The sequence below is a fragment of the Paroedura picta genome, chromosome 7, assembly GCF_049243985.1.
Source record: "Paroedura picta isolate Pp20150507F chromosome 7, Ppicta_v3.0, whole genome shotgun sequence".
NCBI classification, from domain to species: Eukaryota; Metazoa; Chordata; class Lepidosauria; order Squamata; family Gekkonidae; genus Paroedura; species Paroedura picta.
The window spans coordinates 71,329,148-71,449,096 of NC_135375.1; the positions used below are offsets into that span (position 1 = coordinate 71,329,148).

Consider the following 119,949-nt stretch of genomic DNA (forward strand, 5'->3'; position numbering starts at 1 on the left):
CCTAACAAACTTTCCACTCCATAGTCTTTTCTATGTCAGTAAACCTTATTAGCTAACTTTCCAGAAAGCAGAACTCATGTCAGAGAAAAATTTCTGAATCAGAACTGGGAATGTTCCTAATTTACGAACTGAGGTTAAAAAGTATTTTCCTGATACTTTTCTCATATTGAAAGATCCTAGCCTGAGTATATTTCCCATTCCAGACTTACATTTTGCTAAAGGCTAGAAGCATTGAAAATAAATATTGCTGGATATAATTGTTTCTAATATAAATTTATTATACAAAAATTGCCATAATACTATTGGCAAAAGATGTATATATACAAAAGCCATTTGGAGTAAAATTTAGTATTTCCCACCATAGAACAATGGTACATTTTAAAAAATAAGCAAGCAAAAGGAAAACAAATTGCTCTCTCAGATGAATTTTTTTTCTTTAAAAAATGGCATTGCATATTTGTTTTCACGGGAATATGAAAGTATCTCTTCCTCCAGAACACAGTTCAATTGAGATGGCACCTTACCAGCAATTGTAGACCTGTACATTTCATATCTAGTGCCCAACAATTATAGACATCAGATCTTTAAATAGGATGTTTAACAAATGTTCATTGGAGTTTACAATTGTTCACAAAGACAAATGTTAAATTTTCCTATTTAACATATTTGGTGAAATTTTTACCATTTTACCAGCAAATCCAACAGATATAGCAGAACATTTAGGGATACAAGAAAAGGATTTGAATATGTCAAAGTTGTGAAAGACCACAAGTGGAAGCCTGCAGGAGTAATGTTTCTTTCCCTCAACTATTGCCAAGAACTAGAATAAAGTCCTTCAGATCTAGGCCAAAAATATAGCATACTGTAATCAAAAGGTAAAAATAAAGTTGCATATACATATACAATAAGCACATATAATGTTGACCTCTGCAAGAATATATATTGTAAATAGAAGAGCCAGAAGATTTCATGAACAAACAGATGATGGAAGACTGCATTACTCAGTTGAACCTACTGAGTTCTGACCTACATGTTATCAAACCAGAAAGAACTTTTAAAATCTTGGTGAGTCACTGAGAATTCAAGATTCCTATTTTCCCATAAGGCCCTTGAGTCTGAAGAAGTTATCAGTTCTTCTTCCAATTCTTCTAAGTAAACAAACTTCCTGAGTTCTCCAGTTTTCTCCAACTGATTTTGTTCTGGGTTCCAAAAAGCATTCAGATTTTTATTAATCAATCATGGCTGAAATCGCCGTCGTCTCCTGTAGAAAGCCTTTAAGTTCCATTTATTTGATTCTAGCATAGAAGATCCATTGTAGACCAACAACACAGTCATTTTCTCTGTGTAAGTGAGGTTCTGCAAGAGCTGTCAACAAACCAAGGAAGAAAGCTCCATTAAATAATACCATGTCTCCCAAAAATAAGAAATACCCATAAAATAAGCCATAGCACGATATCTAAGCATTTGCGCAATACACGTCATACCCCCAAAATAAGACTCACCCATAAAATAAGCTGTAGCAGGATTTCTAAGCATTTGTACAATAAACGCCATACCGCCCAAAATAAGTGCATCCTCAGGGGGGAAGAAGTAAAGCTGTGGCTGCTGTTTTACTCAGCACGGTGGGGCTCTCCCCCAGCACCAACCAGCAACGGTCTGTGGTAGGGTTGCAGCCGCTTCGGCGCTCATGGATGCCTGAGGCAACCGGCGCGCCAACTGGCACCTGCAGACAGGTACAGAGCTTTGCGCCTGCGTGCGGGCTCCGGCTGCTCCCCACCAGTGTCAGCACCCCTCCCCTCTGGCCGCCCCAGTCTCTCACCCCCCACTAACACCAGTAAAGCTGCTGCTCCCCAGCACTGATCAGCAACAGTCTGTGGGTCTCTTCTCACCCCACAGAAACACCTTTGTTGATGGCATCGACTTTTCTAAATACCAATAAGACATCCCCTGAAAATAAGTGATAGTGTGTCTTCTTGAGGAGAAATAAATATATTTTCGGGCAAACTCGGTACCCCTTCTACCAAGCACCTGAATTCTTTATTAATGTACCTCAGCACTTCCCACAGACTACTACACAGCAGCTACATTCCAAAAGACATTTCTTCTGCCATTAGCAGGTTTGCAGGAATCATGAGGACATAGGCAAAGGCAGAAGGATTTTTTTAAAAACAGGCAGAGATGTGATAAACAAAGGATTCCAAATAAACAGCAAATGCAGAAAGATGTAGGAGATTTTAGAAAAGGAGTTGAAGGTAAGAAAAGTTGTTGCAAAAAGGACATGGGAGATGTTTCAGCGATTAGGAAGAACTGGACGCTGGAGCCCCCTGGGCAGCATGGGTCAGTTTCTGGGGTCAAAGTTGTCCTGACCCGGTGGTGGTAGTGCCGGGCTGGGGCTTGTCCCGAGGAAAGAAGACCCAGAGAGGTCCAGAGGTGACTTTGTTGGGACTTGTATTGTAAAGAGCTGAAGGAGCTGGCGGCGAGATCAGAGGCAATGTGGTAGACTGTCAGGAGAAGGGGAGGAATGGCTTTGTGATCCCTGTCCTTTGTTTGTGGCCCCATTTCATCTTTTTGCTGCCCAACTAGACCAGTATCAGCCTGCAGGATAGAACAAGCTGCTTCCAGAAGTCAGCGTGGCCAGCTGAGAATCAGGAAGAGGTGTGGAAGGACTCTGTCTGACAGCGCCCTCTGGTGGGAGCAGTTACTTCACAGAGGAATGTGGAAGATCTAGTAATGATTATTACCTGGAAGTTCCTGTGGCTGTTGGAGGAGAAGTGATCAGCGTTGCTTTTTATTATTAAGACCTGGACAGAGTGGCTGGCGATTAGCCTATTATTGTGTGTATGTGTGTGTGTGTGGGGGGGGGACGAGAACCCCTGTAAGGTGGGATCCAGGAGACCCTTCCCTCTGTAAAGGGAGTATTTTATTAGGTCTAGTTGTTAGGTTGTGAGGGAGGTTGGGTAGGGAGGGTAGTTTGGGGAGGGTTCATTCTGACAACTAGAGCTAGCAATTAGTTAGTTTTGGGGATAAGGGGGGAGGGACGCAGCCGTATTGTATTAGAGAGTTGTGGATGGATAGTGATCGGTGGAGTGTAGGATTGTGCGCTTCGGCCACAAAAGCAGCCATTCACGCCTGAAGCAGACAGTGCCACGGTCTGGAGGTGGAGGGGCAGCGCCGGTCTACGTGCGACAACTGGTGCGCCAGAGTCAACACCACCCCTCCCCTCCCCACTGCTGGCTGCTTCAGGCCGAAGCGCATAACCCTAATGTCAGTATAGGCTGGGACTCAGTTGAGAGCTTGGCCTTCTGGCTGGTGTACCATTTGTCCAAAGCCCTGCTGAACCTGCTGGAGGCGGTGGCTGCCTGGACATTGCAGTATCCCGGACTTTTAGTTCTGGCGGACTTCAATGTCCATGCAGATGCGCCGGCCCCAGGACTTGGTTCGGACCTGGTGTTGTCCATGGTGACACTGGGGCTCTCGCAATTTGTTGCTGAACCCACCCATCAGGCCACACACTCGATCTGATCTTTGATGCTGGGACAGAGGTGTATCTGGAAGCAGCATCAGCCGTGCCATGGTCAGACCACTACGCTCTATGGGCCCAGCTCAAGATACCACCTCTTCCCTGTTTGGGCAATGGGCGCATTTTAGCCTGCCTGTGGATCCAATTGGTTTCCGGAATGCTCTGAGGGACCCGATGCCTCCTGGTGACTTGTTGATGGTGCTGGTGGAGGACTGCAGTCCCGCCTGTCAGCTGCCATAGAGAAGATCACCCCTAGAAGTCCTCTCTGCCTTCAACTCAAACAGCCCCCTTGGTATACCGGGGAGCTCCGGGAGAGGAAAAGGGAAGTGAGATGACTAGAGCAAGCATGGCTTCTGCTGTCAAAGCGCCATTCGCGCCAAAAGCAGCCAGCACCGCGGCACAGGGGGGACGGGCTGCGCCAGCATGCTGGCACTGTGTCGTGCGCCGCCACCAGTGCTACCTCCCCTGCACCACTGGCTGCTTTGGGCGTGAACGGCTGTTTTGGCAGCTGAAGCACACAACCCTAGTTTCTATTGGCTGAGGCTTATGATCTACCTATGTACAGGCCGCAAATTGCGAGGGGAGGAGGATGAAGCCCTTCCTGGTGATAAGATTCCAGCACTTCTGGGCCAAGGGAGGTATAGCGGTGGGCAAAGGTTCAATAATAAGGGGTGACATATGTAGGTCTGAGAGGGCCTCGGCACAATATAAATATTTAAATATATAAAAATAAACAAAAGATGAAAATACCTATACCTTGAATTGTGTCTCTGTGGTATGAGGCAGCTGATATAACTCATTTAAAATGACTTTTTAGTATCCCACCAAGTGGATTTAGATCAACATTCTTTCAACATCCAAGTATAAGAAGTGTAGAAGACACACAATTTTTAGCTACTCACCTTTGGTGTAATAAAAAAGTACTGAGAAGTACTCTCTTTGCAGGCAGTTTCTACCACGACATCGAAGACTCTCCTTTCATTAACTGGGTCCATTCCCTTTAAAAGAAATATCTGTATTAACATCTCTTCTCCAACTACTGAATAGGGACTGAACATTAGACTTGTGGGCAAGCATATATACCTGATTTATCTCATCTACTACTCTGAATGGGCATTTGTTGAGCTCCTGCAAGGCCATCAAATACAACATAGTTGAAACACTTCTCTCCCCACCACTCTGGTGGTGTGGAGTTAGTTCATGAAGCTGAGTGCTGCTGCGGAACTTGACTCTAATCCGAATCCCATATTTATCATATTCTTCCTGTTAAGAGTGAAAGAGTGGTATTAGAGATCCACAACATCATATTGTCATTAACAGTAAATACATTTTCAAAAACAACCTTATATCGCTCTTGCATTGTGTCAATGTTAAAGTGACCCATGTTCAAACTCTCTCTCAGCTACGATGCTCCCACCCTCACTGCCTGCCTAAACTTTCTTTGTTGCAAAAATAAAAGAGAGCGGCTCCACATGCACCCCTTGAAAGACTGACAAGAGACTAACCTAATCAATCAAGAAACAGCAATAACCAAAATCTGTGCATTTTAATGTCAGTATTTAATCTGAACAATTAAAAAAGTATCCTCCATTAAATGGACACCATCTTCAAAGAAGCGTTCTCTCTCCCTCTTCTACATTTATGTCTGCCATTTTCCTATCCATGAGTTGCCCATTTTGAAAACAGATTGTGGAGAGGGAGGAACACAATACAGAGGCATGGCTGTTTTACACTCTGTCATCTGCTAGCATCATGGATGCTCCTCTCAACTTGGAGGAGTTGACACTGGCAAAAAAGAACAATTAGTCTTCCTCACTACTAATGCAAAATAACACTGGTTTCCAATCAGGCTGCAGCTTTGCACATGACCTCTCTGAAATCAGCAGGGCTTGGTCCCTGAGCAGGTTGATGGAGAAAGCCTTTACTTCAGAAAGAGTGGTTTGTGCATATGCAGATTTATACAAATTAAATTATTAATCTTATGCATTTAAATTAAACAATTAATCGACTAAAACTTATTCAGCTGGACGGCAATCCTAATTTTGTGAAACTTCAAATCTGTGAAACTGCAATTTTCTTCATGAAATAGCAACCTGTTAACACAGACAGCTGAACAATGGCTTTAGAATTAAGTCAATGAACTAACTGTTGTGTTTTAGAAGCACACTTGCCCGGGGGAGTGAGTGTGTGTGTGATCTGGTGCGTAGAAATTGCTTGCAGTCCTTAGATCTGACAGCAGGGCCTACAGGCATCTCAGCTGTCAGACCAAAAAGCTTGGAAGCCATTTCAGCAATCCCAAACATCCCCTCTTCCAAAGTGTGTGTGTGTGTGTGTGTGTTTGTGGGGGGATCTAGCACACTGAAATCACTTGCAACCATTTTGGCTTGACATATGAAAGGCATGTGCACCCCATTGTCAGCCGCAAATGGCTGCAAGCTATTTCAGCCCCCCACTTCTAAGTGGACAGAAGTGAAAGTCTGGCCTGAACTGGATCGGTTCGTTGGGGGGAGGGCAGTTGGATTCAGGGGTTTCATTTGGAAACATCCTGAACCAAACCAGAATTTTCCGGTTCATTCCCATCCCTGCTTACAACATTCAAGTCAAGTCATATCACCCAATATCACCCATATCACCCAGGCCCCCGGGACGTTCGCCTGGCTTCGACCAGGGCCAGGGCCTTTTCGGTCCTGGCCCCAACCTGGTGGAATGAGCTCCTGGAGGAGCTAATGGCCCTGTGGGAACTACCATCTTTCCGCAGGGCCTGTAGGATAGAGCTCTTCCGCCAGGTAGAAGCCAGGGCAGAGCCCAGGTTCCATCCAAGATCCCTAATCCATCGGTAAATTAAAACCAATACAATAAATATTAAGTTTTAAAATATATTAAACCTAACTATGCACCTCATTCCTCCTCTCTGTGTCTGGAAATAAAATTACAGATTGGCCTGGCATGACAGAGGAATAATGGGGGGGGGGTCTGGTAGGGGTGGTGGTCCTTGGCCTCAACCAAACACCTGGAGGAAGAGTTAGAAAGCTCCGTAATTGCTTGCACTTTGAACAGTGACTCATTCCACCAGGCTGGAGCCAGGGCTGAAAAGGCCCTGGCCCTGGTCAAGGCCAAGTGCACCTCTCTGGGGCTAGGGACAGTCAGCAAGTTGGTATTTGCTGAACAAAGAGCTCTCCGGGGGAAATATTCAGAGAGGTGGTCCCTCAAGCACCCAGGCCCCAGACGGAGTAAAACCTTAAAGGTTAGAACCAACACGTTAAACCTGATCCAGAATTCAATCAGCAACCAGTGCAGCTGGTCATATATGCACTCTCCATAGGACTTATGCAGGTGCATTCTGGATCAACTGTAGCTTCTAGGTCAAGGATAAGGGAAGACTCCTGTAGAGTAATCCAACCTGGAGGTGACTGTCGCGTGGATCATTGTGGCTAGGTGTTCCGGGGCCAAATAGGGTGCTAGTAGCTTCACCTGGTGTAGGTGGAAGAAAGCTTGGAATGCTACTTTAGTGACCTGTGCCTCCATAGTGCCTCCTGCATCTGGGTCAGAAAAATGAAAAGCATGCCTACTGGATGGGGGATACACTTCTAGGTAACACTGTGTGTGAACGAGACCTTGGGGTACTTGTGGATTGTAAACTAAACATGAGCAGGAAGTGTGATGCAGCGGTAAAAAAGGCAAATGCCATTTTGGGCTGTATCAACAGGGGCATCACATCAAAATCACAAGATGTCATAGTCCCATTGTATACGGCACTGGTCAGACCACACCTGGAGTACTGTGTGCAGTTCTGGAGGCCTCACTTCAAGAAGGACGTAGATAAAATTGAAAGGGTACAGAGGAGAGCAACGAAGATGATCTGGGGCCAAGGGACCAAGCCCTATGAAGATAGGTTGAGGGACTTGGGAATGTTCAGCCTGGAGAAAAGGAGGTTGAGAGGGGACATGATAGCCCTCTTTAAGTATTTGAAAGGTTGTCACTTGGAGGAGGGCAGGATGCTGTTTTTGTTGGCTGCAGAGGAGAGGACACGCAGTAATGGGTTTAAACTTCAAGTACAACGATATAGGCTAGATATCAGGAAAAAAAATTTCAGTCAGAGTAATTCAGCAGTGGAATAGGCTGCCTAAGGAGGTGGTGAGCTCCCCCTCACTGTCAGTCTTCAAGCAAAGGTTGGATACACACTTTTCTTGGATGCTTTAGGATGCTTAGGGCTGATCCTGCGTTGAGCAGGGGGTTGAACTAGATGGCCTGTATGGCCCCTTCCAACTCTATGATTATATGATTCTATGATAGTAAGGGAGGCATCGAAGGTCACACCCAAGTTCCTGACCATCTGTGCAGTCTGAAGCTGCACTCCGTCAAGGGAGGTGTGCTTCCTCGTCTGGACCTTTCCTTCCCAGCCACAGGACCTGTTATATGCAGCTGGCACTACAAATTTTGGAAAGAGGACTACGTACAGTATTTTCTAGCTCTTTTCAGAGCACACAGCCTTTGATCATCAATGCAATATTCAGATCTGTTATTCAATTGACTCATTCCAAGGAACTGTCTTTAGGATTGTACCTTTAGTATCACTGTATTTATCCCAAATTGCCAGAATTCCTTTGTTTGCATGTGTGTGCACACACACAATGAAAGACTCCCCTGTGGCATTCCTCTCAATGGAAGCCGAGCCACACATCATCAGGGATAGAGCTTTGCCCCACTAGAGGGATATTACCAAATACAGCACCTTCAATTTAGCTATTCCTTAATCTGGGAGGATTGCATGCAGTGTGTCTGGAATGATCAGCAGGTTATGCCTCCTGAACTGCCTCCTGTTTATTTTGCCCCCAAGCAACTCACTGGGAGCTACTGAGAAGAGACCCAGGCCATACTTGTAAAGATCTACCCTTCCCATATGTCTCCTCTAGTTTCTGCTTACTTGATATGAGGCAAAACTGCAGCAGAGCCCTGGGAACTTCTTAAATATTCCAATGATTTAACTGGAACAATACAAACCATTTTTAAGCTGCAGTGAATAAAAACAGACTTACAGAACTAGGTTGCCAGAGTTCTATTTGGAACACTATTATTAATTCCATTCTAGGAGGAGTGCTACTTCCTTCCACTAGCTGCTTCTACAATGACAGTATTAAAAAGCACATTACCCCTCATTCTTTAATTCAGGTCTTCAAATTCATACTTCACAGGAAGATATTTCCTCGCCAAGTGTTAAAAAATACAGAACACGTAATACCTCATTTTCTGTGTGAAGATCCACTTCTCCTGCACACTGCATGGAACTAAAAAAGCTACTGAACTTGTCATTGATTTGGTCAATGAGCTGTTTTAGAGGGTTTAGCCACTTTTCTTTAACCTAATAATGAAGAGACTAAGGTTAACAGAAATAATCTGGCAGCAAAGAGATTTCATGTGCAGCAGAGAATTCCAACTTCAGTAATGAAGCAAAGAATTATCATATGGCTGTATTTGGATGTTGTGACACAGTTTACTAATTTAACATAATTAACTTTTGCTTTATATTCCCACTGTCATGATGAAAGTTCACAGTCTGAGGAAGAGTGCTTGCACTCGAAAGCTCACGCCTTGAATAAATCTCTGTTGGTCTTAAAGGTGCAACTGGACTCTGATTTTATTGTGCTATCTCAGACCAACACGGCTACTCACTTGAATCTAATGTAGCAATTGTTACACTAAAGCTCTAAATTAGATTGTTAATAGACAACATGGGCAGGGAAGTGAGGGTACACCTTGGTCATGTAGCAATTGTGACCCTGGGAAAGGAAGAGGACACACACCACTGAACCTCCAGAATGCGTAGAAGAGATAAAGGTGCAACCTCCAGTTGCCCTACCTCTAATATCTGCATAGCCCCTGAGTCCTAGAGGGCTGCCCTGCCAAAGACTATGCATGCCTGGGCCCATTATTTCTGTAAGACTTCACTCCCTGTGCTCACGGGCATTGCATAATATTTTTATTATAAACAGCCATTTATATTTTACCCGTATTTCTCTATGTTAGCTGTTACTTATTTCAAAATGGAAACGATAATGAAAAGAACAGCAAACACGGCCAATACACGATACCTGTGAAATGTTTTGCCTAAACTCATCCAACTCTTTCTTCTTTTCCTGTAGCTCCAGTGTCATCTGCTGTATTTCTTCAGCCCTTTTATTACAGTCATCAACAACCTGGCAGGAAAAGTCTCTTGTAAATAGCAGAATCTTTCAGATGGAAAGCAAAGAGGTTGCACATTCACATATTGAACTAAAAACACCATGCTAAACCAGTTTGGTGTAGTGTAGTGGAGAGAGCTAATATGGTGTAGTGGAGAGAGCCAGTTTGGTGTAGTGGTTAGGAGTGTGGACTTCTAATCTGGCATGCCGGGTTCGATTCTGCACTCCCCCACATGCAGCCAGCTGGGTGACTTTGGGCTCACCACAGTTCTGAGAAGCTGTTCTGACCGAGCAGTGATATCAGGGCTCTCTCAGCCTCACCCACCTCACAGGGTGTCTGTTGTGGGGAGAGGAAAGGGAAGGCGACTGTAAGCCGCTTTGAGCCTCCTTCGGGTAGAGAACAGCGGCACATAAGAACCAACTCCTGTTGTTCATATACAGAAAAAATGACACAGTGACAATACAAAATGTATTTCCAAGCCTAAGCATACAGGACCCAGGAATTTGCTGCACTTTACGCGGTTCATGATGCTCACAGAGTCCTTTGTTTATCCTTGAGCTGTCCTAATACCATGTAAAGTGCTGGGAAAGAAGGCCCAGTTTTAAGCATGAGCACTGTGCAAACGACAGAAACTAAACTCAACCTTCCATTACTGACCTCCCCAGAATCCATCACCAGAACTTACCAGCTCGCTGAGAGAGATGCCAAGAGGAAGAAATGAGCAGAAGGGGAACCAGGTGAGCCATAAGAGAGGCAACCTGCTTGGACTACTGAGGAGGCCTCATGTTAAATGAAATGAACCTGCTGCAGTCCTATGTCGTTTGAGCCACAGCTAGTCCCCCCCCCCTCCCCCATTTCTTTTGAAATACAAGCAGCACAGAACATAGAACACATTGGTCTTTGGGAAGAAACCTACTTAAAATTCTAATAGATTCAGACTGGCATTTACAACACATTGTTCCTGCTGCTTAGCTTATTATTATTATTATTATTATTACTAAGCAACCCAGTACAGTGTGGGAGTCAAATACTGAGGGGTACTTACTGAAGCGCTGAGGCCTGTGAAGCAGGAAGCTCTTGATTTCTCCTCATTCAGTAAAGCGTCAATTTCATCTAGTGTGTTTGGGAGAGCCTGGAATGCCTTTTTTCAAAAAGAAAGGAAGAACCACCTTTTAAAATTAAACTTGTATATGAAATAAGAGACTGTCAAATGCCAACCAGAGATTAAGACAAATGCCTAATCTGTGAATTGTGAATTCTTCAAGATCTATGGCAGCTCTGCTTATACCCAATTTCACCTTTCCTGATTTGACTGCTCTCCAAGATTAACAGCAGATTAATAGCAGCCGCCCTGTGTCCGAATCTCCAGTGCTGCACAAAGATACACACCTGCTAGCTATTGATGACCACATTTTTAATTCTAATATGAGCTTTTGGTCTTCTCTAGGAACAGCAGCACTACAAGGCTCATCCTGATCTTGCAGTGAACTTTGGAGAATTTCAATGTTACGGGGATAAGCCTCTATCCTGCCCTGCCTGTCTTGGAGCTACAAAACCACTGAGGAACTGTGAATGTGCCTGAAGATCACTCCAGCATCACAGTTAAAACCCAGTACCCTTCCTTTCTTGGGGCATGAGTAGGATTGATAGGGAACATGCATTTTAACTGGCTTGCAAGGTCAGCTAACATTTGCAGACATAGATCTTTTATGCACGGCGGCAGCTACCCCACTCTGCAGCTGTGCCATTGTGGTAGAGCAGGATGCCCCGCCGTTCCCCGTGTATGCACGGGGGCGGGGCATGCTGGGCTGCCCCGGCGTAGCAGGGCCAGGAGGGCTGGATCGCTCCCGGCCGAGGTAAGCGAAGTGGCCGGGGGCGGGAGGGGGTGAAGTGGGGGGGCCACGATCACTCCACATGCACTGGTGGGGGCAGGGGGTTACAGCTGCCAGCTCCGCGGCTCCATGGAGCCCATAGGGGCATGCGGTGTCCCTCAAGGGACATCGCAGGTCCGCGCTGGGCGGGCCAAAAGACCCGGCGCTGGCGATTATGTACAGCGCTGGCTCGCCTCAGCCCCTGCCAGCCCCCAGCGTACCCTGGAAGCTGCGGAAGTTCCCGTGTTTGCTTAACGCGGGCCTTCCGTAGCCCTGGGTTGGGACATGCCCGCACTGGGGGCGAGCATTATCGGGGATTTTCCCCGAAGCGCTGCCACCACCAGCGCAGGCATTATGGCCTGTGCATAATGGGCCATAGTGAACGTTTCTCCCTACCTTCATTAAGTTCTACAAATATTGTGAGGAAGTCCAGCATGTGAAGAATTAGCCACACCTTCACCTCACTGTCATACCCATGGAGAAAATTTCCACACAAACTTCCCACTTTCATTCACTGGAGGCAGATCCTTGGCTTGAGGAAGACCAAGGGCACCTTCCTCGTCTTGTATACAATGCTCATTCCAAGACATGCTAACAGAGACAGCCTAAGTAGACTAATGCCTATAAACTACTGGGCAAGGTCTATGACAGTTTTCCAGTCCATCATCTTACTACTCTTATTCTCTGTTAATACAGATAGCCACCCCCCCCCCAATCTTTAGGAGTTTTTTTTTGGGGGGGGGGTGGCTTGCAGGTTCAGAAATAAAACATTTAAAGGTTCTGACTAGATGAGTCAGCCTTTTTCCTCCCACAAGATAACTTCCGTATTCACTTGCGTCTCTGTTACAAAGACCCATTTGCCTATGAATCACATGCTGATTTAATCTTTCATTTTGTCTCCTGGATATCTCCTTTTTACAGTTTCAAGTGCTGCTTCTACATATGTGTATTTAAGAGTTCATTCCCCCCCCTTCCAAGCTCGTTTTTTTTTTTTAAGTCATAATTCTTCTGAGTAAATAAAGGCGCTGAGTTTGGAATATCAGTACTGTGCAAAGCTACAACGGACTCTTGCTGCAGACTAGCAGAACCACTTTCCCCTGAACACAATCCTAAAGAGAACATTGCATGTTTGAACAAAACGCTGAGTGAATTTCCAGAGTGTTACACACATCTGTGCACATTCCTTAAATGGTGGCATCAAAAGCTGTAAGAGTTTAAACAAACTATCCAGAGTGTCATTCACTTTCTTAGGGGTACCAGACACCTCTGCTGAGACTAAATTTTTCTGGAGCCAGTAAAGTAACAGCAGAAGCATTTTAAATGATGGAAGTACACTATTTCTGACCTCTGCAAACCAGAGTCTCTATTGTATTACAGTGATGCAGAGAACACAGAGTTTCCCCCCTCCTTTGTCAGGAGATTCTTCAAAGGCCATAAACGAGGGGTGGCCAAACTGTGGCTCTACAAATGTCCACAGACTACAATTCCCATGAGCCCCTGTTTGGCCACCCCTGCCATAAGCCAATGAGTTTTTGTTTCAACTGCACTACAAGTACTGGCTCCTATATGGACTAGCAATAAATGAGGGAAGAACTAGGAAGAAGCCAACCCTATCTCTCCAGAATGATTCACAGCAAGTTCTGAACCAGAAAGGTTTTCTTCTCAAACTGGAGGTAAAGACAAAGGAGATGACCTCCTCCTCTTATGCTCCTTACGGTGATTATTTCTCATAGCTTGGTACAGTATGTACCTTGCATGAAGAAAGCTGCAGGCTTCATTCACAGTATCACCAAAAGGAATGGACATGAGCCAGGAAATGCAGTTCATGAATGTTTATGGTTCACAGTGTACACAGTTTGCGAACCACAAATTGTCATGCACTTTTGAGAGCTGAACAAACCAATTTGGTTTGTGATGCAGTAGAACAGTCCCCTCACATACTAGAGACACCAAACTTGCAGGGGATCTCTGGCTGACTCTCCTACACTTACCCCCCAATCAGATCCTTGCAAGAAAGAAGAACATAGCAGTCCCAGTCAATCATCTTTGGAAACAAGCTGCAAAGAACTACCACTCTCATTTGCTCCTTCAGTTGTGGTGGCAGGACCTTTTCCCCTCTGCAAATAAGATGCCTAGGGTACCTATGGCCCATAGAAGTGGAACCCTTGGTCTAGCTCACTTGAAACTTGGATGGTCTTGAGCAAACAAACAGCACTCACATTTCTGCAATTTTAGTGTCATTTGGCTGGAAAACAGTCACTGGATAATCCTCTTCAGAATCTACTTGTCTTTGCTGTGCTAAACAGCAGCAACTCTCCCCAACGCCAAGCTTCTTATCCTGAGTCAGGGACTGTACAATCTTAAGCACTTATCCCCTTGAACACCCAGAATTCAATAGACTAAGAAGGATGGAACTCTTCTTAGGACTGCACTGTAAGTCTTCCAAAAGGTAGCATAAGGATAGGAGGCTGTGCCTGAACACCAGAAGCCTACTTTCCCCTATTACAAGTAAAGTTTACCTGGACTTCAAAGTTCTGCTATTTGGCTAAGACTAGCTCCCAAGAAATTATGGAGAGGCAGCACAAAAGGGAAAAAAAGATGGACTTGAAAGAAGAGATTAAGTAGAACATATTTCAGCTATAATTATTTTTCTCATGGGTAATTATGCATATTTCTGTGCACAAGCTATACTATCTGTAAAAAAATCTCATATGACTGGTAATATACAAGTCACAAGAAACCTAAAAAATCCAGTACTCAAGAGGATCATAACTGATAAATAAGCCATTTTCTTTTTATAACATGCCGGGAAGATTTCTTTTATAGAACACGTAACATAACTGTTTGATAATACGGAAGAAAGGTTGTGCGTACCATGTTTCAGAGGTATGTTCATAATAGTGGACAAGGAATGGAATGCAGTGCATTAGGATTTAGCCTCATCCTAAATGTACAATAGACAGGCAGAGAAAGACTTAAAATTCCTCCACCCAACAGAGGTTCTGCCAGCAACAAAAGCAATAGTCAAGTGCATTTCTAAAGAACTGTAACAGAGCAGGACTTTGAGAATCCATTATCCTACCACAGTGATACTTACAAGGTAAAAGTCCTCAGGGATGGTTTTTTGATCTGGGCGAAGGCCACAAGCTTGTTTAGCTTTACGCAATAAACTCTTACAGTTTTCAAGGAAACTACGTCTCCTTTCTTCCAGCTCCATAACCTGTTGCTGTAACAGAGGAAATAAAATAAAAAGCAGCATTACTGTAACGAAAATTCTAGTGATTTCAAACACAGTACATTAAAATTTAGTCTACCTCGTATCTAAAAAAATGTATGACCTACCAGATCAAGCAGCCCACCTGCCACATTAGGTAGCCCTCTGAGGACTCAGTGAGCCTTCTGGTTTGGCTACAAAAACTGTAAAGGCTTCACCAAGCAGGCCACAACACAGGGGACATGACTCACATTTAGCATAGTGAGTCACAAAGTTATGTAATGTAACTCGGGTTGTAAGTGAAAGTCAACTTCTAAAAACCCACACACACATACAGCAAGAATCCATCACACAATGTTCAACCACAGCAACCCTTCAGATTAGGATTATTTTCCACCAGAGCTGATGGAACACAGAGGTTAAGAGAATGAGCTGTGATCCAGGAGTATCCAAGGGAAATCTCACCTCTGCCACAAACTCACCAACTAGCCTTAGGCAAAGTACTCATTCACTATATGGGGATAATACTGAAGGTGTTATATATTTATTTGGTATTGCCAATAATAAACTGGATTAGTGGAACCACAAAGAATGGTCAGCCAAACTAATCTCTCCAAAGACCCTCCAAAAAAGATACCCTCTCGAATTCTTCCTTTCCATATATCAAAGGAACATCAATTTAAGGCAGCTTGTTAATATCATAGAAGAACCCATGTTGCAGGTTCCCAGTTATATATCGCTTTACATATTAACATATTTTATAATTTAATAAAATAAAAATTAATAATAATAATAATAATAATAATAAAATATATTAAAATGTCATTTATTTGGCGCATTTTTATCCCACTCATCCTCCAATGAGTTCAGATGATATGCATAGGTCTCCTCTCCTGCCTTTTATTCTCACAAGCAATGGAGCAGACTAGATAAAAAAAAGACTTGTCAGAAGAAGAAGAAGAAGAAGGAGGAGGAGGAGGAGGAGGAGGAGTTGGTTCTTATATGCCGCTTTTCTCTACCCGAAGGAGGCTCAAGGTGGCTTACAGTCGCCTTCCCTTTCCTCTCCCCACAACAGACACCCTGTGAGGTAGGTGAGGCTGAGAGAGCTCTGATATCGCTGCTCGGTCAGAACAGTTTTATCAGTGCCGTGGCGAGCCTAAGGTCACCCAGCTGGCTGCATGTGGGGGAGCGCAGAATCAAACCCAGCATGCCAGATTAGAAGTCCACACTCCAAACCACTTCACCAAACTGGCTCTCAATCTAATGCTATCTAATCTAATGCCATCCAATAAGTTTCAAGCCACGAGGGAATTCTAGCTTGGACCTTCTTGCTCCTAGTGTAGCGTTATAATCACTACAATACAGCAAGACACAGTTATTTATTACTTAATGATAACTAAGCTACCAGTGAACCCACCCACCCCCATAAGGGCTTCTGACTGGTCTAAGATGTAACTATGATGGTAACAGTAAGTCCATCAGGAGGTAATGAAAGGTGTACAGTGTGATCTGCAATACAGGGAACACTTCTTATGCTCTTAGCCTCAGGTGTAACAGAACAATCTGGGAAAGCAAAACATGCTATATGTCATACTCAACCTTAAATCAACCTTTGAAAAGCCCTTTTCCCCAGTCCTGATCCAACACCGGTAGTGTGACCTTTTGTCTGTACACAATAGCCTCAGGAGTGGAAGAAAATCAACTTGCTTGAGTGTGAGAGAGCATTTACTGCATTATAAGATGATAGTCCTGAAAAAACTCACAGGAGCATCTGAACTACACACACACTCTCAAGCAGGCAAGGGCCCTGAGGCCTAACCTGTTGAACAAACCTCCCCTGCACTGTGCTGTTCCATCTGCTTCTGCCACCGCTTCTATATGGCAGAGGTGGGCTGGGGTGGCTGACTCAGCAGTGAAATGGGCTGGTGCTAGAACTGCTGCTTTGCCTCCCTAACTATTCACAGCAGAACCCAAGTTAAAGTAACCCCCTAGAAGCAGAGATTGCCTATCTGGCTGGGCGTTGAGAGCTCCAGTCTTGATACTAGACCCTTCCTCCCTAGCCTGTGTCTGTCACTCTGTGTGCACATATGCAAAAATCACCCGTTTAAAATTATGTGAAAAGGGGCTCTGTTGTCATTTTGGAAGCTCTGGCAGAAAGTGGGCTCTCTATTAAACTGCAGGCAATGACAGATGCTAGGCTTTGTTGACCAATGACACCAGGCCTGAAACAGTATTCTAGCTACAGAGCTAAAAGGAGTTGATAACAGTGGCATAAGAACCTTAAAAGCCAAAGGCCAGTTTTTTACAACCTCTCATCTGAAAAACAGGCACACAAACCATTGTAACACAACATGCCACTACTATGTAGAAGCAAACAAAACTATAACTTCTCAAGCAGGTAGATGTATTCTACATTCAACTGCTTATCTAAAGCTATTTATGAAAGTTATCTGTCATTTATCAATGGTAAATAGATCTGAGGGTTTTTATTTCTTCCACCCCTGACCCCTTTTCAGTACCAAGGATTCCTACTGAAAGAAAACAAAACTATTATAATTGCATTTTATAAAAAGGAAAGGAGATCCTGATAAAACAACCTGAACTGAATATCTGCACTGTATGTAACTTATATGTGTTTTCTCACATTCCAGTCTGTCTCAAAGGCACACCCAACTATGGTTGGGGAGAGAAAACAAATTCAACTCTGGTATTCTGCTCTTAGACTACAATACAGGTTATTATGGCAAGACAATATGAAATAAAACAAAAACATTTCATATATATTTGTACTAATTCATAGGAATTGTTACAGAAGCATAGGGATAAAAGGGAGTAGGAGAAAACCTCAAAGGGCTGGAAATTAATTACTGGTTAAAACTGTGTAGCTTCAAACAAGCAAGGCTGTTCTATTTATTGGTTAAGAAGGAATAAGTAAGAAAATAGGGGGAATACATTGAGGAAATGTTTATATGATGAAACATCCACCTGCTGGGCTTCCAAAGAGTGAGACTTTCCTTCCCCCTTGTTTTGCAATTTAGATTATTACTCCTGCTTTCTTGTGGATTACTTATAATAAATTCGCCAATGCCATGCTGACATCCAGACTGGGCTATGGAAGATGCTCTACATGGGGATGCCTTTGAAAATAAGTTTGCAACTTTTGACTGGTGGAATATGTGGCACCTTAAATGAGGACTCCCTCTAGTAAGCACACTGTCTACCATCTCTACTCCCAGTTTGTTTCTGGACCCAATTGAAAGTTCTTGTTTTAGATCTTCAAAGACCTCAATGGTTCTTGAAGGACATGCTCCAGTCTGGAGATCTAAACTTCAGACCTCCCTCTTAGGATCTAACTCTGCCCTTTCATGACAAGCTTTCTAATGGAGTAAAATACTTCTTTTAGTTCAGATGAACTTTTAACTGGAATCTTATCCCTGATTTCATATTATTGTTTTATTTTCAATGTTTTAAAATGTTCAAACTACCACACCATTGCACTCATTTCTCATGCTAGCAAAGTTATGCTCAAAATCCTACAAGCTAGGCTCCAGCAATATGTGGACCGAGAACTTCCAGAAGTACAGGCAGGATTTCGAAGAGGCAGAGGAACTAGAGATCAAATTGCCAACATACGCTGGATCATTTACAAAGCTAGGGAGTTCCAGAAGAACATCTACTTCTGCTTCATTGACTAAAGCCTTTGATTGTGTGGAGCACAACAAATTGTGGCAAGTTCTTAAAGGGATGGGAATACCAGAGCATCTTATCTGTCTCTTGAGAAACCTATATGCAGGTCAAGAAGCAACAGTGAGAACCGGGCATAGAATCACAGATTGGTTCAAAATTGATAAAGGTGTTCGGCAAGGGCTGTATACTGTCGCCTTGCCTATTTAACATGTATGTGGAGCACATCATGAGAAAGGCGGGGTTAGATGAGTCACAAATTGGGATCAAGATTGCAGAGAGAAATATCAACAACCTCAGATATGCAGATGATACCACTCTAATGGCAGATAGCGAAGAGGAACTAAAGAGCCTCTTGATGTGGGTGAAGGAGGAAAGTGCAAAAGCTGGCTTGAAACTCAACAACATGGCATCCGGCCCTCTTGAGTCCTGGCAAATAGATGGGGAAGAAATGGAGGTAGTGACAGATTTTATTTTCCTGGACTCCAAGATCACTGCAGATGGGGACTGCAGCAAAGAAATTAAAAGAAGCTAGCTCCTGGGGAGGAAAGCTATGGCAAATCTAGACAGCATCCTAAAAAGCAGAGACTTCACCCTGCCAACAAAAGTGCGTCTAGTCAAGGCTATGGTATTCCTAGTTACAATGTATGGCTGTGAAAGTTGGACCATAAAGAAGGCCAAGCGTCAAAGAACTGAGGCTTTTGAACTCTGGTGCTGGAGAAGACTCTTGCGAGTCCCCTGGTCTGCAAGGCAAACAAACCGGTCAGTCCTAGAGGAGATCAGCCCTGCCTGCTCCTCAGGAGACCAGATCCTGAAGATGAAATACTTTGGTCACCTCATGAGAAGGAAGGACTCCCTGGAGAAGAGCCTAATGCTGGGAGCGATTGAGGGCAAAAGAAGAAGGGGATGACAGAGAATGAGGTGGCTGGGTGGAGCCACTGAAGCAGTCGGTGCAAGCTTAAATGGACTCCAGGGAATGGTAGAGGACAGGAAGGCCTGGAGGATCATTGTCCATGGAGTTGCGATGGGTCAGACAACTTCGCACCTAACAACAACAACAACACATATTATGAATGTTTAAATATGTGTTTTCATTTATTATGAACCACCACGACTAACAATATTTTTGATAGGAAGGTAAGTCTACACATTTTCAAAAAAATAGACTTTCTCTTAAGTATCAGAACTTTTCTATATTCTTCATTCTCTAACAGTCTTTCAATTGGCTTTAGGTGGCATGATAGGAGAAAGTCTGGCAAACTACTTCCTTGTGGAACTCAGCTGGAAAACAAGCACATTTATAATATTCCATAATTATTATGGCTGAACAGTTTCTACAGAAGGAAAACAAGATTGCCATGTTCTTAAACTGTGTTCTAAAATAAATATTGTACATTCTGAATAGTACTCAGTGCATTTTTCTCCCCAAATGTGCACCACTATATGAACCCAAAAAATTAAAATAAATCCAAGTAAGACAATTAACAAGTCTCTCTCAAAACAGTTGTCAAACATAAAGGTGACTGTGCCAATTATCTGATGAACAGATGGGTCTAACAATTCTTCCTACTGTTCCATATGGGTCATAAATACACATTTGCCTCTCACATACATGGGGGGGGGGGTAAACAAAATTGCTTAATGTGACCTAACATACCATGATGAATAAGATAAACCCAACCAGACTTGCAAATGTTCAGGTGATATGAGAAAATGCACATGCACCATAACAAAGAAATAAAGAAATATTTAAGGCCAAAGGCAATGTTTTACTTGACTTAATGAATCCCTGTGTCGACAAGCTCACAAAAGGCGCATATGCACTATTAGTCTCCAACAGAAAGATTTTGCCCGTCTGCCACAGCTTGTACAAATAATTTTTAAAGACTATCAACAGACTTTGGTAACACAGGAACAGTGATAATTCCAGAGAACACTGACAAAGCAATGGAATTTTGCTTGAGTTTTCAGCTGATCATATACATAAAATCTAATAAACACCGGACGGCTACTTTACAGAGAGGCTGAAATGAATAGTTCTCAAAGCATGAGGGTAGACAAGGAAAAAAAATTAGGGGAATTGTGATCATGTTCCTGGCCAGTGTTGTGATCATGTTCCTGGCCAGATATGAAGCACTGACCTATTACTGTCCAGCCAGATCACTGTGAGTTACGGCTCTCCATACACTTTTTCAGACAAGGGAGGAGGTACAGGTATGATATACTTCCCTTAGATTTTGTATATTTTCAAGTTCCTTCATATGATTTAAAAATGAAGCTCTACCTCAGCAGCCTGTAGTTGTGTGGTCGCAGCTTTATGTTCAGCCTCAAGTCGGTTCTTGCGGAAAGCAGCTGTGGTATTCTGTAGTACTAAATCTGTTCTGTGTCTGTTCAGGATCATACAATTCTATAGAACACAAACACAACAATCAGATACAATTTAGAAGAGACTGCATTTGCCATTTTTAAAACTAATACTATCACAGAAGTAAAAGATTTAATCCAGCAAACCCAAAGGGTGATCACAGACACAGATCTCTCCTACTCTTTCCCAGGCCTCCTTGCCAAAAAAAAAAAAAAAAACCCTCCCTCTCTCAAGTACAAGCAAGGATGCCTATATTTGCTCAACACAAAATGACTCTCTGAGTTGACTAGGGATAAGCATGACTTGAACCACAAAATTAAATTTGTCATGAATATTGCCCTGTTTGTAAACCAAATTTTGTAAACCAAAATTTTAAAGCAGTTTGTGGTGGTTTGGGAATAGGACAGAAAGCTTTCTGTTCCCCATAAAAGCTGCAAAAACAGCTGAGCAGTGGGGAGTACTCTGCTTCCCAACACTCAGCTAATTTTCAGCCTTTTTGCAAACTGCATTTAAAGGGATACAAACCAGTTTGGTTCACAAATAAGCCTCCCAGTTCAAGATTCAGCCATGAACCACAAACTGGCACAAACCATAATTTTCCTGTTCATGCCCATCCGTAGACTTCACTGCCAGAAATCTAGGGGGGGAAATCCAGCTTAATATTAAAGTAGATGCCCTAGCAATAGCAGAAATTTCCTGGGACCCTCTCTCATGGAAGCAGCCCTCCTACTGGGATACCACAAAGAACACCCAGATTAAAACGATTTTGTAAACCAATGCTCAACTTTTATCTTACTAGCCTTAGACAGTCCTCCGCTCTGATAACTGAATCACCCTGAGTTGTCCTGCTGTACTGTTTTCTGAAGAGCCTCTTGCGGCGCAGAGTGGTAAGGCAGCAGTCTGAAAGCTCTGCCCATGAGGCTGGGAGTTTAATCCCAGCAGCCGGCTCAAGGTTGACTCAGCCTTCCAAAATCGGTAAAATGAGTACCCAGCTTGCTGCTGGGGGGGGGTAAACGGTAATGACTGGGGAAGGCACTGGCAAACCACCCCGTATTGAGTCTGCCATGAAAACACTAGAGGGTGTCACCCCAAGGGTTAGACATGACCCGGTGCTTGCACAGGGGATACCTTTACCTTTATCTTTACTGTTTTCTGATATGGACTTCTGCTTCCACACCTAAATGCACACCTGGCTACACTCACCCAAAATTCTATCTCTCCAATAGGAAACAGGAACTTGCTCCCCTGAATCAATCCTGCTGCAGATCCTAATTCTGCACAGAATTGAGCAAATAACAGAATTCCTCATCAAGGTATCTACTTTAAAATTTATATATTGTGCATCTCAAGTCCCTCCAGCTTCATAGTTGGCTCTGCTCCTGGTTCTACCAGCTGGTTTATATCTTCTTAGGGCAGGCTTTCTCAATAAGGGTTTCATGAAACCCGGGAGCTTCTTGATGACCCTGGAAGGGTTTCTCAAATCAGTGGGAGTTAATCAATTTTTGAATACATTTAAAATATTTTTAAAATTTGTTAAAACATTTATCAGGTGATATGACCATATGTCGTTGCATGGGGTTTTGATATGTATGATGTAACCCGCCTCGAGCCTTTGGGGGGAGGCGGGCTAGAAATTAAATATAATAATAAAATAATTAAAATAAAATAAAAATAATATAGGTCATGTAGACCTCCCCCACCCAAATGGCCAATGATGGGCCTGAAGGGTGTGGGAAGAAGAAGGGCCCCAGTGGGCATATACATAGCTATGCTTCCCAACCCTATTCTCCATGACTGCACAATTTCAGAGGTTTCTCAAAGCCTGAAGAATGTTTCAAGACTTTCTCAATGGTAAAAAATGTTAAGAAAGGTTGTCTTGGTCCCCAATCCCCGGTCCGGGGCCCGGTACCGGTCTGTGGATCAGTCAGTACCGAGCCACGGCTCCTCCTCATCCTCCTCCCCGTTTGCTGCCTCGGGGGCTGCCCTGCCACTCTGCCACTGGCTCTCCTTTGGTGCTGTCCAGTGGCTGCTATGGCTGGGGCTCCCCCTAGGCATGGCACTGCGCAGCTGCTGCTGGCAGCATCTCCAAGCGGGCAGTGGGAAGTCAGGGGCGCCAGCAGGAAAGCAAGTGGAGCAGGGGCTTAGGCAGCAGTGGTGACATCCCTCAGCAAAAGACTACCCCCCTGGGCCTCAGTAAAATTGTCAAGCGTTGACCGGTCCCTAGTGATAAAAAGGTTGGGGACCACTGTCTTAGAGTAGTAAATATTTTCTATTTGATGTTCTTTGTCTCAATTCTCCTTCCTAAATTAAGTGTTGTATTAGGGACCTGGGTACACGATACCAAATTATCACCCTGATGATACAGTCTGACCCAACAAATGCAGGGGACACTGCATATTATGGGTCACCCAAGACATCTGAAATCCTAATGACAAAATTTGTGGGACTTGCTTGGACAAAATACCATGTAATCTGGGACTGCAATCAGGAGGGGGAAGTGGGCCATATTGCCCCGATCTTGCTTTTTTACCAGCATTACTTTGGTCGCTACAACATGTTGGGGACAATTTCCCCTGGCCCTCCCTCACCACTGCTGTGCCTGTGGCAGGAGGTGCTGTGGGAAGATGGAGATTGGAAATACTGGCATTGACAAGTACCCTCTGCTGGCATGTCATTTAATACAATCCAAACAATTCAGTTTGAGCAAACATTGTGTAACTTGAGACAGCTATTTTAGTGGCATGTATAATGTGAAATATATTTAAAGGGAGGGCTCTGTAGGGCCAGGGATACCAATAATCAGAGGGTATGACAGATATGGTAAGGAAAGGAGATGTTATGATAGAAGAGGTAGGTGATGCTATTGGCCAAACAGTGCAAATTTATTTGGACAATAAAAGAGCTGGAGGCCCCATGTCCAGCTTTGGAGGTTCTGTTTGAAGTCTTCAGACCGTTCTCATTAACCAAAGTGAATGGGTTGCTACCTTCAGTGAGGGTGACCATTCGTCCTCTTGATCACTGTCCATCTTGGTTACTCAAATTGATTGACAAGAAGATTGGAGGCCCCCTTCGGGTAATTATTAACCACTCCCTGTCTACTGGGGTATTCCCAAGGAAGCTGAAGGTGGCAGTTGTATGATCTTGAAGAAGCCATCGCTGGATCTTTGGGACCTGGACAGCTACTGCCCCATCTTGTATCTTGCATTTCTGTGGAAGATGGTTGAAAGAGCCATTGTGGACCAACTTATGTCTTACCTAGACTAGATGAAGCTTCATCTTTTGATCCATTCCAGTCTGACTTCCAACCTGGCCATGGGGTGGAGATGGTCCTAGTCACCTTGACAAATGATCTCCAGCACCAGGAGGATTGGGGCAGGTCAGCGCTGCTCATGATGTTAGATTTAATGGCAGTTTTCAACGTAGTACATCATAAGCTTTTGACTTACTGCCTCAATAAATCTGCTGTCAATATGGAAATCCAGGGGACAGCTTTACAGTGGTTGATCTTCTTTCTCCGGGGCTGCAGTGGGAAACAATCATTCTTGCCATTGTCAATTCCTTTGTGGAGTTCCTCAGGGTGCAATCTTCTCTTCCATATTATTCATCATCTTCATATACCCTCTAACCCAGCTGATCTGGAGATTTGGGCTTGCTTAACATCAATATACTGATGAAACCCAGCTTTATCTCCTAATGCAGTGGTCCCCAACCTTTTTGAGGCTGGGGCCGGCAGGGCAACTGCCCGCCCGTGCACGCTGTGCATGCGTGTCCACGCATTGTGCATGCACGGCCAGGTCGTGCATGCGCACATGCGCCATGTGATGGCCGAAACCGCGCATGCGCGGCACTTTCGCGCATGCGCGCGCACACAAAAGTGCTGCACATGCGCGGCCCTGATTCCCTCTCCCCCCCTTCCTGCAGTAAGAAGCTTCCCGGGCCGCAAGCTTGTGGCCTGGGAAGTTTTTTACTGCGGGGGGGGGGGGGGAGAGGGAGCCGTGGCCCGGCGCCATGGCCTTCGCGGCCTGCGGATTGGGGACCACTGTCCTAATGGATGGCCACTCATTTCTGGTGACATTTGCCAGTTGTTTGGAACCAATGACAGATCAGTGCAAGGATCATCAAATCCATTGATTTTGCAAAGTGAACCCATTTCAGTCCAAACAATCTTCTCTACTCTGTCTAGTGGAAAAAACACTTGTTTCTGGATTGTATCTATCACTGCCCACAAATGCATGATAACTTGCACAAGTGACAGCTGAGTCTTTTGGAGGATGATTAGGAAGCCATGACTGGAGAGACACTGGATAGTGTCCTGAATGTCCCTGAGTGCCTGATGGTGCCTTATAATGAGATATAGATGTATATAGATTCCTCCAAGGAGCAGGCTTGGAACAAGCAAGATGATCAGTTTAGCGAATACCCAGGAGAGTGGTGCCAATTCAAATTGAATGGTCCAGAACTGGAAGTGTTTTCAACCAAAGGTTGAAACTATGTCTGTCTTTCTGTCCTGGGATTTATGAGCATGTGAAGATATACGTCTGTCAAACTGATGGAGGCCACAAAGTCATCTAACTGCAGGGCTTCCATGGTAGTCTTCAAAGTCTCCATCCTGAATTTCTGCTACTTCACAAATCTGTTCAGGAATTTGAGGTCAATCTGTTCTTTTTGGAAACTATGGAAAAATCAGAATAGCTGCTTAAAAATCATTGCAATGATGGCATAGATCTGATTGTGGTAATCTCCAGCAGGTGTCTGACAGGATCCTATGTGCATTGTCTCTTGATGGGGCACTGAGGAAGTGGTGAGCAGAGGAATCTCTTGTGAGGTAGGGTGACTAATTTGAAGGAATAGCCACAGGTTATGGTTTCTTTAATTCATTCATCAGTGGTTGATAAAATTCAGGCCTAATGGAATTTTGAAGCTGTTCCCCTACTAGAGCTAGCCTGGCATCATTCTGTTCTTGCGGCTGTTTTCCTCCCTTACTGTAGGCTGTTGATTGGGTGAATTGTTACACTGCCCTGTGGCTCTGAAATTAGAATTGGATTTGGTCAATAACTGCTGCTCAGAGTTAGAGCTAAATCATGGAAGCATTCTGTAGGAACAAAAGGACAGTGAACCATAATTCTTCTGTCATCTCTTTTCCATTTTAGGATTACAGTATGGCCTTTTTGTCTTTGGTCTAAATTAAAGCTGTCCCCAAATAACTCACCAAGAAGGCTTTTTTTCTTCTCTAACTGACAAACTGTTCAAGCCAATCCTGGAAGCCTGGCAGGACAACAAAGGGCTCTCTCTTCTCCTGGCTTCCCACATGGTAGGAAGGTATGGTCTCCCTTCAACTCACCACTCCATTGTATAAGGCTGCATTGAACAGGCCTGATGAGCTGCTATAGGCCATCCTGATTTTATTCATTTTTTTAGATTTCATACAGCTTTGGGCGGTTCACATAAAACATCATGAGGTCATTACATGGAACATCATAACAAATATAACAATCATAACATATAACATATAACATATCAGCTAGGATATTGCAACAGAACATTATTCAACAAAGATAGCAACTTTAATAGAATGCTTAGGTAGGTCATATTTAGTCGTATAAGGGGGAGGAGTGTCAGGAGGGACCAGCAGATGTTGTTGGGTTGTAATTGGTTTGTAGAGGTCATAGTTCTGGTGCCAAAAATCAAGCCAGTGTCTTCATTGTGTGAGCCAGGCACTCTGCAATCAATGGCTCCCTCCAGTAGTTCTAGCATAGCAGGATAGCTAGACAAGCAGGTTTGCAGGGATTTCCGACTCCACTGCCTGGGGATCACCTCCCCCAACTCTCCCTCAGAGGAGGTCCCATGTTGGAAACCTCAGCTGCTGACATGACATCTGGAGCAGCCGGAAAAAGCAAACAGCCTCAGAGAAGATGAGGCCAGAAGAACAGCTTTTTGTTTATTTTTAAACAAAGAGAAAAGCCTACACATGGAAAGGAAAGAACAGAGTGCAACCAAAAGAGATCCTTACAGGAAAACCTTAGGACCTCTCTAAATCTACTGCTCTCTCAGGTGAAGGCAGAAAAAAGACTGAGGGGTAGGCTCCTCCTCCCCGCAGAGAAGGAAAATGCAATCAATTTCCTGCCTCCACGGATTGTGAGAAGAGGAACCCAAGCATATCGGAGTGTCTTCCTCCCCCTCAAGAGAGAGCAGGCTAGAATTCCAGCAAAATACTGTACCTCCAAAACAGTGGTTCTCAACCTTCCTAATGCCGCGAACCTTGAATACAGTTCCTCATGTTGTGGTGACCACCAACCATAAAATTATGCAATTGTTCTTTCACAAAAATTAAACCGAAACTGACCAATGGCATAAAGATCTATTGTTCATGATTGTATATAAATTGGGTTTTTTTTCCAGAGTTTCTCAATTCAGTTCTGCCTCTTGTCCCACCATGCCCATCTCGCTCTTTTCTGCTGCTCCAGACAGACAAACACTCTATCTCGATCTACCCAACAAGGCTGTTGTGTGGATGAGCAGTTGGCAACCGAGTGCAAGCACCTGCAGGAGGAGCAGCAACAGTGCCCCCAGGCAAAGCTGCTCACCCTGCCACGCCCCTGTGAAAGGGTCATTCGACCCCCAAAGGGGTCATGACCTCCAGGTTGAGAACCACTGCTATAAAAGGAGGCAAGTTACTGAGCATTAACATATGATACATCACGTCTGCCAGCCAATACTTAATGCTCTTTCTCTTATGAAAAGAATAAAAGTAGTAACTCATAACTCTTTTATTCTGATATATCACATAATAGTTCATAGAATCATAGAGTTGGAAGGGGCCATATAGGCCATCTAGTCCTACCCCCTGCTCAATGCAAGATCAGCCCAGAGCATCCTAAAGCATCCAAGTTCAAACTGCAGCAAGCTCTTTTGTATCAGGAGAGAATAGATACAAGTCATATTCAAAACATTTAGCCACCAAATATTTTTCATTGTTAAAATTAACTCAAATTATATGCAAAACTATTTATCTAGTAAAGAAATTGATGTTTACCTTTATGAGCTGCACAAATTCTGATACAAGTTTTACTTTCTGAGTATTAATTCTTTTTATTTTAATATTTGCTTGTTCAGATTCTTCTTCCAGGTTGATGGCATCCTGTTCCATTTGTCTTAAACTGTAAGAAAGATTTATGGGGAATATTCTATGGATCTTGTTGAAATTTTCAACAATAAAGAAGCTAGAAAAATGGATCCTGACTAGGATTGGGCGCTTTGGGAGGAGCAACCGGCACACTGACGCCCGCACCTCCCCCATCCCTGCGGCACAGTGCTGGCTGCGCCGGGAGAGACCGGCCACTTCAGGCACCAAAGCACCCAACCCTAATCCTGACAACTTGAAGGAAGCTCCTTTCAAAGTAAAATCAGAATATACTGTGTCAGCCGTTTGTAATAACTGAAAAGACTGCAGATACTGTCAGTTTTACCAAAAAACTCACTTTCAATAATGCCTCTCACACAGATCGGTCCTAGCACCTTTTGATTCCTTATTTCTATCTTGTTTAACAGTAACAAACAATATATGCATATTATACCCTAAGTAACTTGTGTAATGTTGTTCCACATTAGCTCACTTTCCCAATGAATTGTTCTTTTAGACTTAAAATTCTCAATACTAAAAATCAATTGTTCTTTTATGGCCTACAATCTTTTACACAAATGAGCACTTTCTATTAACATTACAACTTCAGTCAAAAATTCTTCAGCCCCACTAAGATGAATGGAAAGACTTACAGTACAATCCTAACCAGATTTGCATCATTCTAAATCAATGGGTTTAAGCGTGCTTAGGACTGCACTGTTAAGCATGTGGTCCAGTTCTTCCCATAGAACTCAACAGAAGTTAAAGGGGTTGAACTATGAATATATCTTGCTTGAAGTCTTGCTCTGTGTATTATGATGTTGGTATGGATTAATTCTATATGCTAATTTCTATAGTAATAGGTTTAAAGTCAAACACATGAACTTAAATCTCTGCTAGTACATTTCTTTACTTACCCCTCTACATTTTTTCAAGCTTGTAAAAGAAACAATTAATGAATTGTTCACATTCTTTGTATACAGGTTATTTACATGCTATGTATCATACCATGGACATGTAAAAATGCAATTGTTTGATTAGAGCAGATAAATCATCATTACCCAAGGACATCAAGATATAATCAGATCTCTTTTATCAAGGTCAAAATCTATCAGCAGAAGGATCTTCTCCCCTTAATTTGTTTTATAATGATATTGTATAAGCGTTCAGAGACCTGTTTCTCTGCTTAATTTTAGAAAAATGATACTGATATGTAAAATGTGTACCTCTCATATTTCATACTAATTTTTGATTCCAGCTGCTTTCTTTTGTTTTTCCGCTGCAAAAGCTCCTTCTTCTGTTGTCTGAGTTCATTTTCTCTGTGTTCCAGAGATTTCAGTCTCTCTGATAGCGTAGTCATTCGAGAATTCAGCAATTCCAACTTCCTTTCAATTTCCTAAATGCCATTTTTAAAATCCCAGTTTACATAATTTTCCATCATTTTAACTAAGATTTCATCTTCTTTAAATTGCTTATAATCCAGATATTAGAGACGGCTGTAACCAGTGCAATGGCCTGAATGCTTAAGATCTAGGCCACTTCATTTTCTGTCTAATGTGGGAGTGAGGCTGACCTCTATGAAAAGCACCAAAGCACCTGTTGGGACTAGAATTTTGGAACACTCCCAATTAAGACTTATATGGCACCCTTTGGAAAACATACTAAAACTTTTTTCAGTATGTCTTCAGAAATTATTTATTGCTTATATTTTGCTGCATTTCTGCTAGTTGCACTTCCTTTACTTTAGCTGCTATTTTAATTTGCTGGCTATTGCTCTAGCTTTTTGCTAACCCCGTTGTGACTTTTCACTGAAAAGCAATATATAAAGATGCAGTTAGTAAACTTTGAGATTTCTTACTTAAGGTTTCATTTTAGCTACAACCAATTTCAGAGATAAAGCTTATGCCAGTGAAGAAGAGCAGGTAATATTTTAATTGAGAAAAATTCGAATCTTTTGGGGCTTTTAGCTGTCTTAACTTTCCAGTAGCTCAGTTACTGGCCTAGAAGCTACTGTGTTCTACACCCCAACCAGGAAATGATACTTTATAGTAGGCATTGTGCTTAGTGTTTCTGAAGGTCCAGCAGTGTCATTTAGACTTATTTTTGCCATTTCATAACAATTATTATAATGTCTTTAATATCATTAAAATTCTCTTCATGTAAACGGGAATAGTTGAATATTTAGGGTTGGCACAGGAAACAATTTAAAAGCAGAAAGTAAAAAATAAAACCTTGTTTACAAGCATTAATAAAACTGCTCAAGATGGTACATTTGACTTTTTTGCTGGTATGCAATGCCCTATTATTGTAGAAGCATCCTATAATTTAATTTCAGAGAAGGGCCAAATTAAACAAAAGTTCAGGACAACCAGAAACAGATTTTCTCATGCCTTTTCTACCACATATAGGAAAGTCATAGGGATCAGATCCGGATTGAGATCACAATCAAGGATGCCAGGCCATAGAAGGAGACCTCCCAGCCATTCCTTTTGACACTTGCCAGTGCCTTGGGCATCAGTGGGAGAAACTAGGGAAGGGGGGAGAGGAAAGCTCTGGCATATGAGTGCCCTACCTAACCAGAAGTGACACAGGATGCTCCAACATTTTGCAAAAACTGTATGGTAAAACTGGAAATAATATAGGCATGATGCTGGCATGCCAGAACCTATCCCCCAATTGCTCCTAGAGGCTGCAAGCTACTGCCTGGCTGCCCTAACCACGATGCAAGAGCAAGTGAAAGTTAACTGCTTTCCAGACCTCAGTCTCCCACAACAACTTCTGTTCTTTAGCATTTCTGAAAATACAGGCACCATACCTGTTTCTATGTATTTCTCCCAATATGGCAAATATCTGTTCTGGGGTTAGGAAAATAACATGGTGGCAGGACAGCAAGACTTCCTCCAAATTCAGATTGGATCACTCTATGGCTGCTAGTTATACTTACCAAAAAAACAAACCCTGGAGAAGATTCATCCATGTATTTCCAGACTAAAGACTTTACTGGATTAATAGCTTTCACAATTTCAATTCACAGACTACCATTCTGTTTGAAAGGCCACCATAAACCAACTTACCTGGAGCTGAATTTCTAACTGCTGTTTTTTGTTTGTGTCCACGGTGACATTAAGAAACTGTGCTTCCCTTAATGACATATTACTAGAAACAGTTTGATTTGTGTAAGAAGAAACTTTTATTACATATTTTTCTTCTGCAGTGTAGATTTGCCTCAGTTTGGTTTCATTTATGACCTGGAAGAGGGGGGGGGGGGTAAGAACCCAAAGTAGAAAGCAGGAAAAATTAACAAATAAGCAGGATGCCATTGAAATTAAAGGCTGGAATTATCACATTAGATTTCCTAAGAGTCTTTTTCAACTGTTTTTCAACAGAGCAAATAATTAAATTAAGTAACAGCTCAGGACAAGAAAGTGGGAAAATTACTGCTTAAGCTAGGTAAAACAGAGGTGCTGTTAGCCAGAACTGGAAGCAGGTACTGTGCCATCCTTACATGAAATTTCACTTCCTCTGAAAACCCCAGTGTGACTGCTTTAAAAGCTCATAAATGCTGTATGAACGTGTGTGAAAGGTTAATGCCCCACAGAGCCAGAAAGCCTTTTAAGTGACAGGGAGATCAAAGGGATGTTCTTGGATAGAATCAGTTGAGAAGAAAGAGTTGGGAACGACTGCTGAAGAGAATTCGGTACTGATTGAGTACTGGGAATGTGGCAAGGAGTGGGAGAATCACTGAAGACCCCTTTTTGGGTCACAAAAAAAAGGATAGATCTTCTAGCTGTAATTCCATAACCAGCTGAAAAGGGAGATAGCTCTAGAACAGTGGTCCCCAACCCCCAGTTCGGGGACTGGTACTGGTCCATGGATCAGTTAGTACCGGGCCGCGGCTCCTCCTCGTCCTCCTCCCTGGCAGCTGCCTCAGGGGCTGCCCCGCCACTCTGCCACCGGCTCACCTTTGGTGTTCTCCGGCAGCTGCCATGGCTGGGGCTCCCCCTCTGTGTGGCACTGTGCAGCTGCTGCTGGCAGCGCTCCCCAACGAGCAGCAGGACGTCTGGGGCACCGGCGGGAAATCAAATGGAGAAGGGGCTCAGGCAGCGGCGATGTCCCTCAGCAAAAGACTACCCCCCCTCCGGGCCTCAGTAAAATTGTCAAGCGTTGACCGGTCCCCAGTAACAAAAAGGTTGGGGACCACTGAAGTTGAAAAATTCACAAAATTCAAGTGGGGATCAGCTCTGAAAGATTTAATATGATCTGGCTAGCTCATTAGAAACATTACAGCTTCTTTCAAACATTATAGTATTACTTTATGAAGTGGAGATTAAATTAGGAAAAGCATTATCATCTGTTACTAAAGGGGAAAGTTAAAACTGATTTTAATAATGATAAATAATGTTGTACTGATCTTAAAACAAAAATAATGGGTGCAACATCTGTATAACATCACAAATGTCACAGTCAGATTTGCTACTGAAAATGTTTAGGCCTGAAATGCTTTACAGTTCTGAGCCCTTAAATTTTCCATTCATAGAAAGCATTATACAGATTTGAAACATCTATTCAACCATTTAAAAAATGGCATAATGTAATGAAAATGTCCGAAATTCCATTGTCAATAGGACATATCTATAATATACAGAATTATCTTCAGAATGTCTTCAAATATACTGCAGCCATGTTTTGGTGCATATACAGGATCCCTCACCCTTTCAATCATATTTCTGGTCTTCTCTGTTCCCACGGGGACCTCATGAACATGATACTGATAGCACAGGTAACTCATCACAGGCTGGGGTGCATCAAATAACTCTCGCAGGTAAGAGAAAAACCCATAGCGTCTGTGGAAGAAAGAGAAGCAGTTTGATACATTTACCCTTTTTCTACCATGAAGATACCATAACCAACTGCACAATAAATAAGTAATTCAACAAACTATGGTGGAAGAAAAGTTATGTAAACATACACATTAGGAGATCTTAACCAGTAGATTAAAATATCACCATTATACTTACTATACAATACTAAAAGCCAAATTCTGCAAACTTTCCACATATTCAATAACACAAATGATGAATAACTACCTAATGAATTAATCAAATATAGCTTACTGCTCAAAAACTTTCACCAAAAGCAGCACAGCTGAGATACTGCCATGCATGCCAGAAAAGAAGCTTGCTCTTAGGCTCAGAAAAGAGCAACAGCAGAAGAGGAGGAGGAGGAAGGGCATTTGTGGGACTCTGGCAGGAAAGTTGAGGCAGAGATCTCAGTGCAAAACCTCTTCCCTCCATCATCCTTTGGTCTCACAACTTGCAGCAGATACTGATTCCACCTATGTTTACCAATGTATCCAAGCCAGGAAGGCTAGAAATCTATTCTAACATTGTCCAAAATCTGGAGGTTTAGGATATCATAATGTAAACTAGTGATGTAGGTTTTCTAGAACAATATGAATTGGAAATTTGTTTAGAACTTTTCCAATCTGGTTTTAGGCCTGGTTATGAGACTGAAACAGCCTTAGTTGCCTTGATGGACAACTTGCGCTAAGGGAATGAAACTTCATTGAGTCTTCAGAATCTCTCAGTGGCTTTCATACTATCCTTTCTGTGCCACTTTTTCAGGCTGAGATTGGGAGGCACCGTCTTGTAGTGGTTCTATTCCTACCTGGAGAGTAGGTTTCAGAATATGGTCCTGAGGGACTGATAATCAGCCCCCAGGCTTTAGGGTTCCCACAAGGTTCCATCTTGTTCGCTATGCTTTTTTAACATCTGCATGAAACCATTGATCATCTGCAGGTCATCCAGAAATTTGGGCTAGGTATTCACCACCATGCAGATGATGCTTCCAGCTAACCTAGGGAGGCTTTAGAAGCCCTAAGCTGGTACTTGGAGGCAGTTTTGGTGTGGATATAGGCTAATACACCAAGACTTAATCCCAACAAGATGAAAGTAAAACTGGTAAAGTCTGTCCTTGGTTTTAAAGAATCACCTATTCTAAATGGGGCCACATCTTGTTGAAGAAATAGGTCTTAAGTCTGGGGAAGAGGCTCTTGGATCCAGGATACTTCTGGATAAACAGTGAGTAGCTTGTGTCCAGGAGTGCCATTTGCCAGGTTTGACTGCTTAGCCCACTGAAGTCTTTCCTCCAGAGAAAAGATTGGGCCACTGTACTACATGCCCTATGTGGCTCTATATGGGGCTGCCCCTCAGAAAGCCTTCAGAAACTTCAGTGCAAAATGCTGTGGCCAAAATGCTGTGGCCAGGATGTTGTCTGGAATGGGTCATAGGGACCATATCCAGTCATGTCCAATCTATACTGACTTTCAATTTGCTTCTAGGCGCAATTCAAGAAGCTCGTATTGACCTTTAAGTCTTACATGTTTCAGGACCAACAAATTTCAAGGTTCCCTTACTTTGTTATGAACCTACCCAACCACTATACAATTCCTCCTTTGTGCAAATAAAGAGAAGCCCCACACAATGGAACCTTTCCACCCCAGCTGCATTGTGGGGATGCAGTAACCTGGGGCAAACAGTGTGTGCCACAGAAATAGGTCCCCCGTGGGGACACAGGAAGTGGCAGAGCAACACAACGCTGACAGCCCAGAGTAGCGCTGCTGGTACAGAATCAGTATCAATGTTGAACTGTTTCTAACAGTCAATTCCCAACTGTCATTTCTTAACTGATGCTCTTCACAGAACTCTTGTTTGAATAGTCGGTCACATATAGGTTCTCAAACTCTGTTAGACTGTTTTGACAGTCCGTCACACCTGCTTAGGCTGGTACAGTAATTTTAGCACACCCAAGAATGGTGCTATGGATGTGGCCCATTCATCCACTTTAGCAAAATGTAGTTCTTTTCTACTGGGGCAACTCAGCTTTACCATTGATCTACCTGGCATTACTTCCATTATTCATTGATTCCGTATTAGGCTGCTGATTATAATGTCCCTTCCTTAATGAGTAGAGACTTATAAATAAATATTTTAACTTTGGGTTTGATTTGACCTGCTAAGAAAATAAGGTAAAATCATAACTTTATTTTTTTTAATTTGGAATTTTTTCTGATTTCTGTCTTATTTTACAACATGCACGCCCTTTCACAAAGCTCCCGGGGATAATTACCTCAAACATATTAATTAATGCCAAGTTTGCCTCATATTGTAATTCTATCTTTAAAAATGGAACATTTTTTCATGGAAAAATAAAGCACTCAAAAATTCTATTTTGGAAAGTTTCACAATCACCTCTACTCATGTAGAATATGTTCATTGATACAATGCTCAGTTATACAAAATTTTCTTGAGAACAGGAAATGGACTTAGGTTCTAAGAGAACTTGTTTTAACACTTACTTGAGTTCTTCAATTGGTTTGATAGGTCTGTTTTCAGCACACGATTCACTAGGAGCATACACAGCATTCACTTTTAGCCTGAGATTATCACGTACCTAAATCAAAAAGGAAGTACTTTACCAACCTTAAAAAAATGGGTACAAGACATGTAACACGATTATTACAGGGCACAGCGGAATAGTTCTTCAGAGGTTCAGGAATCAGAAAGGCATCATTCCAGTCTAGGAGACAGACTGGTGGATTTGGAAAATCCTACTCTATTATTTCTACTGTGCTGTTTTATGTTTATCACTTTCCTTATGAAGTCCAATGGCTGCACTCAGACATTACTTTCAGTTGGCATTGTCTGAATTCACATGAACCTAACTTTTTCCTGGACACATGCACCTGCCTTACTCCCCCCTTCTCAGACAGATAATTACTGTTGAAAAGTAACTCTGCATACCTCTGAAATATGAATGCAGGTTATGCATTAATTGAAGCTCATGTTCCCTTCACCAACCAGAATTTAATCCAGACTTGTAATCCTGGTTGGGAGTCAGTTAAATCTAGTTAATTCAAGTGCCTGCATTCATATATCACAAGTAAACTGAGCTATTTTCTTAACTTTTACACAAGAAGGGGAAAATGAGGCTCATGTACAAGCCCAACAAGAAGCTGGATTTGTACCCATTCCAGCTTTAAAGAAATATCTGAATATATGTTTTGTGAATGCCTATCACTTTTCTAATTTAAATCAAATATGAGTATCTAATAGGGATCTTTTTCTTTTGTCCATACTGGGTTTATAAACACAGTTTGATCAAATGAATGCAGAATGTAGGACTGCCAGCTCTGAGCTCAAAAGTCCAAAAGTCCCAAAAGATCTGAGGGTTTGGAGAGTGGAGGGACCTCAGTGGAGTAAAAAGCCAGAGTCCACCTTCCAAAGCAGCCATTTTCTCCAGGGAAACTAATCTCTGTCACCTGGAGATTAATTGCAATTCTACATTTCCTAGCCCCACCTGGATGTTGCTGTGAGTTGTTTCTGCTTCAATAAGCTAATTTCTTAAACGCAAACAACAAAAACAGTATTTCTGGTGCCAGTTGATGGAAAGAAATGGGATATAATTTTGCAATGCAAGGAAAAAAAGAAAGCTGTTCTTCAACATTTTTCATGCTACTGCCAAAAAAATAAAGTGTTAGATCCTAGCTAGGGAAAGAACAGCCCACTGTTAAGCTAGACTCTCCACTCTGGGGATTCCTTCATCAAATCAGCTTTGAATTATGAATAGCTATGTCCTTGCCTCTCTTAAAAAGATATCCATATCTTCTTTGCTTTCAAAAACAAATGCCCTCATATCATTGGATGAAATGTGATTCTCTACATATTTAGCATGCTTCTGGTCTTTCATATTGATCTGTACAGGAATAAATACAGCAAAGGTTAAAAAGTGAGGCTGAAACACACGGAAAAATAAGAATTAAATCTACTTGCAGGTGAGGGACATATTCTAACACAATACACTTGGCTTTTAAGAAAAGACAACATACTACCTTCAAATGTATTAGGAAACCATTTCATAAGCAAAATATTACATTAATCTGAACTAATCTGAAAACCATTTCCATTTTTTTAAAAATAAGACCAATCATAACAGAAACAATATTATGGTTGGCCTTAATGTTGTGCCCCATCCCAAGACAACCTCATTGTGAGGGGCAGTATAGAAGCTTTAAAATAAATAAATAAAATAAAAGTATGCATTTCGCTAAATCTAAGCTGAAAACAATATCAGGAAAAACAGTATTGATATTTTTGGCAACTCTTTCACCAGATATGGACTGTGGCTAAATTTCAGCTATCCAAAAGGGTCAAACCCAAAAAATTCCAAAGTAGATGAGGAGAAGCATCAGGACCTTTACTGTAAATGTGGTGGCTCTACCTCAAAAAACAGAGCCAAACCGCCAGCCATAGATACCTTAATTCTCCATTATACCCTATAGGAATCACTGACCATAAGGTAAAATGAAGAGATTATTCAGGATGTTAAAAAGGGGGACTTAAGATCCTCTCTCCCATTTTTTTTAACAATTAGCCTGATTAAGAGTTCTGTACAAAGCAAATGCTTGTATGATCTGTTGTGTTATTTTGGTTGGTCATAAAAGGTATTGAATGGCTTTCATTCTTTAGTTTTGCTATAGACCAACAAGACTATCAAGTTTTTCTCTAGAAAAAATGACTTTACGTGAAATAATAAACAGTACAAACATCAACCACTGATGAAGGGTGAAATAATAAACAGTACAAACATCAACCACTGATGAAGGGTGAAATAATAAACAGTACAAACATCAACCACTGACGAAGGGTGCTTGCACTCAAAAGCTCATGCCTTGATTAAATCTTTGTTGGTCTTAAAGGTGCTACTGGACTCTGACTTTAATTATGAGTGAAGGTTTTGTGGTCCACTTCATACCTTACAATGGCAACACAGGAGTTTCTACAGTGCATAATTCAAACTACACAAGGACGCAGACAGTCTAGAAGGAACCTATGCTAAAAGCTCCTCCCCATGCCAGTCCCATCCTATTCCTATTTCCAGAGGAGTAATATGTGCATGGAAAGAAACCCAGGCCTTTCCATGACCTGCATGTTTCACAAAGACCGGTGCAGGAATAAGTCAGGCTAAAGTAGCTTAATCACATCAGTAATGTGAGGATGGGGCCTCTGTGCAAACACCTTGAAGTGTACCTTAGTACCACATAACTCCAGCAGCTTCATATGTCAAGCACAACCCAAAGTTCTTTGAAGAAGGAAGCCAATTTTTCTGAGCATTCAGAAATATCCACAAATTAGTAGGAATCTTTAATCTAACAAGTACTGACATGAACGATAAGTATTGCAGAAAACACATTTTAATGACACAAACTTGACTGTGATTAACCAGGCCTGAAGTAGAAAGCTAAAGGTCCTTTGATCAGGATACACCTGTGATTAAGCTGACCAAATCACAGCCACATAACCTCGTGACTAAATCATCTGGAATGGACAGAACTACAGCATTCTGATTTTGATGAAAAAGCATTTTTGATATTATAAGCAGCCCAAAACAATTTACTTAAAAGAACTCGTTAGTTCAGTTATCATATCCAGAATAAGTAGTAGAAAAAAATTTCACAGCCACCCTATCCTAGATTTTTAGTGCTGCACATATGCTTTTTAGTGCTGCACATCTCTGAACAGATAAATATTTCACCACAAAACAGCAATGCTTTTCTCAAAAAATCAGTACCCTTAATGGAGGGGAAGGAAGCCATGGCTTCCATTGGACTAACTTACCAACAGAGAAAGGTTGTTAAAATAGATCCTAGCATCCATATTTCTGAAGCTATACTGCTTGCAATCCATGGAGTAGATGTGACACTTGCCCAAGCAGAAGGTACTCACAGAGACAGATGTTTCCAGACTTTCCACAGCAGTCCACTGTGACTCCCCAAAAAGTGCTGCTGCAGGTCAGGAGATTCCCTTGAGCAAAAGGCCATTGGGTCCAGGGGGTTAGTGAGGGATGTTAATTGGACAAAACCACCCCAAATAAGTTTGTTCCATTGCACTTCCTCCACAAGTAGAAGAGGGTAGAAAGGTTTCACCTGATTCCCCCTCCTTGTTATATCCCCCTGCCCACGGACTTTTGTCCACATGGGTCCCACAACTCCTGGTAAATTTGGGGGAGGGGCACAGAGATCTGTTGTGGAAAGGGAAAGATATGGACAGATCCACTTCAACATTACCCTCAGAACATGAAACAGACAATCCAAGCAATGATATGCACCCTGTTAAAATTTCAAAATCTTCTGGTAAGATTCCCCCCTATTTACATAATTACTTGAGGCAAATTATACACTCATATAGCCAAATCAAGACATTAAAAAGTACATGCATGCAAAGTTTGATAGCTCGTGTCAAACCTGTGGATTATTTAGGAAGGATTTAAAAATAGGATTACTGCAGAAGTGACATTTGATTTTTAGTGATGACTTAACAGTGCCACCCTAAGCAGAGTTAAGACACTTCTAAATCCACTGACATTGGTGGGCTTAGAATGGTGTAGCTCCACTTAGGAAGGCACTACAACTAGTGCAATATTCAAGTGAATTAGCTTACTGCAAGCATCATGGGGTCACAGACACGCCTTTTAAACCGGTCTCTGTTCTTCCTTAGCCACAGAAGAGCATTGTATGTGTCTCTGTATCTTCCTCTGAGCTTCTCTTCCTTCATATTCATCATATTGTCAAATTGTACAATGCGATCGTTTATCTCTGTAATTTTGAGACAGCTTTAAATGTCATGTTTATGATCACAACTACACGTACTATTTAAATAATGGGGGTAGGGGATGATAAGCTTTCTTGGGCCAAACGTTTAAACATGGTCCATATACCTGTCGCTGTCTTTTGCCGTGCACTTGAAATCTTCTCAAGTGCCTTATTAAAGATATATGAAAAGTGGTTCCTGAACCATTACATGAAACCAGTCTGATTGTAGAAGGCTGCAGTCTCTGTGGTGATGATAACTGGAGTAGCAAAGTCCAAAAATCACCTGCTCTGACTAGAAAGTTAGGACCTATAGAGTTGTGCAGAGAGTACAGTGGGATTTCTGAACCCCCTTGTAAAGCTGTGCACCCAATATGACCAATGTCTAAAGAGCCCTTGAGAAGTTAAATTATTCCTTTCCCTGTGAAACCCAGTTGGGAAGGGATTTTGTACTTGCAAGGTCAAGGATGGGCTGCCAGCTATTACGCAAATATTCCAATGGAATTATAAGTAGTGTTCACTGTAAAACATTATTACACCTATTTACCTTTTTGTTCCCTAAGTATATTCTCCATTTCATTACGTGCCCCTGTTCTTTCACCAACAATATGTGCCATCTCTTCCACCAAGTGTCCTAGTTCTGCATTAACAGAATCCATTTGGGGCTGAATATTATCAGAGTTGTCTGTATTTCTTAGCTCATTATTCAAATCTTCTATCATCTTACGAGTGTTGTCAATTCTTTTCTGCCGATCCATCTCTTCTTCTCTCTTCATCCTCAAAGCTTGCTCAATCTCCCCAATCTAAGAAAAAAATAAAAATATTTTCAAAGCATGTTAATAATACAAAAACAGTTCTTTCCATAACATAAAAGCAGATAAGCCACAGGGCCATGCTAAAATATTCAAGCTCAGAAATTAAAACATGTGTGACAGTTATCTAAAATTAAAGAGATAAGAACGGCAAAGCATTTTTTCCACCCTCAAAATGTGAAAAATAGCTTGTATTGATGGCCAGGGGACTAATAACCAAAATATATTTTACTATTCTTAACTGAAAACTTGTTTGTCTAAACTAGTGGTCCCCAACCCCCGGTCCGGGACCCCGTACCGGTCCGTAGATCAGTCGGTACCAGGCAGCGGCTCCTCCTCGTACTCTTCCCCGGCTGCTGCCTCGAAGCAGAGGGCCCTGTCACTCTGCTGCCAGCTCACCTTTGGTGCTCTCCGGTGGCCGCCATGGCTGAGGTTCCCCCTTGGCGTGGCACTGCACAGCTGCTGCTAGCAGCGCCCCCCAGGGAGCAGCGGAAAGTCACGGGCGCTGGCAGGAAAGCAAGCGGAGCAGGGGCTCAGGTGGTGGCGGCGACGTCCCTCAGCAAAAGACTACCCCCCCAGGCCTCAGTAAAATTGTCAAGTGTTGACCAGTCCCTGGTGATAAAAATGTTGGGGACCACTGGTCTAAACAATTATTTAAAAGATGAGGATATCAGATTTTAAATGCTATATAAAACAACAGCTGCATAAGCAGAACAAAAATAATTTCCTGGAATATGTGCCAAAACTAGGCAAATGGATGCACAGCTTTCCAGTTCATCACTACAGAATTGCCATATTTGTCTGAAAGAAAAAAATAATTTATTTCCAGTTGTGCTAAAAAGGGAAGAAGTTGTTTTATGTGTTACATGTATGAACAATGATAAAACTTTTTGTGTATAACCTTTTTTTCCAAGGGGTGGTCCTATATTCAGAGTTTTTTTTTTTGAGGTAAATATGGTGTTTTCATTCATAAAATCTGTAGCAAAACTGGACATGGTTGCCAGATTACAAACATTAAGAGCAAAAAAGTCAAGCATTAAAACAGTTTTTAAAATATAGATTATACCAGCAAAGTCTTACTTGTTTGTCTCTTTTCTCCAAAGCATCTTGCTGCTGTTTACATTTTTGGGATGTTTTTTCGATAGCTGTAACCTATATATCAAAGGAATTTTCAAAAATTAATTGTACTTATCAAAATGTATTACAGATTCATGAACATGTCACCGCTTTTAAAAATAACACAATGCATCAGACAAAGATAGTGGAAAACTACTAGTATACTTCAACCAATATTCACAAGATCAGCAAAATAATTAAATCTCAACATATATAGTGCTGAGATGTTCATTAACAAGGGGTACTTGAAGCAATTTTTAAGCACATACAGGTGAAGGAGTCTTTCATAGCCCAAAATGGTAGCATAAAACATAAGATGATGTTTTTTAGTATTACTTTTGAGCTAACATAGGAAATCTTACAGAAAAATCTTAGAACACTGGCTGATCAGAAAATGAGCACAAGATGCTTGCCAGCATAGGGTGAGCATAATAGAGCAGTGATAGTCCTTCAGAGGCTTGAGAGTCCCATGTGGTTCTTTGACTATGGCACCTCTGGCTCTTCTGAGTATCGTTCCCTAATGTGACAGTGCAGTTTGATGCAATGGGGAATGTTGGAACACTGCAGTATCTATTATTGCCTATCAGGCACTCTCATAGCCTGGGAAGACCTATAGTGAACTATCATGCACATGTTCAAAGCCCACTGCAAAGCGAAAGTCAGGAGAAGTCAGCAATGCTGGACTCTCTGAATGACTAGTAGCAGAGATCCCCTGGACTGGCTAGTACCAGCATAAGGAACAGGAGCTTGGGCTTCTGTCCTTGGCTACTTAGTACTGTTACACTTCAAGGATCGTTTCTCCACTTCAAGCCATTAACCTCAGAAACCCTGAGCTGAAAACATCACTCTCCGAGTCGAAATTCAGATACTGTTAGCCACAAGTCCAGCCTGACCCCAACAGTTTCCCCACGAATCTCATCTGGGATAAAAAAAAAAGCAATGGTCTCCCAGTTGAAACAAACAGAGATCCAGGATACTCTTTTCCTGTGGCTTGGATTGTGTGGGATGATCTGGAAGCTAATATGCAGCTTTGCTAATAAGGAGGTAGACTTATGGAGCTTTTATTCTATGATTCTAGCCCACTAAAATTTCCTTCTAACTGTAATTTTATTAATATAGTTCCCATTTTAATTTCATAGGACCTCTCAGGCTAAATTCCTAAACCATTTATATCTACATTAATTACAGTGATTACCACTTACAAGCAAAGTGATGCTGAAAATTACCTTTTCTTTTATTATGGCATCCAGACTTGCACACCGCTCCTCAGCCTCCTGGATCTGATGTACTACTGGAGACTGTGCTTCTTTTAGTGCTCTCAATTCTACTTTCTGACGATCTTGGCTTCGTTTCACCTCTTCATACTGCTGGCGAACATTTTCATATACCTAGCAGGAAAAATATGAACACACTAATTGAAGACTTTACACCTCTGTTTTTAAAACATCAGAAGGGTTGTCTGGCAATTCTGATTTATCATAGGGTAAAATTTCTAATTAGTATAAGCAAACATCACCATAAAACATTCTTCTGATTTCTCAGGTTCACTTTGTACCCTTTGTGGATATACCCCTTGGTCTTTCACTAATATGTCACAAATAGGCTACATTAAGACCTGACAATAAGCCCCAATTTGCGCAAACCATCAAACTCTAGTTTCCATATTAATCTCAGCTCCTTGCCTCCTTTCAGTGTACTAGTAGTTCTTTTTTACCCAAAGTGGCTATAAAGGACTGTGCAATGCAAAACATTGTAGTTTGTTAATTCAGCCACCACCACAAATCTCAGTTAGTACAAATCGTAATTAATAATAAACCAGCTATAAAGCCCTAACTGGAAATCACAGCCTGGAATCATCTTCTTCAACTTGATATCACAACTGACTAGAATTTGACCAAAGCATGATTTTATAAAGCACATTATACTGGGATGATGGCTGTGAAAACAAAGAGTGCATAAAGAAACATTTGAGCATATGGTCAAAATGCACCCCTGCTGTATATTGTTTCATTGTTCAGAAAGTCTCATCGAATCATAGAATTGGAAGGGTCCTCCGGGATCATTTAGTCCAACCCCCAGCACAACACAGGAACTCACAACTATCTGCACAGTGACTCAAATTTCATGGCCAAATGACCCCCTCCCACACACACACACACCCAAAAAAATCTCCAAATCCAACCTGGCCTGGAGGAAATTCACTTACTTCCCACAGTGGCAATCAGCAATTTCCTGGGTATGCAAGGAAGGTCCACAAGAGACAAATACCGGAACATCCCTTTTTGCCCTCCCACTCACAATATGCCTAAGTTCATAAAATCGGTATTTCTGTCAGATGACTATCTAGCCTCTGCTTTAAAACGTCCAAAGGAGAACCCACTACTTCCCGAGGAAGCCTGTTCCACTGAGGAACCGCTGTCAGAAACTTCTTCCAGATGTTTAGTTGAAAATTCTTTTGAATTAATTTCAGCTCATTGGTTCTGGTCCAACCCAGAACTGGGGCAACAGGAAACAACTCTGCTCTATTTTCTATATGAGAGCCCTTCAAGTATTTGAAGACAGTTATCATATCACCTCTTAGTTGTCTTCTCTCCAGGCTAAACAGGACAAGCTCCCTCAAGCTTTCCCCATACTATTTGGTCTCCAAACCCCTCACCATCTTTGTTGCCCTCCTCTGGACACGCTCCAGTTTCTCTACATCTTTCTTCAGTTTCGGTGACTAAGGAAGGTGACAGGTGACTTGACCATCCTGAAGTGGCTCAGAGGAGACTACTGAAAATAACTTCTCTTGCAGCTATGGGCAATGGACAATTTAATTTTTCTCTGAGAACTCTGAAGCTAATTATTGATATGACTGCTTGCTTCCAGATGAGTCTGGCCTTCTGTTAAGCCTTCTGTAGAAGAACCATTCTGCAGTCCCCTATGTTTGGAAGCAGGGCAGCTGCTCAATGGAGAAAGAAGAATCTTAGTGGTGATGCTCAATTCATGATCTCCCACAATGTTCAACTGGTGCTCAACTGATTTACCTTTAGGTACCAAGTAAACACCTTCTTGTTTATGATGGCGGATACAGATGTGACTGTATTTTTTCCTCATTCTGCTCCACTGATGGTTTTTAATTTAAGATTCTTATGTTTAAACTACAGGCATCAGTTGATATGGTTTTAATTGATAATGTAGAGATCAATATCTGAGAGTCCTCCAAAGAACACCTTCAAAATTTCATGAAGAAAGAAATTGAAAATATTCTCCCTACTCATGTGGAGGAGCCCAGATTTTCCAGTTAATACAAGTTATGCTGTGATAACTGATAAGTTATGCAAAGCTCACAGGATTATTTATTTATTTATTTTTCAATTTATTTCCCGTCACTCCCTAAGTGGCTTGTGGCAGGTCACAATGTCTTAAAAACCCCATTAAAATTCCCCATTAAAACTTAAAATCCATCACAACATGGCGGAAACAAACAAGATCCCCTTCTTACCCCCATTACTAAAGAGGGGCAGAGAAGAAGGAGGTCAATGATGTACAAGAAGCCCAGGGGGAGCCATCGGTGTACCTCACCGACCCCAGCCTCAACCATTGACCTGACGGAAGAGCTTCCCTATGAAAAGAAAGGATCTATGAAAAGAAAGGCATTGAGCCTGACAAACTATTTATTTATTTATTTAATATTTATATACTGCTCTCCCCCGAAGGCTCAGGGCGGTTTACAGGGAACAGGAAACAGATAAAAATAACATGAGGAACATATGTGACAACAGCAATAACAGTGCAACACCAATAACCCCAACATGATAACAGCAATAATATGATAGAACTGCAAAGGAGCCTCAGCTCAACTCTTACTGGGGCCCAGTGGGCTAGGCAGATTAGTGATGGTCGTAATAGGATGGGGGGGGGGGGCTGAGTGCCAATTGGAAGCGATGGTCCGGGTTGACCTCAACCAAATGCCTGGTGGAGGAGCTCCCTTTTGCAGGCCCTGCGGAACTATTTGGGTTCCGTCAGGGCCCTGATCTCTTCTGGGAGCTCGTTCTACCAGCTGGGGGCCAGAATGGAGAAAGCTCTGGCCCTGGTTGAGGTCAAGTGGGCTTCTTTGGGGCCAGGGACCACCAGGAGGTTGGAGGTAGTAGAGCGCAAGGCTCTTTGAGGAGTGTAGGCAGACAGGCGATCCCTCAGGTATACTGCGCCCAGATCGCACATGGCCTTAAAGGAGATAATCAAAACCTTAAGCCTGAACTAAATGTAGCTCAGATCTCTGGCACTAATAAAGGACTGGCACTAATACAGTCCTTTTATGGCAAGATGAATTTTGCCAACAATCTATTATTTTATATGGTTCATTGACTCATTTGGATTTTTATCCTACCCTATCCTAATGGCTTATATCTGGCTGCCTATTGACAGCAGGAAAATCATGTAGGAAACTATCAAGATGTCAACAGGATGTAATCCTTCCTGTATGCAGGAACTTCTAAAATAATATCAACAACACTTCAAATACTTAAGACTTAAGACTTTGGAAGACGGTTGACCATATGTGCTACATTCCCCCTCCCACTGCAAACCCAAGCCTGCCTCCTATGCTGCTCCTTTGAGTTCACTACCCCCCCCAAAAAAAAAAAGCAGAAGTGAAGGAGTCCGATCTGTGCATTCATGGATGTGCAGTGATATGCCAGTATTCTTTTGGAATCTGGAAAATCCAGCATTCATCCAGGCACCCCATGGAGACTTTGGTTGTACATTTGGCAAGTGACATTCAACAGGTCTGCCACAATTGATTATAAAATTTTCCTAGAAGACCGTCAGAGCCTACAGGTGTTTACGAAACTGTCAAGTGGTTGCACACTTACCATATGACCCTATCCTGTCTCCTAAAGAAATTTTATTTATTTATTTAAAACATTAGCCACCTTTCTTCCTTGTGGTACTCAAGATAGCTTACGATTGTGGAGCATAAATCTGAGGTCCTGGCTCACAGAGGGTGGAGGCGGGGTCACAAAAGTAGGCAGGTCCTTTGTCCTGGAGTATATGTAACTCTTTAAAGACAGAGTATGAAAATACATAACGACTGAATGTCTGGTAACAGTGAGGAACAAGCTATGGGCAATTCAGCCTGCCATATTTATTGGACAGGGCTTCAACTCAGTTATAAAGATTCAATAGTTCCTCACTTTGTTTGTTTGTTTGTTAGGTGCGAAGTCGTGTCTGACCCATCACGACCCCATGAACAATGATCCTCCAGACCTTCCTGTCCTCTACCATTCCCCGGAGTCCATTTAAGTTTGCACCTACTGCTTCAGTGACTCCATCCAGCCATCTCATTCTCTGAGTTCCTCACTATCACCCTGATAATTGCAGAGGTGTTCAAAAATGCTGTGATTTTTGTACAAGATGCCATAATGTAATTGGCTCCACATTGTTGTTGTTGTTATGTGCGAAGTCGTGTCCGACCCATCGCGACCCCATGGACAATGATCCTCCAGGCCTTCCTGTCCTCTACCATTCCCCGGAGTCCATTTAAGTTTGCACCTACTGCTTCAGTGACTCCATCCAGCCACCTCATTCTCTGTCGTCCCCTTCTTCTTTTGCCCTCGATCGCTCCCAGCATTAGGCTCTTCTCCAGGGAGTCCTTCCTTCTCATGAGGTGGCCAAAGTATTTGAGTTTCATCTTCAGGATCTGGCCTTCTAAAGAGCAGTCAGGGTTGATCTCCTCTAGGACTGACCGGTTTGTTCGCCTTGCAGTCCAAGGGACTCGCAAGAGTCTTCTCCAGCACCAGAGTTCAAAAGCCTCAGTTCTTTGATGCTCGGCCTTCCTTATGGTCCTTATGGCTCCACATAGCCGCCCACAATTTTGTCATTAATAATTCTCCTAAGGCTTTTGGCAGAGAAAATTAAACAGCTCCTAGAAAAAAATATTTGCCGTTGCCTGGACTAGACTAACAGGTTTAATGAGGCTGGAGAAAATATGAATATTACTGATAAAGCATATTTTTAAAAAGTCTCTAAAATTAAGAACTTACCACCCAAGGTCTTTTTCTTTCAAGCATTGCAATTAAATCTAGATGACGCTTATGTTCATGATATCGCTCCACATCTTGCTTATACCTTTCATTCTTTTGCTTCAGTTTTTCTAAGTTAATATCTCTTTCCTTGCATGAATTCTGTCAGAAAACAAATTTAAAACAAATGTATACCAGGAAATATCCTTTGAACCCCTTAGGATACAACTAACCTCAGTGCCAGCATAACTCCAAGATATGGCAACACAAGTGGGAGATGCAACAGAGCCAAGACACACCAGTGCAACCCTTGCACCAGCACAGAAGTAGGAGGCATCTGGGACACATCAGGGAAGATGATTTAGGTGGAGTCCATTCAGGGCTTTGTTGAGGGTCTATCAACCTGGCTCCTGAACCTCTGCAACATGCTTAACAGGCATTTGTTTGACCAGTACAATTGTCTGTCTCATGAGAACGCAGGGACAGCTCTACCCATGTCCTCTCAATGTAGTTTTCAAAGGTGTAGGAACCTTGCTGGAACCAGGAAGCTGCCAACCCTCTTTCTATGCCTTGCTTCTAACATTCTGCTTTTGATACCATTTAATAAAGGTGACAGGGTAGTCTCTCATTATTAGGGTTTGGCAGCTATGAATACATTCACATTCCAGGCTGCCCCATCTCTTCTCTGAACAAGGGCAGAAAATGTTATCTCCATCTCTCAACATTAAAAAGGGCATCTACTTAAACCCTGTTTTCTCATGACTAAGAAAAAGTTACGTATTCCTTTTCAAGGTGAAGGGAAAATGTACATATTTGTCCAACTGGCAGCCACTTACCTCAAGTTCTCGCTCGTGCTGCCTGAAATTCTTTAGTTCACAGTGAAATTTATACATTTCTGGAGGACCCACTGATTTCTCTGTGGCTTCGAGGAGTTCAATCTTGGATAATTTTGCAAATTCCCCAACTTTATCCTGCAAAGCAAGCAACAAAATATCTAGAATACTATATAAAACCAGCAAAATAATATATTCTAACAAAGGAATTATAAAACCAACATAAATATCCAGCATATTATTGGCAATTTTTGCAAAGATTATAGTAGGTGATATGAGATTCCAGAGGGCATTCCAGTAGCAGCAGTAGTGAGCTTGAATCCGTTTAAAGCAGCCCTGGTACTTTTGCATCTTGTGATCATTCATGTGAAACAATTTCCATAAGGCTCTGGACAGCCCTACTTCCTCCACAGCCACTTCCATGTATATTCTCCTAAATAGTCTACAACTAGGTGCAGCCATTTCATAGCAGCTCAAACCTTCTTTGCACCCCACTGCCCACATCCAAGAGCTGATTCGTCCCTGAACTCCTGGAGGTAAATGTGCTTCTGCTAAGAGCCAGGAAAGCTTTATCTGCCATTGAATGGCTCTGACTAGTGTCTACATCAGGCTTTCTCAACCAGGGTTTTGCAACGGCCCCAGAAGGGTTTCACCAAATGGGTGGGAGTTAATTAATTTTTACATATGCTTTAATTAAAAAAAAAATTATTGTGTGATATGACTATATACGGTCATGTTGGTCCACACCCCCTCCCAAAATGGCCAGTGATGGACCTGGAGGGGGTGGGAGGAGAGGAGTCCGAACTATACAAATTCTTGCTGGTTGAGGCTTGTCGCACATGGTAGCAGAGAGGAAAGTACTCTCATTTTAACTTAACTGCAAGGGGAGGGGGACGGAGTGGCATGTCACTTCTGGTGATGATTTCCAGGGGTGTGGCAGGAAGGTGCAGCCTGCTGACATCACTTCCAGGGTTTCACGAAGCCTGAAAAACATTTCAGGGGTTTCTCAACAGTAAAAAGATTGAGAAGGCTGGTCTATGTGCTTTGAAGAGCAGTTCATGCAGGGGTTCCATAGGAACCCCAATAAATCATCAAATAGAAGCCCTGCATAATTTCAAAGAGGGATTCCTCAGAAACTGGATCCTACCCAAGAGTTGTTTTATTCACAGAAGCACTATACTTCAAATAACCTAAATATGTGTGTTAGACTCTCTGTACTTTCTTTTTGTCAAAAATCATCCATCTTTGAGAACCAAAAGTATTTTCTGCATTGGACTGCTCACAGTCTCTGTGGTCTCCTACTGAATTGTTGTGTTTATGTATGACTATTCTTGAAAAGTTAAAAGACAGAACTAGATTTTCCATTCTTGTACAGTGCATGCCTAAGCAAAGTTAGATCCTTCTTCTAAGTCAGTGGGCTTAGGAGGGTGTCACTCTGCTTAGGACTGCACCGTTAATAACTTAATCCTTTCATACCTGTGGAAGAAACTGGCACAGATTGCCTACTTGGATGTTTAAGGCTGCGACTTGGTCTTCCACTGCTTTGAGGGTGGAAGGTTTTCCATTAATAAACCATGTTGACTGGTTGTTTGTCACATAAATTTCTCGCGTGATAGTGAGGTTGTTTGGAATCTTAAACCTGACAAATAGAAAAGAATTATCATTTTTATCCACAGCACTGAAATAATACTGCTGAGGAAGAGGAAAGAAACATACTGATCCCACAAATGCCCACCAACTTATCACAACACTATACCTTCCTCACTCCAAATTCTCAGTAACAGGATTTGTTACATACAGAAAATGGAAATACAAACAAATGTGGTTACTTACAGCTCAATTTCAACTATTCCTTTGTTGCAGTCTCGCTTCACATACAGACCAACCTACAAAAAAAACCCCAGAATTAAAAAAATTAATTTTAAAATACAAGAAACATGGAAACAGATTTACAGTGCAATCTTAAACAGAGTTACATCCATTTAATTGCAACTTTGATAAGGCCAACACTGCTAAATACTTACTTTAAACGTAATTGTATTAATAAATACAGTAATCAGCTTTGAAACAATTAACCTGAGCTGCAACACTGACATAAAAGGAGAAAATACAGGAATTTAAGAGTATTGTTCAATTAACCCTTCCTATGTCTTAAAGCAACATCCAGGAAAGATGAATGGAACCATTTTATGCATCTTTAATCTGTACTGTTATATTTCCAGGAGCAGAGAGTTTTTGAAACAGGCTAATTTAAAACAAGCAATCTTCATGAGCATTCTGAGGGGGGGGGGGGCACAGGCCCATAAGTGGCATGTGTCCTCCCTGATTATGTATGTAGAACAGGCTTTCTCAACCAGGGTTTCTTCATGGCCCCGGAAGTGTTTCCCAAATTGTTGGGAATTAATGTTCAATATATTTTTAAAATTTTAAACATGTATCAGGTGATATGACTATATGGTCATGTCAACCAATCCCCACCCCCCTCCCCAGAGATCAGGGCCCTGCCGGAATTTCCACAATTCCACAGGGCCTGCAAAAAGGAGCTCTTCCACCAAGCATTTGCTTGAGGTTGACTGACCCATAACATCTACAGGTCCACCCCACCCCAGACTGAGAGGTCGAACCTACCAAGGGTGTGTCAAAGTTACTGTTGTTGAAATACTGTTCTAGTTGGTATGCTATTGTTGTTATATTGTTACATTGATACTGATATAGTTCCATGTAAATGTTCTGAAATGTTTTCTGTAAACCCCTCAGAGCCGTAGGGAAGGGCGGTATAAAAATATATGTAAGTAAGTAAGTAAGTAAATAAATGATGGGCCTGGAGAGGGTGGGAGGGGCAGGAATCCCAGGTGGACATGTACACAGCTATGCTTCCTAACCACATTCTGCATGATTGTGCCACTTCTGGGGTTTCTTGAAGGCCTGAAGAATGCTTCAGGGGTTTCTTGGTGGTAAAAAAGTTGAGAAAGGTTGATGTACACTCTTTTTCTAATAAAAAAAGCACTGCCACAGTGAAGATACAAAACTTATTTCTGTGAGGTCACTGTGGGAGGGCAGGTAGTTGTCAGTTCCTGCATAGTGCAGGGGGTTGTGCTAGATGACCCTGAAGGTCCCTTCCAACTCTAAAGGTAAAGGTAAAGGTATCCCCTGTGCAAGCACCGAGTCATGTCTGACCCTTGGGGTGACGCCCTCTAGTGTTTTCATGGCAGACTCAATACGGGGTGGTTTGCCAGTGCCTTCCCCAGTCATCACCGTTTACCCCCCAGCAAGCTGGGTACTCATTTTACCGACCTCGGAAGGATGGAAGGCTGAGTCAACCTTGAGCCGGCTGCTGGGATTGAACTCCCAGCCTCATGGGCAAAGCTTTCAGACGGCTGCCTTACCACTCTGCGCCACAAGAGGCCACTCTATGATTCTTTATATTTTCATATCAGTATATGTTATGTTGTATGACAGAAAAAAACATGTGAATTAAGTTCTTGTCATTTTCATATTTTTACTTTACACCAGCAGCTCTTTTGTCATTGTTTTAACAGAATTACAAGAAACTGAAGAGTTTAGGTTTATGTTTTGTGGTATATTAGTCAGGCTTCTAAATTTTGGAGCTGGCTTATAGGGCTAAAGAAAATTTGTCCTCGACTGTGTTAAAGTAAAGTAAAAAATCAGGTCAGCACGAATCACAAAGTTCCAGTCAATACTAAATACTGCATGTGGTATACAGAATCAGCAGTCAAAGCAGAGAAGAAACACAATGGGGCAGTGAAAAGAATATTTTATTGTATTCCATATAAAAAACTTCTTCAGAGGATCTGTAAAGCAACTTTACAGATCACTTGACAAGCAGCATATAAAACAAGTAGGGATCTTTCTTCTCTGCTTTACTCTGGATTGGTGGGACCTCCTCTTTTTCACACAGAATCAGCAACCAATTTTATAATTCTCCATGGTACTACATAGCATATTAGCCACCAAAAGACAATTGGGTTGGGGAGGGGGACTAAACTTGAAAAAAATGCAAATAAATAATGTAAATAAAACAGGGCTGAGAGGAGCTAACAAAATGTTAAAAAATGGATCTTATGCATTGATTATTATTATCTTTAAATCGCCTGTGGCGCCGCGGGCGCCACGGACTAAATAAATGGGTAAGTGGTTCTAAGGCGGGATGTGTCCGTGATGAGGAAGGGTCCAGATTGGACCCTTCCTCAGGACAGACAATCGGAGGGACCAATGGGCAGGCGCGAAGCGTCTGCCGATTGGTCCCTCCAATTCCCAGCCCCAGCAACTGCGAGCCGCACGCAGCGCGGCTTGCAGTTGCTCCTGGCCTGACGCGGCGAGAGGCACGAAGCACCTCACGCCACGTCAGGCTGCTACCCAAGGGAGCCCCCGGCAGCCGCGCAGAGTGTGGCTGCCGGGGGCTCCCTGCCCGGCGGCCTGACACGGGGAGAGGCGCAAAGCGCCTCTCGCTGCGTCATGCCGCTGCACGAGGGAGCCCCTGGCAGTCGCGCGGAGCGCGGCTGCCGGGGGCTCCCTGCCCGGCGGCATGACGCGGCGAGATGCGCAAAGCACCTCTCGCTGCGTCAGGCCGCTGCCAGACGAAGACCCCGGCAGTCGCGCGGAGCGCGGCTGCTGGGCCCTCCCTGCCTCCTCCGCTGCCGCCGCTTAGACACGACGCCACAGGGAGGGAGCCGCCGCGGAGAGCCGTCGCCGTGGGACACAACAAACTGTGTGTGCCTAGCGCCCGCTGTATCCCTTATACAGCGGGCTATATTTCTAGTATTATAATAATTGTCTTAAGTAATGCTGTTATACTAGAGATGTCGGTGAACTACAACATAATCAAAAGTTTTCCTCACCTTATCTGCTCGTCCAATGAAGGAAGGTTTTCCAGCCAATCCCAGGCAAATGGCACAAACAATGCTTGATTTACCGGTTCCATTAGCTCCTACTATCATGTTTAAATGGGGTCCTGGAAACACTTCACAATTATCATAAGTTCTGAAAGATGGTATAATTAAAGTTTAGAGTTTATATGCTAAGGAATAGCCATCACAGACTAGCAATAGTTACTTTATTTTTAAATACTGTGATTTATTTAAGTTTATTTATTGGGCTTCTAGGCCACCCTCTCCAAATGGTCTCAGGGCAGCTCACAACAGATTCACAGTTTAAAAAATCCATACAATAAAAAGTCTCTTTTAAATTATTTAATAAACCCAAAAGGATGTTCCATTAGTATACTCCCCCAGTTCAGATAGGTGACATTCCAGTTTCAATCAGGCACAGAAGACAGGAGTAAGGGACTAAGCGGAGGGGGGGGGGGGCTCCCATTCAGGTGGTAAAAGTGCAGCCCCAGGCCTCAGGCAAATGCCTGGTGAAAGAGCGCTGTTATACAGGATCTTCAGAACTCTGGAAATACTGTAAGGGCCTAGGATTCTGCTGGCAGGTCATTCCACCAGCATGGTCTAGGCCAAGCGCATGTTCCTGGGGCCAAAGACTGGCAGAAAATTAGAATTTGCTGAGTGAAGTGCTCTTCCGGGGGTGTATTCAGAGGCAGTCCCTCAGATACACAGGACCCAGACAGCCTCATTCTGGAACAGTTGTGATTTCCGGGTTAGGGATAAGGGAAGGTCCATGTAGAACAAGTTACAGTAAAGCAGCCTAGAGGTGACCATCACAAGGATCGCTGGGGCTAGGTGTTCTGGGGCCAGGTAAGGTGCTAGCAGCTTCACCTGGCATAGATGAAAGAAGGCCTGGTGAGTTACTCTGGTGAACGGAACCTCTTGGTAAGGGAGGTGTCAAAGATCACTCCCAAATTCCTGACAGGGGAGGCACCTCTGGTCCTTTCCTCCCCAACCATAGCATCTCTGCCTTCAGGAGGTTGCGCTTCAGGTGGTTCCACTCAAGCCACTCCACCACAGCTGCTACTCAACCAAGGATTCAGGTGGGGTATTCAGTGAGCCTTCATTAACAGGTAGAGCTGGGTGTCCTCCACATATTGGTGATGGCCCAGCCCATACCCCTGGACAAGCTGGCCTAGAGGATGCATAAAGATGTTTAATAGTATTAGGGAGAGAATCCAGAATAACCAAGGAAGGGCTTATTTTGCCCACTTGAGAGCCACTTGGAAGATTTCATGTTCTGCAGTATGCCGATATATTCTATATTGAAACAAATGTAAGAACTCAGGAATGAAGCTAGACATCCTACACCAGCTGAAATAGTTTTTGCCTAGGAAACAAGATTCTGCATTAGCAATAACAGGTCTGGATGACAACTTGAACAATAGTTTGAATATTTTCCAGTTTATTTGGTCAGAGGATGGAGACAGGCCTGCCAACTGCCTGAATAACCTTTGACCTTCCTTGCTGCTTAAATCTGTTGGGTGATCTGACCTGCCAGGTCCCAGAGGTAGTTTATACCTCCTAGAAAAACATTATGGTTGGCCCAGCCTTGAAATGGGTTGTAGTATACCCACCACCCTGGATTGCTGATATCTGTCAAATAAAATGAAGCTGAATTATGACAGGATGAACATGCAACTGATAAGTGGAAGGTCTCACAGGTTTAACCTCTTCTGGATGGGACTGCACTCTCCTTAAATTATCAGATCCATAGCTTGGGGGATGTTCCTGAACCCAGGCCTACTACTGGATAACCAGATGGCAGCTGTGCCTTTGAAGTACCTTTATCAGCTCCAACTGTTTAGTTAGCTGTGACCTTTGTCCATATGAAAGATCTTGCCTAGTTACATCTAGATTAGATTACTAGAATGTATGAGGAGCTACCCTTGAAAAGTGCTCAGAAAATTCAGTTGCAATGGAATGCTGCAGCCAGAATGTTGACTGGATTGGATAATACAGACCATATTACTCTAGTCTTACCCCATATACACTGGTTTCTAATTTGGTCCTTGGCTTAATTAAAAGTACTGATGTTGATCTTTAAAGCCTTCTGTGGCTTGGGATCCATAGCTGAAGGACCACTTATTCTCATACAAACCTTCCAAAACCTTTAGATGTCACAACATTCTGAGACTGAGTGCGTGACAACCCAAGACAGAATCTTTTCAGCCATGGCACCAAAACTGTAAAACTCTTTCCCCTGTGATATCTATCCATCCCCTTCTGTCACTCTCTTCAGCCATCAGATAAATCCTTTGTGATTGCTCTTTCCTAAGTTATGTCTGATTTATGGGCTTAAATATGTATCATGGGTTTGGTTGTTTTTGTTGTTGTTAGGTGCGAAGTCATGTCCGACCCATCGCGACCCCATGGACAATGATCCTCCAGGCCTTCTTGTCCTCTACCATTCCCCGGAGTCCATTTAAGTTTGCACCTACTGCTTCAGTGACTCCATCCAGCCACCTCATTCTTTGTGGTCCCCTTCTTCTTTTCCCCTCAATCACTCCCAGCATTAGGCTCTTCTCCAGGGAGTCCTTCCTTCTCATGAGGTGGCCAAAATATTTGAGTTTCATCTTCAGGATCTGGCCTTCTAAGGAGCAGTGAGGGCTGATCTCCTCTAGGACTGACCGGTTTGTTCGCCTTACAGTCCAAGGGACTCGCAAGAATCTTCTCCAGCACCAGAGTTCAAAAGCCTCAATTCTTTGACGCTCGGCCTTCCTTATGGTCCAACTTTCACAGCCATACATTGCCACTGGGAATACCATATCCTTGATTTAGTGCACTTTTGTTGGCAGGGTGATATCTCTGCTTTTTAGGATGCTGTCTAGATTTGCCATAGCTTTCCTCCCAAGGATCAAGCATCTTTTAATTTCTTTGCTACAGTCTCTATCTGCAGTGATCTTGGAGCCCAGGAAAATAAAATCTGTCACTATCTCCATTTCTTCCCCATCTATTTGCCAGGAATTGAGAGGGCCGGATGTCATGATCTTTGTTTTTATGATATTTTAATGGTTAGCCATCTTTGTTGCACAGAAATGAGGTATATATATTTTGAAAATAGATAAAACAAAAAACAAAAACCCTGTAAGTCAAATCAGCACCTCAGATGCAGGACTGGGAAAGGGACTTCTGAACTTCATACCCCTACATTAGGAATCAGCACCATCATAATAAAAATTAATTGACCAAAACGATTGAGAAGTCAGTTTCCACAAAAAGTGGGCTATTATACCCAAAGCTGTCAATCTATCACATAATGAAGTATCCACAAATCTAATCTCCAGAGGCCAAGTCCTTCTTATATGTTAAAAGAAGCCCAGTACTTTCATTTTCCATCCTTCCATTCTTATGAGCAGCAAGAATGGTAGCATGACAGGAATTAGGTAGAATACTATTTAAGCATTACCTGCCCATTTCCACACATCAAGCCACTATTTATTTGTTTGGCTTGTGGCCTGCTATTCCCAGAATGGCTGGGCATCTTTCCCCCTCCCCTGAGTTGTTGGCAACCCTGAGAGTTACTCCGAGGTGAGCATGGACAAGAATCAGCCTCACAACTCAGGCCTTTGCTGTAAGCCGACATAAGAAAGGAAGTGCCAAGTCGACTCTACTCCCTTGGGGAACAGAGTAATTACAAGTAAAAGGGTTGGTCTCAGTTATAGTTTTATCCCAGAGGGACGGATGGCTGCTAGATGCTGGAGGGAGGACCGGAATCAAAAGAACAAACGTAGAGTCCAGTGGCACCAACAAAGTGTTATTCAAGGTATGAGCTTTCGCACTTCCTCAGATACATTGTGCACACGGAAGCTCATATCTTGAATAACACTTTGTTGGTCTTAAAGGTGCCACTGGACTCTACGTTTGTTTCGCTTCAGACCAACACAGCTACCCACTTGAGGGAATCAAAAGGTCACACTTAAGAGTAACCGTAGCCGCGTGTAAATAGCAGGCATGAAGCTCGACGGTGGGGGGGGGGGGGGGAGGGGGTCCTAGCGCTGTGGAAACGACTCTGGGCATATCGTGGCAGGGAGCCTGAAGCCGTCCACAAACACCGGCCCCCAATCCGAGCCCGTGCTGAGAAGGGCCTCGAAGGCACCGCCCCCGCCCAGGAGGAGCCACGCCCACACATGTCGTATCCTCACGCCCCGCCTTCTCATTGGCCCGCAGCTGAGCAGCCGCCCATGTGCCGCCTTTAACTCACAGGAAGTTCTCCATGGCGATCCTGACGATGGAGCCCTCCACGAACGGCGATTCTGTATCTCCTCGACAGCCCACTTCCGGTCTGGGAGTTCCCACGGATCTTTTACTGCGGTGGTTGTCGCGGCTGGTGTTGGCGGCGCCTTCGCCCTGTCCTGTCCCAGCGGCCCCTGACTTTCGTTTTACTCCCGTCGCCATCTTACAGCCGCCGGAGGCCTTCACCACAGAGACTAGCGCGAGCTCGACTGTGCGTTCGTGAGCAGGCAACGCGCGCCTGCTTCCTATTGGCTGCTGCAGCGTGATGCAACATTTTGTGTGTATCTCATTGGCTATCGCACTACTTCAGGGGCGGTCAGCGGTTTCGTTGCATGGATGAGGAAGGTAAACGGCTGGGCAGAATAATTAAATGATAGTCGAATTCTATTGGTTAAAAGGGTCGAAGAGGCGAGATACCTCAGTTTTCAATTGGATAGGAGATTGAAATAGGCGGGCTCTTGTATCTACGACAGATTTTGTGACGTTAGGAGTGGCCAATAGGTGTTGAGGGACTGTATTCTAAATCGATGCATTTCTTAATAAGGATTTGGTCGTGGGAAAGAGGTTTAAACGCGCGTTAGTCTTCTGCTTCGAGCTGAGAAAATATTAGTCAAGGAAATGATTGAGAGTGATGTAAACTTTATAGGCGTTTCCCCTTCTTATAAGGTCGGGAACTACAGCTTCCTGCGTGCAATACGCAGTAAATATATGGGGACCATAGTATTCTGGGACATGTAGTCGTTTTGCTAGTAAACCGTGCAAGCGTGGCCAACATGGAGAATGTTCGTCTTTCCCGTATCAGTGGGGAAGGTGGGTTATAGTTTTTGGCAGAAGGTTGTGTACATGTGTGTTCGATCAATTCATTATTTTAATTGCGTCTCTCAGCTTTCCCAGTGTTTTCTTTACTCTCCCAGTTGAAATTGAAAACTGGTTTATTGGGATATCACCTACCTTGGGGAACAGTCACCCTCTTTCCTTTTTCAGTAAACAAGCGAAGAAAACTTTGGGAGGTATGCAATTTCTTACAATGCCATAATTTTTACAAACCTAGATGACAATATGGAGGGCTTATTGTTCAGTGGTAGAGCATCTGCTTGGAACTCAAATGGTCTCAGGTTCAGTCCCCAGTTGAAAGCATCAGGTAGCAAGTGATATGCAAGACCTCTGCAGGTAACCCTGGACTGCTGCAGCCAGTCTGAGTAGACAGACTTTGATGGACCAATGGTCTGATTCAGTATAAGTGGCTACCTTTCCTTGATACAAAAAGGGGGCAATGGGCTGGCAAAAATGGGACAGAGGCTAAATATTCTGTATTCATGAAATAAGATAAGCCCTACAAGGAGCGGTCCTCTTTCCTATCCTATTCAACATCTTCCTGGTATGGAAGTTTAGGCTGGGTTGTCATCAATACGCGATGCCCAGCTCTTCCTCTTGATGGATGGCTGCCCTGACTCTTCCCCCAGAAGCATTAGCCAACTGCCTGGAAACAATGATGAGATGGCTCAAGCAGAATCGTCTGAAGCTCAATCCTTCAAAGATGGAGGTCCTGTGACTGGGTAGGAAGGGCCCATGTGAGGAAGTGTGTCTGCTCACTTTGGATGGTGTGCAGCTCTCTATGGCTCACTCTGCCAGAAACCTGGATGCTGCCCTCACAGTGGAAGCCCAAGGTCACAAAGGTAGCGCAGCAGGCATTTTACCATCTCCGCCAAGCCAAACTACTAGTGCCCTACCTGGCCCCAGAACACCTAGCCACATTGATCCATGCAGCAGTCACCTCTAGACTGGATTTCTGTAACTCGCTCTACGCAGGCCTGCCCTTAACTTTGACCCGGAAACTACAACTGGTCTAAACTGCAGCAACACAACGGAGGGCCTATATCCAGCCCATTCTCCACCAAATACAATGGTTACCTGTTGAATTCCGGATCAGGCTAAAGTCCATATGCAGTCAGGGCTCAGTGTACCTGAGGGACCGCCTCCCTGCCTATGCCCCCTAGAGAGTACCACACTCCGCCACAACCAACCATCTCTGGACCTATAGAAGCCCGCCTGGCCTCAACCAGGGTCAGAGCCTTCTCGATCCTGGCCCCCACCTAGTGGAATGAGCTCCTTGAGGAGATCAGGGCCCTGACGGAGCTAAACCAGTTCCACAGGGCCTGCAAAAGGGAGCTCTTCCGCCAGGCATTTGGTTGAGACCAGGCAAAACCAACGACATCTGCAGGGCCCCTGCTCCCTCCCTCCCAGAAATCCATCAACGTGTGCTGAAGAAGACTTGGTTCTTATATGCCGCTTTTCTCTACCCAAAGGAGGCTCAAAGCGGCTTACAGCCACCTTACCTTTCCTCTCCCCACAACAGACATCCTGTGAATGGGTGAGACTGAGAGAACTCTGCTATCACTACTTGGTCAGAACAGCTTTATCAGTGCTGTGGCGAGCCTAAGGTCACCCAGCTGGCTGCATGTGGGGGAGTGCAGGATCTAACCTGCTTGCCAGATTAGAAGTCTGCACTCCTAACCACTACACCAAACTGGCTCCTGGACCTATTTTTAGGCCCATTCCGCACAAGGACCAATGTTGCCAATTGGTTCCTGATAGCAGAAACACTATTTTTAATAGTACAATCTCTTATGCATACCTGCCTTTGTAGTGGAATCCAGTAGAGTTTCAAACGTTTCCCACAAGTTTCCGGTCTTGCCAAAAATCGCTAGAGAGGAAGCAATTTTTTCTGTGCTTTGTCCCACCCCTGGCTGTCAATCAAAAGAACAGCCAATGGGCAGCCGTTATCATGCTCCTGAAAAGCCCCTTTCCCTTTAAGAAAAGTAAAAAAAAAAAAACACGTTGCAACAAATATGCGTTAATTCGTTGCAACGGAGAGCCCCATTTAGGCAGCTTCGTGTGAGTATTGCATTTTTATTAAACTTTATTAAAATCTCCACCAGATGTCAGTATAATATTCTAATATTACGGAATTACAGGCTAAACTTTTACTGGGGATTGTACTTTTTCATGTTATGAAAAGATTTATTGAAGAAGACAATGAATGCTACGAAAAGTTGAAAGCAGCAAGGAAAAAAGACGCAACATGAGATTGATTGATTCAGTAAAGGAAACCGCAGCTCTCAGTTTTCAAATCCTGAGCAATGCTCTTAATGAAAATGATATAGGTTATATTAGCATACAAGGAAAACAAAAATTAAGGATCTAGTAATTACATACCTTTTGGAAGTCATTAATTCATAGGATTGCCATACGTCAGAAACAACTTGATGAAATATAATATGGTTATTACAGAAGAGACTGAATTTTACCAGTATATTCTGTAATTGTTAATTTAAAAAAACTGCTTTAAAGACACAATTTTGGATTGCCACCCACTTGATGAGAGCTGGAGTTCTGCCAGAAGTATTAACTGATCTCCAGACTACATAAATCACTTTATTACTTATTTATCTACCTCTCCTGGAGCAAATGGCTACATAGAAAGCAGGACAACTCTGTAGAGGGTACTCTAAAGACTGGGTACTGCTAAATAAAGGGCCCTGTTTCTAGCTGTTGGTTGCTTCATTACTGATGATGGATTTGATATTGTACATCTTTTTTGGTGGACTGGATTGAAATAGTATCATCCCCCTCTGCTGCTTAAAGGGGGACCCTTAGTACTACTGGATAGTTTTTTTTACTCAGTTTTTTTTAAAAATATGTGTTAGTCTGAAGAAAGCTGAAGCACGACCTAATGTATAATTCAGTGACTGTGTCTTTGTTTTATGCTTACTATACATGGACATTTCTATGACTTTGTTTACCTCGGCTTAGTGCTGTCCTAAAAATACTTTGGGGCTTGAGAACTTGAATTAATATCCCTGAAACCCACATAAAATGTATCTACTGCAGTGGGGTTACCCAGAGCAAGGCTATCCGTGATAATCGTGTACTTTCATATGGCTGCACAGAAGTACAAAGTGTTGGATTTATCTTTGTTGTGGGAAGTATAAAATGTTTTAAATATCAGCTCCAGCACTTTGAGTTGCCCTTGAAAATTAACCAGAAGTCAGTAAACTTTTAGATCAGTGGTTCTCAACCTTCCTATGCCGTGACCCTTTAATACAGTTCCTTATGGTGTGGTGACCCCCAACCATAAAATTATACAAGTGTTCTTTCCCAGAAATTAAACAAAAACTGACCAATGGCGTGAAGATCCATTGTTCATGACTGTATATAAATCTTTTTTTCCAGGGCTTCTCAGTTCAGTTCTGCTTCTTGTCCCAGCAAGCGGTGCCACCACCTGGAGCGCCTGGCCAGGAGGCTGTGGTGTGCTGGAGGCACTGCTGGAGTGCCTGCAGGAGAAGTGGCTACAGTGGCAGTGCTCCCCCCCCCCGGCCAAGCTGCTTGCTCTGCCGCAATCCCTGTGAAAGGGTCATTCGACCCCCAAAGGGGTCCTGACCCCCAGGTTGAGATCCACTGTTTTAGATGTGTGAAGCATTCACTGCAATACATCTTGCATAAGCAAACAGCTAATACATTCTGAACTAGGTGTAGTTTCCATTCACTTTTCAAAAGTCAGGCCTACATGAAGCACACAGCAACATTTGAATTGCCATGGTGTGGATGATAACAGCAAAGATCTCTCATTCTCAAGAGACAAATACCCCAGGTGACTTTTAAGTGGAGCCAGCAAAGTTCTTTAAAGTTGTTTTTATTAGATAATTATAGAACAGCATATCACACATTATACTAGGGTATGCATACAAACACATATAAAATGCACACAACACCTATATGTCTATAAATGACTGACAATCAAGTGTATGATAGGAAATTAAATAATCTGTGTCTATGATAGAGACCACTGTGTGAAAGTAAATTTAACCACTGATATAAAACTGCATGCCAATTTGAGTTTTTTGTAATCTATTATTGTATTGTAATCATATTATTAGAATACTAGCCTCAAAGCCTGTTCCTAAGGACTGGCCTTGAAAGGGTCCCCCTCCCCTGGCCCCTGGCCAGGCAGCTTAAGGTGGCTTTGGGCCGCAGTTCACAGCCGGATCAAGTTGGGCGGGCGGGGGTGGGCCAGCTTGTTAGCAGGCCTGGGACAGAGCTCCTTAGCAGGCCCGGGAAGCCCTCATTAGCAGGCCCCCACCACGACCCTTTGCCCAGGGCCCTCTCCCCTTACCAGGCACTGAAGTGCGTCTGAGAGCAAAGGGGCTAGAGTCCATGGATGGAGAGCGGGGCAACTTGGACAGCCAGACAGGTTCCACCCCCCAGGATTTTTCAAAATATATAGAGGAACCATGAATAAGGATTAGAACACTTCCAATGGTTCATCTGTTGTCACAGAGATGACAAATGGATTCATAATGGTTGATAACTCATTGGCAAGAAATTACCTTATTGGGTACTTATTTTGTTAAGAGATTATTTAATACCAAAGAGGTCAGGTCTGTTTTCACAAACAACAAATGAAATAATATCCAGCCTACAAGCAATCAGTAGAGTTGCCAATAGCGTGAAATAAAATGTCCTAGCCCCTTAATGGAGGTTTGATGGGCTGTTCTTTACCTCGATGCCATAAAAAGCTTCAACTGTTTTGTTTTACATAGTAAGTCTCTACTAAAGGAGCAAAATATCCTTTCCCCCACTGGCTGCTGGCAGCCCCTCGTTATTACTAGTGTTCAATAATATTTTCTTATATCAAAATCCTTATAATTCTTATAACATCTATTTGCCAAAAACAAGACATTCACTGAATGCAGATTTAGTTAACACAATGACAGATTGTGTCCATTTTGTTTTGTTATTTGTCCAGAAATATTAATTCCCCCAAGCATCTATTTCTATTATTACACAGTCACACAAAATTAAGAGTCTTGTATCGTAGCCAACGTCACATGCAAAATAAAATAAAAACAAAATGAAAGAAGCCCTGAGTCAGTAACTTTACAGGAAAGTCCAATATTGAGTCCCTGCCAAATTCCCCCCATGCCTTTGAGCCCTAAACAAAATAGTTCATTATTTATTTGTTTAATAATTGAGGAAGAAAAGTTGTGCAGTTTCTACTGGATTTAGGCATGCCACTTCCGTAGAGCTCAATATTCAATTTCATTAAAATCAGCAGAGTATCCAGAGGATTGAATTGTTTCTCCCACTTCTGGGGGGGGGGGAGGAAATAATAGGCAAAGCAGTTTATTATTTTGTACTGTAAATTACTAAATGCCATACATAAGAAAACTATAAACAAATAAAAAGTACCTTTACAGTGTCCTGACTGAAACTTGATATCATCAATAGCAATGTCACTTTTTATTGACACACCTCGAACTGCTTCAAATATAATCTGTGAAAAAAATCCAAAATGTGAAATTAAAAAATACAATTGGGATTTGGGGGGGGGGGGAATCAAAGCAGCACGTATTCCAAACAAAAACTTGATAACTCATTTATCAACTGTTGGAAGAATCCAATAACTATTTTATCTGGAGAAAAATCTCATTGTTGAAATTTCAGGTTGTAATACAATTATGTTTCTATTATGGCTTTCTTGGGTAGAGACTGTGGAACCTAAACAGTCACTGCAGTGACAACATCTCCAGGTTGTTTAAGATGATGCTCCATATGCATCTTTCCCCCACCTATGCCTATGCTCTGTGGTTTACCTAAGGAATAAATAAACAGTGCTCTATGCAATCCTAAGCAGTTGTACCATTCTAAGCCTGCTAGAATCATAGATTCATAGAATCATAGAGTTGGAAGGGATCTCCTGGGTCATCTAGTCCAAGCCTCTGCATTATGCAGGACACTTGCAGCCCTATCGCTTATCCACTGTAACCTGCCACCCCCTTGAATCAGCTTCTCTATCAGATGGCTATCCAAACTCTTTAAAAATTTCCAAAAATTGAGAACCTACCATCTCCCAAGAAACACTGTTCCACTGAGAAACCACTAGTTTTAAAGGGTTTAAAATGGAGTAACCATGCTTAGGATTTCACTGTAAAAACGTTTAAACTGCACCATAAGTGTATAGTGACTTCCTGAGTAGTTTGTGTACCACAAAACTTTTTAATGCATTATTGCTGCTTTTGTTGTTGTTGTTAGATGTGAAGTCGTGTCCGACTCATCGCGACCCCATGGACAATGATCCTCCAAGGCCTTCCTGTCCTCTACCATTCCCTGGAGTCAATTTAAGCTTGCACCGACTGCTTCAGTGACTCTATCCAGCCACCTCATTCTCTGTCGTCCCCTTCTTCTTTTGCCCTCAATCGCACCCAGCATTAGGCTGTTCCTTCTCATGAGGTGGCCAAAGTATTTCAGTTTCATCTTTAGGATCTGGCCTTCTAAAGAGCAGTCAGGCCTGATCTCCTCTAGGACTGACTGGTTTGTTTGCCTTGCAGGCCAAGGGATTCTCAAGAGTCTTCTCCAAATAAATAAGATCAACCATGAGCAGAGGGACAGAAAGCTACTTCTGCTCTAGAAATAATTACTTCACCTCACTTAATTTTGGGCTTGTGTTTGTGACTACTGAAGATTTGGCTACCATCATTGATAGAAGATTTTGAGATTTGGGATGCCATATGAGTGCAGAATATGGAACTTAGTGGGGCCTCTCCCTTCCAGAGCTGGACCTGTTTCTGGAGTGAAAGGAAAGACTTGCAAGTCCAACTTGTGACACAACAGTGTGCACGCTTTCAGATTCTACAGAATTCTTTATTAGACTAGACATTTAAAGATAAATGCTTCTTTATGTTAAAAGTATCCTTAAAATTGAACTCCTGTGTTGAAAAGGATGGAGCTAGCATCTTTCACTGTGCTACACACCAACCACAACCCCCCACCAGGTATTAGCCTTGCCTATTTTCCTAAAACATGGTGCTATGCTGGGAAATAGTGGTCAGAAGAGCCGTAGGCATGTCAGAGAGCCATAGGTGGCTCCTGAGCCCACTGAGCAAATATCGCTGGTGTAGAGAAAGAAATACAAAGCAACATGTTCCCCTTAGTGTCCAGTTTGATCTGAGAAATCCATCAATCCATACCTCATTGGATTGCTGGATGGGGTTGGCCCTGCTCCCAGCAACAACAACAAAGGTAGCTCATACAAAGGGCAAGGCCAGCTGTTACTTATAGTTGCACTATAAATGTGGCAGTGGAAGGATGCTACACTGTTGATGTAGCTGTAAATTGTGCTTTCTCAGTAGATCATTGTTGCCTGAAAAACCTACTCTGGTACATTTATGTGATCCATGACAATGGAGGCTGATTCTAAGTTCAGTCAGACTACCACTATCTTGAATCAGTAGGGTTATTTCCCCCAGCATTGCTCTAACCTCAGTGTCTTTTAGTCACTTGTGGGGTAAAGTAGAAATATGTGCTTTCAGAGTGGGGATTAGTTTGTTTTACAGTGCTTCCTAGGAGCTCTCTTCTTCATGTAGATTCAGGCATGTAACAGCTTGACTGCCAAAATTTCATTGTGGCAGGATATATTAAAAAATATGCACCCAAAGCAGATTTGCATCCTTCCAGTTTTAAGAGTTCATTACTATTACCTGATGTCTCTTAAGCTATTGTTACCTAAATCTTCACAAAGAAAATAGATTGCAAGGTACGGAATGTAAGCACATAATAAAATGTAAGCACACCTGCCTAATAGCACATAACACACCTCTGGATATAAATAATAGAATTTAGACTAGTAAAAGCCTCTGAGGGTGATTCTGCATCAGCGGCACCACTCCAGGCCACTACTGGTGCATTATGGTGGAGTTGCATGCTCTGCCGCTTTCTATGTCTCCAGGGGGGACATGGTTTCACCATGTGTGGGGGTAGTGGGGTGGTTGCAGTAAGGTAGGATTGTATGAGAACGCAATCCCATCTTCCTGCAAAAAAAAAAAAAGCCGCATTTGTGACAGTATAGAGTAGACTGGGGCATCCCCCCCCCCCCCAGCCTCCACACGAGCCTCCACCAGGCTAGGCCCCGCTGGCCCCTGGTACACTTAAGGAAATGTGGAAAATATCTGTGTTCCCTTATAGCAGGGCAACAGCGGCCTAACATGCACAGGGTCCAGGAGAGGCCCACCTTGACACCATAGAATCATAGAATCATAGAGTTGGAAGGGGCCATACAGGCCATCTAGTCCAACCCCCTGCTCAACGCAGGATTAGCCCTAAGCATCCTAAAGCAACATCATGTGGAAGCAGGGATTAGCCCCACTTCCATATGACTGTCCTCCCAGCCTTTTTCACCATGCAGAATCAGCCTGACTCTACCAAAGGACAACTTTTTATTCAATTTGCTTCAGCCTCAAATTCAACCCTTCAGCTGTATAAATGCACTGGAATTTAAAGTGCGATAACTTTTAAAATTCAGCAGCAATTTCTTGTAATAGGAGTCAGCAGTGCGATGCTGACTTACCTGATGATATGTATCACATGCGTATTCCATGAGGCCTCTTAGCCAAGTGATGCTTTGTTCACCTCGCCTTCTCCAGAGGAGGGTCTCATCCTTTTCACCATGTTTCTTCACATAAACATTTAATATCCCTGTTCCAGCTCCATACATGTGATAAAAAAATATAAGGCACTGCAGCCTAGAGTTGCCTCGTAGAAGCCTTGATATAAGCCGTGCTTTCTGTCCATAGACCATGTTAGATGCCTCAATGTACATGTAGTGCCCTTTTAAAAAGAAAATGTTCACCCTTGACAAAGGTTGCAATTAGAAGCATATGCATTCTATTTTTCAAGTCAGTGAATTACATTGCTCACAATTCAATTAGAAGATTCAGTGATTATTTTTGTTATTATTAATGCTGACATACTACTGTTAAAATCATTTCTTATAATGACTATGATAAAGCTTCTATATAATTTGGAAAGAAATCTCTTAATCCATTAGCTTATTATACAAATTATTCACTTTCCACTGCACTTTCTGATCAGAAGTATTTATGGTCTCACACCAAGATGCCCAAATTATGCTTTCCCCCCAAGTATAAATTATGAAAAAAGAATAATTTATGCAAACATGCTTAGTTGTTCAACCAGGATTCCTTGTTATAAACTGTAGTTTTCAAATATAAGAGGTCAGAAACTTGGTTTTTATAATATTACAGACTTGCTTTTTATAATATTAATATTATTGGATATCCTAATTCTATAGTTAGTTTGTTTAGTTTGTTTAGTTTATTTAAATGGTCTTAGACCAGAACAGTGAAAACACATGTAAATATAAGTAGAATAAAAGCAAGAGGTCAAAAGGAACAAATTCTAAAAATTTACAAAATCACCTTACAATAAGACAACGGATTTTACAGGCAGCAGCACGTTGCTACAACAGCTTATAAATCCAAGTAATGATATCCTAATTCAGTTACAGCTGGCAGACTATTTTGTCTGCTAGACATCAAATTCTGAGTACAATTAACATAAAATAGTTGTACCAAGGAAATGACCTTCTGATCGTAATTTGTAAATTAAACTTTTATAATCACTTGTTTGCGAAAAATGTAATGCCTTTGTCTATGGTGACCAGATTTTAACATTGGTAAAGCGAGACACCATTGACCAGGGGGGTTCTTTATTAAAAATTTGGTCTATATGGAGCAACAAAAGGTTTCATAGAACGCACAGAACACAAAAATAGTATTGTAATATATATTTTTTAATTTCAACATAAGTACATTTTGCCAGGTGCCCCCAAATGTCCCTCCAAAAGTGGGACAATCTGGGCACCTTACCTTTGTCCGTCCCTTTCCCTAGACACTGGTCTTCTGTGAAAAAAATTATTTTTCTCTCTCTTCGTTGATTTCTTACTATGAATGGTTCTACTGTGATATTTCCCCCACAACCTCAAACTTCTAGTAATTGAATAAAATCATGTCGTTAAGTTTGCTGTGATATTAATTATTCTAATCTTAAGGAAATTCCTATCTTTCAAACAATTAAGAACTGCTCCAAAGGTGGTGGTTGTGGAATTTTTCCTTTTAAAGTTTAATAATAAAAGACAAGATGAACTACATGATATGAGAATTTGATTCTCTGACTTACATCTGAAATATGTACTAGAAAATAAGCCCGCTGCACGCAAAATGCAGCGGGGGCTAGTGGGGCATACCATGAGGGCAACGGGGCTCTGCGGCCTGGCTTGGCAAGTCCGGGGTAGTCCTGTGGGCCTGGCACCTCGCAGCCTACCTGGTGTTTTGGGGGCGAGCGACAGGCGAGCTCAAGGGCAGGAGGAAGTGGACGGGCTGTGGCGACTCACGCTGGCTTCCCAAGCTTCGGCCACCTGTGGCTGGCTGGGCGTTCGGGCGATGTCCCGTGGGCGGCGGTGCGGGCAGCGCTTGGGCGGCAGGCAGGAGCGGCTGCGTGTGGCGCCGCTAGAGCTAGGCGGCTGGCGCCCCGTGGTGGAGTGCGGTGCTGCCGCCGGGAGCCCCGAAGCTTCCTCAGGCAGCCACTGCTGGCCAGCTGGACGGCGGGCGACGTGTTGTGGGCGGCAGCGGGGCGTCCTGCGCATGCACGGCAGGCGGGAGCTGCTGCGGCCGGCGTTGCTGGAGCTGGGCGGCTGGCACTCCGTGGTGGGGCGCGTCGGTGCTGCCGGCAGTCCCGAAGCTTCCTCCGGCGGCCGCTGCTGGCTGGCTGGGCCGGGGGTTGACGTATTGGCGGCGGCGGCGACCTGCGCTCTCGCAAGGCTGGGAGGTAATGATGGCGCTCGGACGGCTGTTTCACGCCTCCCGATTCGTCCGTCCGGTGGCAAGGGACCAATTGCGAGCCATGCTGTGTGCGGCTCGCAATTGTTCCCTTGCCGCCGAACTGACGAGAAACACCTGCCGATTGGGCCCTCTGATTGTCAGTCCGGGGGAAGGGGCCTACCAGCAGCCTTCCTCATCCCCAACAGTGCCCGCCGACGGAGCCCTTACTCTTTTATTTTATCCGCTCCGTGAGGAGCGGTTAAAGATATTGCCAGAAATTGGTCCTAGGTTTAGAGCTACTACTTAGAATACATTATTATAAAACTATGTGAAGTTGACTTAATGATGTATCCTGGGTCATGTTCAGACTCTGATTTAGGTAGTTTAGGAATTTCCTCTCTTACCAGCTTTTTATTACAGTATTAATAATAAAGCCTTTATCTGAATGTAGTTACGATACTTGTAATCAGAACATTGTACGTTTTATGTTTAGAATAAAGCAGCCAAAAAGCCAAACATATTGTCAAGGAGAGGGTGCCCCTACCTTCAGTTGCTTTGCACATAAAAGAAGAAAAGTGCCCTATTTATTTATTTATTTATTAGCAAGGAAAGTCCATTGTAACCAGGAATGCAATCGGCGCTAGGACACAGGGGACACTGACAGGCGCAGATCTCTCTCTCTCACACACACACACACAGCAGGAACCATAGCAGGTAATCAAGGCTGGTTATTAGTTTGACAGGGCTCTCTGTGTCTCTGTGTGTCTCTGTCTCACACGCTGGCTCCTGCAGCATCTGAGAGCAAAGTGGCTAGCGTCCAGGGCCGGAGTTGTAAGTGCAGGGCCAATCAGGGTGATGCCATTTTTGGCCCTATTCCAGTTCGGACACTCTCCACTCCCAGGGTTGTTTCACAAATATTAAGAGGAACAATGGATAAGGATTTATTTATTGTATTTATATACTCTGGATGGGAGAGGTTGATGCTGTGTCACTTCTTCAAAAAAAGGACCAGAACACAACCACACCTGTACTTTAGGAGGTCAAGAGTGATCCTTAATTGCTCAGCAAGTGACTAGTTACTTGCAAGTTATGTTCTGCTTATCCCATGTTACACCACATATGCTTTCTCACTTAATGTCAATGGTGTTTCCCCATATATCATAGACTTTTCAGATGACGGGAGTTTTGACCCTCCAAAGTAGCGATCCCCAACCTGTGGGCTGCGGACCACATGTGGTCCTTTGACTAATTGGAGGTGGGCCCCGAAGGACACCTTCTCCCCCCCCCCCGGCGCTTTACTTCATCCCCCCAAGCCCTTTACAACACACTTCATTGTTGTGGCGTGTCTGTATCTTATTTTGAAGGGATGTTTAAACATTACCATAGTGATCAGAGAGCGCTAGGGCAGTGGTTGAGAGTAGAGGAGTAAACTACCCCCCCTCCGGGCCTCAGTAAAAGGCGTTGAGTGGTCCCCGGTGAGTGGTCCCCGGCGTTGAGTGGTCCCCGGTGATAAAAAGGTTGGGGACCACTGCTCCGAAGCATATACCCAGAAAATCTCGTTGGTGTCTAAGGTTGTACTGGACTTGAATCTGGCTGTTTTACTGAAGAAATAACATAGCTATCCTCTGTATCCTGACACTTATTTTTTCAGCCACTGCCCTGGCTGTTACTGTTATACTATAGATTCCTTCTTAAGAGTCTATGAGGGTTTTTTTTTATCAGTGTTAGTGCAATAGGTATTTGGTTGAGGCCAGAGCGATCAAGGTCTTGGGCCCCACCTCATTACAACTGGAACAGCAAGCTGACTCCCCACTTATTCCCCCAAGGCACAGCTTGGGGGATTTTGTTGCCGCTGATGACGATGTTTTAAGGGATGGGGGTTTTATGCTTTTATCATAAGGATCTTGTAACCCACCACAAGCCAGCCAGTCCAGGAGTGGCAGGTAATAAAACAAATAATAAATGAATAAATAATGAGTTGCTTACACCATCAAAGAAAGGACTGCCCAGAAGAATTCCTTAATAGTTTCTCACTAGATTATGAGATATAGTTTCATTCATCCAGTCTTTAATAGCTATGGCTCAAGCTTCAGTGGTTGTAGTTTGTTTCAGGCTGTTATGTTTTATCTTCTTAGAGCTAGAAGGGTGTCAGTACATGAACCTAACTGGGAATTTTTCACAGTTAAGTGACAGGAGCTGCCTTGATTATAGAGACTACTGCAAAACATATATACTCTGATCTTTAGCTGTATTTTCTGATGAAATGGACTCAGGGGAATAGTAGAGGACGGGAAGGCCTGGAGGAGCATTGTCCATGGGGTAGCAATGGCTCAGACACGACTTCGCAACTAACCACAGCAACAACCTGATATTCAGTTTCAACTCTCTCTGCCTAACCATGTCTTATGCTACAAATATATTCATTGTTTAAAAAGACATTCACTCTCAGACCACTGAAGCAGTTTCCTAAGTCTGTGCCACTTGAGCAATGATAACAAAAAGTATTTACTTTTTTCAATGCCTAACATTTGTGGATTATTGTGTTTTAACTGAATATGTGAAGATTTGGCCTAACAATCTCCATTGCTAACAGGAACTTTCTTATTTGGTGTTAAGAACATTATCTTCCTCTAGTAGCACATTTTCCTGTAATAATAAAGTTTTCCAACCTTTCCAGATTTGGTTTATTAGAGCGAATTAAGAAAGAAATGTGACCATGATCAAATTCCATAAACATATCTTCAAGACATAACGCAATTCATCATCATAATGTGAAATTGGATACAGTATTTGTGGTTTAATAGTAAAAATGCAGGTTTTTCTTGCTTTAATTATGCAAAACTCTTTTATAGTATGAGTAATTATGATTTTTAAACACTGGTGAGTGGCTTATAAGAGGGAAGAATATCAGAAAGAAAGCAACAAACTCCAGTCATTTGTATTAACATCCTGCTTCAGAGCTATTCTCTTCTCCAGATTGAGTCTCCATACTTTAGTCATAGCTGTCTTGTCTGAAAATTTACAGTATAAATTGTAACTCACCTACCCCAGTAGTGTGGTCTCCTTTTGGTCCAGTGTAAGATGTAGGCGTCTGACCTCTTCGCCTGTGCCAACTGCCCCGGTTTTTCTTTTGTTGAGTAAATGCACACTCATTTCTTTCAAAAGTACATTCTCTGGGAAAAGCAGGTAATAAGTCTACAACAAAGAATTTGCAGAGTTAAAGTAGTACTTATATCTGAAACTATATAGTTACAAAAGAACATAATGTGTAAATATAAGCCAGGGATGTACATTTTAAGGAGCCAGGAATTTGAATGTGTCTATTTGATGTCTTTTCTGGTCACTTCCATTTAACAGTGATGTCATTTCCAATGAATCTGGGCCCACAAGGTGACACTCTTAAGGCTTCCTTAAAATAATAGTAAAATTGAGTCCAATGGCAACTTTAAGACCAATAAAGATTTATTCAAGGCTTTCTTAAAGGTGCTATTGGACTCAATTTTTGTTGTGCTACTTCAGACCAGCATGGCTACCCACTTGAATCTATCAAAATAATAGTGTAAAGCTTAAATTCACAAACGATATCTGATACTCATTCTCATATAAATTTACAAGTATTACTCAAATAAACATGTCACATTTGTCTTGGTATGATTAGACATGAAAATCATAACACATGGACCATTAATGGTGCATTGACAGGCATTTTTCCCACTTAAAATTTGCTCTAATGCTAAAGAAGAAACTTAAGAAAATTCAGTATCCTAGCTGCATCTTCAGTAATATAGAGAGCAGTTGAAAGCTAACACATTTCCCTTCTCTAATCTAAACATGAAGAGGGAATATCTACATGGCTCCAGTTCATGGTAAGTGTGGCATCTGGGAATATGATGTACTTAATGAAAGCATTCCATCCCCCTGCCAAGATGTCATATTTAGAAAAGCTCCACAGTGCATTCAAATCCTCTAAGGAAGGCTGCCAACTGCCCAGAGAAAAATATCCTGTCTCTGTAATATAAGTTTAATGTTATGATGATATCATTTGCCAGGTGATGCTGTTTGTTTGACTGCCTGCTGAGACTCAAACAATGCCCAAGACATTAAATAAAAATATAATATTTATTTTATTTATTCATTCAATTTATATAGTGCCCCTCACTGTAGGAAAATAGAAATATTGCAAAAAAATTATCAAGTGATACCAAAAATAAATGCAGAAAAAGGCATTATTAAAGTAGAATATAATAAGGTAAAAGCATGATGGACAACATTCCTGTTCTTTATAGAAGTATTTCCATTTGCATACATTAGCTTCTATTTAAAGGAACAGGACTTTTTCATGCAAATTGTGCCTAGGAGTATAGAAGGCAGCATGACCAAGGTAAGTACCAGCAAAGATTGTAAAAATGTAAATAGGCAGCCATTTTACTTGAGTTTGCAAGGAGTAGTAATGTTAACTGATGCTAATTAAGTCTTTAGTTTATAAGTCACTCTCAGAATATTTTTAGTTAAAAAGTGACTTAGAGGGGATGAATAGTCTTGGTATTCCTTACGAACCAAGAAAAAAAGGCCTGGCTCCTTAATAGAGCCTTAAGAGGGATGCTATTTATAGGTGGTGATGATTATCTCCATGCCTTATTTATTTATTTATTATATTTATATACCGCCCTCCCCGGAGGCTCAGGGCGGTTTACATTGAATTTATGAACCATACATAAAACTTCAATTGCAGAAAAAGCTTCAATTGCAGATTTCTACACTTTAAACCTCTATTAAAGGAAAGCAAAATTTCTGTATCTATTTCCACAGACCACTTGATAAGGAAAAAGCAGGTCATATCCATGATTACTTGATTCAAAATAAATATCTTAAGAAATGACAATATATTACATTCTGAAAGAAAAAATGTAACTTGTAGAGAAATTTTACATAGCAAAAAATGGTTGTTATTTTTACAAATGTATGCGTGCCATTATTAAACATTTGTCTTACCAGTATTGTGACAGCTTCCGACATCTACCGATACATCATCCAGTGCAACCAGTCCACAGTCCCAAAAGCTTTTACACCAGCTCACAAATACCACCTGACATTTAAAATAAACATATGCCCATTATCTTAGTGTTTAAAGACTTAGTTTGAAAACCGCTAACCACTTCTTTCCCTATACAGTGTATTTTTTTTTACTTTTTTGAATAAGCATGGAATAATTATTCTTTAATACTCTCTTGAAATAATAAAAGGATTAAATAGGAAAGTGCTTTAGTGTCGGTTGTCCTTTTGTCATTCTGTGCTTTTATGTAATTTGGTGCATCATTATACTGTTACAATTAAATTAAATGTGAACCATCCATCCTTCTTGATTGCGGCTGTGCAAGTTCTCATTTAAGTTTTGTATCTGAACAAAGAACTGCAGTACTTTCTGAAGCTGAAGCCCAGAAGGTAATGCTGATTCCTCTCAACTTGAAGGGTGATGTTTTCTTCATGTTTATTCCTTAAGGCGAGGAGTGAAAGCTTTCTCACATAACTTTCTTTGTACCAACAAGGCAGCAACATTGCAGAGAACTACTGATGTTTTTTCCCCCTACAGTTATCTTTGTAAACCCCTTTCTCACTAATTACTTTCTACACTTACTTGCTTTTCTTTTTCAGTTTTGTCCAACAAAGAGACTGGAACATTTGGTGCAGGTATGACAGTTTAAGCAGGGTAAAACTATTGTTACCTACCTTCACTTTATTTAATTTATACATACCGCCCTCCCAGCAAGCCAGCTCAGGGCAGTGTACATCATTTTCATTTACATATATAAATAGTTAAAAGAGTTACATTAAAATTTAAAGTTTAAAATTAAATTAAAATGAATTGAATGACAATTTGGATTGCGTGTAAGCATCAACAGTCCTGTTTTGTCCTGCTTGTTCTCCTGGAGAACTAGAACCCCTCCAAGTGTCCATCCTGGCCCAAGCAGGCAATGCGGCTCCCCATTCCCTGCTTCACTGGCAAGGGTGCTCCCTGCCCGGCGGCCTGACGCGGCTGCCGGGGACTCCCGTCCGTTCTTCCGACGGACCTCTCAAAATGGCCGCCGCCGACGACAGCCAGCCGCTGCCGAAAATGGCCGCTGCAGCCGCCGACAGCCAGCCGCCGCCTGCCAGCCAGCCGCTGCCGAAAATGGCCACCGCCGCAGCCTGCCAGCCAGCCGCCGCCGCCGCCAGCGAGCCAGCCGCCGCCAGAAATCGCCAACCGCCTAAAATGGCCGCCGCCGCCGCCAGCCGAGCCGCTACCGCCGTGACTGCCCCGCTGCCGTCCGTCAATACAGGTAGGCCGCTTCCCCGCAGCCCCGGCCCCACTGAACCCTTATGCCGTCCGGAGGGGGGAGGAGGATAAAGACTTCTGCGGCCCCACAGCTGCGGAAGCCTTTGGGAGTCGGGGGCAGGAGGCCGCGCCCATCTAGCGCCCATTTTATTTCAGATTAAAATGGGCTTTAGATCTAGTTCTGTTATAAGTTAGGAATATATGAGGATTTACAACTTTCTTTATGGTCCTTTGTATTGGCTATGATAATTCACTTTATGTATTTACCTTAACTTTATGATTTATTAACTGTAACTGCTCCGCGGTAAAAATAAAGGTGTAAGCCCTGTGTGGGAGGAGTTCGTCCGTGATGAGGAAGCCCACCGATTAGGCTCTTGCCCCCATTGGGCCCTCCACTTGCAGCCCGCCTCCCCGACTGCCCACCCTCCACAGGAGCCTGCCTTTAGCTGGCGGCTGCCATTTTGAGCCTCACCACTGCCGAGGAATGTCACCGACCAGTGTGCCCTCCCATGTGGCGCGCGGCCCACTGGCCCCGCCGCACCACGACTTCGCCTCGAGCCCCACAAGCCACTGGCCCGCCCGGACGCCTCCCCAACCGGCCACCGCCCACCACCGGCTGCCTTCGCCTGCCTGCCGCGCTTCCATGCCGCAAACGCGCCTCGCTGCCCACCCTCCTCTCCCATCCACCGCTGAGAGTTCCCCGCATACAACCCCACGAAAACGCCGACGTCCTGGGGTTACAAAGCCTTCCCCACTCACCCGCCTCCCGAGCTGCTCCGGATCAGACGCCGTGCTGCCTTCGCCACCCGCCTGCCCGCATCCCGATCTGCCCACCCCCCACCACAGCCTGGCTGCGCCTCCAGCCCACCATTGTGCGGCTGCCAGACGCCAAGCCACGCCATCGCCCGGCCGCTGTCCCATCCAATGCAGCCCGGCCCCACAGCATCCACTGCTGCCCCGATTCCCGTCCCATCCGATGAGGCAGGTTCCCTGCCGGCAGATCGAATCCGCCGCTGCCGCTTCCCGCAATGCCCTCGACCCCCCCTTACTAACCCTCCCCATCCCCGCTCACCTTCCCATTCTTCCCCCCCCCATTCACACCCCTCCCCATCTGCACACGCCTCCACCACCGCGCCCGCCAGCCGTTCTCCCCCCTCCAAACACCTCCCCATACATGCTCGCCGCCACGTTCTCACCCCTTGCAAAGCCCTCCCCACCTGGACGTACCTCCGACCCCGCTTTCCACGACCCCTTTTCCCCCCCAACACTCCCAAGCCCTCCCCATCCCCGCTCACCTCCACCTTCTAACCCCCACAACACCCCCCTATGCTGACCTCCGCCGCCACTTGCACGCCCCACGTTGTCCACCCCCATGCCGCTTCCTGCCTCCCAACAGACCCTTCCTCATCCATTCCTTCCTTCCTCCTTTCTCCCTCTCAACTTTACTTCTATTCCCTTTCCCTTCATCTCTTTCTCTTTTCCTCCCTTTCTTTCTCTCTCTTTCTCGTTCTCTTCTTCCCTTCCTAGCGCCTGCTGCATTTGGGGAGCAGCAGGCTTAATTTCTAGTACATTGATAAAGGAATAGGATTTTCCGATGAGGACAAGTTTTGAAAAATTCATAAAATATAAGTCATGTGCTAATATTTTTATTTGTTTTATTGGACATCATAGAAATATATGCACATGAATATTTTTATTCTTTTGTCATTAGTTATGCCACTGAGGAAAAATATTTTGAAGATGTGGTAATATCTGGTTCATGAGTCGTGTCTATTTTCTATAATTGATTCCGATTTTTAAAAAAATTCATTTTGTGAACCTACTTATAGCCTTTCTGTCAGCTGCTTCAGCTCTTTGGCTTTCCCTACAGGTCATTCCTGTTTGCAGCCTCCAGGTGGGAGAGACCTGGAGAGGATGGATGCTGGGGGAGGGACAGGACTCTATGGCATGATATCTCACTAAGATCCCTGTCTTCCCCAGGCTCCATCTCCAAATCTTTAAGAGTTTTCCTATCTGAATCTTAGACTTATTCCAATCTGGCTTCTGACATATCTGGCTTCATGAAGTGAAAACGGTTTTGATTGTTCTTACAGATGACCTCCGGAGAAAGCTGGATTGATGTGGGTTGGCGCTGTTCATGTTAGACTTCACAACAGTCTTTGACGTTATAGATCACTAGCTTGCCACCTTGCCAATGTGAGGACTGGAAGTCAGCCTTGCAATGGCTAGTCTCCTTACTTCAAAGTTGGAGAAGAACAGTCACACCCCTGTCCTCTCAGATGTAAAGTGCCACAAGGTACGATTCTCTCCCCAATGTTATTCAACTCTTTATGTGCCTTCTTGCTCAGCTGGACTGAGATGTGGGCTTTGGTGCCATCAATATGCAGATAGCACCCAGCTCTATCTGTTAATTAGCAGCTGGCAGATATATCCCCAGTGACTGGCCAGGTGTCTGAAGGCCTTGATGGCATAGTTTAAATAGAGTCAGTTGAAGCTAAACTTGGCTTTAAAAGTGTGCCTTCCCTGACTGGGTGAAATGCAGTTATTCATGCTCTCTCAGGAATTTGGGCATGATCTTTGATGCCTTCCTTACAGTGGAGGCACAGATAATGAATGTAGCTCATTACCTGGCCCCAGAAGACTTAGTCACAGTGATCCATGCAATAGTCACTTCTTAACTACATTACCCAGAATTTACAGTTGGTGCAAAATACAGCTGCTTGGGTCCTTACGATTACCCCTTGGAGGGCCATTATTCAATGTGTTCCCCAACAGCTGCATTGGTTACTAATAGAGTTCCAGATCAAGTTCATGGTGCTGGTACTAACCTTCACAGCCATACACAGTCTGTTCCCTGCATATCTGAGGGACTGCCTCTCCCAGTATGTTCCCCGAAGAACATTGCATTCAGCAAATACTAACGTTGGTGGTCCTTGGCTCCTGCCTGGTAGAATGAGCTGCCGGTGGAGATTCAAGCCCTAACAGAGTTGTCAAGATTCTGCAGGGCCCGTAAAATGGTGTTCTTCCATCAGGCCTATAGTTGAGGCCGGGGTGATTTAGAAGAAAGGCCTCTCTCCTTTTCCCCCCTAATTCAACCCCTCCCCCACATTTAAGGCTCTCCCCACCCACTCACTACCATCAATATGACTGAAATATTGATAAGGCACCTGAACCAAATGGCAATACAGCAGGAGGAAAATTCTCAGTAATGAATTTTAAATAATTTTTTACTCTACTTTATATTTTATTGAATGCCGAATGTTGTGAACTACCTCAAGTCCACTAGTGGGGGAGGGTGAAGCCATTAAATTTAATCATCATCATCTGACAGCAATACCCCCATCCCCCACAGTGGCCAGCAGGCACCAGGCAACCCTATGCTATAGCAATATGTCAGTAAACCAGTGTTCTAAAAATGTTGTTTGGGTACAGGACAAGTCATCATTCCTGAGGAAGGAAAATGTTATCAATATGAGCATGACTTGCAAAAATTCACAAACCTTGCCTGTATGGCATAAAAGTAAGCTTTGACTATGGTCTTTCAAAAAAGAGCATGCCAAACGATGTTTGGGAAATTGGAACAAATTCGGAAAATACAGAAAATGGACAAGTAGGGGCTGTCATATGGATGCTCCCAAAAATGCTCCCACTCTGGTTTGTATGTCCAGTCATAGCAAAACCTGTTTTTAAGCCAGACTAGTAGTGATATAGATGAAAATCTGGGATATACCAAGGTCTTTTATCACTTAAATCAAATTTGGACTCCTGTTAACCTGTTCTTGCTAAAGGAAATACAATTGACTAAACAGCATAAAATTTATCAGAACAACATGCAGTGTAAAATATTCTGAAGTTTTAATAATGCAATCTTAATGCCCTCATCTCATACTTGTTCTATAAGAAATGTACATGAAGACAGCTCTGAATTTTGTTCAGTTGGTTACACTATTATTTTTTACACTGTGTATTATTTTTTCTTTATGTCAAAGGGGATACTAATAGAATCATACAGTTGATGTTGCCTTTGTTTTCAATTCAGTTGTTAAATGCAGATTATAGTTTTAACTGCTAGATGTAGTTAGATTAATTTGTGGTTTCTAACCACAAATCGATCTGTATTTACTTAGCTGAATCATCCATCCAGTATCCTGAGATGGTGCTTTCCAAGTATCACATTAATGCCTGTGACCCATTTGCAAGTTTCCTGTACACAAAACCCTTGCCAAAAAAATTCTTCAGAGGGCTAATTCAACCAAATCTTATAAAAATCCTACACATCCTCAGAAATAGAGCGTTCTTTCATAGGCCTGCTTTGCATCTTTCCCAATATGGAAAGTGCATCTACAGCATGTACAACCAAAATACAAAATATAGGTTTACTTTATTATTTATGATATAAATAATTTATTAGCTATGATGATATTGTACTATGAGAAGAAACACAGAAGAAAAAATGTTCCTGAAGTGTTTTATCAGTTGCTTCAAACAGTAAAAAAATTAACAAAGAGAGAGAAAAAGATTCCAAATTAGACTTCTGTAACTCGCTCTTTACTGGCCTATCCTTGTCCCTGATCCAGAAATTGCAACTGGTACAGAATGCAGCCGCACGGTTCCTCACTAGGTCAACTTGGTGGGCTCATGTCCAGCTGATGCTGAGGCAGCTGCATTGGTTTCCGGTTCGCTTCCAGATCAAGGTCAAGGTTTTGGTTTTAACCTTCAAGGCAATACGCAGCCCGGGTACTACCCTATCTACGGGACCACTTGTCTCATTATGCACCCCACAGGGCTCTGCTCTGTGGGTATGAATTTGCTGGTTGTTCCAGGCCCCCAGGAAGTGTGCCTGGCCTCGACCAGGGCCAGGGCCTTTTTGTTCCTAGCTCCCACCTGGTGGAATGAGCTCCCAGAAGAGCTGAGGGCCTTAACAGAACTCTCTGGGTTCTGCAGGGCCTGTAAGATGGAGCTCTTCCACCAGGCATTTGGTTGAGGCCAGGTTGGAGACTGGGATATAAGATCGGGTCGTCCCCCTTCCTTTTTGTAATCTGTACCCCCCTAGGCTAACATCACCTAGGGACATGTATTCGGACATTACAACTGTGAACAGAAGAGTTAGGGTGCTGAGGGGCTGAGTAAGGTATAAATTGTTGCCACCATCAATTGTGTTAATTGTATGAGGATATTGGGTTTTTAACGTTTTTATGCTTTTTATGTAAACCACCATGGGCCGGCCAGGCTGAGAGTGGCTGTCTATAAGGTTAATTAATTAACAGTGATATAGCCACGATGCTTGAACCTAAGAAAATGTGGGCCAGGTCAATATCTAGATGGGACTTTCATGAAAGATGACTCAATTCCATGATGGATAAAGCTGGAATATGCAGGTTATAATAAACAGCTTACTTTTTGATCATGCTGTCATCTGTAATAACATTATTACTGGAAATTTTTTTTAAGTAGTATCTTATTTTATTGTTGGACCATAATCACTCACTTTGGTCAAACTGGAAAAAAATTACTCCCAGAGGAAATATTGGTAGTTACCTTGCAGGGCATGGGTTTTTTGAAGGTGATTTCAACTTGAGTCCAGACTCCTTTGGGAGTTTCCAAGACAGACCAGATTTTTTCTTGAACCACATGGTTCTCTTCAAAAATATAAACAGCCAGACTGTCTCTCATTTTGAAAAAGCCATATAAGGCATAATAAAACCGCAGACAATACTGCAAATTTCCTGGCAGGGTAGGGCTGTATAAACGGCCAATATACCCAGGCTGTGATGTAAACTTTGTATTGGCCAGCAAGTAGTAACCTGAAAAACAATGTCATTCAAAATATTTTAACAATGTATTACTATATGCTCACTTTAGGAAACGTTCAACCATTTCATAGATCTTGGTGATACAGGAACTTTTCACTGGCAAATGTGAAAATTATAACATAGATTATGTAACATGATATGTTTGCTAAGCTGTTAAAATGAAAGTCTCCTAAATAAGGTTTCTAACATTCATACATTTTAAATTACACATAGTCGTTCCAATTGACATCTCACATTAACATATTTCAGTTTTACAGCAAAAATCTCATTTTCCAGCTAGAACTCTATTGCGGACTCAGTTTCAAGACTCCCTCAATACAGAAGTGATGGTAGGACACACAGTCCATTCACCCCTGCCAGAGCTTCAGTGGCCTGCCCATAAAAAGCCTGTCTAGAACACTCTGTAGGATGATTAACTATACACAATATTTTGTGCACAGCATTACAAATGATAAATATGGGGAAACTACATTGTATAGATCAGGCTTTCTCAACTGAATGGATGGGGGTTAATTAATTTTTGATATATTCTTTAAATTTCTCAAACATTTATAGGGTGATATGATCATATATGGTCATGTCAAACTGCCGCCCCCCTCCCAACTAGCCAATGATGGGCGTGGAGGGAGTGGGAAGGGAAGGGGCCAAAGGTGGGCATATACACAGCTATGCTACCCAACCATATTCTGCAAAATCATACCACTTCTGGGGTTTCTCGAAGCCTGAAGAATGTTTCAGGGTTTTCTGATATAGATCTATAGGAATGTATTTGATGTCATATAGCCATGTAATTGACTGTATTAATTGCTAACTTAATTTGAACTGTCTAGATCTGAAGTAACAGAACTGAGGTTGAATCCAGCTGCACCTTTAAGACCAACAAAGTTTTATTCAAGGTATAAACTTCTGTGTCCAAGCACACTTCTAGGATAAGCTTAGATAAGCCTAAAAATACTAGAATCAATCTTGGCAGTTGTTTGTCAGGCTCTGCATTGGGGGAGAGCAGCAGGCTGAGGTGGGAAGTATTTAAATGGACTTAAGTTCATTTAAATGCCTCTCCCCCTCAGTACAGAGCCCAATGAAGAGCTGAGGATCAGCTGTTTGGTGAGATTTTTCTCGCCAGCAGACTCATCTGAGGTTGCAGAGCAGCTGCTCTCCACAGCTTCAGAGGGGTCTGCTGGGGAGACGGTTAAAAGACCCTGCCAAACATATAAGCTCTTTGGCAGAGTCTTTCTCCCCCCCCCCCCCAAAAAAAAAAAAAAACGCCTCTGATGTTGCAGAGATCCTAAGGATTACTTGTTTGATGATGTCTTTTTCTTTGCCTCAAAGGGGTCTGGTAGAAGGAGGCACACATTGTCAAGAGATTTTTCTGTACTGGGAAGACTTCTTCTACCCAAGGAAAGTACCTCTACTCTACAAGCTCTTGAGATACATCTCATCTCAGTGATAATATGTGCTACACAAACAGCATAAAAAAGACGTTAGAGGTAGTAAACCTGGGGAAGATAGCATTTACCAAGGGGTATCCCTTTGTCCTTTAGAGAAAATGGGTATGTACGTCCAACTTATTTTTCCTGTCTGAGGATTTTCTTACCCATTCCAGTAGTATGGTCTCCTGGCCGGTATGCATTAGGTTTTACCTTTACCCTGCTCCAACCCGGGCCATCCTTGTTATCCTGATAAAAATTGCATAAATCCTCTTCAAAAGTACAGCTTGCTTCTATGGGAGCAAAGGAAATTTCTGAAAGGCACCAAAAAGTAAATAACCATAATGAATTTGTATGGCTTGCAAGGCACACCTGTATTTATCAAACAATGCCTGGATTTTTAAAAATTTACTTATTCATATTTAGAAGTTTTATATATTACACAAAACAAAGCAGACAATCCATTGTGGGCAGATAATATTTTTATCCTGTTTTTTCCTGTTTAGATACATAAGCAGGCAATATAATGGGCCATTACAGGGGGGTATGTCAATGCTTCCCATAGCCTGTATCCCATTCAGCCTACCTCTTCCACTTCCAAGTGCCTCGCAGAAGTTCTCTCTTGCTTTGATTCAAGTTACTTCTGCAGAAGAGCACACTGACACACTCCCATTGCCTCTAACAGTTTGTTGTGTAGCCTGCAAATTTCTCTAGGCACACATTGGAGGAACTCCATTGATTTAGTCTGTGGCGGACTGGAGTAATCTGTTCTTTGAATATTTGGCAAAATGCACGCATCAGCCTTTATAGAGTAATATGACAAATAGATCCTTCTTTCTTTGACCAAGAAGAAAAAGTTAATAAAATGAACAGATGTCAAAAAATAACTTCAATATATTTATTTATTTTATTATATTTATATACTGCCCTCCCCCTTTCGGCTCTTTAGATATCTCTAAAGGCATTAAATGTTTGTTCTACTCCATTGGAAAGATAATGCAGAATAATTAAAGTTTCCAATATGACAGCAGTCTAATGTTTAAAAACACAGATATCAATACTTCTTCAAATACTACACTTCTAGGAAGATATCTATACTATATATCTCTGTATAGGGTTAAGCATGAATCAGGAAAATGCAGTTCAGTTTGTGGTTCATGGCATACCATACAAACTATGAGACATCACACATTTTAAGGAGCCAAACGAACTGGTTCAGTTCATGAAATTTGTGACTGAGTATCCCTAGCATTCTAGGTAAAGGTAAAGGTATCCCCTGTGCAAGCACCGAGATGGCTGCCTTACCACTCTGCGCCACAAGAGGCTCATCCCTAGCATTCTAGAGGCACCAAATTCAGGGGATCTCTTGCTGACTCTCCTCTACCACCCCTCCAATTCTGATGACTGGATTTATAAGGTCCTAGTTATGGTCCACAAAAGAAGGTGTCCAGGAAGGTGCTTTCTGGAGAAATGACTACCTGGATACATGGCAAACTTCTTTATAAAGAGCACTTTTCACTAGTTATTGGTGTTTTAATATTATTTTATGACATTGGTTACTTACAAGCATTGATTATGTGTTTATTATCTATTGACTTACTGATATTCTTATGACTAATTCTTAATATTTAGTAACCTACCATTGTTATATAGCAAAACTCTCATAATGAACAGGATAACACACATTCATATGCCACTGATATTTTGAAACCCATTAAAAAAGAAACTGGAACAAATATACCTGTTTGATTGCTACAGAAGACAGGAGAGAAAGAAACATCATCAAGGGCAATATATCCTCCTTTGGCACTATTGAAAGCAACTTCAAAAATAACCTGGAAAGAAAACAATGGAGATGGTTACTTTATTGTTATACATATGGTTATTTATTTATTTATTTTATATATTGCCTTCCCATGTGGCTCAGGGCAGTGTACAACATAAAACATGGATATTAAGAACCTTAAAAACAATAAATCACAGTATTAAAGTATCAACATTTCAGTACTGCCAAGCAGTTTTCCAGTGCAACCATCAGATGACTTTTTCTGTCAGGGGTTGTCTGGGTGGGGGAGGCCCATTTGATATAATTAGGATCATTGTCTCCAACCAAATGCTTGGTGGAAGAGCTCCATCTTGCATGCCCTGAGAAACTGGGACAGCTCCAAAAGGGTCCTGATCTCCTCTAGGAGCTTATTCCACCAAATGTGGCCAAACATACTTCCTTGGAGCCAGGGGCTACTAGCTTGCTGGAGTGTGCAGAGCATAATGCTCTTTGGGGGACATAGGCAGATAAACCTTAGGTCTGCTGGGCCCAGACCACAGATGGAATTGAAGGGAATTGAAGAACCAGCACCTTAAACTTGATCCGGAATTCAACCAGAAGCCAGTGTAGCTGCTGAAGAATGGGACAAATATGGGCCCTCCAGGGAGTACCTGTGAGGACCTGGGCAACTGCACTCTGGATAAGAGTAGGCCCACTTAGAGTAAGTTAGAGTCTAGCCTTGAACTGACCATCACATAGGTCACAATATTCCAGGGCCAGGTACAGTGCTAGTAGCTTAGCTTGGCAAAGATGGAAAAATGCCAGCTGATCCACTCTTGTTACCTGTGCTTCCATCATAAGAAAGGCATCCAGAATCACCTCCAGATTCTTGGCTTGTGGACAGCCTTATGCTGAACATTATCCAGGCAGGGTATATGTGCTTCCTCGCTTTTGGAAAGGTTGTTAAAGTTGTTAAAAGGAACCTTTTGTTGTTGTTATGTGCGAAGTCGTGTCCGACCAACCGCGACCCCATGGACAATGATCCTCCAGGCCTTCCTGTCCTCTACCATTCCCTGGAGTCCATTTAAGTTTGCACCTACTGCTTCAGTGACTCCATCCAGCCACCTCATTCTCTGTCGTCCCCTTCTTCTTTTGCCCTCGATCGCTCCCAGCATTAGGCTCTTCTCCAGGGAGTCCTTCCTTCTCATGAGGTGGCCAAAGTATTTGAGTTTCATCTTCAGGATCTGGCCTTCTAAAGAGCAGTCAGGGCTGATCTCCTCTAGGACTGACCGGTTTGTTCGCCTTGCAGTCCAAGGGACTCGCAAGAGTCTTCTCCAGCACCAGAGTTCAAAAGCCTCAATTCTTTGACGCTCGGCCTTCCTTATGGTCCAACTTTCGCAGCCATACATTGCAACTGGGAAGACCATAGCCTTGACTAAACGCACTTTTGTTGGCAGGGTGATGTCTCTGCTTTTTAGGATGCTGTCTAGATTTGCCATAGCTTTCCTCCCCAGGAGCAAGCGTCTTTTAATTTCTTTGCTGCAGTCCCCATCTGCAGTGATCTTGGAGCCCAGGAAAATAAAATCTGTCACTATCTCCATTTCTTCCCCATCTATTTGCCAGGAATTGAGAGGGCCGGATGCCATGTGTCCATAGAGTTTTCATGGCAAAGATACTGGAGTGGTTTGCCATTTCCTTCTCCAGTGGATCACCTTTTGTCAGAGCTCTCAGCTATGACCTGTCCGTCTTGGGTGGCCCTGCACGGCATAGCTCATAGCTTTACTGAACTACGCAAGCCCCCTTGCCACAACAAGGCAGCGATCCTTGAAGGGGGAAAAGGAACCTGTAACCCTAAATTAGTGAACTAAAAACTTTGCTTCATGTTGCCTTTTTGGTTTTTTTACGTTTTATTTATTTGAAACACAAAAACAAATACCCCAACAGAAAATGCAACAAAACAAAACTATCTTGAGACCTCATATACAATATAGATAGATATTATGGTGTTCTTATACTTTTTTCCTGCCATAAGTAAGCCCACATAGGAAAACAGATCAGACATTCTCACTTTGGCACTTGTTCATACTTGTTCATACAGTTGCTCCCTTGCCGGCGGCCTGACGTGTCGAGAGGTGCGAAGCGTCTCCGACGCGTCAGGCCACCGGCACGCGGGACATGGCAGCCTGCCGACTCGCCAGCCCCACGCTGCCCCACGAGCGCCCGCTGTATTGGAAGTACAGCGGGCTTGATTACTAGTTTTACATATTGGCACCTTGCAAATGAAAGAAGACAAAGGAATATTTGCTGGCCTTACCTCCATTGGGTATGGTGCACTGAAATCAACTTCTGCTAAAACCCATTCTGTATTCACAGTACTATCTGCTTTCCAAAGCTCTTCATAAAAACCAGTTATATCTTTCATGTAGACTGTGAAAACAATGCCACTTTCTTGCTGCATTTCATAATAAAAGGACAAACAGCCTGACATAGGTGTTGTTGTCCGAGGAGAGACCAGCTGAGCCACTTCCTGGAAATGCTTTACATAAAGAGAGTCCACATACATGTAATGACCTAAAAAAAAGAAATCCTGTTTGTACATAGTGTCCCTTTCAAACATCTAAAATACATATAAATGCATTTCAGGCAAAGCATTTCCAAACCATACTGAGTATATACATTAAGAGGTTCACAAGAGTGAACAGAGAATGAAAGAAGACACAATAAATTATTCCTGTAAGCAACATCAGGTGCCCATTGTGTTGAAACATAGGATACATACAATATTAATAATTGGAATGGGGAAAAGTGCCATCAAGTCACAGCTGAATTATGAAAACCTCAGAGGGTTTTCAAACCAAGATAAAAAGAAAGGTGGCTTGGCACTGTCTACCTCTATACAGCAGTCCTTGATTACCTTGATGGTGTACCGTCCAAGTACTAATAAGGGCCAACCCTGCTTAACTTCTATAGTCTGACAAGATCAGATTAGCCTGTGCCATCCAGGTCAAGGCAATACAATATTTAGCTGTTTAGGAATATCAGTGCTAATAAGATTGATTTTTCCCTTATATTTCATCTTCACCCCCATAAGCAGGTCTGAATTGTTGGAAATTAACTTCTCATGTGCTTGTTGTAGTAAATACATTACTTTTGTTTCTGAATTATTTTTCTACTAGCTTCAAAGCCTGTTCCTAAGAACAGGCCCTGAAAGGGTCCCCTCCCCTGGCCAGGCAGCTTAAGGTGGCTTCACCTTAAATTATACCTCCCAAATATAGGTTAGGTACGGGGGAGGGACGGTTTCAACTCAGTTTAGCCGAATGCACACCCCTACCACAAACTTCATGGCAAAGCAATGTCTTCCAAGAAAAAAAGATAACTTCCCTTGCTTTGTTCCTTTTTAAGTGGTTTGTTCTAGTCTAGGCCAATAATATATTATAACGTATCAGACTATTCCCAGACTTTCTAAAATGCTAGAGACCAGTTTTGTGTAATTTACAGAAGTTCATTAAAACACTGCTTTATTTCATAGGTCTCTGTCCTGTTTAACAGGTACAAAATGGTTCTTCCAATCTTTATCAGCACTTGGGAGGAGAAAGCAGAATTTTTCAAAGATGCAAACATCAAAATTCTATAGTATTCAAATGTCATCCCATTGAAAGTAAAGAATAAATTTTATTCAGATGTTTATCCTGTTAAAAGTAACAGATTAAATTTCTGTTTGGATGAAGTTTCTACAGATAATTGACCTTGTGGTCTACACAAAAGAAGACAGGTTTCAGTCACAACTCTAACTTTAAGCAGGAATCAGTGAAACTAGCACCCACATGACCTTGGTAGAGAAAGGGAAAAGCCCTTTAAAGGGCTAAAAAGGTAGATTCCAGAGCTTCATTCCATCCCCCTCCCCCCCAAAGTAACTTCAGGCAGAGTGTTGATATGGATGCTCTTCCCAAAACTACCTTGCCATTTTCCCCCTTGAACTGGAAAAAAATCAGGATGTTTGTCTCAAATTGACTCTATACTCTCAATTTTATTGCACTTATGTGCAAAAAAAAAACTTTGTGGAAGCAGCTTATATGACAAAACACAGAAGAGTCCATAAAATTACAGGACAAACACTGCACATTCATTACTGCTAACATACTAAAGAAATGCTATTGACTAGGTTTTCAAGAAGTGTATTTTTTAAAGTTACTTTAAATATATAAGTAATTTTATCTTAAATATTTTGGTCATTGGGCTCCAATATTCAATAGTAGGAAACGGCAAAAGGGGGGGAAACTCAACCTTAGAAGCAATTCAGGAAACTAAAGTTTGAGAAGCTAAAACATAGATCAAAATACATGCACAGAAACTACAGATTAAAAACACAGGCAAAATGTAGATAAAAACAGAGGTTTTACCCCATTACAATCACATAGCATATAGCATCCACATGGTTCCTGGCTTCCATATTCAATGTCAGAAGTTCAGAAAAAATATTTCCAAAATTCTAAATTGGATTTTCAAAATTTCTACATCACCTGTGCCAACAAATAACCTTTCTTCCTTACCAAATTCATCATTAAGAGTGTGATCTCTTGGAAGAATGGACTGTGAATTCCCAATATTGCCTCCACCAACAAACCAGTTCACATTGGGATTCCAGCGGTTCATAAAACCACAAAGATGGTTTTCTTCAAAGTTACATTCTGCAAGTGCAAAGAGGATAATTGATACTCTGACCTCACAGTATATAAGCATTTGTTGCATGACATTATTAAACATCTGAGGTACTACTACTGGCTGCAATCAGTTCAGCATGTTGGGCTATTCTCTATGAAATGCAAACCACAAGGAGCTTGTGGAGGCAGATCATCCCCCAACTTCCCCTTTCTCCAGCAAACCCCTGAAAGAACAATACCAAGGTCAGGAGTTTCAAGGGCAAGATGCACTGTGGCATGCAGCCAGTTAGGAGTGGGTACTACCGCATTACTGTAATAAGTATTTCACAATGTCAAGTTACATCATTCTTCATATTATTATTATTATTTTATTATTATATACTACTATGAGTCTCAATGAGAAAAGGAGACCATCAAAAACAAACATAAATATAGTATCAACATTGCCCTAATCTGAAGTAATATTCTACAATTTCCACCTAAGCCTCGCTTTTACTGGAAGTAATAAGAATAAAGGTTATACCTATACAGTAGCCTGTAGTTATTTTAATTTCAAAAATTGCTATGCTGGCAGAAATGTCTCTTCCTAACACACCTTCCAGCACGATCTGCAAAACAAGTAAAAAAAAAAACATTCTAATGTCAAAAGCAAGTTAGTTTGGGTTCTCAGTTCTGCATTGATGATACGATTCCTCTTTGCAGGGAGCATGGGCCAACAGCGAGTAACACATATAGTTTTCCATCAGTAAGGGCAGAAGGAAGGAAGGCAGGCAGGTGCCATGTAAGGGGATGGAGCAGGGGTGGAAGGGAGGGGGGAAGGGTCCGAGCCCCCCCCCCATCCTTGGTGAGCCACATGGCAGGATAGGTCGGGGGGCCACCTACCTGCCTTGTCGGTGGCCAGTTAGGAGCGGGTAAAATGGCAGCTGTCAGCCGAAGGCAGGCCAGGCTCGGGGGGTGGGCAGATCGGGAGGTGGGCCGACAAGCGGAGGGCCCAATTAGCTGGTCTCTGCTTGTCAGTCCGGGGGCAAGGGGCCAATTGTTGGCCCCCCACATCCCAGGCCGAGCCCTCTCCCGCAGCCCTTAGCATTATATTTATACAACTCCCGCAGAGTGGTATAAAAATATATATAAATTATATTCTATGTAAGGCATTCTTATACAGCTTTACTAGAAAATGGACCTGTTTGAAAGTGCTTACAGACCTTAAAAATTACAGAATACAATAAGGGTCAACACATATACAGATAGTTTAATATAAAATCACAGCCAGCCAAAGAATCACCATATGCAATATGATTTGGCATAGCAAATTGGAGAGCTGGATTTCTTCCCCCAGCAGTAGTGATGAATACAGAAGGCTGTTTTTTCAACCAATGTTGTCATGAGAAGTGAGGTACAGCAACAACAAAAGACATGAATTTCTTGTAGTATGCCCACTGAGTATTTGATGTAATATTCATAACTGGATGACCATTCTTAAAAATAAACTCATTAAACCCACACAAGTAACAAATATAAATAGAATCTACATGGTTGGTAGTTTACAGGAGTAAACACATAATTTTGGTTCAAAGTTATGCTTACCTTGTACTTATTTGTGCTGTTTTTGACATCAAGACTAGCTATGAGCCAGCTTTCTGAGGGTTCTGTGGTTGTCCAAAGCAAATGATCAAAGCTTTCTCCTTCTACTCTTAGATACAGATTTAAGGTGGTGGGATCTACAGGTAGCTCAGAAGATGTTGCAATCTGATATATAAGTCTGATACAGCTCCATTCTTCAGAATGCAGATCAGGACTCAGTAATACAGCTGTATCACCATTTATTCCCTGTGATGTATCCACAGAAATGTAATGACCTAGCAATGCACAAACAACATTACTAGTAATTATTATTATATTTTCTAGTCATTATTGGAAAGTTATGTGGCATTTATTATTATCACTAGATAAGATAAGGGGCTTTCTCTTCCATACACTAGGTTCCATAAGCTACCCCCCTCTCCCAAAATACTAGATTAGATCCTACCAGCAGACAAAACAGGGAGGAGGGACCCGTTTTGACAAAATTTCTATTGTAGGAATTTCCCTGAGCATTTCCAGCCATGGCCTTGCCTGGCCTTGATAGAGCTTGCAGGGCAGTGGGAGGAGGCATGGACTGCTTAGGGGGGGGGGTGGCCTAGCGCCCATTGTATTCAGGGATACAGCGGGCTTTTCTGCTAGTACCTTGAATAAAACTCTGTTAAACTAGTTGCACAGTTGACACAAATCCTACACGGAAATGGATATAACTTCATAACAGAATTCATATTCAGTAAGGAGTGCTTTACTTGAAAAATGTTAATTATCAGCCTGTTATTTGTGAAACATCAACAAGACCATATATTTTGAATACTCAGAGTAATAAGCTTATTCATGAATATAGAGACTGTACAATAACAAATCTTAATAAAGTAATTAAACCTAAATATCACAATAAAACAGTTCTGCAGGGCCTTTAAAAAGGAGCTCTTCCACCAGGCATTTGGTTGAGGCCAGGCACAACCAGAAACATCTGCAGGGCCCCTGCCCCCTCCCCCTCCCCAGAAATCCATCAAGACTTTCTGCTCCTGGACGTGTTTGTATTACTACTGTTTGACGTTGTTCTGTTACCCTGTTATCATCAGTTAGTAATATTAATGTTATAGTTATTTATACATATGGTTCTTTGTACAGTTCTCAGTTCCATGTAAACCACCCTGAGCCTTTGGGGAGGCGGTATATAAATGTGAAAAATAAACAAACAAACCAAAATATTTGAGTCACATCAGATAAAACACCCACCATATTTTTAATGAAGATAATTGTTCATTTTTATAAAGAGGGTATAAAACCTAGAGCTCATCAAACCATACATTCTATCAGTATGAAGAAAACCTTTTTTCACATCAAAATAAATAAGAAAATTATACTGTATACTATGAAGAGCAAAAAGCCAGATACTCTGGTATTTAATTTGTTTTATTGGCCATCATAAAAAAGAATACAAATCATCTGGGAAAACTAAAAATTGTCTGCAAGTTCCTACTTGTGCAAAGAGTTGGAACTATAATCAAAGACATGTTCCAGTTTTCTTGGAGTCTGTGTGAGGAAACTTCTGTTCAAGTCCACAGCATTACAGTTAGGTAAAAAGAAGAGGAATGGAAGGAAGAAAAGTTTATTACAGGAACCAATCTTGGGCTAGTGTATCCAGATATCTCCCTTATACACAAGTAACTACTCCTCCCTTACCAATGCATATGCCCATAGCAAACAGAAAAGCATTAGCATGAACCAGCCCATGCATAGCCACGCTGCAGCCATTCCTGTGATCATGGCTATTGGACAAAAGTACCACAGCAATTATCAAGCACTAGTAGCAGATGTCTGCTACTAACTTGGGGAAATTAAAAACCAATCTGACTCAAGTTCCTGATGCCCTACATCCAACAGTTCCTAAGGAACTCAGATGTGATATTGGTTATTATCACTAAATTTAGCTGCTGTATTAGAAGACTGGAGAGTACTAAATGTTACACTAAGAGAACCAGGGAATTACAGGCCAGTCAGCCTAACACCTCTCCCAAACAAATGAGTAGAAACTGTAATCAGAGACTGTTTCCGCACTGAGGACTCACCTAACTGTCATTGCTCAATGATTCCTGTTTTTAAAGTTTGGGATCATTCCCCGGACAGTTTGCGATTTCAGCATTGGGAGCCTTTGCCTCCCTCCCCTTTTTCCCTCTGTTTGTCCTTGCATTGAGCCACCAGATTTGTTTCCACACTGAAACTGAAACTCAGAAAGTATTAATTTCCTGGCTGCTGTTTAAAAAAAAACTGTCCATCTTTGTCATGTGATGAAAACACCCAATCATCCGTAAGGGCCATTTTGTTGCCTTTGGAGTCTGAAATTATCATTATTTTTGCCTTCCAAGTCTGGAATCATTCTGGTGTTTTGGGTTTTTTTTAACACCCAATCATGTTATAACGCAAAACTGTAATAAAGAAGTTGGTGGGAATACAAAATGTGGGTTGTTGTTTTGTGCCATTTCACACACACAAGCAGCACAAAAAGTGTTTTTGAACATTATGCACACGATCGAGTTCTTGCATCAACAACATCTTCAAAGCCACGCTCTACCTAACCATGCTCACCGAATTGGCAAACCGCTAGGCACACTAATTCTTGATTGGCAAACAGATTTTTCTTCAAGAAATGATTGATTTCACAGGCCACTTCATCAACCCGAAAGTAGGGTGGAGTGGGAAGAGGAACGTTGCTTTAATTTTCAAGAAATCTAATGTGCTCCATCATTGATTCAGGGGTTCACCTGGGAAATCCCACTATTGAAGGCATCCACACATGAAAACAACCCCCCCCAATTTCCCCAAAACTGTGGATGAAATCTTGTTAAAATACATAAAGTGCAACCAGTTGCCACTATATTTCTGAAAGGAGCAGTTTCTGAAGCATGCGTACGGTCACTGATTCACTAACATCAAGAACAAAGTTGAAACTTAAGGAAACAAGAGAAAGGGAAGGAAGGTGCTGTCACTGTGGTGACAGATGGGGGAAACTTATTTAGTTAGATCAGACAATAACAATCATTTAGAATAGAATAATGAATGCAGTTATTAGATCAGAATTGCATTGTAACACAATCAGCCATTTTGTAAAAATAACAAGGGGCTGGGGAGGCTGGGGAATTGACAACGGAGGGGGTGCTGCAGGGGAGTGGGGAACAATGTTGAACACACTGGAGAAACCCAAATGTCTATATTTCCACACTGGACAGCCCCAATTTAGATTCCATTAGCTCCTGTTTCAAAAAGTGAAAACCTGATTTCTGAAAATTCCCTTGCTGTGGGGCAAGTAAGGGAGCGAATTGGGTACGTGGCCAAAAACGGAAATTTCAGTGCAGAAATGTACAAAAACTGAACCCTATACATATGCAAATCCAAGACAAAGCCCTAGTGCGGAAATTGTCAAAGATAGAATTGTTTGACACGTAGAGGAGCAAAGGTTGCTAAGGGAAAATCTTAATAGTTTCTGCAAAGAAGTCCTGCCTCATCATCCTTTTGGAGTTCTATGAGAAAGTGAAGAGACATGTAGACATTGATGACCCGCGAGACATTATATACCTGGACTTTCAAAAGGCTTTTATTTATTATTATTTAATTTATTTCCCACCACTCCCAACAAAAATCCCATTAAAACCAACCACAAAAACACAGTAACAGATAAATGGCCGAATACCTCCAACTCCCCTCCCCCAATGGTGGGAAGGTAAAAATCAAGATCACAATAACTGCTGTTTAACACCGGGGGGGGGGGACCCTATTAGACAGCTACCACCTGGTTTTGCATCTTGCATTCCTGGTAAGGTAGCTGAAAGGGCTGCAGCGGATGAGCATACTTGGAGAAAGCTTTGGTCCTTGACCCATACCAGTCAGGCTCCCATCCTGGCCATGGGGTGGAGATGGTATTGGTTGCCTTGGTGGATGATCTCTAGTACCAACTGGATCAGGGCGGTTCAGCTGTACTCCTGATGCTCGACCTGTCGACTGCATTTGATGTGATCAACCACGAGTTGTTGGCTCATTCCCTCACCAAGGCTGGAATTCAGGGAATAGCCCTTCAGTGGCTATACTCCTTTCTCCGGAACCAGACACAGAGGGTGGCAGTAAGGGAGGAATTGTCATGCCCTTAACAACTCGTGGGGCTCCTCAGGATGCAGTTCTTTCTCCTACATTATTTAACAACTTTGTGCGTCCACTGGCGCAGTTGGTCTAGAGTTACGGGCTGGGTTGTCACCACTATGCAGATGACACCCACATCTCTCTCTTCATGGATGGCCACCTGGACTCCCCCCTCCAGTTACATTCACCAGATGTTTGGGAGCCATTGCTGGATGGTTAGAGCAGAGTTGCATAAACTCAACCCCTCCAAGATGGAGGCCCTGTGGTTGGGCAGAAAGGTGGCAGGACTGGAAGCACATTTGCCAACATTGGCTGGGGTACAGCTTGTCATCTCGTCCTCAGCAAGGAACTTGGGTGTAATTCTAGATGCCTCTCTCTGTGGATGCCCAGGTCATGGAAGTAGTCCACACAGTGTTTTTCCATCTGTGCTAGGTGAGGCTACTAGTGCCATACCTGTCCCCTGACTGCTTGCCTACTGTGATCCTTGCCTCTTGGACATCTGTCCTTCTTGGTTGCTCAAGTGGCCAGCGGATAGGAGGCCCCCTGAGGGAAATTGTCAACCTCTTATTAACATCTGGAGAGTTTCCCAAAGGGCTAAAGGAGGCAGTGGTGTGCCCTTTAGTGAAAAATACATTACTGGATCCGCAGGACCCCACCAACTACCGCCCAGTCTTGCATCTCGCGTTTTTGGGTAAGATAGTAGAGCGGGCCGTGGCAGACCAGCTCCTAGAATTCTTGGAAGAAACATTGGCCCTTGACTCATGCCAGTCGGGTTTCCGTCCTGGCCATGGGGTGGAGACCTCGCTCATTGCCTTGATGGACAATATCTGGCACCAACTGGACTGGGGTGACTTGACCTGTCAGCCGCATCTGATGTGGTCGATCATGAGTTATTGGCCCACCGCCTCGCTGGGACCGGGATTAGGGGGACTGTGGAATGGCTGGTCTCCTTTCTTTGGAACCAGACACAGAGGGTTGAAGTGGGGGATGAGGTCAGACCCCTGTGGGCTCCTGTGTGGGGTGCTACAGGGGGCGATTTCCCCACACTTTTTAACATCTACATGCCCCCTCTAGCCCAGCTATGGCTGGGTTGTCACCAATATGTGGGTGACACTCAGCTGTCCTACCTGATGGACAGACAGCCGGATTTCCCCCCCCCCCCCCGGGTAGATTTGCCAGTTGTTGGGAAGCAGTCGCTGGGTGGCTCAGGCAGTGTCATCTGAAATTCAACCCCTCCAAGACAGAGGTCCTGTGGCTGGGTAGAAGAGGGCAGGATCAGGAAGCGCAGCTCCCATGCCTGGACAGTGTGCAATTAACACCTGCACTAGCGGTCAAAAATTTTGGAGTGAACTTTGACACCTACCTTTCGATGGAGGCTCAGATCACAAATATAGCCTGAATGGTAATTTTCCATCTTCGCCAAGCACAGCTACTGGCACCCTACCTGTCCTCCAACCACTTGGCCATAGTGACCCATGCAACGGTCACTTCCAGATTAGACTTCTGTAACTCACTCTATGCAGGCCTGCCCTTGGCTTTGACCCACAAACTTCAGCTGGTACAATATGTGGCTGCTAGGGTTCTCACTAAAACAGGGCCCACATTCAGCCGGTGCGCCGTCATGTGCAATGGTTACCAGTCTACTTCCGGGTCAAGTTCAAGATATTGGTATTCACCTTTAAGGCTATATGTGGCCTGGGTCCCTCTTACCTGCGGGACCGCTTGGTAGTTTATTCCCTCCACAGGGCTCTTCATTCTATGGGTATGAATCTACTGGTTGTCCCGAGCCACCGGGACATCCGTCTGGCCTCAACCCAGGCCAGGGTCTTCTCGGTCCTGGCCACAACCTGGTGGAATGAGCTCCTGGATTCCCCTCTATGCCTATTAGACCTGGCTCCTCGCTCCCAGCAGAAGAAGGCTTGGCCCTCTGACTGAATGGGGGAAGGGGATGGGTACTAGAGAAGGTTCAGTAAGAGGTTGCCATCTATTTTGTCTATTTTTCGTAAGGGGTATTTTACAGAGTTTTATTTATTTATTTACTGTTTTTATGTTGTGTAAACAGTCCCGAGTCCACTGGAAGAGCAGTGGTATAAAAATTAAAAAATCAATCAATCAATATATCCATGCAATGGTCACCTCTAGATTGGACTTCTGCAACTCGCTCTACGCTGGCCTTCCCTGGTCCTTGTCCTGGAAACTCCAGCTAGTATAGAACACAGCTGCCACAGTCCTCACAAAAACACCTTGGAGGACTCATATCCAGCTGGTACTGAGGCAGCTGCATTGGTTACCAGTTCTGGCCTGGATCAAAGTTTTGGTTTTAACCTTCAAGGCCATCTGCGGTCTTTGAGTGACCACTTGCCTGCTTATCCCCTCCGTAGAACCCTTTGCTCTGTGGCTGTGAATCTCTTGGAGATTCCTGTCCATAAGGAAGCATGCCTGGCCAGGACAGGGACAGGGCCTTCTCAGTTCTGGCTCCAACCTGGTGCAACGAGCTCCCAGGAGAGTTGAGGGTCCTGATGGCGCTGTCACAGTTCCACAGGACCTGCAAAACAGAGCTCTTCCACCAGGTCTTTGCTTGAGGCCAGTCCTAGTGCTAGGAATTTCATGGCCCCTCCCCACCTCTAGGTCGGCTCAGGGATGGGGATTTTTTAGGCCAAACTTTTGTGGTTGTAGGGGGCTTTAGAGCCATGAGTATAATGGTTTTATATGGGGGTTTGATTTTGTAAGCTGCCGTGAATCTTTGGAAAGCAACAGCCTAATACATAAATATTAATAATAACAACAACAACAACATAAAGCAATCAGAAAGTTCTGCTGTGATTAAATAGATTAATATGCTAAAATAGGACACTTAGGGGGAAAGGGGGCAGGCGATCAAGGGTGCAGAATGGTAGGATTAAAGGGCGCATCAAAAACAAAGGTGCAAGCATGCACCATTTTACAAAAAACACATTTTTTGAAAAAGGAATGGAGTAAAGCACAATAAAAGGCTACTCTGTTGGACTTAGCATGTTGTGAATTTCAATCTAGGAAATAAGGGGAGGAAAACCCAAATGTGGAAATGCTGGAGTTGACTTGTAGCATCCAAAGGAAACCCAAAGCAAGGCTAAAACAAGATGTGTCTCCTAATGTGAAAATAGTCCTGTTGTGCTGTGTATGAGGGAGTCCTAACCATTTGGAGTTTCTGTTCTTAATACTGAAGAACATCACTCTGTTCTCCCCCCCCCCTCCCCGCTTCCCTGAGGACTTTCTACATTTCAGAGCTTCTTGTTGCATCATATCACAGAGCATCATATCACAGAGGAATTTTCCAATCCAGGGCAACCCTCCCCCTCAGTGCTAGCCTACAAAGACTTGTTCCCCATTGGCAACTTTGATACCTTCAGATATCTTCTGAGAAGAAACACATACCCCAATTTTTAAAAGTCCCCTTTTCAACCTCAGTTCCTAAAAGTAGCATTAAACCCCAATCTTTCATTTCAGCCTCTGTCCCTATGCTTGGGAGCAGCTTCTCATCTCCTGTGTCAAATACCTCGTAAGCACGATGCTGGTCAATGACCGTAATAAATAATCAATCAAACCTCTTAAGCATATTCAGTTAAGCTTTCACAGTTGAATAGCCATGTTAGTCTGTAGCAGCAAAAAAGTCATACAGTCATACTTAGTAATGACTTAGGTCCCACTTAAAACAATGAAGGAAGTTAGTTACCATGACATCTTAAGAGTGTCCTATGAACTATGAACAAGTCTCATTGAATTCAGTGGAAAATACTTCTCAATAAATATTGTACTGTCAGTCCCAATGCTTTCAAACTGGGTGAATGAGCCATGACTAACTGTAACTGGATCACAGCCCATGAAAGTACAGATGTGTCTTTTCAGATCCTTCTCAGTCTCTGAATGTGCCCATATAAATTCTGCCAGAAGTTAAACTGGCAACACCGCATGGAAATTCAGGCAGCGATCTTAATCAAGCCATTTAAACAAAGACATTTGCCAGCATTCAAATACAATTTTGCCATTCTTCCTCTATGCACATGTTTCCAAAAGAAATCAAGGTAGATAGTATGCATATATATATATTTACATAAATAATAGTTCTGAAGAAAATGTTAATATTTGCATTGGAAAAAATGAGATGATGGTAAATTATAACTAATAGTGTAATCCCAAAGAATGATCCTTTTCTAAGTCAATTGAAATTAATGTTTTTTAAACATGTAAGTATGTAAGTATGCTTAGGCTTCCACTGTAAACAGTATTTTTTTTAAAGTTATGCACCCCTTCATAACTAACATTTTCTTTATCTTCCTGAAGTAGCTATTCACAAGCAAAAAATAGCCAATAAACCATTTGAAGCAAAAAAAATAATGGTTTTAATGGATAGTTCTATTCAGTAGAAAATTGCCACTTTAAATCTGTTTTTCTCCCCAAACTTAAGCACATCACATTTGGGGAAATGCAAGGCAAAAATAAGGCTTGTGTAATAAATGTTTTGAATGAGATAAGTTCATAACATTTACTGAGAAAGCTATTTAGTGGGAAAACTTCTAAAAATAAGGAAAGAAAGTCAAGCAATCTCTGGTTAAAATCTATTTCAACCTAAATCTTTGTCAGGAATATTTATTTCTTTGCACATCTGTGCTCCCCTAAGAACATATATGTATTGTCTTGGAGCATATGACATTCTCTGGATTGAGCCCAGAAAAAAACTGGGAGCCATATTCAACTGTTGCAATATAGAGGAAATAATCCACTTCAAGTCCCAGTTAATATTCTACCTACCACATTCTGTACCAGTAATATTTTCTGAACCATTTTCAGAGGCAGACTCATATAAAGTGCAGTAGTCAAACCCTGAAGTTACCAAAATGTATCAACAAATTCACTGACTGCCCCAGTATAGGTCAAACAAAGTAATACAATTTCCTGATATGTAAATATGTAGGACAATGTTAGCCTCTTCATAAAATATTGAATATTATTTCAGTAGTATTCACCCCTTGAATTATTTCCATCCATGATTACATGGGGCAATGGTTTTCAAACAGTGACAGAGACAGGGCCACCAGGTACCTGGCTGGAGCAGAAGATCCTTTATCCCTCTGCTCCTATTGCCTGCCACTGCTCTGAGAGGGTTGGGGTAGGGGTTTAAAAAGATGCTGAAACTGGAAATGACAAACAGTTGTTCTAGGAATTGCCTGAAATTCTATGATAAAACCATACAGTTTCCAGTGATTCCTACAGCTACTCTCTGTCACTTTGTTTTTTCTAGCAGAAGTTACATGATGTCATCATTGCAGCCACCTGTATTGCTGTCACCCACCCTCTTGGTGGTCACTGGGCATTATTTGGCAACTCTAGCAGAACACTCTAGAGGGGGGGGGCTAGGGCTCATGGGCAGAGCTATACAGAAAATCCAAGGTTCAATCCTTGGCACCACCAGTTAAAGGATCAGATAGAAGGTGATTATGAGGCCCTGGAGAGCCACTGCCAGTCAGAGCAAACAATACAGACTTTTATAGGCCAATCATTTAACTCAGCAGGAGGATGCTTCTATTGACAACAATGTGGAAAAGGTTCCTTGGACACAAAGTTTTTGAAAACCGATGCATTTGACATTGTATTAATTGTCCCAATAGAATGTATGATTGTGTGCAAAATCATAAATAAGATATTCTCAAGAAAAACAAAGCTTTGATGCTGACATTTAATTATTAAGTTACTTCCACACACAGAGGTCCATGTTAAGGCCTCTCTCTGCCATCATAGCCATATAAGACAATTGTGTGAAAACGCTTTTTTTAAATAGAAGTTACTATCATAACAATCCTGGTTTAGTACTTGTTTTAAAATAAGCATTGAAGTTGCTATATTTAGGGAACAATCTGTTACTGATTTTTAAAGAACTCTCATGTTTCCACTCAATTAAATAAACATATTCCTAGAAGAAACAATGAACCTGCAAAATATATGTGGGGATAAGTTCCAAAATTCCCATTAACATTACTGTGACCTGTCAGTTATTATTTGCAATCCACAACTCTAAAATGCCATACTTAAACTGGCGCGGCAAACTTAAATAAATGGAATGAAGCAGGTTTACATTTTAAAGTGTGCCTGTTTAATGATACTGTCAGACCATAGTTTTCTTATGATTATGAAGAAGTCAGCTATCACGTCGCCATTAAAATAGTATTTTAATATGCAACGTGCTTTGCAAAACTGACTTATATGTCCTATAATCTTGTGAAAGCCACTAACAAATATTCATGTTGTACAGATAGGAAGCTGAGGATAAGAATCAATGACAAACCCAGTAAGCCTGCCCAGTGACCAAGCAGAGGTCATAACCTAGGTTATCCTCTGCCACATAACTGTTGGAAACACTGTGTTCTTTCATATTTGCATTCAGTGCAGGTCCAGTGTTATAAAACAAAGACAGATCCAAAATTGTTCATTTAAGGATACACTTGCTATTTGCCCACTCAGAGGCTAAACTTTGTTCTCAACCTCAAAATTCTGGGGAGCAGAAGAAAAATGGCACTCAACGCTTGACAATTTTACTGAGGCCCAGTGGGGGGGGGGGTAGTTTACTCCTCTACTCTCAACCACTGCCCTAACGCTCTCTGATCGCTATGGTAATGTTTAAACATCCCTTCAAAATAAGATACAGACACGCCACAACAATGAACATAAGGAACATTTTATTTCATGGAAATTTTAACTCATGACAATGACAAATCAATGGGAACCCTGAGCTTTTTTCTCTGCAACGAGATAGTCCCATCTGGGGCTGTATCACTCAATCATTGGTCCATCTACACTAGGTCCCAATCTTGTTGTTTTAAGCACAATTCAAGGTGTTGGTGCTGACCTTTAAAGTCCTATATGGATTGGAACCAACATCCCTGAAGGGCCTCCTTCTCCCTTATAAACCTACCTAACCACCACAATAATCTTCCAAGGTCTTGTTTGGCATATGCCCCCATATTCTGAGATTACACAGGTAGCAACCTGGGAGAAGTCCTTCTCTATCGTTGCTCCAAGATTCTAGAATACTCTTTCAAGAAAGACTTGTCTGTCCTCTTCTTCTGCAATCTTCCTCTAGAATGTGAAGACTTTTGTTTCATCCTATAGTCCTTCAGTCATCCATCCCTTCGTAGGGATGTTATTTATTTATTTAGATTTTTATACTGTCCTTCCATATGGCTCTGGGCAGTTTACATAAAACATCATGAGGTAATTACATGGAACATAACAATCATAACATATAACATATCAACTAGGATATTTCAACAAAACATTGGTCAACAAATATAGCAACTTTAATGGAACCCTTAGGTAGGTCATATTTAGTCGTGTAAGGGGGTGTCAGGGGGACCAGCGGATGTTGTTGGGTCAGTCGGCCTCAAGCAAATGCCTGGTGGAGGTGCTCTCTTTTGCACGCCCTGTGAAATTGTGGGACCCTTGCCGATGCCGAACTAGGAGCTCATGACTGACTGTGTCAAATGCTGCTGAGAGGCCTAATAGTACCAGCAACACTGACCCACCTTGGTCCAGCTGCTGGCAGAGGTCATCCGTCAGGGCAGCTAGTGCTGTCTCTACCCCATGGCCTGGCTGGAAACCAGACTGAAGTGGGTCAAGGGCTGAATTTTCCTCTAGGAATAATGATATTTGGTCCACAGCAGCCTTTTCAACCCCCTTCAAGGATCGCTGCCTTGTTGTGGCAAGGGGGCTTGCGTAGTTCAGTGAAGCTATACCGTGCAGGGCCACCCAAGACGGACAGGTCATAGCTGAGAGCTCTGACAAAAGGTGATCCACTGGAGAAGGAAATGGCCAACCACTCCAGTATCTTTGCCATGAAAATATGGACAGTTCCAAAAGGCAAAACGTTATGACGCCGGATGATGAGCCCCTCAGGTCGGAAGGTGTCCAATATGCTACTGGGGATGAGCAGACGGCTAGTACGAGTAGCGCCAGAATGAATGAAGCGACTGGGCCAAAGCCGAAAGGACGCTCAGTTGTGGAAGTAACTGGTGGCGAAAAGACAGTCCGATGCTGTAAAGATTTTTATTCCATAGGAACCTGGAACGTCAGATCCATGAATCAAGGCAAGCTGGATGTGGTTAAACAAGAAATGACAAGACTGAACATCGACATTTTAGGAATCAGTGAACTAAAAAGGACAGGAATGGGTGAATTTAATTCAGATGACCATCAGGTATACTACTGTGGACAAGAATCTTGCAGAAGAAATGGAGTAGCCTTCATAATCAATAAGAGAGTAGGAAAAGCAGTCTTGGGATACAATCCCCAAAATGACAGAATGATCTCAGTTCGAATCCAAGGCAAACCATTCAACATCACAGTGATCCAGGTCTATGCCCCAACCACTGCTGCTGAAGAGGATGAAGTTGATCAGTTCTATGAAGCCTTACAACACCTAGAAGCAACGCCAAAAAATGATGTGCTTATCATCATGGGGGATTGGAATGCTAAAGTAGGAAGCCAAAAGATAACCGGGATAACAGGCAGGTTTGGCCTTGGAGTACAAAATGAAGCAGGGTACAGGCTGGTAGAATTTTATCAAGAGAATACAATGGTCATAGCAAACACTCTTTTCCAACAACCCAAGAGACGACTCTACACATGGACATCACCAGACGGTCAACACAGAAATCAGATTGACTATGTGCTCTGCAGCCAAAGATGGAAAAGTTCTATCCAGTCAATAAAAACAAGACCAGGAGCTGATTGTGGTTCAGATCATGAGCTTCTTGTTGCAAAATTTAGGCTTAAATTGAAGAAAGCAGGGAAAACCACTAGGCCACTCAGGTATGAACTAAATCATATCCCCGGCAAATACACAGTAGAGGTGACAAATAGATTTAAGGAATTAGATCTGATAGACCGAGTGCCTGAAGAACTATGGACGGAGGTTCGCGACACTGTCCAAGAGGAAGCAATTAAAACCATCCCAAAGAAAAAGAAATGCAAGAAATCAAAATGGCTGTCTGAGGAAGCTTTACAAATAGCTAAGGAGAGAAGGGAAGTGAAAGGCAAGGGAGAAAGAGAAAGATACACCCAATTGAATGCAGAATTCCAGAGAAAAGCTAGAAGATATCAGAATGCCTTCTTAAATGAACAGTGCAAACAAATAGAAGAAAACAATAGAATGGGGAGTACCAGAGATCTTTTCAAGAAAATTGGAGATATGAAGAGAACGTTTCATGCAAAGATGGGTATGATAAGGGACCAAAATGGTAGGGACCTCACAGAAGCAGAAGAGATTAAACAAAGGTGGCAAAATTATACAGAACAACTATACAAGAGCGAGCTTAACATCCCTGATGACCACAATGGGGTAGTTACTGACCTGGAGCCAGACATCCTGGAATGTGAAGTCAAATGGGCCTTAGGAAGTCTGAGCAACAATAAAGCTAGTGGTGGTGACAGCATTCCAGTTGAACTATTCAAAATCTTAAAGGACGATGCAGTAAAAGTGCTACACTCAATATGCCAGCAAATTTGGAAAACTCAACAATGGCCACAGGATTGGAAAAGGTCAGTTTACATTCCAATCCCAAAGAAGGGCAATGCCAAAGAATGTTCAAACTACCGCACCATTGCACTAATTTCTCATGCTAGCAAAGTTATGCTCAAAATCCTACAAACTAGGCTCCAGCAATATGTGGACCGAGAACTTCCAGAAGTACAGGCAGGATTTCGAAGAGGCAGAGGAACTAGAGATCAAATTGCCAACATACGCTGGATCATGGAGAAAGCTAGGGAGTAACAGAAGAATGTCTACTTCTGCTTCATTTACTATGCTAAAGCCTTTGATTGTGTGGAGCACAACAAATTGTGGCAAGTTCTTAAAGAGATGGGAATACCAGAGCATCTTATTTGTCTCTTGAGAAATTTATATGCAGGTCAAGAAGCAACAGTGAGAACTGAACATGGAATCACTAACTGGTTCAAAATTGAGAAAGGAGTTTGGCAAGGCTGTATACTGTCGCCTTGCCTATTTAAACTTGTATGCAGAGCACATCATGAGAAATGCGGGATTAGAGGAGTCATAAATTGGGATCAAGATTGCAGGGAGAGAGACTGACCTAATATCATTTAAGATAATAACAGAATGTATTCCTATAACAGATCATACTCTCATATGTATTAACAATCACTTGGCTAAGAAAAATGGTAAAAACTTCTAGATTAGGAATAATATGTGATGGGAACTAAATATCTATGTTAAAAGAGATGGCAAACCATATCAACTGGTCGCCTTTTCTTTACAACTTCTCTGTAAATGCTTTATATAATAATAAACAATAAAATTATTATAAAAAAAAGATTGCAGGGAGAAATATCAACAACCTCAGATATGCAGATGATACCACTCTAATGGCAGAAAGTGAAGAGGAACTAAAGAGCCTGTTGATGCGGGTGAAGGAGAAGAGTGCAAAAGTTTATTTATTATTTATTTATTTATTTATCATACTTTTATACCGCCCTCCCCGGAGGCTCAGGGCGGTTTACATTATAACAGAGAACCATACATAAAACAGTCTGTAGAACATGTACACCAATAACCAAGTTGGCTTGAAACTCAACATCAAGAAAACAAAGATCATGGCATCCGGCCCTCTCAATTCCTGGCAAATAGATGGGGAAGAAATGGAGATAGTGACAGATTTTATTTTCCTGGGCTCCAAGATCACTGCAGATGGGGACTGCAGCAAAGAAATTAAAAGACGCTTGCTCCTGGGGAGGAAAGCTATGGCAAATCTAGACAGCATCCTAAAAAGCAGAGACATCATCCTGCCAACAAAAGTGCGTTTAGTCAAGGCTATGGTCTTCCCAGTTGCAATATATGGCTGCGAAAGTTGGACCATAAGGAAGGCCGAGCGTCAAAGAATTGAGGCTTTTGAACTCTGGTGCTGGAGAAGACTCTTGCGAGTGCCTTGGACTGCAAGGCGAACAAACCGGTCAGTCCTTGAGGAGATCAGCCCTGACTGCTCTTTAGAAGGCCAGATCCTGAAGATGAAACTCAAATACTTTGGCCACCTCATGAGAAGGAAGGACTCCCTGGAGAAGAGCCTAATGCTGGGAGCGATCGAGGGCAAAAGAAGGGGACGACAGAGAATGAGGTGGCTGGATGGAGTCACTGAAGCAGTAGGTGCAAACTTAAATGGACTCCGGGGAATGGTAGAGGACAGGAAGGCCTGGAGGATCATTGTCCATGGGGTCGCGATGGGTCGGACATGACTTCGCACCTAACAACAACAACAAGCCTTTTCAACCAACTTCCTCAGAAACGCTAAGTGCGAGACGGGGCTCATGTGGATCTAGGGATGCTTTTTTTTTTTAGCAACGGATGTACCAATGTATCTTTTATTCCTTCCGGGAATTCTCCTGTTGCAAGAAAGAGATTGATTATTTCCTAGAGGGGGGCCCCTATTCTCATATCTGTTGTTTTTAGGAGCCACGATGGACATGGGTCTAGTGGGCAAGTGGTTGGTCTTGTTGCTGCTAGCATCCTGCCCATTTCATTTAGTGAGAGTCATCTGATGTAACTCAGTGTTCTCTCCAAAGACGGCCTCTAATTTGCTTTCTGCGTCCAAAGTTGGAGGGAAGTCATGTTGGAGAGTTGAGATTTTGTCAGCAAAGTGGCTCGCAAATGCCTCACTGCTAGTATCCAATTGGCTACTGTTTTGGTGCCCTTCATAGCAGGCGGTGAAGGATCAGACTACCCTAATTAATTGTGCTGGGCATGAGTATGTAGACGTGATGCATGTCAAGTGCATTTTACTGACTTCACCGCCATCACATAGGCTCTTAACTGTATTCTATAAGATATTCTCAGTTTTTCATCATAGGCCTTCCCTCCAAACTTGCTCTAGTCATCTCAGTTCCACTTCTTCCTGTGGAGCTCCTCAGTATACCCAGAGGCCCACTTGAGACAGGGGCAGAGAGTATGTCTGGGAGCTGTCTCATCGATGGCAGCCAGCATTCTGTCATGCCAGCTGCTGACCAGTGCCGGGAGGCATTGTGTAAACACAGAGCATTTAGGAATCCAGTTGGATCCATAAGTCTCCAAGGGCAAACTGAAATCTGCTCGGCACCCAACTGAGGGGGAAGTGGCTACCTAAGCCTGGTCTTCAGTGTATAGTGGTCTGGCCATGGCACGGCAGTAGTAGTGACCACCCTGCACCGAAAATTAGGTCCAGGGTGTGGCTTGCCTGGTGGGTAGGGCCAACAACAAATTGCAAGAGCCCTAGTTTCTCCATGGCTGACACCAGATCCAGCCCATTTCTGGAGGATGGAATTCTGTATGGATGTTAAAGTTCCCCAGAATTAATCGTCTAGGGCAGTGGTCCCCAATGGGCCGCAGCTCCTTCTCCCCACCCCCCCGCAATGAGGAACTTCCCAGGCCGCAAGCAAATCGGCTGCCGATTAGTGGTCGATTAGCTTGCGGCCCAGCAAGCTTCTTTTTGCGTGAGGGGAGAGACCAGTCCGTGCATGCTCATTTGCGCCGTGCGCGACTGCAAATGCGCATGTGCGGCCAAAGCGCCATGCATGCATGTTTGCCGCCACGCCTGGTGCAAACATGCATGCACGCAACTGCTGCGCGTGTGTGAAACTGCCACTCATGTGCGTTTGCAGCCGCGCATGGCGCAAACGCGCATGCACGGACCAGCCAACCTCTTCCCACCACTGTACCTGCCTCTTCACCTTATTAGTGGGATCCCTGACCCAATTGTGTCCCCCCTCATTGTTGTTTTACTCTTAGATGAGCCCGATGGCTGATGATCGATCATTTTGATGTTTTTATTCCTGCTTGATAATAGGAGAATCACTCTTGGTTACCTAATTAATTATTTCTAGGGTATTTGTACCCTGGTTCTTACTTTAATTACTTTGGCATTGTTTGGTTGGGTTTGTTGGTTTTGGTTTGGATGGGTGTTTAGTTCCAGAGGGATGGCCATGATAATCTACTGTGACATCCCAGGGCTACCCAGTCTGGTGTTTTCTTATTGGTTAATATGACTTGTGCATTGTTGTTCTGGTTCCTGTTCTGGTGGTGGTGGAGGGGGTTGTTTTTTCAGGCTCAATTACATTCTAGAGGTTGGGTAGACAGATGTGGGGTTGTGGTTCTGTTGAGTGGGTTGTTGGGATGATTGTTAGTTAGGATAATTAATTAACTGGTAGTTGGGTTGTGTTGATTGGGTTGTTGGGATGATCATTAGAGTAGGATAATTAATTAATTACCAACCACCAGATAGTGGTTAGAGATCTGGGATTTCAGCTGATCTCCAAGTGACAGATCAGTAGGAATGGTCACAATCTAGCTGGCAGACTAAAGTTTGTCACAAATTTCTGCTGATTCAGTTTCTGTTCATTAAAAATGGCTGAGCAGCAGGGATCTCCCTACTATTCAGCTGTTTGGAAATACCAGTTTCCTGTTCCCTATGGCTTTTTGGAGAAAGCTGGATTTAAATGACTCGGAGCCATTTGAACTAAACCAACAGTTCCCCACCACTCCACTTTTTAAAATTATGAGTACAAATAGCAATAAACCTCTGCTTTCTGCTCTTCTCAACCTGCCATGAATATTGAAAATATTCATAGAAGTTTATGATGGTTCTTCAGTTCATTATCAACAAACCAGCCAAAATTTACGACTAATTTTAGTCCATCAGCTAGTTTGTGCCCATGCGTATTTCCCATAAATTGTTGGCATGCCATATACAGTTGCCTTTTTAGGCCAAGTTACTGGAGTTCCAATTATGGAATTTTAACTTCACATGTACTATGGCCTCAGGTGCCTGGCTTAGGGAGCAGTTACACTTCTCAACCCATGGTTAACACGTGGACTAGTAATAATCAACATAAACATCAGTACAGCTTGCAGGTGCCAACTGCATAAAGTCAGAGGATTAAATTTATATGGCAAACTAAGGTGAAGTCTGTACAAACAACGTCTAACATTTTTTACAGAAGACTTATAATTTCCATGTTATTTTTCAAATGTTTAGATATAATACTTTTATTTTATTGTTTAGATTATTTTAATCTACTATGCTTTTAATTTCGATTTTATACACTCCTCTTCTATCTTTGGCAAGGAGCTGTGGCCATAAATTAATAGTGAGAGGCAAAGTTTCAAATTTATAAATCCTTTTTCTATTTACTTTACTGAGCCTTTGAGAAATAAGCATGACATAATGTACAAGGTCGCTTTTGCAACAGTTATTTTCAGTAGGAAAAAAGTTGTGTTTGAAGATGGTTTGGAAGCTTAAGTTAGTAGTATCCAGTAAGCTCTATCAACTACACCAGGGGTCCCCAACCTTTTGGCACATGGGAGCCACATTAGCTTGCCCAGTGCCACATCTTAAACCAAAATGTAACAAAATTATTAACCTACTTATTTAGATCTAAAGTAAACATTCAAAGGTAAGTGAAGTGATGCAATCCATTTTGAAACAATATTTTACTGTAGAATCCTTTTATTTAGAAACACACGATTTCTTAGTGTGATTGTTGTGGCTGTTTTCTGTTAGCCAAGGCATTGATGGTTTGTGACAGGCACTCTTAAAATGTCATGTAAATGCTGATCTGTAAGCCTTGACCAACACTTTGATTTCACCATTTTCATATTGGAAAAAGTTTATTCATAGATGAATGTGGTACCAAAGACTGTGAACATGCCTGCAGCAAATTTCTTTAGGTTGGTAAATATATTAGGTAGACCAAAATAGAAATCTAACAGGCTATTTTCTTTGTAAACTGGCTTGAAAAGCAATTAGTTCAATTTGAAAAAAGTTACTTCCATCTCCTGGTGCTACTTCAAATGGATTCTGAAACATTCTTATTTCCTTTCCAAGCTTATGGCAATCAGTGAAACTGTTCTGAAATTCCAACTGCAATAGGTTCAGTGCTTTGATGCAGTGGTCCCCAACCTGCGGTCCGCGGCCCGGTGCCGGGCCGCGAAGGCCAGGGCGCCGGGCCGCCGTTCCCTCTCCCCTCCCCCCCCCGCAGTAAAAAACTTCCCAGGTCGCAAACTTGCGGCCCAGGAAGCTTCTTACTGCGGGAGGGGGGGAGAGGGAATCAGGGCCGTGCATCGTGCATGCGCAGCCGAAATCGCACATGCGCGGCACTTTCACGCATGCACGCATACGCGAGAGTGCAGCGCACGCGCGATTGCGGGCACGCAGCGTGCGGGCGCACTGCGCGGGCGCGCAGCGTGCATGCGCACTGCGCGGGCGCGCAGGCTTGCATGCACAATGCGTGGGCTCACTTGCACGATGCGTGGGCGGGGCAATTGCCCTACCGGTCCCCAGCCAAAAAAAGGTTGGGGACCACTGCATTGATGTGTCTTTCAACACTGAATTGTAAATTCCCATCCTTGTCAAATTTTAGTCTATTGCAGTATGAGACTTTCCCCTGCAACCTTAGATTCAGTGTGTTCAGATGCTCTGTGATATCCATTAAGAAAACCAAATCAAAAATCCATTCAGGTTCAGAAAGTGCTTCTTGACCTTTTCCTATCTCCTTAAGAAAGACATCAATTTCATGATGAAAACTGAAAAAACATTTTAGGACTTGGCCTCTGCTAAGCCACCTGACTTCCGCATAGGACAGTACAGCCCCATATTCTGCATCTGTGTCTGAGAGAAAATTTTGAAACTGATGATGAGCAAGGCCATGATGCCTGATATAATTAATGCTGGATCCAACAATACGCATCACGCTTTCCCACTGAATAATCTTACTACACGCTTATAGCGATGCAGTGAAATTCCATGGGAAGTGTACCATTTAATTTCAATATCTCTTCATTGATTTTTGCAACTACACCAGTTTTACTTCCCACGACATTTCTTGTACCATCAGTTGAGATGCATTTCAATTTATCCCAACTCAGACCATGATTTTCTACTGATTTACACACCTTCAAGAATGCTTTCTGCAGTTGTGGTGCCTTTAAAACTCTGCAGTGCACACAACTGTTCTGTAATTCTGAAGTTAGTAGTTTAGTTGTGTCTATAATATAATTGCTCTGATCTAATGTCAAAGAAAAAAAACTTTCTGCTTGACAACCAGTAATATATGCAGCTCTTCTCCTAGTTCTTCAACACGCTTGCAGATTGTAGATGCAGATAAACTGACACAACACAGGATACCTTCTCAGGGCACATTTCCTTCATTTAACTTTAACCATGCACTAACAAATTCACCATCAGAGAATGGTCAGCCACTCTCAGCCATACTTTTAGCAACATGATTACTGGCCCTCACATTAGACAGGTTTTTGCTGCAAAAACACTGAATTTTTAGAGAGTTTATTGTGTTTTCTTGCACCTCTCCTTGATATATTGAATAGCTCTTGTGACAGGATTCAAAGTGTCTTTTAATATTGTACTCCTTTAATACTGAGACACTTTCAAGACATATCAGGCAAACTGCTTTATCCTTGTTTTAAACAAAGTGCTCAGTCCATTTGTCATTAAAGACATGGTGCTCATCTTCAATTGTTTGTTTCTTTGTCACTAAAGGCATGGTGCTCAACTTCAATTGTTTGTTTCTTTGAAACAGAACTTCCTTTTGCAGACATCTTACAGGGTTTTAGCAGAGCCGCAGTTGCAGTGTTTCAATGTTATCCTTGTATAAATAGGCCAGATTCATAATCCATTTTTTAAAAATTTTTCCTAGCCTGAGTATATAGCCCAGTGCTTCTGAGAACTGTAGTGGATGGGGAGGAGTGGGCAGAGTTCTCTTCTCAGCAATGGTCAAATCGAAAATCCCCAGCTAATAGCAGCTAGAATAGAGTGGATTTAGTGGAAACGGGAGGAGTTAGGCTCCTAAAATAATATTACTCATATTTTTATTTATTCAAAGATAGCTTAGCTGTACCAAGGCTAGCAAGCAAGATGTGTTCATATAAATTAAAATACTGATTTCTAATATTAATCTCAACTGACCTAGATCACCTTCATTGCTCTGAAAAACACTAGAACCATATTAAACTGTTGCTTTCAGTATACACTCAGCAGCAGATCAATACTCTTGTTGAACTGAAGTTGTATGTTTCAAATGTATGACCAAATGTACACTTGCCACTTAAAGCACTTTTCAGCCCCTCTGCCAAGGCAAAAGTACAAAAATGACAAACAGAAAGACAGCTGTATATGCAGTGATATCCAAGTTCTGAAATGTGAAACACAGAAAGCAGTGTTTGTATCACCTTTTTAACCCATATAAGAGAAAGTTGATTTACAATTACATTTTAACCTACCAGGGTTTTATAGTGCATATGCACTTTCATTCTCAAGCTAACTGAGGAAAGTTTTTAAGGTCTCCATAATGGCATACAAGAAAGTTAAATATTTTGCCAAACTTCAGCCTGGAACAATTTATTGCTAAGTTAGAAACTACTGGAAAACAGTGGTTATAATGGAAATACTGACAGGTCTTATATATTTAGTATCTTAGTAAGCCAACTACCCTATCAGAGTCTAGTTTATATGCCAATAGTGAGTTCTTCCAAAGAAAAAAATTCATGATAGAAGCTTAGCTGTACCAAGGCTAGCAAGGGAGATGTGTTCATATGAATTAAAAACAACTGAAGCACAAAAACAATATTCATATAATAAACTAAAATACTAAAGCACAAAAACAATGTTCAAAAAGACAGAAAACTTACTTTCTGTGATACAAGCAAAAATCAACACATCTAATGCTCTGTCACATTGATCTACCTTGACTATTGCTGTAATGGTCATACAGGCTGCCTGCTGCAACACTATAATCACCATCCATACTGCTCAAACATACAGCTTCAGGTCTGTCACTGTATGCCTTCAAATAAAAAAAATGAAAAGAGCTGCATGATGCTAAATCATTCATTGTACCAGATGATGTTGCTAAGCTAAAGATGTTTCCAACATTCAGACAGAACTTTCCACTTACTTTTCATTGTATACAGCAGTTATTTATTTGAGCTGCATAAATCAGTAACCTACAAGCTTACCAAATTTCTTTCCACAATTATTTTCTTCTACGAGCTGGCTTGGAATATTTACCTTGAAGACAACTTGAGACTCCAGCACACAGCACACAGAACAACTCTTTTTGTACAGCAGCTGTTAAAATCCAAATACAGCCCAGCTTTTTAATGGATTTCTAAATATCTAAACCCAACTTGTGTATTTATATGTACATTGCAGCACTGCAAATCCTGACCCACCAAGCCAAATAGAATTCACCCACGTGGGGTGGCATACTGTGGGCAGATAATCCACTATTGTTGCCATATTAGGGCTGCAATATTCCCAAGGTTGCAAGGTACCTGGTAACGCAAAGCAGGTCACATTATTGACCAAATGCTGACAAGTTCTTATGTGATATTACCATCTGCATGTCCTCCATGCATGAAATGGATATCGTAAAATAGATCAAATACCACTCCCCCTCAAAAAAAAGGCCAGACCTGGGTAATAATGGATTGTATCCTTAAAGTGAGGAAACTGCTAGGAGACCCTGAAGAACATAATTGGCACACAAACATATAAAAATTAGATACTGTAAAGAAAGGTTCCTAACACACATATGAAAAGATGTATTAGTGAAATATTATATATCAGGCTCAGTTGTTAGCAAAATCCATGTATACACATCCATGGAACAGAATGTAATATACATAGTCAAATAAGACAATTACTAGCTTTTAATTTCTTCCATTTTCCATGTGAATATGTGATTGCCTTATACTGAGTGATGCCATTGGTTTATTACAGTTAATACTGTCTACTACTGCTGGCAACAGCTCTCCAGACAGAGCTGCATACAGTACAGTAGTTAGGATCCCCACTGTGAAGTTCAGTGGATAGTATATCTAGGGTATGCTTCGCGCCTACCGATTGGGCCCCCCGATTATCATTCCAGAGGAAGGGGCCTATGGGCACCCTTCCTCATCACGGATGGGGCCCACCTTTGGTGCCCTTAACAAAATATATTATCCGCTCCGCTAGGAGCGGTTAAAGATAAAATGGAAAAGGGAAGAATGATGCTGGATGCTCTTTTGTGTCCCCACATCACCTATTCCCTTTTAAGTGCAGGTGCCAAGGATTAAACCAGGGACCTTCTGCATTCAAAATAGATGCTCTACTACTGAGCCACATACTTCCCCAGTTTTACAACTTATTTCAGTTCGTATTCTTTCTTGATGTTAGTCTGTCACATTAATGATTATCCTGTAGTGCTGCCAGAAGTTTTTCCTGGTAGCACTTTCCTGGATATACACTTGTGTGCTTCACTTGCTTCTTTTTGAAAGCAAAAGAAATCTTTATTCCAATCATCTTTGGAGAATACTTTTTGAAAGACAAAATAAACTCAACTTAAAAAAAACTTTAAAAAATTAAGCAGTAGCAGAACTGTGTAACACCTTGGGAAAATTTGATGAAAGTAGGTATAGAAATAATGTAAAGGTAAAGGTATCCCCTGTGTAAGCACTGAGTCACGTCTGACCCTTGGGGTGACGCCCTTTAGCGTTTTCATGGCAGACTCAATACAGGGTGGTTTGCCAGTGCCTTCCCCAGTCATTACCGTTTACCCCCCAGCAAGCTGGGTACTCATTTTACTGACCTCAGAAGGATGGAAGGCTGAGTCAACCTTGAGCCGGCTGCTGGAATTGAACTCCCAGCCTCATGGGCAAAGCTTTCAGGCGGGTGCCTTACCACTCTGCACCACAAGAGGCTCTTAGAAATAATGTAAGTAACTATATAATAAACTGAGAAAGGTTCAGTTCTGGCATCTGACACCTAAACACATCAATTGAATTATCTGCTGCAATGTCAAGCTTTATGTATACCCTAGTCTCTAAGACTAAAGTTGCAAGCCTATCCACACTAACATTAAAATTAACCCCACTACACTTTGAGTGAGTTAATTCTAAGTAGCACAGAATCAGCCAGCATATCATCAAGGAATTTTTCCAGATTTGACCCTTAAATGGTGTTTTGCGAGCTTCCTAATTGCACTCTTTGTTAGCATAATATTTAAAGCCATGAACGAATATAATTTTAAATGCAATTTCTTCAAAAGAAGTATATAATAACTCAGTTAATCATTTAGTTTAGAACCCAAATGAATAAAACGAGCACTTCCACACTCCTCTGCACCACAAACACCTTATATGCATTAACATAAAGAAAACACGGTTAAATGGGGAAAGCGCTGCCCTTACCTTCTTCATTCAAAAGCCAAGGCAGAGAAGTGAAGTCTGACACATAGCCACAAGTGCTGCCTTCAAAGGCACAAGAGCCAGCGGAGAGTTCAACGGTCCCACCAAACTGCAGAGCTGAAGAGGACAAAGCTAGCTCAGTTCATAACAGGCACGGAGCAAACCGGGAATGAAAGGCACAGTGTCACACTAATATGCTTTTCAGGAAAGCAGCCCTCGGGTTCATAAGAGGCGCTCATACAATCGGCGCCCACGGCGGGAACCTGTTGCAGTTCGCCTCGTTTTGTTAATTTGAAAGTTACCTCCCTAAACCGGAGGAAGATTCTAGCGGTGCTGCTTCCAATTTAAACAACCCAGATCCACACGGAAGGGAACAACTGAGCTGGCTCCCCCGTCCCTCCTGCCCTCTTACCTTGCACGGTGAAGAGACACAGCAAGATCATAGTGCAGTGGGAAACAAGGAACCTCTCCGGCGCGGAGATAATGGGTGCGGGCGGGAAGGGGCACAGAGCGGCCCCGAGGGGGAGTGAAGCTGCTTTGTCAAGAAGTATGCGCAATATAAATGAGAGAGCTGCTGGCGGGCCCGGACACTCAAGGGGAAACGGCAACAGTTAACACGACAGCGAGAGAACGGGAGGGAGTGAGGGCTGAGCTCGGAGAGGCTGAAGGCAGCTTGCCAGCCACACAGCTGGTCCGAGGCTCGGGTGGGAGGGAGGGAGGAAGGAAGGAGGGGCTCTTCGGCGGTTTTCCTCGGGCAGACATTCACCGAAGGAAGCCCCGCGGCCGCCAAGGAGTGACCTTTTTCTTCCTCCCTCAGACGGCTACTGGCAGCTACAGAATGAGGGAGGAGTGGGATTCCTCTCAGTGCCCCATCGAGAAAGGCTGAAGGGAAGCGCTTGCTGAGAATTCGCGTACAGCCGGGGATGAGAGTGGTTTACTGTTCATGTCCTACGGGTTTGGCCAGACCGCAACTGCTTAGTTAGTACAATCAATGTGCAGTCAGTTGCGGTATTCTTTTGTTTCAAGGGATCCAGACATACTTCTTGCAGGCAACACTGTTGTTGCTGGTTTATATCACCCTGTCCAGGTGATATAATCGGATCCAGCTGACACTATTCTCCACAGTGTGGGAAATGCGATTCACTCCACCCGCTCTCCTAGTCCCCCTCCTGTTGTGATAGCATAGTGGGAAATGATTATTTATTTGGTATATGTTTGTCCCATCATTTCCCCAAGAAGCTTCACCTGCCACCCTCTCTCCATTTTATACGTGCAACAACCCTATGCAGTAGGTTACTCTAACCCAGTGGTCTCCAACCCCCGGTCTGGGTACCGGTCCATGGATCACTCGGTACCAGGCCGTGGCTCCCCCTCATCCTCCTCGGGGGCTGCCCTGCCACTCTGCCACTGGCTCACCTTTGGTGCTCTCCAGTGGCCGCCATGGCTGGGGCTCCCCCTTGGCGTGGCACTACACAGCTGCTGCTGGCACCGCACCCCGGTGGGTTGTGGGAAGTCAGGGACGCCGGCGGGAAACCAAGCGGAGCAGGGGCTCAGGCGGCGACATCCCTCAGCAAAAGACTACCTCCCCCGGGCCTCAGTAAAATTGTCAAGCGTTGATTGTCCCCGGCGATAAAAAGGTTGGGGACCACTGCTCTAACCTACTGCATAGGGTTGTTGCAACAGTGTTGGTGTCACTCAGTAAGTTTCATGGCAGAGGAGAAATTTGATTGTGAGTCTCCCAAATCCTAGTCTAGCATTTTAACCACTATGGCACTGTGATTCTTATTACAGACACCCGCCAAACAGGGAACATAGCATTAGAATTTAATTTGGCTTTACTTTTTTCTTTTCTAAAGTTTTGTCCATACCAAAGCAGTGCAAAAATGCTCCACTAGTGGGCGGAGGGGAGCACTAACACCAGTAAATTCAATCTATTCTCTCCACTGAAGAAATACCTTGAAATTCTATGTTCATCCTTTTAGACAACACTTACACAGCACATCTATTAATATTTAACATTTGTTAGATGCAATGTTGTGTCCAGACTATACATTCTTCGTGCTCACAAAAAGGAATTATAGTGAACTCAGGGAACAGGCACATCTGTACCACAGTACTCTACGCAGGTGCCAAAAGAATACAATCTAGAGCATTTTAAAAAATTCCAAAAGTCCATATTTCCAAGGAACAGGAAATAGTCAACTCCATCCCTGCTATTGTTTGTGTAGACTCTGTGGGATCAGCAGAGTAGATCCTGTATAATTCCAATTATAGTATATGTGCTGCCAAAGTGAGCATATAGATCCTGTACATATTGTGGAGATCAGAAGCACTTGCAAACCTGGATGAACATGAAAGGCCAGTGAAGACAATCAAGTCACACTGAGAAATGTGTGTGTGAACTGGCTGGTTAAACAAGGATAAAATAGGAATCTGTGAAAGTAGTTGTTTGGCTGGTTGGTACATTTTAACTCCATCTTTCCTCTAAAGAGCATACAGACTGGCACACATTCTTTCCTTCTCCATTTTATCCTCATCCAACCCTGTGAGAAAGATTAATCTGAAAGAATAATCTGTATCCTATTGTTGACTGAAGTTTTAGTAAAACAGGTTCAATACAAGCAGTGATCCAAAAGCCAGAGAGCACACAAGGCCTCTAAAACAAAGCATTTATGCTTCTGATTACAATCACATGGTCAATTACATGATAACCTCCACTTCAGCCTTCAAAGTCTCCCATCAGGATCCCCTGGTCATGTCATGCACAGTTCTTGTGCTAGTATGAGGGTGCAGTGGGGGCTTAAAGATGGTGCTGGAGGACATTGCTTTTATGTAAATAATTAAAATGCCTTCTATTCAGTTACCTGTGGTCAGTTCATTTGGCATGAAACACTATGTTAGACCCATATTTTTCTTTGTTAGATACATTTGACTCTGTTAATGAACATCTTAATCACATAACTTGCTCTGAATACAATGGCATCTATATGGCCCATTATGCACGGCTGCCGAAACGGCGATATCGGGTCACATGGAAAACGCGGAGGGGGAAGAAGCGAAGCAAACCACTTATGCACGGGACGGGACACAACGACGGCAAAACCCAGAGTAACTGATTATGCACGCGGCGACCCTGGCACCGTTTCTGGTTGCGCCCCGGTCACCCAGAAGCTGCACTTTCTTCCGCGTTTCGCTAACGTGGCTTTTGCGGCAGCATGCACCGAATCTGCGGCCGGTTGCAGCCGGCTCCGTTCGTTATCGGTGATTTTAGTCACTGCCATTCCACATCCCAAATGTGCGCTATCCCCCCGTGCATAATGGGCCTAAGAATTGCAACTCAGAATGCATGAAGCAAATGGCAAACTGTTCTTGTTCTATGCTGTTCTCAACTGTATTGATAAGCATTTCTTGAGTCTCATCAGAAACGTTTAGAAACAAATGCCCTCTGTGGCCATTGATACACAAGCACAGTAGTATTACTGGTTGAATCCTTAGTTTCTGTCAATAGAAGGCAGGGAAAAGAGGCAGCACCCTTTTCTGGGCTGTTTCAGCATTTGAGAGCAGCAACCACTGGGCAACTTGATGCTGTGAGAGTTTCATGACTTACACAAGCCCAGCTGCTCACTGGTGTTCAATATCAGCAACCTCACAACCCCTCAATGTTGTGTAGTGGTTAGTGTCAAGTCCCCAGACATGGCAGGGAGAGATGTGCAGGCAACCAGTTAGTTTTGAGAGGAGTAGGCAAAAGTCAGAAGCCAAAGTTCAGTAGCCAGAAATCAATTACTCGCATACACTAAGTCCAATAAGGGCAGAAGGTCCATAGTAAAAAATCACAAGCCAAAGGTCAGTCAGGGAAGTAGGTTTCATAAAATCAGAAAGCAAATCTGGATGTGCAGGTCTGATAACAGTGATTGCCAACACAATGGCATTCTGCCTCCACCTCTTTTTAAGATGATGTGCTTAAAATAATGAACAGCTGCCCCAGTTTCAATCTGGACTCTGCAAACACTCTTGAAGGCCAGTTCTGCCCTCAGTAGCTAATCTCGCACTCCTACCCTTTCCTGTAAAGTAGGAGTGGCCAAACTGGCTCTCCTGATGTCCATGGTCTATAATTCCCTGCTGGCAAGGGCTCATGTGAATTATAGTTAATGGACATCTGGAGAGCCACTGTTTGGCCACCCATGTTGTAAAGAAAAACGCTGCTTCTTACACCATTGCTCTCTAGGGTCAGGAGAAAAGGGTGAAGAGCCAGCTTCTGCTGGGGGTTCTGCATCAGGTTTGGTACCCAAAGGCTGAAGAGGCCGGGTGCTTGGGCCTGGTTGTGGTTCAGGTTCTGGGCTGGGTTCCACAGGCAGTTCTGGTGCTTCTCAGTCTGAGTCTGTTGGCAATGGCTGAAGCATGGCAGTTGGTCCTGGCAAGACTTTCAGATCTGCCTCTTCCTCAGAGTCAGACAGGGTTGCAGCTGGTTGGGACCTGATAGATAGTAGAACAGTGATTCTCAGGTGGTGTACCAAAGCACATTGGTGCATTGTGGCATGTTAAGATTTTTAAAAATACTAATTATTTGGCAGTTTGACCTGCTCCCTCCCAAAGTGGCCAGTGATGGACCTGGAGGGGTTGGAAAGGGGAGGCCATCTGGTTATTCAAATCTTTGCCAGCTGAGGCTCTTACCATTGCACTGACCTTTGTTGTTTGTGGCATTTGGAGTCTAGTGAGGTGAGTCCTTCCTTGGGATTGGGGGTACTTGGGGGGTTGTTTTAACTTGGGGGGGGCAGAGGGACCTTTCACAAGGTCTGGGTCTTGGGTAGCTGGGTAGAGGAGC

At 42.8% G+C, this 119,949-nt stretch overlaps 3 protein-coding genes across 6 annotated transcripts; 1 reads left to right on the forward strand and 2 right to left on the reverse strand.

Annotated features, from left to right (window-relative positions):
- Window positions 1-257: 257 nt before the first annotated feature.
- Window positions 258-57,682, reverse strand: SMC5 (structural maintenance of chromosomes 5). Its single transcript, XM_077344827.1, has 24 exons — window positions 57,473-57,682; window positions 53,224-53,365; window positions 50,198-50,250; window positions 49,841-50,003; window positions 48,368-48,502; window positions 47,553-47,693; window positions 42,756-42,917; window positions 41,494-41,565; window positions 40,149-40,404; window positions 39,453-39,607; window positions 36,595-36,708; window positions 35,312-35,406; window positions 32,666-32,798; window positions 31,029-31,202; window positions 29,181-29,350; window positions 27,868-27,991; window positions 20,754-20,876; window positions 14,669-14,797; window positions 10,746-10,841; window positions 9,610-9,714; window positions 8,760-8,879; window positions 4,604-4,783; window positions 4,423-4,518; window positions 258-1,365 (listed from the first exon to the last, which is right to left on the reverse strand). Exons 1-24 carry the CDS (start codon window positions 57,664-57,666, stop codon window positions 1,237-1,239), a joined length of 3,261 nt encoding a protein of 1,086 aa, XP_077200942.1. The 5' UTR covers window positions 57,667-57,682; the 3' UTR covers window positions 258-1,236.
- Window positions 57,683-57,742: 60 nt separating this feature from the next.
- Window positions 57,743-82,905, forward strand: LOC143841095 (uncharacterized). 3 transcript variants are annotated; one of them, XM_077344836.1, is made up of 3 exons: window positions 57,743-57,849; window positions 75,116-75,496; window positions 77,586-81,039. In XM_077344836.1, exons 1-3 carry the CDS (start codon window positions 57,837-57,839, stop codon window positions 77,609-77,611), a joined length of 420 nt encoding a protein of 139 aa, XP_077200951.1. In that variant the 5' UTR covers window positions 57,743-57,836; the 3' UTR covers window positions 77,612-81,039. The 3 variants fall into 3 exon arrangements, 1 of the variants encoding a protein (XP_077200951.1); XR_013232558.1 differs by lacking the exon at window positions 57,743-57,849 and adding an exon at window positions 82,635-82,905 and having other exon boundaries at window positions 72,369-75,496; window positions 77,586-77,788; XR_013232557.1 differs by lacking the exon at window positions 57,743-57,849 and having other exon boundaries at window positions 72,369-75,496; window positions 77,664-81,039.
- MAMDC2 (MAM domain containing 2) lies at window positions 62,182-115,893 on the reverse strand. Of its 2 annotated transcripts, XM_077344828.1 has the most exons (14): window positions 115,540-115,886; window positions 115,131-115,244; window positions 90,743-91,014; window positions 89,682-89,766; window positions 89,048-89,185; window positions 86,812-87,068; window positions 84,474-84,567; window positions 82,900-83,046; window positions 81,031-81,296; window positions 74,172-74,265; window positions 72,222-72,374; window positions 66,908-67,167; window positions 63,754-63,838; window positions 62,182-63,652 (listed from the first exon to the last, which is right to left on the reverse strand). In XM_077344828.1, exons 1-14 carry the CDS (start codon window positions 115,568-115,570, stop codon window positions 63,591-63,593), a joined length of 2,058 nt encoding a protein of 685 aa, XP_077200943.1. In that variant the 5' UTR covers window positions 115,571-115,886; the 3' UTR covers window positions 62,182-63,590. The 2 variants fall into 2 exon arrangements, with proteins under 2 accessions (XP_077200943.1, XP_077200944.1); XM_077344829.1 differs by lacking the exons at window positions 62,182-63,652; window positions 63,754-63,838 and having other exon boundaries at window positions 67,027-67,167; window positions 72,226-72,374; window positions 115,540-115,893.
- Between the last annotated feature and the right edge of the window lie 4,056 nt (window positions 115,894-119,949).

Excerpts from the sequence above, each read along its gene's own strand:
- SMC5 (XM_077344827.1), bottom strand. The coding sequence starts at position 57,666 with ATGGCGACGGGAGTAAAACGAAAGTCAGGGGCCGCTGGGACAGGACAG. Across the intron at positions 39,608-40,148 it reads TATACTTAGGGAACAAAAAG|AGATAAACGATCGCATTGTA; the intron begins GTAAATAGGTGT and ends TCAAAATTACAG. Across the intron at positions 36,709-39,452 it reads GTGACCCCATGATGCTTGCA|ATCAATATGAAAGACCAGAA; the intron begins GTAAGCTAATTC and ends ATTCCTGTACAG.
- LOC143841095 (XM_077344836.1), top strand. Across the intron at positions 75,497-77,585 it reads GCTGCCGTCCGTCAATACAG|ATGACCTCCGGAGAAAGCTG; the intron begins GTAGGCCGCTTC and ends TTGTTCTTACAG.
- MAMDC2 (XM_077344828.1), bottom strand. The coding sequence starts at position 115,570 with ATGATCTTGCTGTGTCTCTTCACCGTGCAAG. Across the intron at positions 115,245-115,539 it reads GTGTCTCTTCACCGTGCAAG|CTCTGCAGTTTGGTGGGACC; the intron begins GTAAGAGGGCAG and ends TGTCCTCTTCAG. Across the intron at positions 72,375-74,171 it reads CGGAAGCTGTCACAATACTG|ACTTATTACCTGCTTTTCCC; the intron begins GTAAGACAAATG and ends TCTTTGTTGTAG.